The sequence below is a fragment of the Panicum hallii genome, chromosome 4 (assembly GCF_002211085.1).
Source record: "Panicum hallii strain FIL2 chromosome 4, PHallii_v3.1, whole genome shotgun sequence".
NCBI classification, from domain to species: Eukaryota; Viridiplantae; Streptophyta; class Magnoliopsida; order Poales; family Poaceae; genus Panicum; species Panicum hallii.
The window spans coordinates 3,597,603-3,732,685 of record NC_038045.1 but is presented as its reverse complement, the minus strand read 5'-3'; the positions used below and the strand labels follow the sequence as shown (position 1 = coordinate 3,732,685).

Sequence of the window (135,083 nt, the reverse complement as noted above, 5' to 3'; positions counted from 1 at the left end):
CATTCACAGATGCATCCATGTCCATCGAGCTAGCTTGCTTGGCTCGAGCATCCTCGAGCTTGCTCGCATTTACTCTCTTCTCCTAGTACCTATGGCTAGGGCTGTACCAGTAGCCGTAGCCGTAGCCGCGCAAGAACACGCCGCAGCCTGCAGCTACGTAGTAGGAGCAGCAGCAGCTACCTGCAACTTGTACGCCGCCCCTTGGATTCTCTACACACACACACACACACACACACACACACACACCATGGACGCAGGTCACCTTGCTTAGTATTTAACAGCTCGGTTAGTCGAGTACTAACACTTGATTATCTTATTAGCAACCTGTGGTAGTGTGGCGGCATCGATCGCCTCCTATATAACGATCTCTTCAGCTTCTCTTCTCACACTTTCTTTTTCAGCGACTTCGCGTCAGCTCTAGTACCAGATCTTTAATTTGTAGAAACCGAAGAAGAGTAGCTAGCGTGGCCACCACAAGCTAAGCTTCCGCCGCCGCCGCCGTCGCTGCCATGATCACCGGGCGCGACATCTACGACGTCCTCGCGGCGATCGTGCCGCTGTACGTGGCCATGTTCCTGGCCTACGGCTCCGTGCGGTGGTGGGGCATCTTCACCCCCGACCAGTGCTCCGGCATCAACCGCTTCGTCGCCGTCTTCGCCGTCCCGCTGCTCTCCTTCCACTTCATCTCCTCCAACGACCCCTACGCGATGCAGTACCGCTTCCTGGCCGCCGACTCGCTCCAGAAGCTCGTCATCCTCGCCGCGCTCGCCGTCTGGCACAACGTCCTCTCCCGCTACCGCCGTGGCGCCGCCGCCGCCTCGCTCGACTGGACCATCACGCTCTTCTCCCTCTCCACGCTGCCCAACACGCTCGTCATGGGCATCCCGCTGCTCCGCGCCATGTACGGCGACTTCTCGGGGAACCTCATGGTCCAGATCGTCGTGCTCCAGAGCGTCATCTGGTACACGCTCATGCTCTTCCTCTTTGAGTACCGCGGCGCCAAGGCGCTCATCTCCGAGCAGTTCCCGCCCGACGTCGGCGCCAGCATCGCGTCCTTCAGGGTCGACTCCGACGTCGTCTCGCTCAACGGCCGCGAGGCGCTGCAGGCGGACGCCGAGGTCGGCAGCGACGGCCGCGTTCACGTCGTCATCCGCCGCTCGGCGTCCGCCTCCACCACGGGCCATGGCGCCGCGCGCTCCGGAGTGGGGTACCGCCCCTACGGCCCGTCGTCGGCGATGACCCCGCGCGCCTCCAACCTCACCGGCGTCGAGATCTACTCGCTGCAGACGTCGCGGGAGCCCACGCCGCGGGGCTCCAGCTTCAACCAGTCCGACTTCTACGCCATGTTCAACGGGAGCAAGATGGCCAGCCCGCTGGCGCAGCCAGGCGCCGGCGCACGCGCGCCGGGGCTGGACGAGCAGGTGGCCAACAAGTTCGCATCCGGGAAGCAGGGCGGCGACGCCACGGCGTACCCCGCGCCGAACCCCGGCATGATGCCACCGCCACGGTATGCCTCCACTCTGAACACCCCAATAACTGTGTAAAGAGTTTTTGTTCGCTAGTAATCATTGTAGAATGAATGTATACGGGCCAATGAACAGTGTTGGGCATTTGATTTGCTCAAAAAAATTTGGCTGATTTTAATGGGGAAATATCCCTTAAATTTGTCTTATGCTGAACTTATCTCAATTACTTTGTCATCCGCATTTGGCAATACTAGGAAGAAGGAGCTCGGGGGCTCCAACTCCAACTCCAACAAGGAGCTGCACATGTTCGTGTGGAGCTCCAGCGCGTCGCCGGTGTCGGAGGCCAACCTCCGCAACGCCGTCAACCACGCCGCCTCCACCGACTTCGCCGGCGTACCGCCGCCGGCCGCGCCAGTCGACGGCGCCACTCCCAAAGGTAACTAATGCAGCAGACGATTCCTCCATTCAAAGACTCAAATACGCGACTGATGATCGCCACATTATTCCACAACGTTAGCGCTAATTGATTCATGCTTGTTTGCACTTCAGGCGTAAGTGGCACTGTCACGCCGATCAAGAAGGTGGACGCGGCGGCGGCGGCCGGCGACCTGGAGATCGAGGACGGCCTGAAGAGCCCTGCGACGGGCCTGGGCGCCAAGTTCCCGGTGTCTGGCTCGCCGTACGTGGCGCCGCGCAAGAAGGGCGCCGACGCGCCGGGGCTGGAGGAGGCCGCGCACCCGATGCCGCCGGCGAGCGTGATGACGCGCCTCATCCTCATCATGGTGTGGAGGAAGCTCATCCGGAACCCCAACACCTACTCCAGCCTCGTCGGCCTCGTCTGGGCCCTCGTCTCATTCAGGTGCAAATTACTCCAACCTTAAAACACTTGCTCATAATACACCTATACATCCATGGATTCATGCATGAGTAGTTCTTATCCAAAAACACATGAATTCCAAATGGAGTTCAATTTCAGCAAGATTCAGTGAATCCAAACGGAGGCTTGTCAATTGACTGGGTCCAAATTAAATCAAATCTAGGTTTCCATGTCGTTCACTACTACTAGGTTGCTTGTAACTAGTACAGGATTAGCGTCCGCATGTGAGAGCACATGAGGGGTACGTCGGTCTCGGATCTGGCACATGCACGCCGACGCAGGTCCTATGCGTGAGCCCTGGAGCTTTGCAGCAGACCAAATCTACCAAATCAGCTGCGGCTCCCGTGCTTGTCTCCACCCATCCGGGCGGCATGCACAGACATGATCGGCAGGCTCATCTCATCCATGGCTAAATCGCACGATGCTTCGTGCCTAGAAAGAGTACAATCATATGCAGGCATCGCTGTACTATTTTACTACACGAGATGCATGGCATGGCACATCCAGAGGACGGAGAGCTGAGAACAGCAGGCATTTCTAGGGGAGAGGAGCACATGCTACACGGCTATACCGGCATCCACACATTGATTCTGTCATCATGCAAATGCTGGTTAACATAACATGGTTGGATTAACACAATTTGTTTCTGAATTTTCAGGTGGAACATCCAGATGCCCTCAATTATAAAGGGATCGATATCGATATTGTCCGATGCGGGGTTAGGAATGGCTATGTTCAGCTTAGGTACAAGGACCGGCTATTTGATATCTGTTCTTCATTGAAACTGATGTTTTGTTGTTTACATGAACCGATGAATTCTGACGGTGCTACATGTGACCTAGGTCTGTTCATGGCTCTCCAACCGAAGATCATCTCCTGTGGTAAGAGGGTGGCGACATTCGCGATGGCGGTGAGGTTCTTGACCGGTCCTGCGGTGATCGCCGCCACCTCCATCGCCATCGGGCTCCGGGGAGTGCTCCTCCACGTTGCCATTGTTCAGGTTGGCATCACCATCAGATAGATCGTACTCTATTTTCTTTTCTTGAACCATTCCGGAAAAAATAGTAATGATACTGATGATTGTGAAAACTGGAATATGTGATTGATCAACAGGCTGCACTTCCACAAGGCATCGTCCCCTTTGTGTTTGCTAAGGAGTACAACTGCCATCCTCAAATACTTAGCACAGCGTAAGCAAATCCATGCTCAAAGTTTGCAAGACATACATCTCAGGCTTAACTGTTGTTGTATGTACTCACAGCAGAGGCTGACATTATGCATGCTTGTGTTGTGAATTTTCAGGGTTATTTTCGGGATGCTCATCGCGCTTCCAATCACGATACTCTACTATGTTCTTCTTGGAATTTAGACTTCTGGGTAGGGAGAAGTAGGATTCTAGGAATCTAGTGATGAATGGAATGCATGCAAAGAGGACAAAACATTGGCTATCTTGAAGACCTGAAGATCATGAGAGCAGAGAAATAGGGGAAACTAAGTAGGACCCTAGAAGAGAGAAATTCAGAGGAGGAAAAAAAATCCTTGATTCTATTTTTTATATTTTTGTTACTGTTTTAGATCCAAAGTAAAGGTTAGGGCTTTGAGTATGAAGGATTGAACCGTTAATTGGGCAACTTGGTACTAAAGATTCCCACCGGTTGATTCCTCTGTCCAGAGACACATGATCTGCAAATTTCTGCCTGATCTCGCACACGCTAATTGGGGTAAAGTAATAGAAGCGGTTCCCAAACTGCATGGCAAGATCGTCAGACCAATCCAGTCTGACGGCTTTGGGGAAAGAGCTGGAGCCTGGAGGCTGGAGCTTGCTTCGATTCAGTACCTGCCTGCGTGCACAGATCTTATCACCAGATACCAGTAGTAACTCTGAACTGCTAAGCTCTGAAGCTGCATCTGCCATGGATTACGCTTAGCAAGCTAGTTGTATCTAGTTACCGCATTGTTAGTTTATTGATATGTAAAGGTGTCATGCAGATTGAATTGAAGAGTCCAAAGCGACGCAGGCATGCACGCACCGGCTCCTCCTAGGGATTCAGCAGTGGACCACATGAGGAAGCATCTTCTTGTGATTGTTAATGTTCTTGCCATTTTTTTCTTGTCTGCCTGCCTGTCCAACCGGATTAGTGGTGGTTAACTGTGAGGGGGTCAAATGTCAGCAGCTGGTAGATGGTCTGCTCGCACACGCATGTGAAACCTCTGTTTTGTTTTCGCCGCTGCCTGCTAGTGGGCTGTCCTTTGCTGCATGGAGCATGCACGATGTATGGTCTAGATCAACCAAGCTCTGAACTTATTCTAATGAGTAACCGCACCATCAGTCTTCACTATCCTGATTATTTTAACCGTGATCCTTGATCGCCTCATGAAGGCCGCCTTCAGAGCCTGGACCATTTGGTGAGGGCTGTTGTCAGAAGTTGGCACTTAATCTGAACATCTGATGTGAAAAGAGAGCACCTTCAGTTGCGTCTTCAGCAATCAGACCGATCATGCCGAATTCAGTATGCACGAGCACTGGTGGAGCAGAGAGGTAAAGCTTTGGAAGCTGGGTGCTTCGTTGGTTGGGCCTGGACTCCAGATGTCAGCAAAAGTAAACAGTTGGTAGAGGACAGTCAATGGAATCCGGTCGAAGGAAGCAGCGGCAATAATCAACCAACTTAGACCAGCTCAGGCTGTCTGGGGGTGTGATAATTGGTAGTATACTGCTGCGCTGGTTAAGTGGTTAGTCAAGCACTCCACATCGGTCTTGGAATCTCAAGAAAGATATGCATCTCGGAAATCTTCAGCTCATCGCCTGAACGGCATGCTTAATCTGAAGTCTGAACTCTGAACTGATCTGCCCCATCCCAGTGCCAGGTGCATATATGCAACGGATACATACTCTCCTGGTTCCTTCAGTTTGACTCGGTGACAGATCATTAGATTTGACCACGAATGATTGATGTTACAAGATTTATTGTAAAAAAAGACGAAATACATTCATAATAAATAATCATTTCCATTTCAAATTATATGCTTTCATAGATATTATTAATTAATTAGTACACTATTACCGCCTGCTGGAAGACTCGTGTGTCCAATATGAATGCTACTTTCTCAGATCGAACTGCGGGCTCCGCAAAAGGAGGCTACCTACTCCTTCCTTCACTACATCTACATGCAAAGGCCTGAAGCCAATCAGAGAACATGTTAAGGCTATGATATAGAGAGGAGGGGAAGGAAGCTTTCGATTTGGGTTCAGTGAGGGGCTACAGGAGGCGTACCTGCAGGCTACACGACGCAGAGCGCCGGCCGCCGAGCAGGAACGAGTTGGCACTTGGCAGAGGCGGTGGTGGACGCCGCCGGAGGGGCGCGGACGGAGGCAACAGGCGGCAGCAACCAAACGGCTCGCCGATCGCGCGGTGGCGGCGTTCAGGTTCTCGGGTCCGCTGCTTTCCTGGGCGGGCTGGGCCAGAGATGGATCGCGGGCCTCCTAAGTGGGCCAGAAATCGACTGGGCAGCCTGCACCTCGTTTTCCTAAAAAAGGGCACGTACTTGATTGAGATTTTCAGAGCACGGGCGTTCCACGTGAGCATCAGCAAAGTATATGCTCATCAGCTCTTCGCTGCCAACCGATCCATGGCATAACGGCGAATCCACAGCGATCGCACACGTCGTCGTCGTCGGAGGGCACGTCCGTTTCCCCCTGAGCTACCCACCGGCACCGCACACGACGGCGACGGGCCGGCCGCGAGATCGATAGGCTGGAGGCCTTATCAATGGAGCGACGGCGACGCCGTCGTGCGCCGGTGCGCGAGAGTCCACGCGAATCCAGACGCGAAATCCGCGGCCGCGCACGTAGGGAGGAGGAGGACGACGAGGGGTACGCGCGTCTCTTTCGCTCGATCGAGCTGCCGCGTGATCGGGCTGATCGCGATGTGCGGCTCGCTTGAGGCCTGACGCCTGAGGTGAAGCAAGCACGTATGAAGCCGCAGTTCTTGTTTTTTTTCTTTTTCTGAACAAACAAACAATCCATCGGCAAGGAATGTGCAAAGGCAGAGCGAAGAGCTCGATGCAAGACCTTTGCAAAAACTGAGCCACGGGCAAGAACATGCATGTCCGATCCACACTGGAAATCGAGCCGCTAACGGTGATCTTGCCAAATAAAGAGTCCGAGTTCTTACCAAAACGGTCGACCGACCAAACCACATCACCAGGTCACCACCATCCTCCTCGCTTCATCTGGAGACCGGGGACGAAGAGACGACGACGGCGCGGGGGGAAGAGGAAACGATCGAAGAGAAGGATCATCCCGGCGGATCATATCTCCTCCTCCTGGCGGCTGCTGGCATGGCTAGTCGTGCAGGATGGCCGGGTAGGTGACGAGGCGCCTGGCGCAGGCCGTGCAGGTGAACCTCCGCTTGGTCCTGCGGCAGAGCGGGAGGCAGCAGAGCACCCACTTGGCCTCCACGTCCGTCGCCGCCACCCCGCCGCCGCAGTACGGGCAGCTCCCTGGCGCCTTCTGCGCGCCCAGCACCTTCTCCTCCTTCCCGCACAGCGCCGCCGCCGCCGGCCCCGCCATCGACCTTGCTATCCACTCGGTCCTCAGCCCCTCACTCTAGCTCGATCGGAGAAGTAGGACACCGGCCGGGCACCTGCTAGCGACGGAGCGCCCGCTGCCGCTTGACACCCGAGGCCCCGGCGCGTGTGCTGTGGGCTGTGGATATCGTTCACGGGCGCCGTGCCGCCCGGGGCGCAAGCGCTGGCCGGTCGGCTGGGCGAGCCGTGCCGGTGGGGCGGGCTCGCTCAGCGCGTTAACGCCGGTGGGGGCTCGCGCAATCAATCCCCTCCTGCCTTTGTCGTTGGCGCGGTTGCCCGCCCGGTGGTCACGCGCTCGAGCTCCCTGGGGAAATCGGGGGGATTTACCGTATCGACCAGGAGGCGCTGGTGAAACGGGTGGCGCGCCGGGTGCGGTCCGGCTGACCTGAGGGCGGCGGCGGAGCTGCCTCTCCACGGCGGCCGGCTGGCACCGGCTTTCCTTTTTTGCGGTGGTCGGGGACACGAGGACGGCGGCGGGGAACGCGCGCGCCGGGCCGGGCGGCCGCGTCTGCCTGGGCTTATTTGGCTAGGTCACATGTACCGCTCGGTGTGCCGTGACTGTGAGGAGGGGGGCGGGGTCGGGTCGGTGGACGGTGAGTCGTGTCCCACGCACGCCCCCGGCCCCCTGATCATGCCGGTCGTGCGGGGCATCCGCAGCAGCGCGCGCCGTCGCGTCGCGCCGCGTCGTCCAGCCTGATCATGCGTGTGTCGGACCCGTGTGTGATGTGCGCGAGCTTTAGTTGGTAACCTCTTTTGTCTCTGATCTGTGCATGCCGACGTCGGCACGAAGTAGCGTGCCGTGTGACCGACGTGGAATTTCTGGCTGCGTCCATCCAGCGGCGGTAACAGAAGGTTGTTCTGATGCTGACCTGGCTTCCGCTCATAACTTTTGCGTTGGAAGAACATGAAGACATCTCTTTTTTTCCCTGTAAACTAAACACCTTGGCTGATAGCTATTCCTCTCGGTCTAGTCAGTGGGCAACTGCAGATTGCTAGGAGCTTGGGCGGCAATTTACCAATGTGAAAAAACAAGGGAGAATTCCCTGGAAGGCCCTGGACCAAATCACGCTTCCTTCTATGGCCCTAGAAAACTGAGACACCCTTCTGTGGCCTCCTTTTTATTTTCGTTCCCTTCCATGGCCTTCCGTTAGATCCGTTAGGCCAATCCGTTAGAATTTGAGGTTTGAGATGAGAAACAAAATTTTTTTAGACTGAACTACCCCTGCCACTCCACGACCCCATCTCCCCCATCCTATCCCGTGAGCCCCGAAGCAGAGGAGGGCGGCGGGCGGCGGCGCGCGGGCGGGAGGCGGGCGCGCGAGCGGCGGGCGGCGCTCGGGCGGGCAGCGCACGGGCGGCGGCGGCGGGCGGGAAGCGCACGGGCGGGTGCGCGGGCGGCGGCGGCGGGCGGGCGGGCAGCGCACGGGCGGCCGCGCGCGGGCGGGCGCGCGGGCGGCGGCGGCGGGCGGGGCGGCGGCGGGCGGGCGGGCAGCGCACGGGCGGGCGCGCGGGCGGCGGCGGCGGGCGGGCAGCGCACGGGCGGGCGCGCGGGCGAGCGGCGGGCGGGCGGGCGGGCAGCGCACGGGCGGCCGCGCGCGGGCGGCGGCGGCGGGCGGGCAGCGCACGGGCGGGCGCGCGGGCGAGCGGCGGGCGGGCGGCGGCGCGCGGGCGGCGTGCGGGCGGCGGGCGCGCGGGCGAGCGGCGGCGGGCGGGCGGCGTGCGGGCGGCGGGCGGCGGCGCGCGGGCGGCGTGCGGGCGGCGGGCGGGCGGCGGGCTGCGCGGCGGGCAGCGCGGGCGGCGGCGAGCCGCGGCGCGCGGCGGGCGGCTGGCAGGCGGCGAGCTGCGGGCGGGCGCGTGGCGGAGGGCTGCGGCCGCCGGGCGGCGGGCGCGCGGGCGGCGAGCGGCACGCGCCGTGGTAGCATGCCACTAAATCCAGCGTGTGGTCCATCATCTGCAGTCCTTCACTGCTCACCGGCGTTCTCGGCGTCCTTCTCTCTTGCCCGGGGGTAGTATGGTCTTTTCACAGCCACTTAACTGGAATTTAACTGCAGATGTAACGGGAGGGCCGTGGAAGGGAACGAAAATAAAAAGGAGGCCACAGAAGGGTGTCTCAGTTTTCTAGGGCCATAGAAGGAAGCGTCATTTGCTTCAGGGCCTTCCAGGGAATTTTCCCAAAAAACAAAACCCCGGTCTGCTCGAACTTAAAACAGGAACACAATGGGTGGCCCGACTCGAGCCCAAAGCCTGAGCCTGGCCCAACATGACCGGAATTTTTGATGCCCCGAACGGGTGGGCATTTTAGGCCTGGCCCATGCTCGAGTTTAATTTTTTTTTGCCACCCTTCAAAGTTCAAATCATGCTCCGTTTTACTGGATCCGGATAGGTCTTGTTGTCATATCTTTGCTAACAGATCAATGTTCGGTAAAACGAGGAATGACATTGCTACTTGAATCGTGTGCGCGCCCGACTTCACTAGGGAGAAAGAAATGTGGTCTATACGTTCTTATACATTCACTAGTCAGTGCACTCATCATGTGAAAGCCGTCGACTACCACTCATCGTCATCAGTCCCGGATTCACGCATCGATTCGGCCAAGATGAAACCTTTCTACTATGGTGTTTCGCCTCGTGCCGCCCGGCTCGGCGAGACGGCGGCGCTCGTCGCCGATCTCAATCTATTCAGGCGGGTGAGGCGTTCTCACGGCGCCGATTCGATCCCCAACGGCTACCACAACCACCGCGCAGCAGCACCAAACCAAACGGACGCGTCGGTGCACGGCCCCGCGCCGCGCCCACGTGGGCCCGCGCCATCCCGCCGCTCCGGGCCAGGGGCCCCGCCCGGACTCAACGGTCGGATCTCTCGTCCCTATCATCATCCACCGCTCCCGTTTCAGACTAGTAGGTTCTCATCAAAGCTCTCAACCACTTCCTCCTCCTCCCCTCCCCCTACCGATTCCGACCGGCCCTCTCCATCTCTTCTCCTCCTGCCCCAAATTGAAATCCTCCTCGTCCCCGCCTAGGGTTTCGCTTCCTCCACCCAGCCGTCCGAGCATCCTCCACCCCACCTGCGGCTGCGGCGCCCGCCACCCCTCCTCTCGTCGCCCTGAGGCTTCCCCTACCGCCGCACGTTTGGATTGCCAGTTCCGCCGCCCTGCCGCGCCGCCCAGACCCGAGGTAAGCGCCTGCGCTTCCAGTTTTCCGATCGATCGTTGCCCTCGTAGTGCGTACCTTCCTGCCGCGCGGGGTCTCGTCCCCGGACCACTGGAGGGCGTAGACTGGGGTTGCGGTAGGGCGAGCAGAGCCGCGGAGCGAGCACGCGAGTGGGTAGTCGAATTCTCGTGCTGGGGGCCAGAGGGGATGCCGGCCGGCCTCAGATCCATCCGCGCCGATCGTTTCACTACTGTAAGCGAGCGTGGATTGTTTGGTCGATCGACTGGTCTCGCCTCGCGTTTCCCCAAACCTAATTTCTGGGCAGAGACATTTCTGAATTCTGAGAGGGTGAGCCCCACGATGTAGTGACCATGGGGTGTGCCTTGTTCTAGCACACTGCCCAGGCCTAGATGTATCGGCAGGGGTTTGTGTCGCGCAGGCTGGTGCATGTGCCCACTGGCGCTTGTGGGTGTAATGAGGGAGGGTACAATTGGTACTTTCAATACCAGTAGTGATGGTTCATCCTGTTATGGTCATGATATTATTATTAATAAACTTAGCTCGCAGAAGTGGTACCATGCTAGATTAACGTGATCGTTGTTGCATGGGACTAGGAATGTACTGTATTTAAGATCCGAATTATCAGTTACATGTTCTTGCCGACATGCTCTGTCGTAGTAATTTATGGAAGTTGTTGATACGTGGCAGTAGTTGCTGCCTGTGGGCGTTACTGGCTACACCTTTTTTTTTTATTAAAGCAATGAATTAGTAATGTAGCAATTGGCATTGATGCGCGCACACTCTTGCTGTATGAGGGGGGCAGGGAGGGGATAAAGGTTAATCTTGTGGGATTTTCCTTTTCAGTGTTCGTGTGTTTAAATATTAACTTTAACATTGGTAAAGTAGCCTGTGCTGTATCCCTTGTTGCTAATTTATGGAAGATATTGATACGTGGCAGTAATTGCGGCTTGTGGGTGCTACTGGATACACCATATTTTCATTTTTAGAGCATTGAATTACTAATGTAGCACTTGTGCGCACGTGCTTGGCATTGATGTGTGCACACGCCTTTGTCATGTGGGATTTTCCTTTTCAGTGTTCGGATGTTTAGATATTAACTTAACGTTGCCATGTAGATTAAGGAAATACCAACACAGGTATCATACTTACCTCATTTAAGTGTCCTACCCGAAATGCTAAATCACAATATATTGGTTTCCCTAGGTCATTCCTGGCGCCAAGAGTGGCAACTTGTAGGCACTACTCTGTTTGATTGGTGCATAAAGGGTGCTATTGTGGAACTGCAAAATTTCTAAGTGAAGAATAAGGCGGGTTTGAAGCTGTCTTCTGTTGTTGCTTCCATGGTAAGCATTGAAAATTCTCAATTGTTTAGTATTTTCTGTGGTGCGGGAGAGACATCACTGTAATTCAACTGTGCTGTACCCCATGATACTAATGGCATGTGTATGACACTGAAGGCAACCAACGAGAACCTCCCACCAAATGTCATCAGGCAATTGGCTAAAGAACTGAAGAATCTTGATGAGTCACCTCCAGAAGGGATCAACGTGATTGTCAATGATGATGACTTCACCACCATTTTTGCTGACATTGAAGGCCCTGGTAACATTCTTTCAAGATCGCTTACTCCTACCAGTATTTTTGGGCTTTGCTCTATAAAGTACATGCATATGCTGCTATGCTGATCATGCTTTCTACCTGCTTTGAGTAAAATGGTGTCTTATGTCATCCCATAATTTTCTTATTTCTATGTTTAGGGCTATATTTTTCAAAAAATGTTTAGGCTAAGTATTAATGGTGCCTTTTTTCTTCTGGGAGTGTATAACTGCATATTATGAATCTGAAACGTTGATAGTTTCCCTTTTTCTGTTTCGCTATACATCTGAAATTTTAATCTGGACATGGTGCAGCTGGAACTCCATATGAGAATGGAGTGTTCAGGATGAAGCTATTATTGTCTCGCGACTTCCCTCAATCTCCCCCAAAAGGTAGTTGTTTTCTGAGATTTCCAAAGTTCTTCATAATTAATCTAGTTCTTTAAGTGAAGCCTTCTGACATTTTCCTTTGATTTGCAGGATTCTTCTTGACAAAAATTTTCCATCCAAATATAGCTACTAGTGGTGAGATTTGTGTTAACACACTGAAGAAGGATTGGAATCCTGGCCTTGGATTAAGACATGTTCTTCTGGTAAGCTTGGAGTTCAGCACACATCAACCATTAGCCCAATATTTTGTTAGTTGTATTACAAAATCTCTTTCGAAACAATTTAAGCTTTGATCTAGTAGAACAGCTGGAATAATTTCCAATTACTGTCACAACATGGTGGAAACATATTGAGTTGCTTGTTGGTGTGCTTGACAGGTAGTAAGATGCCTTCTGATTGAACCATTTCCTGAATCTGCGCTGAATGAACAAGCTGGGAAAATGTTACTTGAAAATTATGAGGAATATGCACGGCATGCAAGGTCAGCCCTATACTTATATATTATCAACTTGGAGTAGAGCCCATAGATGTTCTCTTGTTAGGAAAAACTCCAGTTTTAGGATCATTGGATTCTTTATGCCAGCAATGCTGACACTACAGCAATCATCTGAGAAATCGATCAGATCGCACCACTTACGTCCAAGATATTTCATTGTGCCCATAATGCAGGTTATACACTGGCATCCATGCACTTAAACCTAAGAATAAGTCCAAGACTGGAGCTATTTCTGAGTCAACCACAGCTTTGAATGTGGACAAGTCAAGTAGTGCTTCTAGCGAGAACACACCATCCATACCACCAGCAGTATCTACATCCACTTCATCCAGAGCATTTGGCACAAACTTGCAGGATCAGAACCCGACTGTTTCTGATCCTGTTGTAGGAGCTGCAGCAGCACGAAAGAAGGATGGCCCGATGGCCTCCAAAGCTCCTCTTGACAAGAAGAAGATGGATGCGCGGAAGAAGAGCTTGAAGAGATTATAGGCGAAAACATCCCGGGAAAAGGGGCGTGGCAGGTAGATCAGGATTCATATTTGTTCGCATGCGCCGAGTTCAGCAGATGCTTAGTGAAACTGGGGGCAAAAATAAGTGGAGAGGGGCATCTGGTGATCTGGCTTTCGGGACAAGGGGGGAAGGGGGCGGGACCAGAATGGAATAATGTGAACTGCGTCCTTTGGGACAACTGTATTATGTGCAATGTCCAATCATTCGAAAGACCACCTGCCTATTTTCTTTTGTTGTTTCTCATTTGTCTGATGCAATTGATGCAAATCAACCAGCATGCCTACCATTCGCCGTACCATGAGCAAACTGGCAGAGCGGCAGGGCGTAAATGTCCTTCCTACCTACCATTGCCTCTACCTGGCCACTTGTGCGTCTGATGGTCTGATTCATGCTTCAGTAAGGCCCCATTTAGTTCCCAGGCCGTATTTTTAGCCGTAAACGCAGAATTTTTAAAGGAATTTTGCTAATTTGAAGTATTAAATGAAGTCTATTTATAAAACTTTTTGCATGGATGGGCTGTAAATCGCGAGACGAATCTAATGAACCTACTTAATCCATGATTTGCAACAGTAATGCTACAGTAACCATCTCGCGATTTACGACCCATCCATGCAAAAAATTTTGTAAATAGATTTCATTTAGTACTTCAAATTGGTAAGATTTTTTTAAATTTTTTTTTTGCATTTACACCTGCCGAACTAAGGGCCTAACTAGCTGGAAAAACTTATGCAGTTCTGTGCATGGGGTATGTCCATGTACTTGGGGTTGCTGCCTTCACCAAATACTCTGTGTCTGTGTGGATGGATAGTCTCTGCCGCGGATTGCTGTGGTAGGCTGGTAGCAGCGGTGAAGATCTGATACGTGGAGTAGCTTAGTAGGCTAGCCGTTGGTCGCAGGCGTTAGTTGCTGTCAGAGCGTTGCCTGTAAGCTAAAAGGACTCGCCAGCCGGTAACTCTCGCCACTGGCACGGCAACCCAACGAAAAATAATCGTTTTTTTAAGAGAAAAAGTTAACAAGTCAATCTTCATACGCACTCGTAGACATCATACGAGAATAATCGGAAGCCAAGACCCCAATTCGATTTTCACACGGTCTCGTTCGGCCGGCTGGAGAGCGAGTCGCCGGCGACCCTATTCCTCGCCGGGTTTTCGAATCCGTGGGCACAGGGCAGGAGGACCAACGGCTACCCACGGGGGCCAGCGGCCAGGACGTAACGAACGCGTCGGCAGGTGGGACCCATCAGCCCTCCCGGGCCCACGCGTCAGGCCGTGCTCCGGATCGGCCGAGCCCACCCGACGTCAACGGTCGGATCGCTCTCCTCGCAGGCACCAGGCAGGCAGCGGCGGATTCCCGTTTCGGCAACTCGAGTACTCGACTCTCAAATCTCAGTTCCTGCCTCGTCCGGTCTCCTCTTCTTCCCTCCCCGGATCCCCCTTTCCGCGGTGTGCCCTTCGCTTCTCCCCGCGCCTAGGGTTTCCTCCTCCTCCCCCAGCGCAGGCCTGCACTACCCCGACCGCCACGGCGGCGGCCCCTTCGCGCCGCCATAGACTCCCCGACCGCCGTCCGTCTGAATTGCATCTTCCCTTCGCCTCCCCTGCCGCCCCGCCCCAGAGGGGAACCCTGCGCTCCCCGATCGGTCATTGTCTGGGTAGATACGAGCGGCGGCGGCGATCTCTGGACGTACGGGAAACGGAGGCAGGCCAGGCCGGTGAAGGAGGAAGAGCGGGGGCTGTCCTCTACCGTCCAACGACTCTTGCGGTCCTGCCGCGCGTTGCGGGGTAAGCACGAGCACCCGATTTCTTACGTTGGAGGGAGGTGTCCCAGATGCGCAGTCAATCTCGTGCCCGTATGTACCGGGGTAATTGATTCGTGGATTGATTGGTCTCGCATTTCCTTTACCCAACATAGATAATTTGATGAACAGAGACGTGCATTTGTGAATTATGTATGGGGGTGGGGACTCCGTTTGCATCCTAGTTCTTTTATGTGCGTTGGAACTGCCATTGTGTCACTGTAGCGTAGTTTACGGCACCCGATCCTGGATTTAGTAACCTGGAGCCACCTCTACACGCAACTGGGGAAATTGACGTAGTTTGATATGCTTAGCAGGCATTGCTGTTTCCTCTTTCTATGTTGTTAACCACAGTGAATAGCTTGTGGAACAGCAATGGAATGTAACGCACCGTGGCTTACTGCCAGAAGGGCAATTAATGGTTCTGTTTTAATTGTGTCATACTGTCGTCTGCATAATTACTAGCTCTTTCATGATTTGTATGTTGCTAGATTGCAGTTCTTGGCGCTGGCAGGCATTGCTGGCATAATTTTTTAGCAGCATTGAGTTACTATTGCAGCTCTTAAGTGTGCTTTGCGTGGTTGTGCACGTGTATACTTCTGTGTATGAGGGGACAGTCAGTTATGGAAGTTGGCGTGTTTATTAGGAAACGATTGCTATTGATATTTGGGTAGCCAGGAAAGGATTAATTAGGCTATGAAAATGGCTCCTTTATAGATCAAGAAAGTTACAATTACTTTGGACATCAAACATTCCATATACACCTCAATTAAGTGGTCTGTCTGAAATGCTGAAGTTCACCCCCCCCCCCTGCTTCTATGTCACTTATGCCGGTATCCGGTGTACCCTTACAGATGTCGCTCATATGGTGATATTATTTGTCGGACATTATCATTAATTACCGCTTAACTCATAAAATGGTTCTTGATATTTGCATCAGAGATCATTTTCCTCAGGTGTATCTATATCTCTACAAGAGTTAGTGATATACAAATATGTCGTAGGAAGGAAGAACCAGGGGCGGAAGGGGGTGGGGGCGGGGTGAAACCTTCTTCGTCCTCTTCCCCCACCTCCTCTCTCTCTTCTTCTTCTCCTCCCTTCACTTTCTCCTCTAGCTCCCCTTGTTCCAATGGAGGTTGCAGCCAGTAGGGGTGCGCTGCAGACCCCCCTCCTCCCTGGATCCACCACTGGAAGAAACAGGCTTAGTGTGGTGGTAATTGTTTTATAAGGGCACGCCTAGCTTATGTTCGAGTTGAAGGAGCATGGTTCGGCTGCTCCAATATGTGTGGGTCCCACAGGTAAATTAATAAAACAATCCTCTCTTCCTGTCCTTCGCGTGAGTATGATGAAGCTTCTGTATGTTCCATTTGGTTCCCCCACACTCTCAAACAAATCCAGCCATGGATCCACAAAATTGCCCAATCCAGTTGTTGGAGCACAAACGAGGCTGGATTTCCTCCTCTTCCTCTCCAGTCTCCAGCCTCCATGAGATGTTGGATCCTGCTGTCACTGGAGCCCACAGAGCTCGCGCGTTGCCAACAGAGACCATTCCTCCACGCTGTATCAGTGGAGCACCGCCTGCTGCTGACATCACCAGGCGAAGGGCCGCCACATCTTCCCCCACAGTGGAGGGGCTTCTGATGCCGCACGGCATATCTGATGGCTGTTGTGCACTGTCTCTGGATACATGCAACAAGCATGAGTTGGTTACTCAACAGCAAAGAGCAGCGGGCATGCACAGAAACTATTTTATTCTGTTGTAGTTGAAAACTGAATTTGGAAATGATCGTGGCGTCTGAACTAACTATTCAACTGCTCATATGTGAAATGTTCACTTTCTGCTCGCCATGGTTTGATTTTGGTGCACGCTAAAGCCACCAGTACATGACATGCACAACACCTTCATTCTATTCCTTCTAGAAGAATGTCATTCTGTGCACCTGATGCATCTTTGATTTTTTCCTTAGTTTTTATCTTTTTGTAAATTCTTACTTGATTTTGTGATGCTCTTTATATTGACCCGATCATATCTAATACCATAAATACATTTTGCAATTGCATAGTAACAAATTTGCGGAAAAGGTGTCCTTCTGGTACTTCAGGATTTCTAAGTGAAGTTGCTGAAGAAGTGACTTTAAGGTGTCTGCCACTATCGCTTCCATGGTTAGTATCTGAAGCTTAACATTTCAGGGTTACTTTTTCAGTGTGAGCATCCCTGCAAAGCATTTGTGCTATCGGTCATGATTCTAATGGCATATTTATATGCACGTCACTGAAGGCAACCAACGAGAACCTCCCACCAAATGTGATCAGGCAGTTGGCTAAAGAATTGAAGAATCTTGATGACTCACCTCCGGAAGGGATCAAAGTTAGTGTTAATGATGATGACTTCACCACTATTTTTGCTGATATCGAGGGCCCAGGTAAGATATTGGCAAGATACATTGGTTTACACCTGCCATTTTTTTGTTCCTTTCATTGTTAATTTTTCATCCACCTATGCTGATCATGCTGTTGTACTTGCCTTGCACGTAGTGTTAGTCTTGTTTTTTCTTCAGTCAATGGCATTTCAGCACACTGTTTGTTTTGAGCTAAGTATTATGAAGCTCGTCCTTTTAACTGTGCATGTGACAGAACTTAAAGTGCTTTGAAGTTTCTAAGTTCCTTTTATCTTGTACTACTTTATATATATGATCTGAAAATGTGGATTGCAAAACGGTGCAGCTGGAACTCCATACGAGAATGGAGTATTCAGGATGAAGCTGTTATTATCTCGTGACTTCCCTCAATCTCCTCCAAAAGGTTATTAACTTTTGAAACTTTCAGAATCTTCGTTAGTAAATTTATTTCTTTTAGTAAAGCCGTTATCTTAAAGCCTTTGGTTTTCTACTTACTACAGGATTCTTCTTGACAAAAATTTTCCATCCAAACATAGCAACTAGTGGTGAGATATGTGTGAACACACTGAAGAAGGATTGGAATCCTAGTCTTGGATTAAGACACATTCTGCTGGTAAGCTGAAAGCGCAACACCCTAGCTCTGTTTTTCTGCTAATTGCATGATGTGTCTGTAAGCAATTGCTGGTCTGATTTATCTCTGAGGTCAAACTATTGTTACAACATGCGAGGACATATTATGAGTTGCTTGTTCACCTGTATGGCAGGTAGTGAGATGCCTTCTGATTGAACCATTTCCTGAATCTGCCCTCAATGAACAAGCTGGAAAGATGCTACTTGAAAACTATGAGGAGTATGCACGGCATGCAAGGTCAGCCTTCAATTTCATTTTCTCAGCCTGGACTAGCCTCAACTTTTTTCCCTTTATGGCAATAATTATTAGGATAGCATGCAAAGAATGTTAGCAATTACATGTGTCAGATGACATCTGTTGCTGAAGTGTCTTGTAAAGCTATGACCAGTCCCTGATTATCATATCTTTTCTCCGCATGCAGACTATACACTGGCATCCATGCGATCAAGCCTAAGAACAAGTCGAAGAGTGGAGCTATTTCTGAGTCAACCACAGCTCTAAATGTGGGCCAGTCCAATACTGTTCTCGGTGAGAACACACCTTTGGCGTCAACAGCGATATCTACCTCTGCTGCAGCAAAAGCATTAGGTAAAAACTCACAGGATCAGAATGCTGCTACGTCGGATCCTGTTGTTGGAGCATCCACTGCACCCAAGAAGGATGCGCCACATGCTGCCAAAGTTCCAGTTGATAAGAAGAAGCTGGATGCAAGGAAGAAGAGCTTGAAGAGATTGTAGTCGAATAATCCTGGGAGGCGAGGGGTGCTTAGTGGTAGATAAAATAATGATGTACTCATTAGTGCTAGATTCAACAGATGCCTGGTAGAACTGAAAAGAAAAGGAAGAGGACAAACAGCGCCAGAGGCATCTCATGGCTGGTGGTCTGTGCTCTCTGTTGGGACAAACTGTCTGTGCAATTACAGTTATTCATTTATTTGGAAGAATATTTGCCCTTTTCAGCTGATTCCCACTATCACTTTGTTTAGTCTTGTGTCTGTGTGGCTGTGTTTGGATAGATGCTTCATGGAGCAGCGAGTTCAGTGAGCCTGAAGCCTTCTCTTTGACGAAGAGCTGAGTGCTAAAGAGAAAAGGCAGTAGATTCTCATCCTGAACCAATCAACAGTAGACACAAGGAAACTACAAAATCTTTTTTCCCCACCATAGTGATCACTCAGCTAGATCAAAATCTGTTCCTTTGGGTAGCAGTAGGGCTGGGACCTAAATTGGGAAACCGTGTTCCGGACTGATTCTCAGCCCACTTCCTTTTGTCGCCCTTTTGAAGCCGCAATCTCATGCCGCGCCACCTCGATCCTTCAGGTATGGAAAGGCCTTTTACCAACACTAATCTCCCTACCACCATGCCCATCCCACTAGCAGCACATCACTCCAGCACCCTCTCTTGTTCAAGCACTAGGTCATGTCGAGTGTCCTTTCCGAGATACGTTTTCTTCAATCCCCCCCCCCCCTTTTGAGATATATAATAATATACCGTCCCTGTTTCGTCTTGAAACTTGCTTGGTCAGCTGCATCAGCAATGTTCTTCTCAATTCATCTAGCACAATGTAACTGCTAACCTTCGAAAGGCCATGACTAAAAGCAGTGTCCTGAAACTTGCTTGACCAGCTGCATCAACAATGTTCTTCTCAATCCATCTAGCACAATGTAATACCAGCACAAATCTTCAAACTGCCATGATTACTAGCAGTCAAGATTCAAGAAAGGCTTCCAGATGGCAAAGTCCAAGTGAGCTTTTTACACCCGGAGCTACCGTGATGTGCTACCGCCATGCCCCGATGCCCATGATGATCCATCCATTCCCTCCTCCGCTCCGCCCCCAAAGTTCTCGTGAAACCCAAAGAGGATTCAGGAACTCTCACCGGCAGCTGCGCCGCTAGGCTTGCTGGCTTGGCTACCCTTTGCGCCTTTCCCTAGCTCGCCCGCGCTTTCGCTTTGGGTTACTTTGGCAGGGGAGAGTGAAAAGCCCAAAGGGAAGGAGGAGAGGATAAAGCGTGGACGACAGCGCCAGTTCGGAAGCTAGGGTGAGGAGAGAATCCTCCGATGGCCGGTGACGCACGTCTGGCTCGGGCGCTCGGGCAGGAAAAGGTGACGATCTCGACGCCACCTCCGATCCCCGGACGCAACGGGGATACGCTGCTTGCTCGTCAAGCCAGCCCGAGGTGCGGAGGGGACGCGATCCCGGCATAAAGTTGCGGCGATTTTTGGTGCCGCCGGCCTCAAGTTTTTAAGCTGTTTGTCCAGATGGTCAAAAGCTTCTGGATTGAGGTGTTTCAAGCGCAATAAGGTTAGCTGGTCGTGCAGCAAAAGGAGGAGAAAGAATGTCTGTAATGCCACTTGTCATGGCGTTTGTAGTAATAAGCTAATAATTAGGGGGTGAAGGGAGTAGAATGCAACCTTGTCTTGTGCCAAGACATGGAGACCGAGATTTGAACCCTGGTTAGTTAGCGTCCAACTATATGAAGAACTCGATCAGTTAAGCTACGCTCAGTTTTTTTTTACGTCGAGCGTCACAGTCCAAGTAGTGTTAGGGTTTGGTAATCATAAGTTTTGTTAAGGATTTTACTAGCACCAGTGGCAGTATTATGCTCCTATATAAGAACCGTCGGATTCAGTCGTCCTAGCCGCAAACCGGACCTTAAAAAGAAAATGGCATGTGGTGTGCTCGTGCCCAATCGCCCAAAGATTCTCCGTTTCCAAGTGGGGGCCTCTCCACCTACATCGCATAAGTTCAGTGACCAGCAGTCCTTCACCTCGTGACCACGTACTCGCTCCTACTATGATCCCTATAATCAAATGCCCAAACCCGCCATCTCACGGGACGAATGTCCGCCCCGCCGTTGTTTAATTAAGCCGTCGTCCTTGGTGATGCACCTAATGCCCCCTTAATTAAGCACCCAATCGCAGCACCTATTTTTTTATTAGACGACTTCGTTTGATTATTAGTCAACTCATCGTCACGCAAGGATAAGGGTTATCAATCGCTTGTGGAGTTCCATTGCCCCAAAATGTCACCCAAGCTAATACATGTGCGATCATATCCTTGTAGACCAAGATGGTGACATGCTCTTTTTTCTTTCTTTTTTTTTTTGCTGAACGGAAGGGACATGCTGGGTTTTCTCGGCGCCCAAGCTGCGCCTCGTCATTTTTAATGACACCCGTGTCATGACCCTAATGGTGGTAGCAACTTCCATGGTGCTTACATCCATGATGAGGCCAGCTTGGAATGTTTCTACGGTTGACAATGCGGCGAGAGCTCAAGTGGCGGTACCAAACTGTTACTGTTGGCCAGCGAAGTCACCCGGTGGTACTTGGCAATTTCTCTCTCTTTTCGCAGGATCATGACGTGGCGGCATTGACGGAGAAAAGTTGCCCGCGCTGAAGACTCCCGGTTTTTCAAGTCACCTCAAGAACAGTTATTAACGTGTGGATGGCAGTAGGTAGAAACCGGAACAGTTATCAATTCCTCGTGCAGCGACGGCCATCAGTCTAAACGCGAGCTCCAGTAGACGCGGTCGTCGCGCGCACCACTGGCCGAGGTGGCTTCGCTCTCGAAAGGGATCGTCGTCGCTGTCGGGTCGCGTCGACGCCCCTGCGCGACTGCGCGTCTGGATCGACCATCACTCGGTTCTGGAAGCATCCCCTCGCCACTTGGATCTCCGGAGAGACGACTGGTCTGGCCGAGACTACAGCTACTAGCCTACAACGGAGTACTAGTCAACTAGAAGGGGCCGTTACCTGCCAGTAAACGCAACTCGAACTCAACCCTGCGACAGGGGAGTTGGCGAAGTGAAGCTGTGTGCGTCGTCCGTCAGAGATCGACCATGGGAAACGTGTGCGAGGACCACGAGGGAACCCCGGCAAGAACAGCTATGCCCACGAGGGGGAGGCGCGGCCGCCAGCCGGCCGCGGCGGCGACATCCGTCCGTCCCCCGCGCATGTGCGCGCTCGCCCCCGCGGTCCACGCCGCGCACAGTGCCCCACGACACCCCCCACCGCTTGCCGCCGCGGACCAGCAGCCAGCCAGCCGCGAGCCGGCGCGGCGGCCACGGGCCCCCCCGCGCCCGCCAACGTAATCAGATCCCAATCATCCCACGCCGCGGTAAACGTAAGCCCCGCCGAGGCGAGCGAAACCCAGGCGCCCCTCGCGTTTCTCTCTCCCTCACGTCGGCCTCGGCCCGAAACCCTTTTTTTACGCCCGCTGTTGCGTGCTCGCGCTGCTCGTTGCCTCGCCAGTTGCGTCGCTGCTCGGCTCGGCTCGTCCCATACCATCACCCCCGTCATCCATCTCCGCCTCCTCTGCCTTCCGTCCACTCCTCCTCCTCCCCCTCCACGCCTCTCTCTCAAGCGCGCGCCCACACACGCGCCCCATTGCTTCTCGGATCTGGGCAGGCGGGCGGCGGCCTCGACTCGCGCTCCCGGCGGTTGCGATCTGACGCGGTTGGGGGGCGCTCGGCTGCTGAAGGCGCGGCGAATGGTGTGATCGGCCGGTCGGCAACTGGGAGCGAGGCGATGCGGCGGGCTCCGCAGCTCCCGCTGCTGCTGGCGGCGGCGCTCCTCGCATTGGCGGCGGCGCCCGGGCTCGCGCGCGCGGCCACCGACGCGGCCGACGGTACGCTCGTGCTCCTCCCTCCCCTGCTTTTTGTCCGCGGCGAGTTGGTTCTGTACTTCAGCGGAGCGCTTCGGCCGCCGCCGCTCGCCTGCTGGTGCTCTGCCGACTTCTCGATCGCGCGCTGGTTTCGGGCTTGCATGCGCTGGCGGGTTGCTCCGGTTTTGTCGGTGGTGGTGGGGGGAGCGCCGACGGCACCGAAGCAGGGGGTATCGGACTGTTTCCGCGAGCTGGGGAGTCCGGTGCGGGTGCTGTGGCCGCGCTGCGCTGATGGGGAGCGCCAGTTCCTGTTGCTCTCATTTTTTTTTCCCTTCCCTTTCCGCCAGCTTGTTGTTACGCCGTGAGATTACGTCGGCATCTGTCTGCTCCCGCGGATTACTTTCGTTCGCTTCGACTCCGTGAGCGAGCGATCGAGCGGATTGCTACAGCAGCAGAGTTCATCGGACCGCTAAGTTTTTTGTCATCGACCCCGCAATCTCGAATATACGCCGGTTAGCGCAGGGCGGCCGCAACTGTAACACGGGCGGCGTGATTTGGGGTTCAGTTGATTCGTAGCGCTCGCGGCCGTCGCTGTCGGCAGGGATAACGAAAGCAACTTTTGAGGCGTTATCGAAACCGCGCTGTCGTTTGCCCGTGTCTTATCTCTCGTGACAGCAAAGCGATGACTGAAACGGATGGGCTGCTCGCATGTTGGATCCCTCGGAAGTGGATAGCATGCAGGAGAAAAGGATGGTTTGCTAGTTATGTTGTTTGCAGTACTAACATAGCAAGATGGTTTTGTTAATTACATTGGCAGTACAAAAAAAACTGCACGGGGAGCTTTAATCATACTTGTGTTGATTGCCACATTGATTGTACTGCAATAGTGCACGTAGTGAGGGCCCTACTCGTGTTGGGATCCTAGGATGGTAGTCTAATTAGTGGCAATAATGTTGATTAGTGTTGTTGCTGGTTCATTAGCCAATTCAGTATTGATGTGGGATCCTGATATTATTGAGTTCATAGATGCTTTCAAAGTGCAATCATCTTCTTGCATACACTGTTTTCAGTTCATGTGTCATGCAATGCAGGCAGTTTGGAGATTTTCTAAGGGTTAGTCCAATGCTGATTGTTTTTCCATACTTCTTTTATCATGTTAGTCGCTGCCATAAATGGATTGTACGTCGCGCTGGGATCGCCAACTCTTCCTGGATGGACTGGAAATGGTGGAGACCCCTGTGGTGAGCTCTGGCAGGGTATTGTGTGTACTGGCTCTACTATAACTGGAATGTATGTCAGTTTCTTCACTGCATTTCCTTTCATCTGTTAGATTTGTTTATGTTTCACCCTTATCAACTCACTGATTTCTAGAACCATGAATGCTGCAAACTTGGGAGGGCAGCTGGGCAGTTTAGGGAACTTCACTTCGATCATCACCATGTAAGGGCGTTAGCACTGAATTTATTATTCCTTGTTTGAGGTTCATCATTATATCCTTGTGCCATGATCACTGCCACGTTTCACTCAGAACTATAATTTTCTACTGATTGAATTTATGTTCTCTTTGTATCCAGGTTGAGTGCCTAATCAATTTGTTCTTTCTGTAGAAATCTTAGTAACAATAAGATTGGTGGAAACATACCAGAAGACCTACCTATTACATTGCAGCAGCTGTACGTGTTATCAATTCTTTCTGCAATCCATTTGGTCTTTGAGATTACTCATTGCATGAAATGGTCTGTGCCCCTCTTGTTGCTGCAGTTTCCTCTCTGCTAATCAGCTCACTGGAAGCATCCCAAGTTCACTGTCAAAGCTCAAAAATCTAACAGCCATGTAATTTTCTCCCCCTTCTTTTTCCTGAGCATCATCATATTCATTCTAGTTTGGTCTGTAAAGTGCATATTGTATGATTCTTGTTTTCGCAGGTCAGTCAATGGCAACAATCTAAATGGAGACCTGCCAGATGCTTTTGATTCACTCAATGGACTTGTGAATTTGTAAGACGTGTCCTAGTTTCCTACGCTGACTCGTTGGACATGTATATCTGTATGATGTGCGTGCATGCGGATCATGATGATGATTGATTGACTATACCTTGGTTTACAGGGATCTTTCTTCTAACAACTTGACTGGTGTGTTACCACCTTCGATGAAAAGCTTGGCATCTTTGACTACATTGTAAGTTTACATCTTTCATGGACTTTGTTATGTTATTTTCCTGTCCTTATTTTCCCAACTTATTTACTTCTTCCTCACCTTCTCTGTGATAGGCACATGCAAGATAATCAACTGTCTGGGACACTTAATGTCTTGCAGGATCTCCCTCTGAAAGACTTGTAATTCCTCTCACGATCTCATAGCCCTCGGTCCATTATTGTTCTATTTTTTTGTACAGATAATTGAATGCATTCCAGTTTTTAGTTATCTTCTCGTTTAAGTAGCTATGCTTCTGTTTAGAATTTTCCATTAGGTATATGGTAGTGCAATACAATTTGACCTCAGTTTTCGCTACTGATTTCATAAAGAGTGTAGTTATTCATATGGGCTCACTTCAGTACATGTTTTACTTGAGACAATAATCTGATAGATTGTGACTGGCTGATGGCCAACACTCAAATTGTTGTGCTTTTCAAAAGTTTCGCCAAATTGTATCAGAAGTAAGAAACTTTATTATCTATCTCTTGTTATTCTAGAGAGAGAAAAAAAACTCTTCTTGTTACTTCCTTGTAGTATGCCGGAATTGCACTTCTTTCATCTCCCCTACACTAATATCTGGAGGCAATGATTCTCAATGTTGTTTTCTTCTATAGAGAAACTAATGCATGCTTTGCTTACCATGATCTCGCACGTGAGCACTTCATCAGCACTTAGGAAGAATCCAACGGTTCAGCCTCTGAGAGTTACATTCACACAATGCGGCTGCTGTGCTCTTGTCCTTGACTTGAATTATTAAAACCACACATAGCTTTTCTATTGAAAATATTGATTCCGATCAATAATTGTTTGCTAATTTCCTGACTTTGAACAGGAATATAGAGAACAATCAGTTTTCTGGTCCGGTGCCTGCAAGTTTACTGAACATACCGAACTTCAAGTGAGAAACCTTCTTCGTTTCACCTTTCCCTTAATTAGCCTCGTAAAAACCTACTTCATTGTCTTCACGGACATGATTTCATCTATTAAATAAGTAGATAATTAATTAGTCACTTCTGTATTTCTGCATGACTTGTTAAGTGACTAACAGTATGCCATTGCAGAAAGGACGGGAATCCATTCAATACCAGCATAGCCCCATCTGCATCACCACCTTCACCATCAATAGGACCAGCACCAACTCCAACACCAGCAGGACCAAAACCAGCTCCAACACCAGCATTAGCACCTACTAGTTCAAATTCAACACCAGCATCAGCACCTCCATCACCTCCTTCAAGAGCTCCTCCACCGTCTAAGACAACATCAAACTCTTCTGAAGGATCAACCACACGAGATAGTACTTCATCACCTAGGAAACACAGTACCTCAACCCTTAAGATTGTTGGTTTTGTTCTTCTCGGAGTAGTGCTGTTCATAATTATGGTCCTCCTAGTACTATTTTGTCTATCCAAGTACCAAGAGAGACAGTCAAGATATGATCATAATAGAAGTCAGCTGGCAAGGGTGCATCATAGGGTTGAACCCCAAATCAAGCCACCTCCAGTGCAACAGAGGGATGATGTTAAAAAAGGTAAACCTTTCATCTGAGCATTATATAGCTTAGTTTCTATTTTTACCGCCCTTGTAAGATTGTTTATTTGACAGGGCAAAGTGAGGTACTTGATAGGAGGGGCCGAGAGCTAAGTTCATCAACAGCAGGTATAAAGTCCTTGGAACTACAATCTAAGTTTTGTTCACCAACTTCGAATGTCTGAAAGTTTGTGTGCAATTGTTTTCAGCTCTCCCTAAGAAGTCTCCTGAAAACCAAAAGGAGCACGTAATTAATTTCGATCGAACAGATTCAGATATTTTTTCGGTTGGTCTACCACCACCACCACCTCCACCTCCACCACCACTAGCCCCAGTTGAAAGAGTTGTTGCAAATCCCATTGTTCCACCAGAAAAGAGATATAATCCTCCACCAAGAACAAGTACCCTGACTTCTGCCACACCGTTCTCTGTTGCATCTCTTCAGCAATACACAGATAGCTTCAGAGAGGAGAATGTGATAAGAGAGAGCAGATTAGGGAAAGTATACCTAGCAGAGCTTCCTGATGGCAAGGTATGAACTAAGTATTACTTGTCTATGAAAGAGCGGTCATTAGGGCCAGCATTCAGTTCAAGTATTAAGATACTGTTGCTGTATTTTGTGTAGTTATTGGAGGTTATGAAGATTGACAACGCTAATGGAAGAATATCAGTAGATGATTTCCTAGAACAGATTGAATGTATCTCAGAGATTAAGCATCCTAACATTCTTGAGTTAGTTGGATATTGTGCTGAATATGAGCAGAGGTTACTTGTGTACAATCACTTTAGCAGAACAACACTAGATGATGCACTTCATGATGGAGAGGACACTGAAAGTGCATTGTCATGGAATGCTCGCCTTCAGGTTGCTCTTGGTTCAGGAAAAGCCTTAGAGTAAGTGAAACTATTATTATCAGTATAATAATCCACATGTCGTGTTCTTCTTAAAAACATTTGAACTTTCCCTCAATTTATTTTCAAATTACCTTTTCCCTGCAGGTATCTCCATGAAAGCTTCCAACCTCCAATTGTGCATCAAAATTTTGAACCAGCTAATGTGCTCCTTGATAAAAAGTTCTCAGTGTGCGTTGCTGAATGTGGACTGGCAGAACTGATGCCATCAGGTTCTGTCACTCAGGTAAGCTATAATATATGATGTATATGTTTCATTTTTTTAGAACACCCAAAAATGGAGGTAATGCAATCATGGTTTAATCTACAACTTTTCATCATTTCCATTATGTTTGAGTTGCGGTCACTGCTATGGTCTAAATAGCTCAAAATTAGAATATCATCTGAATCCATAGGTGTTAATGGTTAACCATGAATTAATCTGGCATAACATTTGCTTGCTCGATGTAGGATAATTTGTGTTGACAAGCCAGGGATTTCCCATGTCATAAACTGTAAAAAACTTATTTATAGCAGTTGTGTATTGTGAAATCAATATGTAATAATTTCTGTCTTCTCACATTTCTTCAAGAAGCAAGTTTTAATTATTTATAGTTATTCTGTTGATTATAGTAAACTTATATGCTTATTGAAATTTGGAAATGAGTAACTAAATGTTATGGAAAAAATAATGTTATATTTGCAACTAAGGCCTGAACAACGAAGATGACGGTCCTGACATTTGAGTAAACAGATCCTGGCTTACCAGTTACCATGAGTCTGTGTCAGCCTTATACTCGTCTTGTTAGAAAATGCTACATAGCCCTTTGGTTTGAACTTGGAAGGCGATTAAGTTCTGGTTTACGTAAAGGTGTTGATTATCTTATTTACTCGTGGTGGATGCCTAATACTTTCCGATTTCTATGACAAATAAGCGGGCTTGGTTTGTTTGATGTTGCTAAGGTGTGAAAAATTCTTCTTCTTATGCCCATGGCCAGAAATTGCAAGTGTACTCACAGCTGCTGTTTATTCATTACAGCTTTCAGGTCGGATGCATGCATTAATGAACTACGAAGCACCCGAGTTCCAGGATTCTGGGGACATTTCAGAACGAGGTGATGTGTACAGCTTTGGTGTAGTGATGCTAGAACTTCTTACTGGCCGTAAGCCATATGATAGGTAAGGGGTTATTAAAAGCAAAGCTTAGCTTGACCAGTATCTTTCCCCACTTATTTAAGATCCTTTTTGTTAAGTACAAAAGAAGGGAGGGAAACGGCTTTATGATTCACACGTCTGCTTTATGTGAAAATGCGCAGTTTACGCCCACGTCATGAGCAACATCTTGTTAGATGGGCCAGTTCTCAGCTTCATGACATTGAATCCCTGTCCAAGATGGTGGACCCATCTATACGTGGACAATGTTCTGAGAAAGCATTGTCACGATTTGCTGACATAATCAGCCGCTGTATCCAGGTAGTCACTTTTACAATCTTCTTTCATACTAATCTGCAATTTTTAAGCAGCACGCATCTGAACTCTTCATTCTTTGAAAGTGTTTTGGAGAAGGGATCATATGTCTGATCTGAATCTTTTGTATTGCAGCGGCAGCCAGAGTTCAGGCCACCAATGTCTGAAATTGTCCAAGACCTAGCTAGACTTGTAAATGCTACTGGTGAGGAATCAGAGTAACAAACAAAAATCCTGGAGGACATACAGATACCAACCTCGTGACCAAGTTGCGTGTTGTACAAATTTTGGGAAGGTAATTGTTTTGCCACATTCCGAGGAGAATCTTGTGAAGATTTATTTTCCTCGGAGAGCATTCTACACATCATATTCTGAGGAGGATGTTGTGAAGATATATCTTCCTCGGAGAGCATTCTACACTCCATGTTCCATTGTTGCGAGGAGAATCTTGTGAAGATTCATTTTCCTCGGAGAGCATTCTACGCTAACTCATGTCAAATTGGAGCTTCATTTACACAAGACAGGAGGGTGGAGGTGCAACCATTTGTGCACCTGGTTGTTGTTTGATGATTAAAAATCCATATAAGTTTTGCAAACGTGATATCATAGCGGCATCCTGAATCCTTGTAACTAATACTCAGGAATTCGTTAAATCGGTCACTCTAAAGCTAGTTATTCCATTCTTCGTGTGTTTATCATGCTGAATCTTCTCTGATACTCCTGTAAAACCCAATGGTGCCAATCTTCCTGTGCTGGCATGCTGAGACCTGAGGGTGAGAGTTTTGTGTGGATCTATTCTGTAAACACTAGAAAAGAGAACCATAGAGTGAGATTTTGTTCGCGATGCATGCGTACGAAGATGTATAAATTCGCCATGCTTGTCTGGAGGCACTTGAACTCGATGGATCCAGACGCTCAATTTTCCAGCTCCAGCAGAAAAGGCTGTGGGCTGTGGCTGCGTCAGCCGCATGTGTCCTTGTTGACACAATCAGGTATGCAGCCATCGTGAACCCGATGGCTCAGCAGCTTTCCAGGAACATGCATGGCCTATCGTGTGGCCTGTGGGACGTCGTGAAGCAGACCACCAGAGACGCTGGTTGCGTCCGGGTCTTCGCGGTTGGTATGGATCCGCAAGTTCTGCATCCCGTTCGGTCAGTTCTTGAATGTCATGTTGCACGGCATTTTGTGGTTGACGCTGGCCGTACCTGTCAGATTGGGACTCCTCGCGTCAGTTGTCTATTCCTAGCTGTGTTTTGCACTTGCACCCTGCTTAACTACGAACTCAAGCGTGTGTTATTTTAAAAAAAAATCTTAATCTCTTGATTCTTATTATTTGCTTGTACATGCTTTTTTCATTCATCGTGGGAGGTCATACACCTGATTTCATTTTTTTTTATTTGCCGAAACCATTTCCTGCCCAGAGAAACGGAGATCCGAACCAGTACATTACGTAGCCCATAGAACTTCTCAATCAATGAGAGCTGCGAACTGCGTCAGGACAGCGACGAGCCCTCGTCCGCCCAGCCACAAGATGCAGTGCCTGGCGGTGGTGGGGCACACGCGCACATAGCTCTGCGACGTCGGTTTTGGAGCGGGAGTTGCTGCGGATGCCATGTGGTTGGCGCAAGTTGCCTACTCTTTTCTGAGACCAGGGCTGGGGTCGCCCACACTGGGCCCAGGGCATAAATAAAAAAACCCCCCTTTTTGTCTCTTTTTTCTATTTGCATACATAAACTGGGATCGTCTAGTTAAATTAGGCCCCATTTCAGTAACGCGTCGCGGCTCGATCCTCTCACACGTGGGTATTAACGGTATTGTACCACCGTTTTATTATCATCACGAACCACCTGTGGAAAATGGCGTCTTGTCCTTGCCCTCAGCTCTTGGCCGCCGCACGTGCACCGTGTCCGCACGCACGAACTTTCTCCGGACGCTTCTAATCCCTCGCGCGCGACGGCCACAGCCACAGAGCCCACAGTGCGTTTGGACAGGAGGAGCCCCCCTGTCCACAGGACCCGGCGCGCACGCAGGAGACGTGGCGCCACCCGCACGGTCGGAGCGCGCCCTCCGTGCGAGCCGCCCAGGTAGAAGCCAGACTACGCGTCCCCGGAAACTGGTGGCCGGCGACGCGAGGCCCCGGCTTGGCTGTCGCCGTCACTCATTTTCCGGGCCCCTTGGCGGGCCCCCGCCGCGCGGCTCGCGGCTGGCCCGGCCGCACGTTCCATGGGGGAGCGCCCCCGCGGGTCGCTTTCGCTCGCCAGCCAAATCTGATCCGCCGACGAGGTGCCGCCACGTCGACCGATCCCCTTCGGTTCGGTTCTCGTAGCAGTCGCGTGCGGATTTTTCAATTTGCCGCGGAAATATCTCCTGCCGGAAGATGCATGCAGAATTGCGACACCTACCTGCCAGCGGAGCTACCAAGGTGAGCATTTGTGATAATATGGTAGCTGCGAACCCCGGAACCAATGGACCATAAGTATGTTTTATACGCCCGAACTATTGTAAAACTAATCGTAAAAATCTAATTTTCAACTTTAAACTATAAAATCGATAAAAAAGACCATCCAATTATCAAAATTATTTTATTAAAATTTAAAATATTCAAATTTAAACTAAAAAATTTATAAGTAATTTATTTTAAATATAAAAAATATATTAAAATTTTTTTCTAAAAATATAATCTATCTATTGGCATTATACTTATCAATTATTCAGATTTATTTTTTTATATAGTTTTAAATAAATAAGATTCAAATAGAGCGATAATAGGTAGGTTAGGTTACTAGAAAAAATTTGGCACTAGTTTCTTATTTTTTTGATTTAAAATAAATTATTTTTAATTTTTTAGATCTAATTAGAATTTTTTTATTTTTATTTTTTAAAAATACAAAATTACGTTGGACACTATCTTAAGGGTTAAATTTGCCCGGTTTCAACAGTTGGATGGTCCCTCCTATCTAGTTTAAGATTGAAAATCAGATTTTTGCTGTAACCTAAGGATGTAAACCAAATTTTTTCCTAATTTCAATGCACGTTGGGAACGCCACGTAAGAGTTCGCTTTTTGGTTTTTTTTCTATAAAAACAAACTGCGTGCTAAGTCCCCGTGCGTGTTGTTTTGTGCTAGACGCATAGACGATCAACAGAGCTGCCTGTTATAAATCTGACCGGCACTATACGGCGCAAATGCAAAGAAGAGGTAATCCTTAGTTATCAAGTTTCTGAGGGACGGAATAATCGAGGAAAGGTGGTTGCGATTGTGACCGTGTTCTCTCTAGATGTTTGCGGAGCGAAGGACGCAGCATGGTTTGACGCTCCCGGTAAAACTAACCAGCACTCCCTTGGCCACGATTTGGGACCGGAAGCATGCAACGCAAGAGAAAGGCGAAGCTGAAGGTTCCAGAAGAACAGCGAACGAGAGGATGGCGCGAGGAGGCCGCGCGCCCACACATTAGACAAGAATCCCTCCGGATTCCATCGCCCACGACCGGCGCCCCCGGATCACACGCAGCGCCAAACTCGCCGCCGAGGTTGTGGCCTCCGTTTCACGTGACTCCCGATCGTTAGACCCTAACGGCTGGTCAGGAAGAAAAAAAAATGGTGGTCCGTGGCACGTCACCACGAGCCCACGCCACAAGTTTGCGGCCGATATGACCTGCCCCGCCTGGCGCGGCTCGACACGCGCGCGCGGCCGGAATCGATTTCCTGGCCCCGGGCGCGGCACCGTGTCACCTGGCCGCCGATAGTTTTTTTTCTTCCTCCTCCCCCACAGCAGCGAAGCGTTCCGTTGCCGCGACGCATCCGGAGGTTTGGTTGGTCAGGTGTTGTGTTGCCGCACGGCGTGGACTCCTGCTGTGCGTGGTCGGTCGCTGGCAGGAACGACCGATACGGAATTCGATCGACCAATACGTATTGCATGTGTGGATGCGCCGGATCTGGCGTGTCGTCAGCGAGTACCAGCACCGCTGCCTCGGACGCGACCGGCCAACGGGAGCCCGGATTCCCCCTGCCATGGTCCGAAAGCGAGGGAATTCAGAGCTGCAGAAACGACAAGGAACGCAAGCTGTGTGGGCGAGGCGTCGAGCGAGCGACCCCGCATGCGTCCACGTCGTCCTCGCGAGAGGGACGGGCCCTCCCTCGGAGCTGCACGTGGAAGGGGCGACCGGCGACGTCACACGGCCTCCGCCTCCTTAAATACGCGCCGCGCCGAGCTCCTTGCTAACCACTCCACGCTCCGTCGATCAACCTCGCCTGGAAGCATTTGCCTCGGGCGTCGCAGCGACGCAGGTGGACGGAAGCAAAGAGGGCGTGACCGAGCCGGCGCGGCAGGACGGAGTAAGGAGGCGGGAGGAGGACCCGGCGGCGCGCGCGCGCGAGAATGGGGCGCGACGGCGGGTGCGGGGTCGCCTGGACGGGCGCGGCGGGGTGCCGCTGCGAGCTCTGCGGGGCGCCCGCGGCCGTGCACTGCGCGGCGGACGCGGCGTTCCTCTGCGCCGCGTGCGACGCCAAGGTGCACGGCGCCAACTTCCTCGCGTCACGGCACCGCCGCACGCGCCTCCTCCTCCCGGGCGCCGAAGCGGGGTGCGGCTCGGTGACGGCGGAAGAAGGAGAAGAGGACGAGGGGTACGCGTCCGCGGCGAGCTCGTGCGTGTCCACGGCCGACTCGGCGTCCACGGCGACTGCGGCTGCGGCGCGGTGGGCGCGGGCCGGGAGGCGGCCGAGGCGGGCCGCGGCCGCGGGGCGCGCCGAGGCGGTGCTCGAGGGGTGGGCCAAGCGGATGGGCCTCGCGCCGGGGGCGGCTCGCCGGCGCGCCGCGGCGGCCTGCCGCGCGCTCCGCGCCTGCGGGGCCGACGCCGCGGCCGCGCGCGTCCCGCCGCGCGTCGCCATGGCCGCCGCGCTCTGGTGGGAGGTTTCAGCGGGAGGGGGGAGCTGCGGCGCCGGTGCCAGCCGCGACGACGCGCTGCGGCGGCTGGAGGCTTGCGCGCACGTGCCGGCGCGGCTGGTGGTGGCCGTGGCCACGTCCCTCCTGGCGCGCGCCCGCAGGCGGGCCGCCGTGGAGGAAGGCTGGGACGAGTGCGCGTGGACCGAGCCCAAGTCCAATCCGTCCCGTTCCTGATCTCCCTTTCTTCCTTGTGTTGTGTGCTTGCTGAGCGAACCACGCACGTCCTCCACCTCGAGCACGACTGATTAGAAACAAACTTCACACTTGTGGACCCTGTTTGTTACCGTTTGCCTCCGTGCTAAGCAAACCTAAATCCCGTGGTTAGGAATAGAGGAGAGGGGCACATGTAAAGGGACAGCATTTGAGTGTATTGCAATTGACAAACTTGATCGGTTTCTTCGTATATATTAGTTGTATATGTATGTAGTTCATGAGCCTCTTCTCTTCTTTTGTTAGTAAAGTAGTTTAGGAGTTAGAATTTGAAACGGATTAGATCGACAAGTCCAGGTACACAAATCACCTGAAGGGCCGGCTGTCTGGTACATCTCGCTCGCTTCCACCCGCCGAGACGCCTTTGCTTCCCCAGAAATGTCGGCGCCACACCTCTGCTCGCCACGCTCGCTCTGCCGCTGCCGTGACCGGAGGAGGTCGGGGCCCTGTAGCCATCACGCGGTGACTGTGCAATGAGCTGACGTGCGTGCCTTTGCCCAGGGCGTTGCCCGAACAATCCAGAACATCCTTATATAGACTTGCCTTATTTTGTTTCATATTAACCCTCACTCTATGAGATGTCTAATGTGCTGTTTGAATTTAAGGATTAATTTTTAGTCCGGATCGCATCGAATGTTTAGATGCCAATTAGGAAGACTATGTATGAGCTAACTATAAAACTAATTGTATAAATGGAGATTAATTCATTAGATAAATCTATTAAATCTAATTAATCCATCATTAGTACTGTAGCACAATATTATTAAATTATGGACTAATTACGCTCAATGGATCCGTCTCGCGAATTAGCCTCCATTTATGCAATTGGTTTTGTAACTAGCCTATATTTAATACTCCTAATTGGTGTCCAAACATCCGATGTGACGGTAATTTAGTCTAGGATCCAACGGCCCCTAATTCAAGTTACATATTTTTGGAATTTTCGACTAGATTTGTGAAATTTTTCAACTTCATTTGGAAGAAATCTCCACACATGTAAGGATCACTTGGACTTTCGATTTCGATTAGATGGTGTGGGGAAAAAGTGGAGGGAGGAACACAATTTACTTTTCTTTTTGTGGAAGAGGTGGGAATGGATGCCAACCAGCTTTCGCTGCATGAATAGCTAACCTCACTTCAAATGCAAGGATGAAACTACTACTCATTAGGGCCTTTCCCACAAGCTCTCCTGCATGTTGCCATTGTTGAGGCTCATCAGATCACCCAATCATAGTGACACAATTGTCTTGATGGTGCATTACCACATCACGCTTGTTCTTATATTTTATTTTTTTATTTATCATGATCTCTTGCTCAATACTGCTACCGTTGGCTAGGGGATAGTCAACGTGCTACGTAGTAAGAAAATATGGTTTGAGGAGTTTTTAATGCGTCGATTGGGAGCATTCATGCAGATACATTTTCAACGAACCACACAACACGATGCAAATTTCTATTGATGCAGAGAAGAAAACAAAACTATACCTCTAGGAGGAAATGAAGTCGGTTAATAAAAGGAAGAAAGTTCTCATTATGAGAGTACCATTATGGTATGATATAGAGTGTGTAAGCAATCATAGACGGCTCCAGCTAGAATTGTATACTTCACACGGTCATGCTCCACTGATTACTCGTAGAGTGGTATCTTTTCAAAAAAAAAAAAAACTAAACTACTGAATTCAATCTGTCACTACAGTTGCAAGTTTCATCCCTTATAGAGTTCCCGTACCTAGACTTGTATTGATTCATTGTAACCCCCTATACCTATTTAGAGTTTCATCCACTAGGAAAGATCTGAGGTTGTTCGGAAGGATCTCAATAAGTGCTTCTCCTATGGAAAGATCACAAAGATCTACAAATAAGGTTGGGATACTTCAACAAGAGCAATTCTTGGGTGTGTTTTTTTTAAAAAAATGCAACTCAGTTTGAACTTATCCTTCGTACTCTCTCATGTCCGTTTTCACTCTTTTTAGTAAGGTAATGTGTCCGTTTTCACACCTTTTACCGAGGTCATGTTTAGATTCCTGCCATGTGCTTGGCATAGGCTACATCAAATCGATGGATCATCATGGGAGGAACCCAAAAGTGCAAACAGACTGGCTAGCAAGCAATATCGACAAATTTCAGGTAAAAAAACACCTAACAAAGGACTCCCTAAAAAGCCAAAAATCAATAGATAGGATGTGTGCATCGGAACGTGCTGAGAGGGAACACTAGTCGTCTTGCTGTTGGAGGTAAGCCGGAGAAGATTACCGTGACCAGAGAAGAAGTGAGGAACTGGCAAAGGTCATCGTGGTCGGAGAAGAAACGAGGTGCTGGGATTAAGGATTAGGGGTTTTAGGCTTCCGATTTCTCGGGAATGGATCCATGGCTAGCAGGCTTATGCCTTATTGGCTAGTCGCGGCTGGTGGTTTGCCTAGCGGCAGTTGCAGATCAAGGACGACGGGTCCAAGATGGTGGCGTACCGCTAACCGAGTGGAAGAAGAGCGGTAGGGCAGGTCGGTGGCGGGAGCGAGGCACCACCACGGTAAAGTACAGGCAGGAGGTGCCGGGGTAGCGGATGGCAGAATAGAATTGAGCGATGGCAGCGGTGGTCGGCGCGGCGGTGAGGTCACCCGAGTTACAGGCATAAGTTGGAGGCGACGGGACGAGATGCGGTGGGTCGACGGAAAGAAGAAAGGGTTAATAGGTTGCGGCGTTTGCCACGGGCCCGCTTGAAAGCCCATGGCCGGGGAAGCCCACCAACCAGTTGGCGCACGGTCCGGCGGGGGCCGTGTCGGAGTTGCAGCGCGCGCGATACCGCAGGACCATGGCCTGCTCGCTGGTGGCCTGCTGCCCACATGGCATGGAATTCTTCGGTTCTGAGCAAACTTCGGAAACTAGCATATAAAAAGACTGAGCAACCTCTGCCGCATTATACATTCCTTGGGGATTAAGGCTTTTCCTAAACAGATGAGGACTCTGTCTCTATGCATGCCAATTGTAGATTAGAGTCCTGAATCTGGGTCGAACAATTTCCAAAACATGTTGGGGCGCTGCAAGTCCATTGCGTTAGAGATAGAATCCTTACTAGAAACACCAGGCGCGGCAAAGCATAGAGAGAGAGCTGGCCGAGAGCGACGACGTTGCTCTTCAGCCTGGCGCTTCACAGCTGCTGCGTAAACTTCATATTTAAATAGTGCAGTTTGTGTTGTTAGTCCTACTGTAGGTCCAACTGTACAAATGTAGGTTAAAATATATGTTATTGAACTGGAAGAAGCAAGACTATAAACGACAACAATCAGATCAAACTAATAGAAGGTTTCACTTGTGTCGCTACTTTAGAGATGATAGGATCGCATCAAGGAATAAGCGCAAAAGCAAAACACAAATAGTAAGATGTTTAGAAATATTGTTGTCTCAGTCACTTCTGCTTAATAATCAGAGAATCCAAAATTATGGGATTCTCCTTGACGGGTTCAAACATAAACCCAGTAGATATTCTTCGACCTCCCAAAGCTACTTCACGAATTAAACAAAGTCAAGACAAAGGCTAATAGCTCAAGTAAGAGGGGTAAAGAACTGTAGATTGGAATGATTTTTTTTCTTTCTTTTGTAACTCAAGATGAAATATGTGTTGAAGTCAAAATACTTACATACAGGAATAGTAGTATAACTACTGCCCTGAACTGGAGTAAAACGCTACAAAACCCCAAGCAGCTTGCGTTCAATACACATTAAATCAAATTCGTATTTGTTTGGAGCTTCCAAGGGATTGAACAAACCTATCAGTTATGATGTTTAAAAATTTCAAATTCACACATACAAAAATACCTTTAGCTGAGACTGTTCATTTTGGGCCCGCTTGGAATTTACAGAGAGAGGGGTAGCAACTAGCAAGTGGGATACGGATGGAAGAAACAAAGCACAGGTGCTCGTGCCCTTCTCTGCTTTGGCCGCCATGGCTGGGCTACTAAGCTTTGATGCGGGCAGCGTTTCTAGCTACCAATTCCAAATCCGAAGGCCTGGGGAGGTAAAGGAGAGTGAGGGCAACCCACTTGGGGGGTTCTTGTCAGGGATTAGGGCACGGAAAGGAGGGGGGCAACAGGCGGCTATGGATGCGGCTCTGGAGCTCGTGGGGAGCTCGGCGCCGGAAGGGAAAGGGAGGAGAGAGGTAGAGGTGGGTGTGGAGGTGCTCATCGTCGGACCAATTGAGCTATGGTGGCTGATTGTCGGAGATCGGGGAGGTGGCCATCTTCTGTTTAGGAGCATAGGAAGAAGAAATTCGGAAAAGGGAGAGGATGAGCGGGACTGAGCAGGGAGCGCACGGAGGCGATTTGGCCCCGTCTCTTCTTTCTATGGGTGCAGGGCCGGCCTGCCGCTGGTAGCTGCTGCTCCCCCGTTGGCTGGCGGCCACGGGACGCCATCGCTCCTGGCCATTGCGTCCCCACGCGAGCACGGCAGGCGGCTGCACGGACAGGGCGCCTGCGAAGCTGCAGACGACAACGGCGCGGGCGGGGCGGTGATGCCGCTTCCCCATCGGCGCAGGGGCTAGGGCGGGGGCCGCTGCTTCTCCACTGAGCGGGGATGCTGCAGCAGCTCCGGCGGAGCACGGAGGCTTGGCTGGGCGGCGGCTGGGGTGGAGCTTGCCGGTGCAGAGGGAGCAGGGGGACGCGGTGGCGGCTCGGGTGGAGCACGATAGCTTGACCGGGCAGCGGCTGGGGCCGAGCGTCGCGAGCGCTCTAGTTCACGGGTTAACGGGCACGAGGCCTGCGCCGACCACGATCGAACGGTTGATGTCGCTGGAACGCTGGATCAAACGGCTGGCAGGCTAACGAGCGACGTGGATCAACGAGGGCCAGAGAACCGCCCGATTCCAGGGTCAGGTTTCGTCTATTAGAGATTCTAGTTATTGGGTAGGTTCTTCATCTAGTTAGGTAGGCTGATTTGCACACATGTTCTTCGCGTATTGCAATTTGCAGCAGCAGGTTGTAGCAGAGCTGTTACAGTATTTTTCTCAGGGGTCAAAAGTCAATGTGTTGTGTTGGTGTACCTGCACAATATTTGGAATCAAAAGGGTACAATATTGTGTGCCTTATTGTGCAAGACATATACAAGTCTATTTTCCTATACTAGAATTTATTTCTATTTTTATATATATGGAGATCAGAATTATATTTGGTTTCAATGTTGGACTTAAGCAGAAAACCGCCTCTCAAAATTTATCTATAAATACGAGGTGAGTTTTTGGCGCAACTATTGATCGTCCCATTAGGAGTTGGAGAGACATCATCTCCTGATGTCGTGGAGGAGGAGCGCTTCCCATCTAGATCCGATCTAAAATTCGCCGATCTAGATCCAATCTATAGGTATGCATGAATTCACTTTGCCATGCATCTTTTTCACCAAACATGTTTTTAGCCATATTTTAGATCCACTTTACCCCTAATGGGTGTATGTATGGCCCTCTATTGTCAATTTATATAGTTTTGCTAGAAATTTTTTGTTCAGCTTTGATCATGTAGATTATCATTGCATGAGTGCCGTATTGATGATGACATTCACAATAAACTATCCTCTTTGACCTTTCAATTTAGTCTTCCCCCTCCAAGGTGTGTCCAGATGCATATGACCTTGTACCTTAGTCCGATTTGATCTTTTCTATCCTTGAAAGTATGATTTGATTCTTTTAGTTTTCTTTAGAAATACTCAATTGACTATTTCTCCCCTTCAAATCTAATTCAATCTTTTAACATTGTTAATAAATAGACAGCGAGATTTGTCTCCCTCGTAGGATTGCCATTCTTTTCCAAGTTCACCACTTGCATTATATCAAGGGATTCACTAGAGCCCTACTAAAGTTGTGGGACGAAGGATACTACTATCACCGTTTACTATTTGCAATAAGGCTCTAGTTAGAAGGGATTCTATTGAACTCCAACATAATTTTGAGACAAAGGCGAGATTGATTGTCGCAACTGGCAGTACGATCTAACAACTTCCATGAGAGTAGTGATAGGAAAGGAAGGTCTATGATGACTAGGCAGCGCATATGATAGGTCTACAGGAAACTAATATTGAGTTGGATATAAGAACATGTGTATGTTTAATGAGAACATGACACTAAAACTAGGATCTCTTTGTCCACTTTTATAAAGCATATTTTAATTTAAAAATATCAAACTATATAAATTTGATAAATAGTTAATCAAATTATCTTGCTAGACACTAACCAACCACAAGCCACAAATTGATTGTGTCTTAAAAATTAGGGTTTGAATTCTCCTAGTCTATAACACACGTTATATTTTAAGGCTTGATCTTCTGTCCCCTTTTCTTGGTGAGCCTTAAAATAATAGTGTCAACCACTTGATTCTTTTTAACCATCTTTATTAGTTGTGACCTTTGTATCACGATCAATAATGACATACAAGCCATGCACACATTCTATATTTATTAGATAGTTTTATTATAATTGCAACTTAATGATCCGGCCACGTTAGGTGTACTTAGATCCTGTTTGTTTCAGCTTCTGATCGATTTTGAAGGCTCGACTTTGGAAATTTGGAAATCTAAAAGTCAGATGACTCCCATAATCGAGAATCCACCATGTAGACTGAAACGCCCCGGTCTAAACAACCAGAGCTAAACATGTATTTAAACACCAGAAAAATAGTCCCTGGTGAAAATACATTACACAAGTGGTGCCACAGTCATACATAGCTTTATTTAATACGTTCGATTACAATAATAATATAAACTAGGAATACAACAGTAGCCGTGATAAACGCAAGGGTAAACTCTTCATCTGACATGGTGGCTTCTACTGCAACGGCACCACTCCAGACTTGGGTATAGGGCACGAACTACTCGCCTTCCTCAGGCACGAAATCAGGATCCTCTGCAATAAGTCATATACGGGTGAGTACCAAAGTACTCAGCAAGTTCCACCTCACCCTACGGGAGGGGAATGACATGCATGACACACATTAAGCACAATGCATTAGTACTGCTTCTTATGGTATGCAACTCTTCCCGACACAACCCACAGTAGGTAGCTCACTAGTTGTCAGGACCACACCGTAGCCTGTCCATTCCGTGGACACGGACCATTCGAATGGATTCCACACTCTGCAGAGGTCGTACACTGTACCCACAAGCTCGACTGCCCGAACGGACAACCGACATAGCCGACACCCAGCCGTGGTCACGCCCCAGCCCGGCCGCACAAACCCTCGGGCCCTGACCCCAATGGTCTATACCCGTGAACCATCCCTGCGACCGTCAGGCTAACCAGTGGGATTAGGCTAAGTCCGGCCCATAACGGAACCTGTGGTCGTACTAAAGTAAGCTAGGTGAGATGTCAAAACAACTCGGTCCTTATGGTTCACCAGGGCAGCAACCATTCCTCAACATGTCAACTTGAGCCTACCTCCACGGTAACACTCACCTGCCAGTCTACCACCACGGTAGCGCCGGCTCCAGCATACCCAGCTGCCCTAGCCTCAGCCAAAACCCTTCATATCCTAATCTCAACTCTGGATATGCATAACTACTCATATGCATGTATGAGCACACTCAATCACTCAAGCACGGGTATATGTAATCGATCCTAAACCAGAGCTACAACTAGACGTCCTCACATGGATGCAACCGCTCACGTAGGGGTCGATGAAACTTGCCTTCGCTTACGTACGCGTCGGCGGCGGCGGCGGCTTCCTGCTCGCGGTACGGGTCTTCTGGCTCCGGCGCGCTGTACTGGCCTTCGTACTCCTTGGCCGGCTCCTCCTCGGTCACTCCGTGATCTACGGCGGAAACGGCACAACCGGCAAACAACACAAGCAAGCTATAAAATAAGCTCAAATGGAGATGAAAATAGGAGAAATAGATAGTACATGATTTGAGGAGAGGGTCAACTGTTGGAGCTTCGTCTCGTGAGTGAACTGGGCTCGGGAGAAGTGTTTCAGCTAGCAAGGTGAAGCGGCTCGGTGTGTTAGGGCTGATGGTGGAGTTTATTACGGCCTCGCTCCTTTTATAGGCGAGGAGAGTAGCAGCGGCGTCGCACAGGGATGGGCGACGGCGCGGGCTGCGGCAGCTCGCTGTCAGCTCAAACAGTGGCAGCACTGAAGACGCGAGCGTCGAGGCGGCAAAGCCGGCGAGGACGCTGCAGCGGCGTGGGCGAGGTGGGGACGCAGAGGTGGGCGGCACGGCGCGGTGCCGGCGGCAGTGCGCGGTCCCATTGTGGGGCCGGTGTGTCGCGCGTGCACGAGTGAAAGCGAGCGCGCGGGTGGGGACGGCAGGGAGGTGCGTCGGCTTCCTTTTTAAATGAGGTGAGGTGGTTCGCGCGGCGGAAAACTATCTCGGCCGGCATTGTTTGCGACGACCCCGATTTATGGCGAGATGGAGCCTACCAACAGATGGATCACAACCTATATACTAAGTACTCAAGTTTAACCAGGAGACTAACATTTACCTTATTGGAGCGATAAAGTCACGAAGGAACGCACACCTTTAAGTGGCTAGTCCAGCACTAACCTTACCACAACTTATCTACCTTACTCATGGGTGGATGGCATGGCAAAAGAGCGGTTCTATTTATAGGTCAAGGGGGATGGTGCTGCCAGTGAAGATAAAGAAAGCACCGGAGAAGAAAAACAGAGGGGAAGGGGAAATGGAATTCCTCAAGGACTTATGCGCAATTTCAGAAAACCGCAGGGACTCATTTGTAAGGCAAAATTTCCCATCAATCCAAAACTCAAATGAAGAAATGCCCAAAATGTAAGTTGAAGAGTTTTTCAAACTCTACAATATTGCTTTAGGGCTCAAATTCAAAAACTCAAAACTTATGTTTTTACCTATAAATTTTTGAACAAAAGTCGGATTTGAATTGCTTTTGTCCTAAAGAGTAAAACTTTATAAAATTCAGAACCTAAATGCAAGCATTTATGACACGTCATGATGACGGGATAGACTCATCATGATGACGGGATAGACTCATTATGATTGGATAGACATGTCATGATGACGGGATAGACTCGTCATAATGATTGGATAGACATGTCATGATGACGGGATAGACTCGTCATAATGATTGGATAGACATGTCATGATGACTCGCATTTTTGCACTTTAGTCCTGAGTAAATTTAAAAGTTACTTTTGTAAATCAAACATTTGCATAAAAGGACTTGTACTTTTATAAAATTATGCAAACACCCTTATTTTGCATTTCTTTCAATAGTGATGAAAACTGGGATGTTACATAGACCTTACTCACCCGTGTATGGTCTAATTTGGCCTATAATGTTGAAATACAAGTGGATTACTCATATTTCTCCACCAATTTAGATTTTTTAGGAGCAACTGATTGGTGCATGAAGCTCAATATCAATATGGTATCAGGACCAGAGGCTTTGCATTCAAACCTTGGTACAATTTAAAGAATTGTTGTATAAACTAAATTGATGGTTACTTTGCTTTTGGTGCTAATGATGCACCCATTTCAGCTACTTTCGCTGACAGGTAGACATTGTAGGCCTTATTCGGATCAGCTAGGTCCAATTGTTAGCTAGGTAATAGCTAGAGCTTGTTGTTAATTGGCTATAATTAGACGTGCTACCTAGATACATGACCGGGCTAGTACTTAATTTAAGGATGCAAGTGGGTACCCAATTATATTTTTTTGTCAGCTAATTAATTATGATGGCATGCTACTCTAGTTTATTTTCCCTTCAAATTATTTACGCAGAATGCTATTCTAATTCTTTTATCAACTTTTTGAATTTACCCAATAACCTAAAATATATATAACTTGCATCCCTAAACTAATTGGAACCATAGCAAAAGTGTATATATTTTGCCAATGGTTTTAAGCTCCCTGGGCTAAGTGGAAATGGTGGGTGGGTTGGGGGTGTATTTTTGACATTTCTTGATCCCATGCAATAATTGGCCCCAGTTAACTGAGTTTGACCATCTATTGGACTAACCATTAGTTTGAAACTTGTCTGAGAATTAATCCATATATTAATCCTCTTATTTGGGTCAGCTATTAGGGCTAATTTTAGCAGTATATATCATGCATGCCCTCATTTTAGCACTAAGATTATGCTTATTCATTGTGATATGGTAGATAAATTGTGATTCAAAGCAAGCAGGATTGTAGTAGTTTGTAGAAGTATCTTGACCCTGCGAAAGACATAATATGCATCATATTGATTGAAACAGATGAAAAATCGGCTGAGATTTAAATCAAAGTATTTTTTTGCGAGGAATCAAACTAAGTATATGTTGACTTGCACACTTTTTTTAACTACAGTTACACTTTCATCAATTTGTTTATTTATTTTCCTTTTTCAAACAAGTGTGTCATGTTAGCGAACTTGGTTATATTTAGTATTGTGGAACCTGCTCATCTATGATTAACTCCTCAATTATGCATATGTGGGTATATTTTTTCTAAATTTATTTTAGAAATAAAATTAGTAGCGATATTTTTTCAGCGGTAAACGACGTGCTCATTGAAGTGAGACATTTATGGGTAACTTTGTTAATTTTAGGGATAATTTGGTAGAGCTCTTATAGCAGCTTGCAAGCTAATCATCTGAAATGAACCTATAGACCGGGTGTTGAAAAAACTTGATTCTCCTGATTCCCATAATGCATAGAGCCACTTCCTCCTTATAGGTTAACTTATTTTATCATATAGAATCATTTTCAATCATAGAATCCCTCTAACTTCTATTAGTTCCCTTCATGCATTGAATCACTTACTCATAAGATTTAGATTATATTATCATATAAAATCATTTTCAGTCATGAAATTACTCTATATTGAAGAATCAGTTCTGACATATCGTTCAACCCATTGTCTCAGATATACCTATAAAGTCTTTATAGAGCTATATATGGATTTACAGGATAAGTGTACATAAGTATATATGAGCTATGCGTTTATGTCCAGAAAAAATATCAGTTTGGTAGAGGTTTAGCCCTGCTTTTAGATACAAATCCATTAAACTACTTCTCGAAAGATTCCTTTTCTTTTCGAAAAGCTATTGAGCACAGGTCATACACCTTACTTCAAGTACCTTTCTTCTCTCAACAATACTTAAAATGAAAAAAAAAACAGTCTCTTCTCTACGCCTACGGTTGATCGTGAGCCTGACCGGATAAATACGGCTGCTCAGGCCGGTATGTAGTTACTACATCCTAATTATTCTCGGTCGGTCGTGGGTGATCGTACTCTTATTCTCCTCGTTCTTTCTCTCTCTATCCCCACTCCCATTTTTATCTGTTCGTTATGCAAGCATTACCGGCTTACCGCGCAGAAAAAAAGCTTACCGTTGCCATTTCCATTTGGAGACGAGCGCCCAGGAAGCGAGAAAACCTCGGTGATCTCCGCCGCCTCCTGCTATAAAATCCTCCCAGGACCAGGAGAATCTGCTGGAGTCCGTTGCGGCGAAGCCCACTGAGGAGCGTTGGGTAACCTCTCTTCTCCCCTCCCCTGCGATTTGTTCTGGAATTTTCATTTCGCGGTGAATTTTTACTTAATATTACGCAGTGATTGATTCCGATTGATATGCTTGTTTCTTGTGTGATTGAGCACACGAACCGAGTTGGTGGAGGTGGTTAGCTTGTTGTTGATGGGGTTAGGAATGTGCAGATTTGGGTGTTCGGGGTGGAAGATGTTGGCTGGATTTGGTTAGGATTTGGGAAGGTAATATGTAGGAGTGGGATTGGGGAATTTGTGCAATTGTGCTTATATCATTGAATGTGAGTTTGTGTGCTTTAAATATCTTAGTTCGGATCCGGTACCGTTTACCCATGGCGAATAACGATCATTTTACATGGCAAATATCGATCACACAGGTACAATTTCTAGATCATCGTGAATAAGAAACCCTAGATCTATACGCGCCGTAATTCTCACCGCAAATCTCGTCGTTGTAAAAATAAAGGCCACCTTTCTCCGTTGCAAGAACCCGAAACCACTTCGCTTCCCTATGTGTGAATTAAATCATCGAGAAATGATACCATCTCATAGTGTTTCTTGGAGGCACTTCAGCTAGGTCACTGCTATTTTGTGTCTTCGAATTCCTCGGCAAATTTCATTGGTGGTAAGCTGCCTGATTTTGATCTTGAGGTGTGCCCCTCATTTCTTGATCTTGGGTACATGTTTTTGGTCAAATTAAACAAAGATGCTACACCCTATCTACTGGGATTAGAGTTAGACAAGTTCCAAGCCTGAGAGTATATTGTGCATATTTTCTTCTTGTACTTCAACTATAATTTTCAGCAGCCCTATGGGCCATGGGTGTCAGGCTTGCACTATATTTCAGCAGCCTCACACGGAAATTAAATTTGCACAATTGCACTTATTTGTTCACTCCCATTTTTTTCAAACAATTATGAATTGTGCAAACAGTCCAGTTCCTCTTCTTTTTTTTCCAGATTTGGTCATATTGAGCACTTATTGGACCTCAATTGGAGTTTGATTTTGGCGTTTGAGATCTTATCCAGATGACACTGGGTGAAGTGCTGTATAGACGGTTAGTGAATGTCAGACATCAAACATACTAATGGTATACTACTATCTTGGTTTAACCATTATGAACAATTTTATATCTTGTTTGTCTCAGCCCTTACATAGTAATCCTATATATTTTTGTCTGCTATCTATTTTCACTTCTGAGTAATTCCATTATTTTTTGTGGAAACAAATAGAGCACTGGTTCTGCTTCAGTTACACTATCCTTGGCCAAAGCAAGCTATCTATTGCGCCTGTGATTTTGGTGGGAGCTGTCACAGTTGTTCTCAACTGAAGACATGACTTTAAAATCTAGTGGATGCTCAAATGAAATCTACAGAGAACCTCATCTATGCCGGAAGAAAGAATTCAGATCATCTGTAATAAAAATCATCGATTCATCTTTGAACTCGAATTTGCTTCCTGCAGACAGTATTTGTTCAATTCCTGCTTCAGAAGATGATTTCTATTTTAATAAACGAAGGAAGATGGATGAGGAATATGACCCCCTTCTGGAAAATGGAAACATGAGAGAGAGTACAGCGAGAAACTTCACAACTACTGGTTATATCCCATCTCCAGTACACAGCGCAGATGGCAAATCATGTATGGTTTCTTCAAATGTAGAAATTGCAGCAGGATCACATTCTAATGGCAACAATGGACAGACATCATCTGCATCAAGCGTGTCGCCTTACATCAGTCAGAGAATTAAAGATGCTTGGGAGTGTTCATTGCCTGATACTAACGCTGCAAAACCACTAACAGAATTAACATCAGCGAGGGACCTTTGCATCTTCATCCTCGAAAGTGAAATATTCCCCGCTAAAGGTTCAGAACTTAGCAGAACATCAAGTACCATAGACCATGATGATAATCAAAGCAGTCCTTTATTTGAATGCATGGGATGTGGGTCAATGGAAGATCCATCCAAAATGTTAATTTGTGATTGTTGTGAAGGAGCATTTCATTTATCGTGCTGCAAACCACGTGTCAAGAAAATACCAGAGGAAGAGTGGTATTGCCTGGTCTGTAAAAGAAAGAAACCTAAGAGGTACCATGGAAAGTTGACGAGTCCCAAACGTGGATTGCCCAAGGGCATTCAAAGACCACGCCGAGGTCTTGGTCCTATTCAAGATATGTTGGTGGATGCTGAATCATATGAAAGTGAGGTGAGGATTGGTAGTAAGTTTCAAGCGGATGTTCCAGAATGGTCGGGTCCTATTTCTAGGTATGCTTACTTACTCTTGATGAAGCTTATTTTGATTTCTATTGTTTATTTGATGGGAGAGGCAACTTCAACTTAACTATTCTGTTCCCGAGGATTGGTAATTTACTATGTATATTGATCAGATATTGTTGGAGTTAGTCCAGACAATATTTTTCACCTTGTATAACGTTCGCCGCTAGATTCCTTTTACAAAGTACAAATTAGATGCTAAATATACCAAGTCCTCTGAAGTTACATGTGTACCTAAAGTGCAGTTTTATTTGTGCTATTCATTCTTGCAACTTTGATTTATCAGATACAAACTCTAATGTTAGCGCCACATTCTTTGTGCAGCAACGAAGATCAGTTTGCTGAGCCCACTGAACTTGATCCTAATGAAACAACGATGCTGGGTGTATGTCTCTGCCTACTTTGAACCTGATAAATGACAAGCGACAGAAACTTCCCTTAATACTTATTACAAGGCACCCTTCCTGACATTCGGTGTTGCCCTTGCAGTGTTTACAGGATAAGAAAACCAGCGTCGGTAATTGGATCCAGTGCCGAGAAGTCCTAGACACAGGAGTTGCTTGTGGCAAATGGAGGAGGTATACACTCCATTCCAAATGATTGATTTTCTCGCATCTATGTTTGTGCATACATGGCCACGTTAACACATAACTTTATATATGTTTATGCCTTTTTTACTGCATTGACCTTTGGCAGGGCACCATTGTTTGTTGTTCAATCAAGCGACTGGGACTGTTCATGTTCAGTGGTTTGGGATCCTATCCATGCTGATTGTGCTGTTCCACAGGTACATTCCTGTTATACTTTACATCGATATAGTTGTGTTTTTTATGTGGCCTTTTGGGAAGGTGCTTGCTTGTCTTACGTCAGCTTCTAACAGCATTAGGATTAAGTCAAGCTACTTACAATTGATGGTACCTTATGTGAGTTGCTTATGTTTATATTATCAATTGGTACCCCTTCTTTTGATCTTTAAATGTTTTATTCATGTTCAACTCCAAGTACCTGTTCATCCGCTTCTGTTTGAAAAATCTGAATTAGCTATTGAACTTCTATGTTATAAATGCTGACATCATTGTTGCTTCTTTACATTATTTGTACCAAAGTAATTAAAATTCCATCATTTTTCGAGAAACTGATTTCTATATTATCTTTTCCGTTGTAGGAATTGGAGACTGATGAGGTTCTTGAGCAATTGAAGTACATAAATAAGGTATGTTCATTCTGATACTGAAAGTTGTTATGATCAGCACATTATTTGCATCATGTCCGTAAGCGTTATTTCCTCATTTGAAAAGGACAAACAGGGAACTGACTACAGTTTTTCTTTCTATTTTTGACCTGATAATCTGATGTGTTGTGCTTGCTTGAATGAAAATTGAGCCCTTCCTCTTTATGGAGATGATGTTTCTTTTTTGGGATACCTCGTGATCTAGAAGGGCCATCCACTGGTTGGTAAAACTACGAAAAATATAGTATAATAGAAGCTTTTTTTAATCACAGACATTAGTATTACTTCAACCTGTTTAATCTATTAGTATTGTAAACTAGTAAAATTTTAAAATTTTGACCAAAGCTGTCGAAATGTGTACTTTAGTACCATAACAAAGTCAAACTTGTACAGTGGTTTGAACCGACCTGATGATCGTATGTCCACATAGGCAAATGATCTGACATCAATAATCTGGTTCGTAGCACAGAGCAATACACTTTGAAAAGGATATGATCAGTTAAATCTGGATCATCTTCTAGTCATGTGCTCCTATGCATGCATTGGTTGTCTTAGCCACTTACCTGAACACAACATATTTTCATAAAAATAAAGACAAGGCTGCAGGCCAGGAATTATCTGTTCTTGTGCTCTGGCTGAAGCTCAATCAGTTGCAGAGTAGCTGAATCGCCTCAATATAGTTTTGCTTGAAAATTATATCTAGGAGCAAGCAAGCATTACGCAGGGCTTGTTTGGTCTTCACTGCTTATCACTAAGAAGATGAACGAGTATCTGCATGAAGAGAAACTGAACTCCATGTCAAAAGAAACTGAATTATAGGGCCTTATGCGAAAGTGCCTGATGATTGTATCGTTTGGCTCACATGATCACCAGTCATACCTATTAGAACTCTGAGTACACTATAGATTTGCCATGGATTTGCTGTTTGAAACTAGTCTATTTGAATTTTTATCTTTGTAGCTGAAGAATCGTCTGGGGAGCAATCAGAAATGCTGAAAGATGTACATCCGTCAGATGTGAGTTGTTCTATGTGAAGGTACCACATTAAGCTTTTAAGAGCTAACGAAATGTCTTGCTGTTTCACCCTACTGCTGTGTGTGAGGTCTGATTGCTTTCGTTCTTTTGAGCAGGTTTTGTCTACAGACTAAAAGGGGAAGAAGAAGTATACAATTAGGGAACTCTTGCACCAGTCCTGTCACAACTCACAAGTCGGCATCGATACAGTGGTTTGGTTTTTCCCAGATGAAGTTAGAACTAGAAGAGGTGTATTGTGTGTCTATATGCATCATGCCTTCACACAGCGAAAGGGACGCCCAATACACCGTTGTACTGTGCGTTTTGGTGTCTTTGTAAACAAAAGCAAAGAAAAGGCATTTCAAGACCAAAAGGCATAAAGAATACAAACAAAGGAAGAGTAAAAAGCCGATACAGCTGGAGTCTTACTCGCTGCGATGGAGACTGGAAGTTTTTTATTTTTGTGTGCGTGTGTGAGAGAGAGAGATCTCAAAATCCAGGCTGTATTATATGATGCAGGCCTGAAGCGCCAGTCGATTTTGTTTGTATGGGGTGTAAACTGGTGTGTTAAAATTGCCATCTTCACTCCAGGAATATCCATGCATATGACTGGAAGAGTGAGCCACAATGTATAGTTTCCTTTAGAAATCTGAATCACAATGTGTAGTTCCCGAGTGGTACAGTCATAGTTCGATGTTGAGAGCTGTGGCCAGCACAGCCACAGGTCCTGTGCCTGAATATGCGCGTTTGGTAACGGGACTACCGTTGGTCCTATCTCTGTAAACTCCTAGTAGTATATCTGTAAACCGAAAGAGGCTAAAATACACACTTTGGAATGTATCATGGCACCTAAATTAAAATGATGTTGCAGAAGCATATGTATCATGGCACCTAAACTAAAATGATGTTGCAGAAGCATGCTCCTCTCTGTCCTAAATTACAATTTATTTTAACTTTTTTAGATACATAGTTTTTCTACGTATCTAGATATGGTGTATATCTAGTTGCATATTAAAATATATCTTTGCATAGTAAAATATATGTATCTAGAAAAGCCAAAGCGATTTGAAATTTGGGATGGAGGTAGTAGCTTGGTAGACAGTTTGAAAAGCTAATAAGGTGATCTATGAGGACTAATTTGGGTAGTCGATTCTCATCGTCTCTAGGGCCTCGTAAAACTCCAGGTGATGTCCTTGCTCGAGAGGCTAACTTTGGACAGTTGAAGATACGTAGGGCAGGAAGGCTTTACTCACGGTGTCTTCATTGTTTTTGCTTGAAAATGTCCTTGGCTTGCAGGCCTCTTCTAGCTGCTTAGGAAATTTCATCTCTGTTGGGAAGTCTTGGCGGTCCCACACTATGTGTCTAATCCTCTCCTGTAACATCCTGAATTACAAGTGACACAATCATTAATTCTAATTACAGATGCGGGTAATAAAATAAAAGGCATAGAAGTAGAAACTTACTCTGAGTTTGCAAATCAGCAGTTAAAGAACCAGAGAACAATGACTGGACAGCCTCCTCTATGGCACATATGCAGAGCTTCTGAACTTGCAGCACCTACAGCAAGACGACCAAAAAGTCCATGGCCCATATCTCGAGCTATCTGCTGCTGGGCCGAGCCCCAAGGGCTGGCAGAGGGAGTCCCGGCCCGGCCCAGGCGCGCACGCGCGTCGCCCTGCTTGCTTCCCACCAAAACAACGCGAGCCCGCGCCTCCCGTCCTCCTCCCTTGGTGGGGCCCTCTCCGTCCGTCGCGCGCTAAACTTGGGGTCAGGGGAGCGAGTTGGCTGGCACGCGGGGAGGTCGGTCGGCCGGTGGGTGAGCGGCGATCGTGGCCCGTGGGGGCGCGCGGCGGCGGGGCACGGCGGCGCCGGGGGCGCGCGGGCATGGCTTCCGGGACGTGGCGCAAGGCCTACGGCGCGCTCAAGGACTCCACCAAGGTCGGCCTCGCCAACTTCAACAGCGAGTACAAGGTGAGGATGAATCGATGACGCCTCCCCATCTGCTCCCAATCCTGATCTTCCTTCCGGCCCGGGCTCCTCCTCATCCCATGGCGCTCCGCCGCTCATCCACGTATGAGAACAAGATTCGCCTGTAATTTTAATTTCTGAATTCCTCACAGGATTTGGACATCGCCATCGTGAAGGCGACGAACCACGTCGAGTGCCCGCCCAAGGAGCGCCACCTCAGGAGTGAGTGCCCATGCCGCCTCTGTTTCTGAGACGCGGGCGCCCTAATCAATCCTGGTTAAAATGCGGATCACATCCGCCTGGATCGAATCCTGTTGGGGCCGGCAGTTGCTCATGGCTGGGTCTCTGTGCTCCCTGCAGGGATACTCTACGCGACCTCTGCGCATCGCCCGCGGGCTGACGTCGCCTACTCGATATGCACGCTGGCGAGGAGGCTGACCAAGACCAAGAATTGGATAGTGGGTCTTGCACCTTGCTCCTTGTTCATGAAATGATGATGGTCCTGGATCCAATCATTTCTTTAGCTTAATTGTACATGAGCCGATGGTGATCCTTGATTGGGTCATTTGTTTCTTGGTTGCCCCGATTATGTTTTGTTTTCCGACCTTGAGAGATGAATAGCTTCTGAAAATTGCACGTTTTGTGGCATTTTGTGAAGGACTGACATGACTGGATCTCGACCCATTTCTTGGTTACAGGTCGCGGTGAAAACGTTGATAGTGATACACAGGCTACTCAGAGAAGGCGATGGCACATTCAGGGAGGATTTCCTGACCTATTCATACAGAGGAAACATTCTGCAGATCCCACAATTCAAGGATGACTCCAGCCCATTAGGTGGGTTGGGTTCATTGTGCATTGTCTTTTTTTTGGGATAACTCGTATATGTATATTGATTATAGATAACCGAGCGCAGGGATAGGGATCTTGTCCATCTATTGCAGAACTGCAGCCTCTTGGCTACTGAAAAGGAGCCAATTTTATGGCTCAAGGATGTAGACTGTATATCTGTCACAAAGTCCATGGTCTAAACAAATCTGCATTTTTCTAGGGGGGTCCAAAAAATGTAGCCTCCTAGTGGTTCAATATCTGAACAGATTCTCTGCTCACTCCTTCCTCCAGCTTGGGATTGCTCTGCTTGGGTTCGCACGTACGCGCTCTACCTAGATGAACGGGTGGAGTGCTTCAGGGTTCTCAAGTACGATGTTGAAGCTGATCGTCTGCTGAAACTACCCCAGGCGTCTGGCAAGGTCAGCTTTTCCATGCTTTCGAACCAACATCTTGCAGTCTTGGTTGACATCATTTTGAATTGTTTGCCCCATGAGTAGTGCTGTGCTGAACCTTGATGGATTCCAGGCACACAGCAGAACAAGAACCCTTCCACTCGCTGATCTTTTGGATCAGTTGCCTGCACTGCAGAAACTGCTTCTCAGGCTTATTTACTGCCAGGTTTGAGGAATAAGGAACAGTACTAAGCTTGAAAATAAGAAACTATATCAAGCCAGTGGATGCAACTCTCTGATATTGGCGTGCCATTTCATTTTCCATCATCACTTTGCAGCCTGAAGGTGCAGCCTGCGCAAATTACCTTGTACAGTACGCGCTAGCCCTTGTGAGTCTGAAAGTCGTTCTGACAAAGCTCTTTGGTAAAGAATAGTGTCCATTTCCTTATGGTTTTAAGTCTTACAGAGGTCTTATGGGCCCTAGGTTTTGAAGGAAAGTTTCAAAATATACTGTTCAATCAATGATGGCATCATCAATCTTGTTGATATGGTACGCTAACAGTTCTTACTAAGATGCCTTTTCCATGTATGTATATGTCCGTCATCGGAACATAAGCTGAAATCCTTGTATCTCTTGTGTGATGCAGTATTTTGAGATGCCAAAATATGATGCGATCAAGGCCCTTGAAATCTATAAACGAGCTGGCCAGCAGGTATAGAAACTATGCAGTGTACCATCTAGCATATTTGGACGAGCTAGCTGTTTCTAATATTGTCATGGTGTGGATTCATCAATTTCACAGGCAGAAAAGCTTTCTAATTTCTACGACCAGTGCAAACATCTTGATCTGGCCAGGACTTTCCAATTTCCTACTCTGAGGCAGGTATGTTCCATCAGTCATTAATTACTGATTTTAACAGAAAATCTCCATAATTTAAGGGAAGATAGTATTTACATCACTGACTATACCACAGTCAAGTGTAAAAAATGCTAGTCATTTAAATCTCATTTGGAAATGACATAAAACCTGTGCCCTCAGCACACTAGATTGTACTATTAGTCACTTACTGATAGTGATAGTGCTACTACTTACCGGTATGCAGCCGCCGCCTTCATTTCTTGTGACTATGGAAGAGTACATCAGAGAAGCACCCCGAGCCAACATTGAGAGTAAGAGTTTGGTGAGTGCTTTCAGTATCAGGGACACTGCAAAAGGCCAGAACCTGGAGGAGAAAATGATAATGTTATGATTATTCTTGCTATTTGCTAAACCAGGAAAATGAGGAGAATCAACCTAGTGATAATGAAGAAGCAGCTCCACAGGAAACCGAGAAACTGGTGGAAGAGGTAAAACAAGTACCTGCAGAGCCTGAAGAAGAACTGCAACCCGCTGCTGAACCTGCAGAAGAAGCAGTGGAACCTCAACCAGCGACGATCACCGGGGACCTATTAGTATTTCCTCTATGTCCCTTGAACAATCTACTGTTCAGCTCAGTATCAGTTTCTAAGCCTCATGTTCTTGCTACTATATTACTTGCAGAACTTGGATGAAGAAGTAAACCTCATGATCGCAGACCTTGAAGCAAGCAATGCACTGGCTCTTGCTATTGTGGCACCAGGTTCAGTGTTTATGATATCCATGCACTGCTCATTAGCAAATTATATTAAGCACAACAGCACTATCAGCAGTTTTGGTTGATGCTATTTTGTGCAGAGAATTCTTTTACTTTAGAAAGATCATATATGCTATGCATAGTGCATTATCATTAGTATTTTGTCTCTTAAATGTAGGGAATGAAAACAAGATGTCAAATTCTCGAGACTTGTTTGCCCTTGACAAGTCTGGATGGGAATTGGCATTGGTTACTGCTCCAAGTAACCACACAAATCAACAAATGGACAATCAATTGGTATGTATAACTTTGCTATTGCTAGAGAAAATATGATTCATGGGACAAATTATTAACAGCAAAAGATGTGGTCATAAGTTGATACCAAATTTAAGTAAAACCAGTCAGAGATAATAACTTAGCATTTGATCAACAGGCTGGGGGTTTTGACAAGCTATTGCTAGACAGCCTTTATGAAGATGAGGCAAGGAGGCAGCAAATAGCCAGTGTGACCTACACAGGAAGTCTTGCAGCAAACCCGTTTGCTTCCAACGATCCATTTGCCATGTCAAACAGCTTCGCGCCACCGTCAAATGTGCAGCTAGCTATGATGGCAGAGCAGCAGCAATATTACCAGGCACAACAGCAGCAGTACTTTCAGGTACAGCAGCAACAGCAGATGGTGATGTTGCCGCCTCAAACATACCAGCAGCAGTCTCAGTATTCTGCCCCTTCTTCTCAAGCCGCGTTATCCAATCCCTTTGGTGATCCATTCAGTAGCCTCGTTGCAATGGCTACTGCGCCGAAACAAAGCAATTCAAATTTAGTCTGAATTGCATATTTTGTTCCTAAAGCCCCCTAATTTCCATCATTCACAGCATTGGAAATTCTGAGGAGCAACTTGTATAGTTCAAAATTTTTGAATACTGTATCTTGACTATACTCTGTGCTGGTGTAGTACCCATATAGTCATATTTGGAAACTAATGTGGCCACTGTGATGTCCATATGATACACAGTTTTGACTTGTACACCAATATCACCTAACATTCCCGTATGTTTACCATCATACATCCCAGAAGTCAGACAACATCAGAAAAGACCGCGAAATCATGATTTTATTTATTGGCAAGTCTTACATAAAAATTAGAAGATCACATGAATTCGGTGCAACTTCATGGTCTACAGTAGATCACGAATTCAGTGTTACAAACTTTTGTACAATAGGAGTAAGTGATAGGAGACCATGAAAAGGGGCATCTTTTCTTGATCCCCAATTTCATCCAGTGCAACATGTAGCAGGTAGCCCCATTACATTCAGTCCTCTTGAGCTGGATTATCCAGACTTGAGCTCTTCATTTCATCCGGAAAGTGGCCTGCATATTCATCAACACTCCGTGTAAGGCAGAACTTTCACTAAGCAGGAGCCACACATCAATTCGGATTGCAGAGGAACATAGCAAAACGATGAACTAAAAAACTTATTATTTCTGAATTCTAGCGGTTCTTACATCTTATGCAATGCGTTTCAGTTCAGAATTGTGCCGCTCTTCGGAATATTGAAATGGAGATCACAAGTAGTCCAATTTCTTACCATCGATGAAGTAGGTCGAGCACGGGTACCCGCGGGAGGCGGCGGCGACGGCGCGGGCCTCGTCGGCGGAGAGCTCCCGCCGCGGCGCCGCTGGCTCCACGAACCCACCACCGTGGCCGACGAGGGCGAGGATCCCCAGGGCCGCGCCGGCGGGCCGGGGCGGCACGAAGTAGGACGTGCCGGGCCGGAACGGTGCCCACTCGGGCTCGGCCATCCGCGCCATGGCGCCGTCGATCGCCTCCTCCAGCCGCCGGGCCACCGTGGCGGCGTCCGCTGGCGTGTTCGACGGTCCCGCGGCTTCCGCTTCGAGAACCTCCGCCGCACGCCGGCGGGTGTGGCTGTGCCGGCGGCTCAGGACCACGCCGGGCTGGGGCTGGGGCTGGGCCTGGGCCCCGAGGCGGCGCGCCAGGATCGCCGCCCGGGAGGAGAGCACGCGCGCCATGGACGCCTTCACGTCACGTGGTTAGGGTCTGGGCTCGCAGCCTGGGAGACGGAGCTGCGCGTGCGGCGGGTGACGGCGAGCGGGCGCGTGCTGTGCCGTGGCGGTGCCGCGAAGGTTTGGGGACTTGGGGAGAGAGGTGGGGAAAGCGTCGGGTAAATATAGCAGTCGTTCGAGGGCCTTTCCGCCAAAGAACCGGTGGTCGGTTCCGAGTCGGGCTGGCATCGGGTGCGTGTTCCGCGTCCGTTTTGGGCGGAAACCGCAGGCTGCCTCCGCCGGTTTCTCACTTTCTCCCCGGGGATATTTTCGTAACAATCAAATTAAATGTTCGCAAAGGGGTAATCCGAAAATTAGCGCCGCCACCGCCTTACCCTCACGCAACTGCCTCCTTGCGGCGGCGCGGAACACCGACGCGTCTTCTCTGTTCTCTCTGGTTGCGGGTGCGGTCGGAGGCTAGGGTTTCGCGGCGGGATGTCGGCGTACGACGAGGTGGAGATCGAGGACATGGAGTGGAACGCGGAGCTGAAGGCGTACACGTACCCGTGCCCCTGCGGCGACCTCTTCCAGATCACGCTCGAGGACCTCCGCCTCGGGGAGGAGATTGCGCGGTGCCCCTCGTGCTCCCTCTTCCTCACCGTAGTCTACAACGCCGAGGACTTCGCCGACGCCAAGGAGCCGCCCCACAAGCCGGGCCCGAGCCCAGTCGCCGTCGCCTGAGGCGGTCCCCCCGTGCGCGGCGAGATGGTAAGGCCTCAATTTCGTTGTGGTTTTGGTAATTGTGGTGGAATTTCAGCTTAGTAGATTTTGGAGCGGTAAGATTAGGGGAGTAAAATTCAGCTAGAATTTTTTTGAAGCATTATATGGTTGGATTATCACCCTTTTATGCGGAATTTTGGATAATTGATTGCTGTTTGAAGGAATGGGGAGTATTGATTCTACCATTGATTACAAAACACACAAGTTTGATTCTTTGTGTCTTTAATTTCTGTCACAACCTACCCAACCTTGCCAAAAAAATGGCTGGCCGAAGCCAAAGTTTTGTTAGCCATTAGTTGGCCATTAATTGGCAAGAAGTTAGAATCCGACAATAAAACTTGATGGTTCTGTCAGCTGAGTGGCTGATATGAGCTTTGGGATGTGTTTTTTCTTGGCTGACATACAAGGTCTGCTGACTGATGTGGCGTAGCTATCATTTTCCTGCTGGCTTATGTATGCATCATTTTAATGTTTGCTCCCTGGTTATCTTGTCAAGGCAGGTACATTAGAATTGAAATAATCTATGCAAGCCAACTACATTTTGTTTGTCCATGATGACAGGGCTCATGATCATTTAACTACTCCGCAGCTGTTTGTATCTTATTTTACCTGGCAGCATGAGTTATAGACTTGGTTAATATAAGGGGTCCTGATTGGTAGTCTGCAAATTTCTTATCTCATACTAGCTCTGCATCTTGGTAGTCTCTTATACGGTTCACCTTTCTGAGTTGTGCATGGTTGTATTTTGCACATTCTGAGCCTTTGTTATTTGTTTCCTTGCCTGTATCTGACTGGAAGCTTCTATGTGGTTCAATGTTGTGTGGTTGCCATTACAAGATTAATTTTGATTTAGTGTGACAGCACAGGGAGACCATGTTATCCTACATATACTTACCAAAATGATTTCCAGGAGTAGTAAGATTTACAATTCTTATAGCTTGGTTCATACTCTGAAAGTTAATAGTTTATTTTCAAGCACTTTGGTTCACACCAGATATCACATTCTACTATCTTTGCTGCATGTGTAGTCTAGTGTTATCATGTTTTTTTTTTGAAGGACCACTGATGTTTCGTATTTGAATCCTGCTGACATTATTGTGCATTGCTTGCAGGAGTTGAATTGATCTCAGGGCAGGAAAAGAAACGAGAGTTGATGTTTGACATACACGAGAACATTTGTACAACAACCACTACTTAGATGAGTGGGCTCAGAGGCATACTATCAAAGCTTAGGTTGTTAAATTATCTTGTTTGTATGGGTGACCTACTGTTGTAAGGTGGCATGAACAACTTATGCTTCAAAAATTTTGTTTGTGAATTTTCTTGCCTTGATCTCTGTTTAGCAAGTTACAATCCCGATTGATCTTCAGTAAATTCATCCACCATGTGAATTCTTGATGAAGCTAAGCTATTGAGGCGTATAGACGCTGCATCTACTTCATTCCTTGTTCAGGTCTTCAAGATATTAACTTTCACCTCTATGGTGCTATTTTACTCTGTAGAAACTTCGTATCATACATTTTTGTGGTCCCTTCTTTGGATAGAGTCCAGCACCTGGTACCGCCTGGACCCCATACAGCGAAATCAACTGGAAGTCAAGTTGCACCTGATGCAAGCAACATGGCATATGATAGTTTTATGGTGAATTTCTAAACAGCTGATGCATCTCTGACGAGGCTCACAGGGACACCAGCAGCTATCTTTGATTGGTTCTCAAAATAGGAAAGAGTTCTTTTTAAAAAAAAAAAGGAAAGAGAGAACGGGACATTTGGAATAAACTTTGCAGATTTATTATTGGGTCACAAGACAGAAAAAATATATTCAGCCTTCACTTCACAACCATCAAACAGCTGTTCAGATGTACAATTACGATTTATCTTACAAACTACTATTTACCAATCAATCAGATGGTTATACACTGTTGGCATGTTACATCAAATCCGTTGTCAAATGGATGTATAGAAACTATCAAACCGTATATATAGAGAAGAAAAAATATGTATAGCTGTACTGGTTAGATTTGACGTAGAAGGTCACTGATCTTCCTTAGTTCTTTTAGAGCTGCTACCGCCTTAGCTTGCTCTGTGCTTCTAGACATAGATTTCTCAAGTTTCTCCACCGAAGTTGAGAGTGAATTGGGTTGAAATAGCAACTCGATGGCCTGTGATATAAACTAGGAAATTAGCCAAGGGAAAAGAGATGAGCAAAAGGTATAGCATGAACTAAGCTTAAGATGTATATATCCAAAAACTGGTGCACTATATGCATGTCCTGACCTTTCTTCCTCTTACTTATTAGACAGAAAAGCAGGGGACGGGAAGTACAAACTTCACTATTTTTTAAACCTTTCTAGTGTCTACAATTATCAGAATATAACCCTATGAGTCCTAAATGAATAATACACCTATAGGATCGCCAACATAAAGTATGAATTTTACAAAAGAAAAGGATCAATCAGGTAAGGAATATACACGTTTTAGCTTTTGTCAAGCAAGTTACCTGAATGTTCTCATCCATTGATTCACCGAGATATCTTAATGATCTGGTTAACTCTTTATCAGCCGCATTTGAAATCAAACCTATTACCAATGTTTCCTTTTGGCCACCTTCAGCCATTGTGGGATTTTGGTCATATTTTACTTTCAACTTTCCATCAACAGAACAGAGTCTTTCCTGTTGAACTGGATGAGTGCCCACTATTCCAGATGTTCGATTCATTGTGGTGGCTGCTTCATCAGTTCTATCTCTGTGCCCAGAGTGTGGATCAGGCTCATTAACCACATTGTCATCACAGGGAACGCATGGTTCTTCCATATGATGGGTATCATGATCGTATTCAGTACCACATGACAAAGAGGTGCTACTGCTCCTCGATAAATACCCACTGGCTGCTCCAAGAGAATCCCTAATTTCACCTGAAGTTGAGCAGTAACCATCACGCTGGCCTGTCTCATGAGCATTCTTTGAATTGCTCCCAATAGCCTCTGAAGTACTTTGACCAATATGATCCTTTTGTTCTTCTGTAGGCATGTGTGACACACTATTTATGAGCTTTGCAGGAACTACATCAGTATTGTGAAGTTCATCAGTAGTAGGCTGCCTAGTTGAAGTCAAATTGTTTTCAGAATTAGCAGCCTTGCTTCTGGAAACATTTGATTCAGTGTTAGTGTTAGACAAGCTTCTTCTCAAGAAGCCCCTTCCCTTCATCTTGAAGACACCACCATCCTTTTGGTCTATTGATGATTGGAGAATCTTCCATGTCTCTTCCCAATAGTTGGGTGTAGTCAAGAGAGATTTTCCTCTCGCAGGAGATGAAGGAAGATTTGCTTCAAGGGCAATAGATTGCAGTAACGTGGCTTTCTCAACTAATGTCTTTAAGTCAATATCTTCTGGAAAATTTAACAACCTCACTAGGCAAGAAGTGGCATGTTCACTCCCTAACAAGGAGGATCTGAGATGAAGCATCATTGAGACTGCCATTGACAAAATTAGTGCCCCACGAGGAGAACATAAGACTTTAAACTGATAGTCTGTCTTACTGATGTCGGTAGAATATAAATGGTTAGGAGAAGAGAATATCTCATCCCAAATAAACAGAAGATTGTCAAGTGAAAATTCACGACCAAATAGGACACGGAGCCATCGCAATGCAAAGTACTGAGGTTCCACCCCCAATTCCACAAGGTGATTATGAAGAGAGGCATCCACACTAGCAAGCAAGTGATATATTGCAGATGATGCCTCCCTTACAGGTGTTAAACCAGTGCTTGATTCTGGTGCAGGACTGAGAGAATAGAAGTCAGTGATAGCGACCACTCCTTGGGCACCATTCATCAAATTCTCGAACATAGAGTACGCATCATGCTCCATAAACTTTTCTGATAAAATAATGCCCAGCTCACCCTCTGCTCCGTATGCATCATTTATCAAGAACAGATCCCTAGTATCAGGATCAAGGTCAGCCAAACTTCTAATTTTAGATGTTCTACCCTCAACATTGTTTTTCCTGTCACTTCTGTTCAGCTTTGACCGATCTGGAAAAGTTTGGCCATCAAAATCATCATCCAAAAGCTCTTCATGAAGGTCCCTGACTTGTTTGAAGTGCTGCACATCAGCATGAAGGACATAGAGAAGAGGAGCTAAGAGTTCATGCATTCCTGTAGGAGGAAAGTGATTTACGTTGACAAACACATATAATAAGGAGAGATGGATGCTTATGTCATCATAAAACAAAGGTTGAACTCCTACTAATTTGGACTTGGCAGTTTAGAAAGCTTTTGGCATGTCATTGCAAAGACGCGCACTTATGTTTTTACCTTTGGCAAAAATAATGTTTAGTCATCTAAATAGGTCAAACAAACTTTACTTCAATGTGCAACATAGATGTGCCCAACCAAAATTAGATTAATAATTGCCATAAGAACTAGGCTGCTATTTTAGAAGTGAAATTTCGGTAGCACATAGTGGCTCCATGTTAAAAAAATGAATGAATAGAAGATCTAGGGGCCAACTTCAAGGGAAGCCACCGGTATGCCGTGATTTCTCTTAGGCGTACCATGTTGCAGGTATACATATTCCATTGGTATCAAACATTTTTTCACGAGAAGGAAATCTCAGTGATTGAAGACGTCAATGCCTTACCTTGTCTGTAACCAAACTCTGGGTATCTAAGGCTCCATACTAACAATATACGTCCAAGCATAGACTGACATGTGCTTGTTTGGAAGAAGTCCCCCAGTTCAGGATACAGCCGGGACAGATCTTGATTAAGCATTTTCTCAAGCTCCGCATTCCTGAAATATTGGCCCCAAGTGCTGTCTGCATTCAAGATGCACAAATTTAAAAACACTAATGGCACAAATGGCAAGTTGCGAAAGGTGTCACTTTCTTACATTGCTATAGTATTGAATGCTGAATCAAGAAAATGTCTGACTGATGGGAAAATAATAGTGTGTTTCTTTTGGTTGTAACTAGTCTATTATCAGCTGAGATGAAAGTGCAACAGAAACGTTTCTGCCTGCATATCCCCTCCACTTTAAGTAAAAGAAGACCGTATTTAACATCTCATTGCCTTCTCTGCACACTGCAACTCATCTCTTACTCTAGCTGTCTAGCATGAATAGTGCATAACTCTTACAAAATCTCAATGCATTAACCATTATGAGGCTGGCAAAGTCCCTTGAATATCTTATGCAACAGTCGTGCTGGCAAAGTGCGCTTGAACATCTTATGTAACAGTCTAATCTACATGTGTTTATTTAAAGTGGGAGTATATCAAGTGAATGCCTAGTATTGCAAGCAAGGACAACTCAGAGAACATACTTTAAAGACAAAAGCTAGTACCTACCTGGGTTCTGTGACAGTGGATTCTCCACAATCAAGTCAGGGGCACCTTCTTCATCCTTGGAAAGATGGGGATCTATTAATAACCTCCTCCGCAGATTAGCATATCTGCAGCAAACAGCAATTAAAGCTCAAGAGTCAAAGAACTGAGACCCAGCAAAATTTGCATCTTTTACCCCCATACTAAAAAGCAGTGACAACAAAGATCATCTGGTTCCTGATAATTTGCATTTTGATTACTTGATCAGCATATCCAAGCCATAAGCTTGTTTTACTTGCAGGATAGTGCACTAGTTGCAATCCAGTATTTCCAATCGCTTGCTAGTTTGTTAACATTGAATCCAACAAAACACAAAATGCAAGTAAGATAAACAGAACAGTGGCATCGCATTTTGGTATCTCAAGAAACAAGGATTCTTAAGATCAGAGTCTAAGATAGATCGAACCAAGAAAATTAGGTCCAAAAAGAAAAAGATTTGCCGAGTAGCTAAACATTTCAAGAAACGGGAGAAGCTTCTCCGTGGTGGAACGCTACAGGAAATGGAATGCCCCGAGACGAGACCTCCGGCGGGAGTCCGCGGCGGCGCGGCGGAGCTCGTCGATGGAGACAGCGGCGGAGCCGGGGAGGATGCCGAGATCGGCGCGCCACCGGGCGCCGCGGAGGGACGAGAAGCTCGGTCTCGCCGGAGACCCCGGCATTGTCATCTCGGCTCCAGCCTCCGATACGGAGCACGAACCAGACACACCGCAGCAGGAAGCGGAGGATTGATGCTGATTGGCGAGGCGGGCCGACCGGACGAGTCGACGTCCGCTTGCGATCGTGAGAGGGAGGGATTGGGATCGAGGAGGGCGGTGGCAGCGTGGTTTCTTGGCGTGGGAAAGGAGGGGAAGAGGCGAGGAACAGGGGAAAGCGAGGGAGGAACGGGGAGGCTCCGCCCCCTGTGACTTGTATCACAGCTGTCGTTGGGATGAATTGCTGCAGCGCCCTGTTTCCTCGGGCGCTGCTACACGGCCGCCTTGCATCACTTTTTTTTTCAATTATTTCATACTAGAGATCCTAATGCACGCTATATTAGATCAACGTGCTTCAAAATTAATAAAATTATCATATTCATCTCGCCGCAGCCTACCACTAATAAAATAGCAAAATTAACGAGACATGTCTGAAATTTAATCCCAAAAAGCGATAATTTTGTCTAATAATAACATGATGTTTATATCACATTGAAGCTCAGGATCTAAAACTAATAGTTGTGTAGAAATTTTAAGGGAACAGTAAAGCTTTATAGGGTCTTTCTGTCCAACTTATTAATATGTTACGTTTTTGTAAGAATTGTGAAAGTCATGTACCAAATATTGAAATCATGAAATGAGTATGGTATCTATAGCACATTTGAGGTTCTTTATATAAATCTTCATGTAAATAATTGTGTTTTCATAAGAATCATAATAATCAAGAAAATGACGAGTGTGTGCTAAAGATAGCTTAAATGTCAAAGAGGTGAGATGTGACATCCTATCAATAATTAAGGTTTACTTTAATGTTATTTTACTAGATTGTTTGTTAAGTAGATAGAAACTTAGAGAAGACGTTCTGCGTTTTTTTATTTGCTTCCAATAGAATTTTGGTGCGTTCAAATCCAAATGTTGCCTTACAGCAAAACGGATATAGGAGACATGGATATGCCAATTTCGGTGGCGCGTGGTATTTGGTGGAAATTTTCAATGACATTACGTTCCTCACCCTCCATAAAAAAGAAACAAAAAGATTTTTATTTTCATCCTTATCTAATGACATTGTACAAGCATGCAAAATAGCACGGTCCCTTTTAAGGAAAAAAACTAAAAGAAGAAAGAAATATAAAGTGGCCATGTTACATTGCATTAGATGGTATTTTAGGTACACGATAATGTCAAGTCTCATGCTCACTGTATACGTTGCAACGCTAATAAAGTATCAGCTTATCGACCTATGCAATACAACGTCATACGGATGTACAAGATGTCATGTGTCTCTTTAAAAGATTGCTAAAATAAAAGAACTATAAAGAGCTATTTGCCATGTTGCATTGCATCGGCCGTGCGCGGATGCCATACTGCCATGCTAACATCAATGTACGTGCACACGTTACATGCTGGCTTTCACATGCACGTCTATAATACGTAAGTGTACATAAGGTGCGTTTGGTTGGGGAGTGAAGTAGAATGGAGTCGTTCCATCCTACTTTTGCAGATGTTTGGTTGCCAGACTTGTGGAGCAGAGCGGCTCCCGATAGGAATATTCCCGTCCGATGCTGAATGAGCCTGCTCCAAAAAATTGGACGGACGGAGCCGCTCCGTTCCGAACTCGCTCCTGCCTTGCTCTCCCGTCTCTGTGCACAGTTTTGTTCTTCCTCTGACTCCTCAACCTAACACAGGATGGAGCCGCTCTGTTCCAGTTCACTCTGCAACCAAACGAAAAATAGGGCCGCTCCGTTTCAGTTTACCAAATACGGAATAGAGCGCCTCTGTTCCTAGAATCTGGGACGGAGCCCGCTCCGTTCTACTTCGCTCCCCAACCAAACGCACCGTACGTGTTACTTCCAAACAATATGGTAGGATGGAAAGAAACAGAAATATATGCATATCGTGCTGCATTATATTATGTTAGGTGTTATGGTATACCGTATGCACTACAATTCTTCGTACGCCACAATATCTACAATGAGTTGAATTGAGAATATTTGTAATTTAACAATATTATGTATAACATCCTTAAAAATAACCTCTAGAAAACAAAAAAAGAACAGATTAGTACAAGCAAATAATAGTCTCAACAATAAACGTATAATTAATTAGGTCGATCACATGAACATCTACACTTTAGTAAAGAAAACCGGAAAAACTGTTGTCGGGCAGCACCATACGGCGGCGCGCGCGGGTGCCACTGCCACGGCCCACGGGAAGGGAGCCGCGCAACTGCACTGCACATGACACGGTCACGCGCGCACGCGCCGCGCCGTCAGCCCCTCGCGCGGGGCGCGGCCGGCGGCTCCTCCCGCCTGCCCGCTCGCTTCCTTCGCTTCGCTTTCGATACGCTCTCTCTCGTCCCCGCGACGCAAACCTTTATCCTCTCGCCCTCGGCCGTCGCGTCGCGTCGCAGCCCAGCCACGTGAGGCTAGCGCCCTAGCCCCCCCGCCCGGTCGCTTGCGTTTGCGTCGCGTCCTCTCGGATAAATACCGAGGGGCAAACGGCCCCGCTTTCCCTTCCCTCTCGCTCGCTTTCCCTTCACGCTCGCCGAGAGGAAAGGCGGCCGGGGAGCGCGCGGCACGGCGGAGCGGTTCTACGCGCCTGACGTCTTACTCTTACTACGCCCTTCTCCGCCGCCTCCTCGCCCCCTCTCCCGGCGGTTCAGGTGAGTTCCTCTGCGATTCCTCCTCTTGGCCTTGAGGACCGCCAATCTGGCGAACTAGACTAGCACCGGGTGGCGGAGAGGAGGTCACTAGCGGCCGCTCTTTTTCCAGGCGGCGTTCGTTTGCTGTAGATTATTCGCTGTATTGTCGAAAGATCGAGGCGGTTCTTGGCTTAGGTTGGGCCAGGGGTCGTGTGTGGGTTGAAATCTGGGGATAGAGAAGTGCGCGAGGCGGAGTTTTCGCGGTGTGAATTCCCAGATTAGTAGCGTTATTCATTTGTCAATGTTGGTGGTTCAAAACACGAGCTTTTATTCCAGATGGGCCTCTGAGATAACTGGGACCAATATTCTAGATGGGTGACAATTGATTTGGTGTAGTTTATGTTTTCTTTTTTTTTCTTACAAGCTGGGGACTTTCGTGGGGGAAAGGAAGCGAATTTGCATAGGCATTTCGTTTTCCCTTGGGATATAATTGTCTGATGTGTAAAAAGTAATTTTTTTATCTCTGTGGACACGAGAAGTTCCAGCAGTAATGATTCTGGGACTATGTTTGAAAGATGCTGAATACATCAAATGCAAACTCTGCCGTTGATACTGGGAATACTTGAATCCTGCTTCTGGAAGTTAGAAGACACGGGGTCATCTTCATTTCATTTGTTGTTGATGGGTGTTTGATATTGGGTGCCATTATGCGAACTTGTTTACAGTTTATTTACTCTTTAAACTATTGGACTTGTACTTGATTGTGCAGGGGCTTCGATTTTTGAAGGAGCCTATTTCCTGTTCCTGTCATGGGTTTGGAACATTTGACGAATTCAGCTAATCCTTCATCAGGTTCTACCTGCGATCCTATGTGCATAATAATATAGTTTCAGCATTGAGGAAACCTTGAATCTGTGACTGAGATACCATCTTATCAAAAGGTTTCGCATTTTACGGAAATGAAGCAATGGAGGAAATGAAAAGGCTACAGGGTCTGAGAGCAGAAACACTGAAGGAAACCTGCCAAAGCCCAGAAAGTAGAGATGGAGCGATCAGATGTCCAATTCCATGTAAAAGCAGCAGGTACGGTCCAGCCCTCTGATCTGATCCATATGGAAGTTGTGGTACTTACTTGCTATCATACTTCTAAATATTTGTGTATTCTATCATACACAAAGCTGAGTTTCAGCATTCTGATGTTTAATCGTGCTCGTGTTTTTTTTTTCACGACTCAGATGGTATAGGGATCGTGAGCTGAGAGCTGCACAAGATCTTTCTGATTTCATTCTGAGCAAGGTTTGTTACTCTACAGTTCTTTTATCATACTACTATATGATGCCTTTTCAAATGTGCTTCCGCTCTCTTAGCAAGCTTTCCTTTCCTTTTTCTCTGTCTGTTTTGAGTTGGTGTTGGAGTAAATTTCTAGCATAGGTAAATATAAAGTGCCACCCTTTACCTGGAACCAAACCATCTTGATATTCTAAGCTAGAAGGTTTCACAATCTGCAGGCTTCACCTCCGTACTTCATGGGGTCTCCGCCAGTTCGTGCAACCAATCCTCTTGTTCATGATGCCCAATTCTGTGCATGGAAGGTGCAAGGTGTTGATCAGTCTATAGGAATTCCTATACCGACCAAGGGCTACAATGCTCGCTACTGTGGCACAAAAGGATCTATTACGAAGGCTTGAAGCTATATTTATCAGTTTCATGGCCTCTCAGTGACGTAGTTGTAACTCTGCTTCTCCCAGCAAGGCTAACTTGTACATAGAGTCATCGTGCCTTTTGAAGGTGTGAAATGTCTCATTTGAGTGTTTAGAGAATGTCATCGGCAGTGTTGTAAATATCTTTTTGCTTAGTTTTTTTTGGTTAATGGAGCTAGTTTTGGTGAATAAGCACTTGTAAATTTGTTGAGAAATGAGGTAACCAGAACGAAAATGTTTGCCTTTCTTCAGTCTCTCTGTTGTAATGTGCTGGATGTGGGATGTTTATGCCTTCTGATGCTCTGTGCTGGATGTGCTGACAAACAATGCAAAACACAGATGAATCCTTCAATGGACTTTTGCATAAGGCCATAGAAAAATTCGTGCACTCTCCAACCAACTATGTTAATTTACTTCATCTCCTTCTACACATGTTCGGCCTTCTCTGCCGGTTGAACTGCTGATCTTTTTTCTGATTTCCACCATCGAACTTCAGTGGGACGATCTGCCTGATGTATGACGCCCCTGGGAAGTTTCTTCTTTCCTTCGCCAGCGACCGGAGTTCTGGTAACCAGTATGAGACGTACTCCCCTTCAGGATCGTACATTTTGGCCTGCAGAAGCATGTTCACACACGGTCACCGACAGTTGATTGTGGTATGATTAGTATTGCTATGATGAAATACAAACATGTTGTAAAATTAACATCTTGGTCAGTGGATGCAGAAAACCTACAATTGCATTCCAGTGTCAACATAAGCTAATTTACCTATTCGTTACAGTATGATTTTTCGAGGTAAGAGTTCAGTCTGGTCAAAGAAGTATTTCAGATTTCATTTGTTAGTCTGGAGTATTGATGCTTACTTGCTTTGGGATACTGAAGTATCGATCTTCTCGTGGATCATTGCCAACTCCTGTCAGAGTACAGCGATAAAATTTGTCAGGTAGAATATGTTTCTTTGTTTATACTGTTCTATCCAGAATTTAGTAATATATTTTCCCTATTGGGTACTAGTAAAAAACAGGACCAACCTGCTCCATATGTCCAGTTACCATAATTTGAAGCTGGGTCATAATCCAATAAGCATGTCTCGAACCATTCTGCTCCCATTCTCCAATCTATACCCATATCTCGGACAAGAAATGAGCAGACAATCTACATAGAAGCAATGGCAGAGAGATGAATAATTCGGAACTTGTGGTCCACAGAATTAACTCCTCAGCATTTGCCTGCTTATGTGCTCAGATGTCGAAGGTTACCTGACGGCCACGGTTAGACATGAAACCAGTGGCTGAAAGTTCCCTCATGTTGGCATCAATAAGAGGGTAGCTGTAAATTTATTACCATGGCTGAATCAATAGGCATGATGAATGATAGCTCCAGATATTGAAATATCGAAAACAATTGAGAAATACGGTACCCAGTTCGACCATCTCTCCAAGATTCAAACAATGCTTGGTCCTGACTCCACTTGGATACTACTTTCCTCGGACCTCCTACAACAGTAATTTGTAGCAGGAATGGAGTATTCTAAGTTTTATTATCCAAATGGAAATATTTGATTTTCTCAATGAAATAGTTGTACATTCTTTTCATTATAAAAATTTAAGAGGATCCTTTTATACAAAATCTAAGAGCAAGAGAGACAGTATCATATTTAGTCCTTACCTAGGTGAAAAATGGAGTTCCCATATTTTGCTGATAGAAATCTGAAGTAGTCTCTCCATATCAACTCAAACAAAACCCTGAAGCCATTCGCATATCAGAAAAATGCGCCCAATATATATGAATAACAACGTGCCTGAACAAGTTCAGCATGAAACTAGAATAAAAACATAATAAATTTGATTTCATGGGCAATTTAGCTGGAACTTGAGCCTGGTAACAGTAAAACTTATAAGGCACACTAACCAGTATGTAGAATCATTTGCTACTCTTTGCTTCTCATATCTCTTTACCTGCACCATGGAAGGACACAACATATTGCATTATGCAAAGCTAACGATCTCTGCAGTCAATCATGAATTCTTTACCTCTTCGCAAATATAACGTGGCGAAAGACTGCCAGAAGCAAGCCAAGGAGAGAATTTCGTGGAGTAATCTGGACCTAACATGCCATTCCTTGTCTCCTTGTAGACTTTCAGCTGATCCTTCTTCCAGAAGTACTCATGGATTCTTCCAAGAGCTGCATTCTCTCCTCCTTTGGAATGCATTCCCTTCTCAGACTGCAGAGAGGAGGAAACAGTACTGAACAAAATTAGAACTAGTGAAGTTTCTGACGAACGCGCAACTGGCTTCAACTAAACCTGCCTTTGTGACACTCAGGCCTAGCGACTCCAGTGTTGGTATTGCCCCCCACCCTCCAATCTCATCTAGGCCGGAACTAGGGGGCGGCCCAAGCGATGGCGGCAACTTGCTGCAATTCCTAACCGAGGACTTCGATTCAACTGCCTGGTAAAAATGTTGCTCCAACATCACACCATCACTCCTGGAAAACAGCCTAGAATTTCCTAGAATTTGCAAAAGAAAATCCCTACCTTTCTGAACTGTGTGTACACGTCTGGCAAGTTGTTCACAGTGAACGGGAGGTCATCGATATGGTACATTGTTGCTCCCCAGATGAGCTGCAACCTGGGGTTCGGAGATTTCTTCTGGCCAGATGTTCCTCCTTGAGTAATCTGAACTTGCTCTAGGCCTTGGCGCACGAGGCACTCGACGAAGAGCTCCTCACTGCAGGTTTCCTTATGAGCATAAACCTGGAGACACACCACGTACTGACTTATTCTTTGCTTCCTACCATGAATCCACTACCCCAAGATCTAGAATTCAATATCAAGCTGCTCTAGAGTTAATTCAGTGACAGAATTGTGCAGAGGAACCTACTGTATGTGCACTGACAGCCTTTGCAATTGAAGGAAGGATCTCTTCAGGCTTGCCGTGTCGAACTAGTAAATCGAGACCCTTTTTCTTCAGATTGTGCTTCAGATCTCCCAGACACTCTATCAAGAACTGTGCCCTCAATGCTGAATAGGTGATTGGATTTCCACCGGAAACACAAACAAATACACATAAATCAGCAAGATTTCCCAATCAGGAATTGTTTGCATTTTGCTCTACGATGCTAAGAAATCATCAAACTCCTTATCGTTCTCGAGTCTCAAATGCAGCAGCAACCAGCAAAATGCAGGATTGATCGGTCCTCACCTCCAGTCTTGGGGAACCCGAAGTAGTGCGTGCTCCCCTCGAAGACCCGAGGATCAACGCAGAACACCGGCAGCACCGCCTCGGACGCCGCCCACGCGCGCACCAGCGCCTCGTTGTCGAGGACCCGGAGGTCGTTCCTGAACCACACTACGGCCACCCCGGCCCCGCCTCTCCTCAAGCTCGGCGACGTATGCCTCTGGAAGGCCTCGTCAGCCACCGCGCCGGTCTCGTCGGCGCTGAGAGAAGGCACCGGCACCGCCGCGCCGCGAACCGGCCGGGACGAGGAGCTTGAGGCGGCGGCGCTCATGGCGAGGAAACGGAGGCTGGCTGGTGGATTGGGGTGGAGGAGGAATCGGGGGCAGAGAGGGGAGGAGGCGGAAGAGGAAGAAAGGAAGTGGAGAAGCATTTCTTGGACCGGGGATTTGAAAGTTTTTGAGAATTTTAGGGGCGGTTTGCGAAATGGAAGGGAAAGTGGAGGGAGGAGCGGGGAGTGGTGCCACGTGTACGCACCTGAGTGGTGCTACGTGGCTGGATGTGGACCCGTATAAATAGGTCGTGGATTTTGTGGGCCAGGATAGAATTATGACAGGTGGACCTAGATGTCAGAGTATTGTCTCGGAGGTAGGAATTATCTCTAGTTAAATTGTAGGTATTTTGATTTCATAAGCAGCAGGGGCAATGTGCCTTTTTTTTGTCTCATATTAATCAAGATAATAGAGATTTGAATTTATGTATGAAAATCTCAGAGCAAAGTAACAACTAAGATAGTACACTCAATCCATAGTGATAGATTAACCTTTCGTTAACAAAAAATAAAAATAAAAATTACAAAGTTATGTGGAAGTTCTCTAGCTATCACTTTGTGTCTACAAAGAATGTATCGTATAATGACAGTATGACAAAAATCTCTTCTCCAAGAGGCAGGAACGAATGAGGGAGGAGAAGGGGACTAAATATAACACACATAGAACACAATAAATTACTATGAGGGCAGTGTCATTCTATGAACATTGCTGTGGCCCTTCCGTGGGACCGAGAGCTCCAAGTCGTCACTGTTGATGCAGTGGTAATCGGTATCTTTCGGCTCTGATCCTTGTTAAGAGTATAGACCTCACAATTTACATAAACAAGGAAAAAGCTTGTGGAATTTGAGGCTTCAATCAGACCATATGCCCAAGGCAAAGAATTAGGTTGGACTTAAACAGATGTGTAGCTGGTGAACAGCTTCAGTAGGTTGTCAAGTGCTTCAGGATTAAACTTCCTAGCGAAAAGATAACATGGTCTCTTTGATCCATTCCACAAACACGGTTTCTGCATCACAAGTTTCTGCAATAGAAAAAAAATTAGCACACCAGCATTCAATTATTGTTAAGATGCATTGAAGCTGGAAATTTTATTGTTTCATGGATGTGAAATACAATTAAGGAGTTGGCATAATCCATGGTGAAGTTCATGAACAATTTCTTTATTTATTGTTCGTCAAAACTTAGAAAGAATAATGGCTATAAATTGTTGTGCTTACCTTCTCATCACTAGTTACATGGAAGTTCTCATCAATTGCCTGTACAACAGTAATGCACATCAGAGAATGGACATTAATATGTGCTAGATGAAAAAAAAAATCACACAGCTAGGAAAAACATACCGTTATATTCTTTAAGAGATCATAGGTGACATCTGCAGCGCTATATGACCTTGGATGCCATTTTCCCTCAGACCAATCCACATGTGTAACTGACCAATTAGAGATTCCACCAGGATCTACCATCTGAAGTTATCGAAATGAATTAACCAAGCAACCTAAAGAAATAAAAGCTGAATGTCACTTTTATAGATAGCGAATACTGACATTGAACAGGGTTGGCAAATAATGCTCATCTGCAATACAGTTGCGCCCCTCCGCTGGCTGCAGATTACAGGAGAAAGGTAATTCCCTTAGCAAAAAAAATTGAGTTTACTAGAAAAGTATTTGTGAAACTGTAAAAGGTGAAAATAATGACGATTGGTTCAGACTTGAGAAATGGTGACTCGAACATATGGACCCTTTTCGATTGTTATGAGGAACTTTGCAATGAAATTCACACATTTATCTTTGTCCCTGTACATATTCAACTATTTGCTTCAGTTTCTTCAACCTTAGTTTCTGAAGTCCATTTTGCTTTTTTACAAATCAAGGTGTTATGTGAGTTCTGGATTTTTTTTATGCTAGTACCTTATCCAAACAGAGTTTCTAGAGTTAGTTTCCAAATTTCTTACTGAAACTAAAACAACACTGGACTTTATATTAAAAAAATACATATTGTAAATCAAGTTATGGTTGTATTGTATGCATGTTTCCTACCTTGTCATTTGGTATCTAGTTTCGTTCTATTAATTAAAGATAATAACTCCATAAATATACCTTGCAATATAGCTTGAACTTCTTGTAGTACAGGCTGTCCGCCAGAATCATTAAAGCGTGTCTCCGAGTAACTGCAAACCACTACAACAAGAACAGCAATTTACACAAAGAAGGAATTTAAGATTAGATTTCGGTAGTCAACAACCAAATTCTAAACATGTCAGCTTTAAGCTATGTAATCTCTTTGACAAATGATATACTATTAAATGAATGAATTTCGTAGCAGCAAGTATTCCATATCCTAACAAACTACAATAGAGAATAATTGTACCTGGGCACCCTTTCTGAAGTCTCTCTCGTCAATTTCAGGAAACATCTCAATAGAATACCTTCCACTGCCATGTGGACCTGGATCCTTGAAACTTAAATATTGAAAACAAAGGCAGACAAGAATCTAAGTGAGTGGATATATGAACATCTTCAAGAAATAAAAAAAAGTCAAAAGAAAACATTTTCATATAATTTTTTCAAATTGATTTTGAAACATAAGTTCCAGTGTTCTTACCAATCAATGAAGCTAATGTTCGTTCCCATCAGGTAATTATACACATAATCAAATGAATGCAGTGGAACACAGCTGTAAAATAAAAGCAAAGATGGCTCAATAATAAAGAACAAAGGATCAAAATGCAATCACCATAATCAGACACAGAACCTGTCAGAGAGCAAGACAAAAAATTGATTATCAACATCTTCCAGAGCATTCGCTAGTAGTCTCTTCTCAGCATCAACCATTGAAATCAATCCCCATACTACCTGCATAATAAATACATGCTATGCTCAAATTCAACAGCCACAAAATTATAGCGTAAAGCAGTACTATAGTCCATTAGCGGAGAAGAATCCAACTGAAGATACTCATGGACAAGGACAAGAATCCCTTCAATTTGCAGCGGTGGATACAGCAGTTCACATTAGTATTCTCAAATCTCAGTACAAAAAGCTTCTAGTGATCTTGTTAGGATTTGTTGTGGACACCTTCCTTGGAGCTGATATCCCCGTGCCGTCAATCTGCTTGGACTGGAGGTAGGTAACAGCAACGTTGAGGGAATAGTACTGGGTCTTGTGTGTATTGGCCTCAACGACCGACAGCAGCTTGTCGCCGATGGCTTGATGGTGGCTGGGGATGGCAGTGGTGGGAGGTTGGCACAGGATCTTGAAGATCTCTGATACCAGATGGTGTGGGATTTGAATTTGGGAGAGAAGTAGGCGAGACAGAGACAAGGATAAATGTACTCGCCCTCGAAGGGAGACTCTGAGTATTTAGGTTTAATTCTTGCTTGATTTCCCTGATCAGCACCCCCCCATATATAGGGATGGTATACGTTACACATCCTTCAAGCTTACAACTCATCTTAACTTATCTTCTAACAAACCGAGCTAAGCAATCCTAACCAAATACTAAACTTGTCCAACAAACTGAATTTCAAACTCTATATCTAAGCCAAAACAACTAATCTGAGAGGGAGGGAGAGGGAGGGCTTTTCTTCCAGACAACCCTGATAAAGGATATATCTTAAGACAGTTAAATACAAATGTATGAAACACAGATAAAAAATATTACCGCGTCACTGTGAATATCCCGACCAGCAAACAAAGAACTAGTATGAACAGGCTTTTCACGTGATGCATGCACATAGATGGAGTATCTTCCTTCGTGTCCCTGTTTAGAGAAGTCAGAGTGATTCAATTTTATATAAAGTTAAAATAATAAACTATATAAGAGATAGAATTTATCACTACAGACTAGTACTTACTAGCAATAAAATATTGCAGGCTTGGTACCAATAAGGTGAAAACATGCTTAACCTATTTATACAGATAAAATAAATAGATTCTTCATCATGCAATGCTCAAAGATGCATGAGAATCCTATGCTATCAGCACATGCATAAAAAAATTAATTTGAGCAACATCTATCATTCTAGACTTCTAATTGTAGCACGACATATTGGCAAAATTCATACTCACATTTGGACCAAAGGCATTTGGCCCTGCTTTCTATAGAAAGCAAGCATATGTCTGCTGGGGACACCGACTTTACACAGACAAGTTCAAGATTCAGCATAGCTGTCTAAAGCAGACACCATGGTGATTCAAGTATTCAACCCTACTGCTAATTTTTACCTCCTCTCCAGAAAAAAAAACAAACAAAAGCATTCCTATGGAACCAATATTCAATAATACCGCATCCTATACTCATATTATAATAATAAACATTAAAAAACAAGGAAGTAAACCACTAAATTGTTTCTATGGACCCAACCTGGGTGTCTATATATCTACATTTGAAAGGCTTATGACGCCTTCCAGTTAAAGGAAGCACAAATATCCTAGAAAGAATTATACTCATGAAGTGGCACAGAGACAGAAAGTACATTTGGACCAACCTGTAAAAACTTCTCCCACAATTTCTCGAAGGGTAATGAACCAGGTGTCAAGAACATAAGGGCGATCTTTGGATTTTTTGACACAGGCATGGGCATTGAAAGGATATCCCTAATAACTACAGATGAAATAATCTCCTCATCAGTCCGCTCCCGCCGGCCCATGGAAGGGAGCCAATCCTTGAAAGGTGTACATACGCTTGAAGCAAAGAGGTAGCACTTAGAGTAGCGCCGTGGTGGGAAGACATAAGCCCCAATCAACACGACACAAACCATTGACAAGAGCACGATTATCCACATGGGCTTCTTGGCCGCAGCCCGATGACGCTGAGGCATCATGACAGTCATATCCTTGTCACCCCACTGTACACTTGTGGAACTTCTATCTCCCCACCATCTTCAGATCATCTAAAGCTCTTTTGTCACCATCAAACTCCAGTAATTCAGCAGCTACTACAGGGCCTGATGAAATTTCAGGTGAAGGATCTTTTCTGCAGTTGCAATACACGACAAGCACAGCATCAATACATTAACCCATCCAAATCCAAATGATTCAAAAAATAACCAAGAATGCTCCTACATGCTTTTTATTGTGGCATATTCAAGTCAGTCACCAAGATTTGCCCCTACAATTCTACAAACAAGCACTCCACCCCAGTAACCTGATGGTTGTTCTAGTACAATTTCCAATGCACTAACTAGTATGGATCAGTAGTGATCTGTTCTGAAATTGCGATGCAAGCTACTAAGATTGAATGAGCATCACTAATCCAAAGCCCTGAAAGATGCAGGCTTTCCAAGTTGGTCGAGCAATTCAGCAATTATATCGAGGTAGGTGAACTACAAAGTCCAAATCAGGTGATTTACACAAAAAGACGGCGAGCGAGTCCACGGCGGCGGCTGGCGAAAAGTCAAGCTCTGACCAAACCAAACCACCGCATCCCAATCGCATTACCGGCTCGATCCAGTAAGCGCCCAACCCCCGCCCACAACTACCAAAGCAAGCCAAATCACAGCTCTAGCACCGGAATTCGCTCGTAAATTCACGTAAAAACCGAAGCTTTACGCCCAGAACAGCGAGAGGAAATGCCAAACAGCACGGAAGCCGCCATCTTTCCAGCAGCGGAACCCAATGCCAGGAGCGGCCGAGCAGGGCAACAGATAGAAACGCAGCACGGACGGCACAGAGTCGATACCTGATTGGAGAGAGCGAAGACACGAGCGCCGCTTGGGGGTCCACCGCCGGGAGCTCGCTGCCTCCGGCCGCCGGGGATCTGGAGCCTGCGGAGATCGATCGGATTTGGAGGCGGAGCTGAGGCGACCGAGGCCACGAGGGAGGTGGTATAAAGAAAAGGATTAATTAAGCCAGAATTGGCACTAGCTGTTATGCTCAATGGGTTGGCTGGGGTAGAGGTGGAAGCTGGCTGGCTCTTGCTGCTTGCTTTGCTTGCGGAGATGTGATGGGTTTCCAATTGGAGGCTGGGCAGGAAGAAGAGAGGAGGGGAAGCATGGGGGTTGGGAAAATTTGGATTAAGTAACGCCTGGGCGTGTGCTTTTGCGCCTGGGACCCCGTAAGCTTTCTCTTTTTTTTTTTAGCTTCCGTGGGAGGAATTACAGTAATGCTATAAAACTAACGTCCGAAATTTTAAAAATATCGGATGCTCCGACATATATTGCAATAATTAAGCATTAATATTGCAACTTCATGTTGCGGCGGGAATTTTCTATCCCAGCGTCGAACTATATAGTTATTTTTTACGCATCATTTTTCATGTTGCAAACAGTGACCGCACATATTTCATTAAATAATTTTTAATATTTCATCAGAGCATCCGATGGGAAGGAAATTTTCTATCGGACATCCGGACGTTAGAATTATCTTTCTGATGTGAGCTAGGCTTTCAGATTTGGGATTGTTTATATAGATACTGAATCTGCCGTACATTAGATTCCCGAGACATGTTGTAGAAATATTTCACTATAAATAAATTATTAGGGTCATAGGATGAGAAAAATTTACATGTTCCGAGAAAGGTGAATTTATCTAATTTTTCGAACATATTTGCTAATATATCATGATAGAAATCAATAAAAGAAGGTTTTTCTCTGCGCCCAAACTATTCATATATTTGTGTAATCATAGGATAAGACGGTCTCTGTGAGAGGCTAGATATTCTACTTTTGCTTGAGGTTGTCCCTGATAATTTGAGGGTAATATTCTCGTCCTGCAACAAATTAATGTTTTCACCTTTCTCCAGAAGAATGTTATCCTCAAACTGTCCTTGAAAACTTTCCCCAGGATCCAAAAGAGGAATACCTTTGCTTGAATACTCGTCTTTGCCGGTACCTTGGGTACAAAAGCAAGTACACATCCATGTGAATACCAAAAATTGCAGACACCGGAGAATATTCGCACGCCGCCAAGAAAAAGAACCTTTGACCATTATCAGAAAAGAGGGAAAATCCCTGGATCTACCTAGTAGCAACTGAGAAAAAAAAGAAACAAAAAAGAAACCATTCTCACGGGTCGCCCATGTTGGATCTGCGGAGCATCCGGGCCCTAACAGAAAACGAAAGCGGTCGCCGGCTGTTCCATCCACCTGCTGCGGGCAAGGGGAGATGTGCTAGAGACAAAATTAGGTGGGCTGGCCATGGCCATGCCTGTGGCGCGGGCATTGCTGTGCTGCTTCCAGTTCCGTCACCGCCCCCAGCAACTTCCAAGAGGATGCTGGATGCTATGCATCAACGTGCTTCCAAAAATCTCAACTGATGATGCGGTCATGCGGCAGATATCCCTTGTCTGCTCTATGATTTCTGTACGATCTACCCCCATCCCAGGGCTTCCTAGTCGAAATCCATCGTGTGAGAACAGTGAATTGGATGAGGTTTAGGCTCCTTCATGAATTGGAATCTATTTAACGGCGGCAAGTATATTTCTATAGATCCTCACGTTATATTTTTAATGTACATTGTTTGACTCGCTTCCCTATATTTCTACATAAATCCTTATATTTCTAATGTATAGTACACTCCTCGACTCGCTTCTCTGTAGCAGAAGTGCAGTACAAAAGTATCTCTCCCATATGACCAACAATAATATACAAATATATTCCACGAACAACTATATTAGTTTAATTAATTTTTATCTAAACTATGATCATTAGAATAAAATTCAATTTTAAGGATCAAATAGAGCCTTAGCCTCTTTAAAAAAACAAAAAAAAAGATTCGATGAAGGTAACCTTTTCAAAAACATAGTTTACAGCCAAGCAATCTCTTTTGAAGAGAAAAGGAGGAAAACGAATCCGCATTTTGATCGTCAGAAAAATGATTTCCTTTTTTTTACTGGATATCAAAAGTGAGCTCAAGGAAAACTTGAGAAAGTGAAACGTGCATAGGTCAAAACTCTTGTAAGGCGAAGATAAAAGTTCACAAACAAAATATATATACTGATGTTCAAGCAGAGAGGCATCGTGCTTATTCAACTATGAACATGTGCACAAGCATCTCCTATAATAAATAATGGTACATCAAAACGGTGTGTCCATCGTGCACCGGAGGGCAAAGGAAATTAACAAAAAATAGCAGCGTTTGTAGGGGGAAATCTGATACGTAATTTACATCTACAACCTCAGGCTGGCAAAACAAACTGCTCCCAGAACCTTCCAGGGAATTTGGTGGTCTTATTGTTTACGCGGCATGTACAATATTCACCGTGCTTCATCTTCTAGGTTGCGGAATCCGGCGGTAAGGTCATCATACAGTTTCTGGAATTTTGCGATTAGGGCATCTTCACCTTCTGCAGGATCCTCGAATTTCTGGGAACTGTCAAACAGTGGGATAGTTGTTTAGCAGTTAACCATCAATATATCACAGAGGGGGAATACAATGATCACTAAGTAACATTTTGAGTATGCAATTGATGACTTACACTAGGCGGTAGAAAAGGTCACCGAGACGATGCTTTATAACGCTGTAGGTTATCTTTTGTCCATCAGCATTGGCGGCTCGTTCAACAGCCTGAAAAGATCATAAATTATGGGGACTTCAATTTTGTTGTCTTTCATGCACGAAGAATTTGGATAAACTGCCTTCGCATATCAATGCTAGTAGACAAAAAGTTCCAGTACATGCAAGTTATTGGATTATGTAAACATCAAGTTATAAACCATTTCTGTCACGAGCCCATGTCTGTTATTAAGCAATATGATCACTCAAGGCCAAAAGGGAAACATTTCCAGTTTCATTGAGAAAACTCGCATCCTTCAAAGATGATCAAACATTTAATCTGGAGTAATATAAGACTGAAGCCTGAAGGGCTAAAAGGTAATAGTAAGTAGATTTACCTGGTTCGCTAATGTGTTGAAGTGAATAATGTTGCGCATCATCCAAACAGATTTGTAGAATGGGCAATACTTGTCATATCTGTTTTGATAAGTGGAACCATGGTCAGAATGCATTCACAGATGGGAAACCAAACGGACCAATTTAACTAGAGTAGCACTCACGGTGTAAATGCATTCTGCGCCAAGTAATCTTCCCTAAGGAGCTTTGCTGTCTCCAGAGTAATCTTGTCAGTTTCTGCCAGCGCATCTTTGCCAACAAGCTGTTTGGTGAAAACATTAGTCCAACTGAAGTCAGCAGTTACAATATACGAAAGACATAACTGACAATTCAACCTTAATATGGAACCTTTCAGAACTTCCAGTAAACTACTATGCAAATCGAATTGACTTATGCACATTCAGAGTCTATTAGAACAATAAAAAACAAGGAAAGTCTCTGGAAAAGGAACAAGGTAAACAAAAGCACTTGCTTGAGTGTTTCAGCTAAAACATCTACGACAATTCTACAATTCTAGAAATAGACCTCACGAATTCAAAGAGTGAATGAATCGGAAAGCACCAGTGTGATGGGAAATACCATGCAAAGATCAGGAGCTTGAAAATAGAACCACAAAGATACTAAATCAAAATAACATCCAATTCAATTCTGCCCTGACATGTGCCTCTACTCACATTTCACCCTCATATCGAGATTGTCTTTTCCAATTTATACATCATTCCACAAGAAAAGATATGACAATAAATCTCAGAATGGGATATTTGTCAACTGATGCACACAGAGGAAAAGGATACCTGGACAATTTCATTTAGATCATCCTCTCTCTGTAACACTTCTCGTGCTTTTGTCCTAATATCAATGAAGTCTGGATCAAACTTTTCGTAGAAGGATTCCAGAGCCTTCAGAGCAGAAGAAAGTATGTAAGTATAACACAAATATCACAGGAGCCTATACCTTTCATTAGTTACTGCTGCCTACTCCCTCTGTTCCAAAAAGAATACAATTCTAATTTTGTCCAAGTCAAACTTCCCAAGTTTGACAAAGTTTATATAGAATACTATCAATATTTGTAACACCGTATAGTTATATTATGAAAATATATTTCATGATGAAGCTAATGAGAGTAGTTTAGTGTCAAAAATGTTAACACTCTTCTCTATAAACTTGGTCAAAATAAAAATGGTTTGACTTAAGACAAAGCTGGAATTGCATTCTTTTTGGCACGGAAGGACTATTTCTGTATATATGTGGTTTGGGTAAGTCAATACCCAGCCGTTAGTTCAAATTGCAAAGGTTTCATATGCTTATTCACAATATCAAATATTCAATACAATGATAATGAGTGAACCTAATTAATCATTGTTTGACTTCAGATAACTCATGAAGTCTATCATTAGAAATCATAAGGAATTCATGTTCTATAGAGAGTTAGTATAGGGCAGGGACAATGTTCTCGGTTTGTTTCTTCTAATCATGTTCGTGCTTTATTGTAGATAATCCAAAGGACTGTAATTGGATTGATATCCACGGAATATGAGGGAATAACCTTGGCGTATTTTGAATACGAAATGAGCCAATTCACAGATGGGAAATGCTTTCTTTGAGCCAGTTTCTTATCCAATCCCCAGAAGACCTGCAATCAAGAGCAATTAACAATAATATCAAAGGAATGAAGAGGTTGTAGGTAAGCTTTCAAAAAAAAAAAAGAGGTTGTAGGTATGTTGTAGTAGTGGAGCAGTTTTCTTACCTGCACAATACTAAGGGTTGCAGAGGTAACAGGATCTGAGAAATCACCACCAGGAGGAGAGACAGCACCAACAATTGTGACACTGCCAGACCGATCTGGACTGCCAAGACATTTGACCTTCCCAGCACGTTCATAAAACGACGCCAAACGTGCAGCCAAATATGCAGGGTAACCACTATCCGCAGGCATTTCAGCCTGGAGCATATTGATTGCATCATTAGAAAAGGAAAATCACAATAGTATGTAGTAAAGATTAAGTAAAGCATCATCAACCATAATCTGAATCAATACAACGGAGCAGAAATGAGCCAATGGTGAATCATGTTGTCCGTAAACTTACTAAAGCATTAAGCCATTCAGACGTGAGACGTGGTTTCCAATACATACAGCTGACCATGGTATATACAGGGACAATAACTGGGAGGAAGAAAAGCATCATACCAAGCGTCCTGAAATTTCACGCAATGCTTCAGCCCATCGAGAAGTAGAATCAGCCATCATACTCACATTATAGCCCATATCACGGAAGTATTCCGCAATTGTAATTCCTGGGTACAAGTATAAAAACGCAAATCATCATTCTGTTGACAGAAAATATCGATCGAGTCCTTTCAGCATGTTAGCACGAACGCAGGGGAGCTCAACCACTCCAATGGCATTAACACACGAGATTTAGGGCTCTAGGTAGTTCCGTACACAAGAATACTTATGGATATATCAAGTTGTCAACGGATGCCTATAGCCGCTTTGCCAAGTTCTTTTACTTTTGCAGATTTTGTATTGTTCCCATCTGTGCCATATGGCACTAGAAAATAAAACTGAGAGGTATGGCATATAGTCACAGATAGATGATAGTTCATAAGTAGGCATTACAAGCTAACAATGAAAATCTCACAATGATACTTTGAGAATTATTGTTTGTTCAAAAGAAAAATAATCTGGTCAAGAAAAATATCTGCAGGCAGAACTCGCGCCTATACAAGTGAATGAAACATAACCGTATAAGACTATAAGTATACCTGTATAAATGGATGCTTCACGAGCAGCAACAGGCATGTTGGAGGTGTTAGCCACAAGAGTTGTTCTTTTCATGACTGATTCTTCACGTCCATCCTTCAATGTCATTGTCAATTGAGGGAAATCCATAAGGACCTCAGCCATCTCATTCCCTCTTTCCCCACAGCCCACGTAAACCACAGTTTCTGAATTGGAATACTGTACGAGCAAATTTTGGTCAGCAAAAGGAGTGGGTTCATCAAGACACCTAAAAGGCTAGCATATACAATACAAAAAAAAAACTGGCAGCTACGAAACAGAAGTAGAATAGCAGCAAGACCTTTGAAAGTGCCTGACTAATGACAGTTTTTCCACAACCAAACGCCCCAGGAATAGCACATGTCCCTCCAAGCACTGAGGGAAACAATGCATCGAGCACACGCTGAAACCAATTCACAGTACACATGAGATATAAAAAGATTCAAGAGTGGAGTAGGAAAAAAAATTAATGTTGTGTTTAGAGCATGCAACAATAAATATTGACACTAAAACAAGCCTTGGATAGCTAGCTCCAAATACCTGTCCTGTTAAGAGAGGTGTATCAGCAGCAAGCTTTGATGCAACAGGCCTTGGTGAGCGCACAGGCCATGTCTGCAGAGCACAAACATGATGATTATTCGGACATCCATAACTTTGGTAAGTTCACTTAATGAAGGGATAATGCTTTACCTGGAGCATAGTAAATTGCTTTTTGATCCCTTGAAATTCCAGTTCCAGAACTGTATCCTGCATTTATAGCAATAGCAAAAAGGGGGTCAAGTAAAATTGAGCAAAATGAACAGCCAATGAAGCAGAAAAACAGTACGCCTTTGTGTGATATCTACTAACCTGCAAACTGTATTGACCAGCAGGGGCAATGTAGCTTATTTTCCCCATAGAACCAGGAGGAAGGGCAACATGGTGTTCCATCAGTGTATTCTCAAATACAGTCTGCAAGATAGTCACCAACCTTAAATTGAGCATGTTAACAGCAGGTGTCAATGGGTGGAGCAATCAGAAACCCTCAGCAAGATAGTAAATTAAAAAGAAAAAGAAAAACTGTTATTTTTGTAACTCACAGCATATAGATCCCCACCCGTGATGGCATCTCCAGCACCTAAAACAAATGTCTAAAATTAGTTCCTTTCCGTACAGCATAAAACTTGAAAAGAGGTATTAAACACCACACTTAGTTTTATGTAGAATGTTCACGCACATTACCTAGCTTCTTTGGCTGAAATTCCCACAGCTGATCTTTGTCAAGGGCAGGGACTGATACACCACGTGGTATGTACACATCCCCAGATTTAATGGCAATGGTTTTTAGCGGGCGCTGTAACAGGGTGATAGGACCATACCATTAGAAAAAGGTAAATGTGTTGACCCTTCCAAATGAGTGTTTGTTACGTTTATTTACCTGAATCCCGTCAAAAATGTTGCCAAGAATGCCAGGCCCCAATTCAACTGAGAGAGGCTGTATGAAAAAGCCATCATACATTTATAAGGGGAAAAACAAGAAACTTACACAAATGCACACAGAAATCAACAGAAACAATACCTTTCTTGTTCTCAACACTGGGTCATTTACCATCAGCCCAGCTGTTTCCTCATAAACTGCAAAACAGTTGCATATCTTTTGTGTCAACCAAGTAGTACATTTGCTTAGGGTAAAAAGTCTCAACATAATCTTTTTCCGACCATATAATCAATATGACCATGTGGATTGGAACTGCACTGTGGAATACCTTGAATTGTAGCTGAGTCTCCCTCAAGACGAATAATTTCTCCAATGAGGTTGTCATGACCAACACGAACAAGTTCATACATGGCAGCACCACCCATTCCATCAGCCACCACCACAGGTCCAGAGACCTAGAAGAGGACATGAGATAGAAATACATCATAAGAGACTGCAGTATGAAGTAATGACTAAATTATTGCCTAAACTGACTAAGTCCCAACTACAATTGCTAGGTTGCATTATCCACGCACTGACTGCAAATTACACGACCAGACTAGTTACTGCATATTCTAGCTAACTGAAAACACACTGCTACACTCAACACTCAACATCCCAGCAATCCACACCCATGAACAGCACCTTGCAATCCAAAGCCATCTGAACCCTAAAAATTCGACCGCCCAAGTCAACAAATTCCCTGGCAATTCAACTTTGACTCGAATATCTCTGGTTCACTGGAATCTTCAGCAAAGCGGCATGACAACTACGGGCAGCACATACCTGCACTCAGATACCCCCAACGAAATGATCGGGACAACACACACACACAGGAAGGCTAAAGTTCCGTGATGCAGAGACGATCCGATAGGCTATCGCACCCGCGCAGCAGATACCATGTGAGACGAGCTGTAGGGTCTGTTCATCCGGTAACAGGGGGAGGATGAGTAGGAGGGGGTGCAGGAGGCGAACCTTGCGGACGTATCCGTACTCGCTCTCCTTCTCGCTGTCCTCGAAGGTGGTGATGCGCTCGCCGAACGCCATGGTCGCCGCCGGCTAGGGGTCCTCGGCCGGCGTCGGATCGTGGGGGGGAGATGGTCAGAGGGAGAGAAGGGTCGCGCTCGATCCAGGGTGGACTGTGGGGGGAAGCGATGGAGAACGGGGCCACGTTTGCAGAACGGATTTTTCTACGTTTTCTTTTCTTTTCCAAGCTAAAATTGAAATCGGCGCATTATTGTTTTCTGTTTTGTACACCAAATAAATAATCGCAATTGATGGGAAAAAGGACTTCGCTACCAGTACTCGTGATGCATCTGGAGTAGCTGGGCCATTTCACTCGTGTTTATAAGATAGGAAAAGAAATAGATCTAGGAAGAGGAAAAAAAGACGCCCCCCCCCCCCTCCCCCTCTTGTTGAAGAAAATGTCAGTGTTCATTGTAGAACGGTATTGCCAATGTTTTCATCAAGGGGGCTCATAGTTTTTACTTAATCACGGAACTAGGATCAACCTTTTCGTGATATTGTCAGACATAGTCCACTTGTTTATTGAAAGTATCTCACGTTCGACAGCTCCGATTAATGTGATTCCGGTTGGTTTAGTTTCATAATTTCATAAGTTAGTTTCTGACCTAGAAAGGGGAAGGAAAACAAAGCCCTAGTGTGCCGAATCCAATCCACGATGGAGCTGGAGCCGCTGGTGGCGGCCGTCGAGGATTCCGGCTGCACTTTCGGCCGGTGCTTCTGCTGCTGGCTTACGCGCTGCTCATCGCGGATTCCGCCCGTTGCCCCCGGCAGGGACTACGACCGCACCCCGCTCGGCGCAGATCACCGGGCGGCGTGGTCGCTGCTCATCGGCTACCACCCGCCCTCCTCTGCTGGAACCAGTCTGATACGCCTGCGCCGGTTCCGCGTCGCGCGGTCCGGCCGCGTCCTCGGCCGGAGCGACGACGCCCTCGAGATCTTAAACGACGTCGACTACGATGCCAAGGGCGAGTTGGTGCGAATCAGCGCCGCCGCCGCCACGCCGAGCGCCGACGGCCGCTCGCTCGCGCTCTGCCTCTTCTGCTTGGATTTCAATGTCCATGTTGCCGGTGGCGAAGCCAGCCCCCCCTGTCCCATGGAGCTTCTTCTGGAGCTCAATGCTGCCGACACGAGGATCAGCTTACATTCAACGCCTCACCTTCCGCCGCTCTCCTTCATGTCGACCTGCCCCATCTCGGCCGCTGGCAAACTCTGGACGCTAGGTTTCCTCAACCACTGTGGCCCAACCTCTCTCGTGATGCTACGCCTTGACAAGGAATCAGAGAAGTGGGTGCAGGTCGCCACCATGGAGGTGACAGACTGCGGCATATATGGGTATGCTGTGGTTCATGACACCATCCTGCTTTCCTTGGAGCCAGAGCGCCTCTTCGTCGTCTTCAACTGCGCCACCTGTGCCTGGACTGCCGTCAAGACCGACACCAAGGCCCCCACCTTTGACCCCTCTGCCTGGATTCGTGGCGAGGTCGTTATTGACTACATCCCTATCTGTGGTCGTGGCCTGTACGTTGAAGAACATGACACCATCTACTTCCTCCGTGACAATATTATTTATGCCTACAAGCTGTGCTATGATCAAGATCAGCGCCAGTACTGGATGGCGATGCCTACTATTGTTGATCGTCTCTGTCCTTTCGGTCGCGAGGGCTCTGGATTTCTCACACATCTGGGTGGCCAGGTCATGTGCTTCGTCTGGATCAGTGTGCCGTCCTACGGTTGGCAGCGCTATTGCAATTGTGATACTTTCCATGTGTTAATAACCACCTTCCAAGTAATTGGCAATAGTGGGAGCAGCCATGAGCACTTTATCCCCAAAGGTGTCCAAGTTTTGCATTCCACCTGCCGCCGATTAGATATTGATCCAAGCAAGTCTAGCCTGTCGGACTACATGTTCTGCTTTCTGCGGTAATTGATTTTTCTTCCTGAGTAGTTTCCTTTCTCGTTTGCTTATAAGGCCTCTAGTTTCTGTCTTGGCATCACATTGTTAACAGAATTATATCAATCTGGTATTGGAAAGTTCTGTAGCTAAAATACTTCCATTGTGGTATGGGTTCCTTTTTCAGTCACAAGTAACTAAGTCTTACTTCTGCTAATAAATGTTTTGTTTGCTTGACCACTAGGGAGTATGAGGAGAATACACTGCCCCCTGCAAAAAAGAAGAGAGAGAATGAAATGACACCTTCAATGAGACTTGAGTTGATGGGTCCAGCCACCTCCAATGTGGCAGAATCTTCCAAGATGCTTACTTGTTGCAGGTCTTAAATCTTCTGCCTCTAACTTCATCTTTAAGGCTTATTGCTTGTTTGATGCTTAAATGACCCGTTTTCCCCTTTTGTACAATTCTCAGAAAGTTTTTCAGTAAATCGCCTTACATACTTGCTCTCAGGCTTGAGAAGTCTGTAATCCAAACGACCAAAGATCTGTATATTGTTTGCCAAGCTCCTAGTCATGCAACTGTGTTTAAGATTAATATTAGGGATGGAAAGTTGGCATGCCATAACCAGAATCTCAAACCGTACGGCGTGATGGATACATTTGTATGTTCTGATCCGGATGATCTGATGGAACAGCCTTTCCCGTGGCACTTCACCTGTGACAGAAAATCCATATATGCTGTCCCAGACAAAAGGAAAGATATACATGTTCTTAGTTTGGATAAGGGATCTGTCATTAGCTTGGAGGCAACAGGGCCTACTGGAACTGATTTTTCAATATCTCTCGTTCTTGCAGTTGGTTCCAATATCATTGCTATAAGTGATACTCTTGGAGGTGTCTATCACTTGTCTGATACACATGAATGGGTGCCTCACAACATCCAAAGGTCTGTTGACCTGGAAAAGAAGGTTGAGCTGTCTGGATATGCGGTCCTGAGTGATAAATCCTTCGTGGTTTGTGATAGAAAAACTGAGTGCTGTTTTTTGTTTGACCTGGACAAGGATACATGGAGTATCGTCAGGGCATATTCTGATATTTCAAGTTCATTGCCAATAGTTCAGCCTACAGAGTGGTCTGAAAGTAGATTTTTGAGAGGGAGATCTGTGCTTGCTGAAGGTTTTATCTACACATGTGCAGATGGAGGACTTCGAGCTTATGAGATTATTAAGGTACAAGATTCTTATTGCCTCAGCGAAGGGATTTTTTTGAAGTTTCCATGGCTGAAGTATTGGGGTAGTGATAGAATGTGCTTGGATTATGTTGGTCAAGACACAGCCTCTGGTGCTATTATGTTTTGTGTGGTGCAAGGTGATCATTTCTCGCGTCCTTTTGTTATAGCTGTGAATTCCTACAAGATGCACCCCTAACATGACTGCATTTTTTTACTTTAATTACTAGGTAATAACTATGATCAACATCGCCTGGATGCTCCGGACAAGCATCGTGTATTGATCACCACTATCCAGATTAAGACTGAAAGAACGTCCCGTTTTACATTGAAACCTGTGGCAGTTGGCCATGCGGATGGTGGCACATCCTTCGTTGGTCAAGATGGAGGACCAATCTGGACCAGCAGTTGTTTTGCCCCTTGATTATGCTGTTCCGTTGCACCTTGTGTTTTTACTATCTGGCCATGTGATTTCTGGCAATGGATGCAAGACTAATCTGGACCAGCACTCAAAACTTTGATTCTGATGCTTCATTACACCTAAACTTTGCATTGTGGTATGTATGTTTACCGTGCATGGTAAAACTAGCTGGAGATGCATTTGATGTTTTGTACATGTGGACCATGAGCATGTCATGTAGCTGAAGATGGACCATGATTGTGATGAGTGATGACCTGATTATTTAGATCTGACGTGATTCACGCGATGGTTGACTGCGACGACCTGATTATTTAGATCTGACGTATCCTATTTGTTTCGTGCGATGATTATGTTTCTTTCTAGGTCTGACTCATTTGTCTGACACTGACCATCCTGCCTGCCGACCTTGTGGTTTGTCCTGGTGGAGCAAACCTTGAGCATAGAAGGGTTATCTTAATTAAATGTTGTGGCTAACACCAACACTTTTGAGAAGTTCGTTAGCTTATTCTGATTAGACCTCGTTAAGGGTGAATGGCACAACTCGTGTGGTTGACTGTTTCAATTTGTGTTTCATAGCCGCCATGAACAGTTTATACGCTGGCTGGATATAGAAAAAAGTAGCAGCGCTGCTAGCGTCCGAACATCCTATGGAAATTTCGTATCGGAATTTCGTATCGGACGCTCACGAAACATTACGAAACATTACAAATTACTTGATGAAACATTAGGGATCACTGTTTGCAACATGAAAAAAAAGGTGTAAAGAATGACTATATGGTTCGACTTTGGGTAGAAAATTTCCGTCGCAACATGAACACTATGTTTTCATGCAACATTTACTGTGAAACATGCACAAAACATAGTTGCAACATTGATGTTTAACTATTGTAACATACGTCGGAGTGTTCGATTTTTTTAATATTTCGGACGTCAATTCTATAGCATTACCGAAAAAATAAAGCAAACGGAAAGTACCATAAGAATAACAGGCCTTTTCCCTCAACTATATATGCCATTGCATTTGTCTCCGTCAGCGCGCTCCATCATGGCCGTGCGGATTTAGGTTCCATGGATGGATGGAGTGGTCTGTGGTCTCCGCTAGATCAGGGTTTCACACTTTCACTGGCCCCTTCATAGAGCGCAGATGTTTCGCTGGCTCTCCCCATGGAGCGCAGATGTCTCGCTAGGGCGCTCTCTCTCTCTCTCTCTCTCTCTCTCTCTCTCTCTCCCTCCCTCCCTCCCTCCCTCCCTCGCTCTCTCTCTCGCTGGTGCTCTCTCTCTGCCCCTCCGCCTCGGAGCCCCCCGCGCCGCTCCACACACCTCCGCCTCGAAGCCCTCCGCGCCACTCCCTCCACCTCCTCGCCTTCAAGGCATCGTGCGCGCTCCCCTCCTGCTCCTCCGCGCCGTGCAGTGTTGAGGAGATAAAGATGGGTCGATTTCAAAATTCACAGCATGCACATCCAAATGCGAATCGGTATTTCTCTATAGTTGAATTCCATCTACATCCAAACAGCTATTTCAGTGCCTAGGCTGATTTGATATCGGAACCAATTCAATGCCAAAACACTCCAGTATCAACATCCAAATGGAGCCAGCAGATTTGTGCATTTGCTTGGTCCTACGTAGAGTTATCCTATTTGGGACTAACAATAATTATGTTACGTGATTGCTAGAAATGATGAGCTACTGAAAGCTGAGCTCTGAACATGATCAATTATATACTGACTAAATTTAACTCATTTAAGTTTTGGGATTTTGGCTGATGATTGAAAGAATGACAACTATTGGTAATGAGCTTCTTTTTTTCCATTGCAAAAATGTTTGTTCTTTCTTGGAGCTGAATATGTTTTAGTGGTAGGTCAAATTATATTTCTTGTTTACATTCCATAATCCAAAAGGTCTGGTCGATTATTTCCTGATCAGGAAAATGCAACTGAGTAGCCAGTCTTAGGAATAGTTTCAGCAACCTGCCCATACATACTAGTAAGACCTTTGCATATGATTGCTGTTATATATAAATTTTTGTTACAAAGAAATTGATTGCCAGTTACCTTGCGGGCCTTTTAGTTGTGCATGAAAAGAACCTGCATTTTTTTTCCCAGTAAAAAAGAAAGGCTTCCAAGATCTCCTTGAAAAAGGCTAATCGTGTTTGTAGGGCGGGCGCGGGGAGGGTCATGAACTGGCTGGCACGAAACTTGCATATCCAAACATGACGCTGGCGTGTCCGCATGTAAGGCCGGTAGCACCAGAAGAAAGATGAAAGTTTCGAACCAGCTCAATGCAGGAGACCTCATATTAGACCTAATTCTGCACCTTCACCACCACAACCAAGATATTATCTTTCACTTATTCTCTATTTCCCGTTGCTTAACTTCTCTTCCTGACACTTGCTGGCGTGTACGTAGTTTGACAAGGAGTCTGGCCTATAATGGCAGACTAATATTTCACCTAGCCAAAATCGTGCGTGGTTTGGGAGGACAAACATTGAACCATGGACAACCCGGTTTTAGGCTTTGTTTGGCAATCGTGGATCACTGCCAAGCGAGAAATCACCCACGAGGGGTTTGGGTGAATCCCCTCCCACCACCCAGGCCAATCCCCTTCCACACATATGATTATCCCTTCATTCCCCAGCGTCATTTGGATTGCACATTAATTAGCTCCGGTTGAGCTATATTGAATCCGTACAGTACTACCAGCTCATGGATCGCAAACTGCACACATATTTTACAGAATAGGGTTCTGTATAGGCATTATTAGTCTAAAAAATATGCACAGAAAATTAAAAAATAGGAAACAAAAACAAAATAGAAAATCTAGAAAAATGACATCTACCGTGGTCAATGAAAAACAAGCTCATGCGTGCACCATATGCCCATATCTACATGTACCTCACACTCCTGACAATGAAATTCTCATACTATCCATGGATATTGAAACCAAGATGACAAATTAAACAGACTAGTGATAGAAAAAAAGTAAGAATCATAATCATCCATAAAAGACTCGAAAACTATGCTGGCAAAATAGTGAAGACCATCAGCACCCCAACAGATAGGCCTTCCCATCCGTTCCATCTCTACATTAGCCTCCCCACTGCATGAAGGAACAAATGTGAGAGCATAATTTGTTGTCTGGTACACTCTTAGATACAGAAGTAACCATGTGTACCGACGAGAGAGACTATATCATGCAAATCCACTGTGAACAGGATGCTTTATATGAAAGCTTACATATTAAGTATGCATTTTCAGACATCAAATTGAAACATTTCAATATTCATTGGCAAAGATAAAGCCACACTGAACTTCGGAGAAAGAAAGCTGAAATTTAATAGAAGGAAATCAAGGGGATGTTTTGACCTTCCTGAAATATTTCAGAAACAAACATCTAAAGTACATGCCATAACTCAATTGAATCAAACCACCGTAAAGCTGAGTTCCCCGATTTTATCCCAAACAAACAAACCTCTAAAGTCCCAAATTTAATATATCTGAACCCCAATTGCCATAAATCCAAAGAATGAACCATAATGAGACTTTTGATTAGGTTTCTATTTAGTTAAATCATACCATTTCTAGCAGTCTTAACATAGGTGCCTTCTTAAATAAGCAATTTCATTTCTAGCATAAGTCTAAGTATACATATGAACTGAAAATAGAGACTATCTCAAAAGGCAGTAGCAAGGCTACAAAATACTGTAAAAAAAAAAGAAAAGGAAGGAGAAGATACTGACGCCTGCATTTGATGTGTGCAAACGAAAAAAGAAACTCTAAAGTTCAGTTCCATTAACCATGCTTTACAGATATCTTGAGAAGATGTAAGTAATAATGAATCCTGTCTATTAGCTCCAAATTTTAGGTAACGAATCCACAGACCACAATTGCACCCTAATATTTGAGACAAGGTTCAGAGCCTGAGAATGATGTGGCACCGACAAGGAAGAGGTGATTCAATACCGTGAAATTTGGATATTTGAAACTCTAAATAAGTGGCTTCGCAGATTTGCTACCATCAAGATGTGTTTCGCAAAATTGCCATTTAGATCATTGACTCCTTGATTAATATGCCATTTTCTCTTTTCTTTTACATTTTGATAGCCACTTGAAGGGACCAAAGTGCCCCTTGCCTTATTTCTTGGATAAGAGAACCACCCCCTGGTACACTGAAAGGAACCGGATTCCCAGTTCGAAAACCCAACTCCCTGTATCATTGTGATAGTCCCTGGATCAAGCGCTACCACATACGGAACTGATTCCAGACAAAATATCATAGTCATACTTTGCATAAGATCAAACACGGGTTTAATTATTATATAACTCCATATGGTTTGTAATACGGGGTTCATTACAAGCCTCTCGGCTAAAGTGAACAAACAGGAAATGGAAAGTGGTAGCTAGGCTTCTGACCCATCCTTCATCTTCTGGAATCTCCTCCACAGGCAAACTCGAGCGTAGCACGGGCTTCAATCGTACCAACCGTCATCGTTGGGGTCGAACTCCGGATCGGATCCTGCATCTTACGAGGCTATTCCCAAGGTATGGGATAGGTTCACATCACCGTCCGTATGCAAGCTTTAAAGTGGACTATACTAAGGGTATAACAAAAGTTCAAGGATTAAGCTGGGATTTCCTATGCACGCGCAACAACAGGTATATTGTCTTCCAAACTCCGAACTCGGGCCATTCCGGCATTCCGGACTCCCGGTCCAACACACACCTTCCAAAACCACCAAGTCGGTGTGAGGACTCCCGCTCCTCGCACCTCAACTGCCCTAGGCAGGAAAAATTGTCTCTAGAGGGAGGTAGAAATCATGAGTAACACTAACCAATAAGAGCAACAAAAGAGTAGGGTTGTCCATAACCGAGGACGCGGCTATACGTATAATTTTCACCCTGCAGGGGTTGTACACCTGGACCCACTCGACTCGAAGCCAGCCGGGGATTAGCCAACTGAACGATGAGACACCGGTCTACTAAAACAGAACTAAGAGCCAGGGCACCATCCGGCTTTCCGAGGTCTTGGGTGCATCCTCCTGCAAGAGGTCGCCCCAGGACTGTGAAGCCTCTCTTACGTCTTGGGGAACATGAGGTTAGCACCTCCTTCCCCTGCACCAATACTCGATCCTCCTACCGGCTTGGTACCATTCTTGCTAGCCCTGGACCGGGCCCACCCTCATAATGGGTAAGTGGTGTGCACGCTTAACATAGTCCCACTAATCATAGTTACTCTCACCCGGTCCTCAATTGCCGAAGCGAGCATCTTCATCATATGCGTCTCCACCGCAATGCTCAGCAACTGCACCCATTACGGGTGCACCCAACACCTCAACCAAGTATCAAAAAGTTGTACCCGCCACAGATACTCCGTAGGGTGTGCCAAGATACACACCCCAAGCCCTCGATCCACGATCGAGTTAAGTTCGCTCGCTCCCGGTTAAAAAGCCCTAAGCACCAACTCCTCAGAAGTGTAGCTCCACTCACACCAAGACTATTCATCCATTCCCACACTTACACATGCAAGCATAGAGGGGCATTTCATATATCAAGTGCATGGGATAGCAAGGAATTTAGGTAAATAAATAGGCTATGCAGGTTCGTTTCATCGCAATACATCAGTGAGCAATAGCATATCTAGCAAGCAATGTCTAATAGGTATTAAAATCGAAGATGGGTGTGAACCTGGCGGTTCTTTGAAGTCCTCCTGTGTCAGACCCGGGCACACGGGGCTGTCCACATGGCACACTTTTCCGATGATACAGGATGGGACATGCCCACGCCCTACATCTGTTGTAACTACTCGTAGTGCAGTAGGACTACTCGTAAAGTAGTGAAACTAGTCGGACACGGTAGGAAACTACCCGAGAAGTACTCGGGTAGGACTCCTAGGATTGTTCCGACTAGAATTTCCATGTAAACCTATCCCCCAGACTATAAAGGGCGGACAGGGACCCTCTCGGGGACAATCACCATCAAAGGCAATACAAACCACACAGGACGTAGGGTATTACGCTCTCGGTGGCGCAAACCTGTCTTAACCTTGTGTTCCTTGCACCTTTGAGTTCCTGATCTCGGTGACACCCTACCTATAAACTCACCACCTCGGGGGTACCCCTTGGTGGGCGTGGCGGTAAAACACCAACAGCTGGCACGCTAGGTAGGGGTGTTCATCGAGAATCCACCGGAGAATTTGATGGCATCCTTCAACTTCACCAGCACTGTGCTCGATATGGGCACAACTTTCATCTTCGGCTCCTGGATTTGCGTCGCCAACGGTTTGGGTGGCTTCAACAGCCACCTAGCCAACTCCAAGAAGCCGGAGGCCTCTTCATCAACTCCAAGCAGCGATCTCGACGAGTTCATCGACAACCTCGACGATCTGTTGCTTCCCGATCTGGCCTAGCAGATCGAAAAAATGTCCATTTTTGACACGACATCCTCTCGTGACGCACCAGATCTAGTCGGGTCGGATTCAAACCGATTTGGAAAGACCACACAATCTAAATCCCACTCGACTTGGAGGAGGATTTGGATCTGCTGCTCAAGATCAAGGACGTGGGTGCCACCGCTTGCCGGGGGGCCCCATTTTTGATATCTATTCGGACTCTGATGAAGAGTACTCCCCACATAGTACTACACCTTCAAGCCAGTCTCGAGAAGGACTCGGAGATGAGGGAGCCACCGCTCGTCGGGCGGCCCCCGCCCTTGAAAACCACTCCCAACCTGATGGCCACACCGAATCTTTTTCGGGCAGCTATCCATGTTTAACCATAACATCAACGATGCAAGGACGTTTCGTGTACTGGAAGGGCTTTAAGCCCTCCGAACTACTCGATTGCGAGTCCCGCCTTGTGGCCTTCATGAAGGAACCACCCTTCCAGGAGGGTAGACCTCTCTCTCCCATCGCGGAAGAAGGAGAAAGTAGCACAGAGCTACTCGACTACAGCCTTAAGGCTAACCACTCACCGGATCGTCAAGTCTGCATGGCCTCCCTTCGTAACGCATAGGACGACGAGCTGGACCCCCAGTACGACAACAAGCAACTCGTGGACGTCTCAGCCGACGAGCCCACAGCTGATGCTCCCCAGGATGAAGACGAGGAGCACCGAAGGATCCGGTGGGTAAAGAACGCCAAGTGCGCCCAACGCAGACGCAACACGCAGAATCACGCCCGCGAACCAAGAGATCTAAACGACGCTTTTGCAGTAGTCGCGGATCAGGAATACCGTAAGCCAATTGGCGCCATCGTAGAAGCAACACTCTTAGCTCAACAACTCCCACCCAATCTTCAGATACAAAGGATGCAGTATCTGACCCAGCATGCGCTCGTGCAACTCGATGGGCAGCATCCAGTGTCTTTCACTCGGAATCGGCCCTCAAGGTCTGAGCGCCATGGCGACACCGCACTGGTCAGTTGCACCCCCGGAGGAGGCCCTGGGAGCCGGAGGAACGACAACCGCCAGCGCATCAAGGGCCACCCGTCCGCGCGTGGCAACAATGAGAAAGAGGTACAACAATCCACTTGCAACCAGCGTGATGCAAGGCATCATGCCCAAGATCCACTCGAGGCCAGCCTTCACGGCGCCCCAACGATCGACCTCAGGCAGAAGATCAATGAAGGCCGCGACGCATGGCGTGTTATTGAAGCAAGGAGAAGGGACCGCACCGACAGGCACCACGATGATGACGACAGCGACCACTTCCCCGCCTTCACCACCAGCATCACCGACAAGTCCTACCCAAAGGACTTCAAACCAGTCGGAATCCCCAAGTACGACAGTAAGCAGGACTCGCGCCAGTGGATTCCCCGTTGCTATTGAAGTTTTAGGGGGATCCAACTCCACCAAAGCTATCTACTTCCCGGTGGCTCTGGAGTCCGCACCCCTCCCTCTCGGCCGTGCATGCAGTTTGTGTAAGTAACATCCTAGGTTTTTCCTGAAATGTTATTCTTGCAAAAATCATGAATTTTAAAAACTTTTCATGCAAGTGCTTTTTAGTTGGGACCAAATATAAGGATAATCTCTTTCTACCCCAAATACCTAGAAAATAAAAACCAAAATTAAACTAAGGATGATATTGCTAGTGTGTAACATTGGAGTTATTTGGATTTAATTGCAATCTACGTTGTTTTGAAATTGTTTATCGGATCTTGCTTGAATTGCTTCAAGTTTGATTGATTCAATTGAGTGGAGTTCGAATATTAATGGGCCATTCAAATTGAAACTCAAATGCTAACTACCCTAAGCCTACTCGGGCCTAAAACCCTAACCGGGCCAGCCTACTAACCCACATGGCCCGCTGGCACACCCGCACAGCCCAACAGGCCACTCGCCCAGCTGAGACAGCCCAGCGCCACCCCTTTTTCCCCACGCGAGCATGGCCCATCCCGGCCCAGCTTGCCACTGTTCACCACCCCTCCCCTACCCTTTTTCCTCTCACCCGGGCAACTGACAAGTGGGGCCTGCTTTTCAGCTTCCCCTTCCACCCCCAGCCGCGTCTCGCTCACTCGCCCGCTACGCTCCTTCTCTCACTCCGCGACAAGGCGACGCAACGGCCGCGCCCTCCGCCTGCGTCACACCTGTGCCTGCACCTCACCTGTCCCAGCTCCGCGATACGGGAGCGAAATCGCCACGCCTCCTGTGTCAGCCACCAAGCCCCACACCGCAAACCCTAGCCCCACACCACGCCGTGCGATGGCGGCATGCGTCCCCATGCCGCGGCCTGTCCCATCGCCGCCCTCGACATCCGGGCCCACCGTAAACCCTAGCGCGGCCCGAGAAGGACCCCCTCAACCACCGTCGAAAAACCCTAGCCACCTCAAGGATTTCCCCCTTTGACATCGCCGCCGTAGCGGGAGCACGAGGGACAAGACGTCGCCACCGTCGCAGGAGCATCTTCATCGAGCCAGCGCCCCGATCGACAACATCGATGACCCCTTGCTGCCTGCCTTGCTCTGACCCGACACGACCACGACTCGCCATGGTGCCACCCCCTTCCACCGTTTAGCCCATCGGTGAGCGCCACCGCCCGCTCCCCATTGCCCTTCCATCTCTCTACTGCTGGCATGAGCTTCGCGCCGCCGATGAGCCCTCTTCTAGCAAGCCTAGGACCACCCGTCTTGTGTTCTTGCAGGAGCCGAAGTCACCGCCCTCGCACCCTGCTGCCGCGATGCCGCTGCGACCCGATGCGTCGAAGCACCGCATGCGTCACGACCGTGCCGCGGCCCTGGATGGCCACGGACCAGCGCACGTACGAGTGCACCCCAGCCAAAGCCAAAAGGCCTAGCCTTTTCTCTTATCGCACTAAGACCAAGCCTCGCCAGCCGCGCCACGGCCTTCCTGTGCGTGATCACCACCCGAACGCATCTGCGACGTCGCGTTCGCGTCACGGCAAGGCCAGTGCAGCCTTTCCTAAGAACACCTCACGGGCGCTCGCCCAGGCACACACCCACGTACAGCTGCACGCACAACCGCCCGCACTGGATCCGTTCGCGACATCTGATCCCACGCCCGCTGACGACTGGGTCCCGCTTGTCAGTGCGGGGCCGCACCGCTGACCTGCGGGCCCTTACCAGGGAGTAAGAGAGGGAAGAGGGAGGGGATGGACAGTGGGCCGCGCCGGACACCCCGAGCCGAGCCATGCACCGGCCCACCGAGCTGAAGCCGAGTCGGCTTGCATAGCCAAGCCAAACCAAGTTGGGCCACTGAGCCGGCCCAACAACCTTGAGCCCAGGAACCCAATCCGCCTTCCCATTTTTTCTTATTTTCCCTTTTAACCCGTCTGACACGCGGGTCCCGCTTGTCAGCCTCGGAGTTTGTAGGTACGGTGTCGCCGAGATCAGAAACTCGAAGGTGCAAGGAACACAAGGTTTAGACAGGTTCAGGCCACCGAGAGTGTAATAACCTACGTTCTGTGTGGTTTGTATTATCTTTGATGGTGATTATCCCCGAGAGGGTTCCTGTCCGCCATTATATAGTATGGAGGGATAGGTTTATATGAGAGTTCTAGTCGGGTACAAGCCTAGGAGTCCTACCTGAGTACTTCTCGGATAGTTTCCTACCATGTTCGACTAGTTTCACTACTGTACGAGTAGTTCTACTGCACTACGAGTAGTTACAACAGATGTCGGCCTTGGGCCATATCCTATCCCGTATCCTAGGAGAAGTGTGCCACGTGGATAGTCCCGTGCGCCCGGGTCTGATAAGCCCCCGAGCTCTTCGTAGCCGAGTACTGCAGGCGTCCGAGTACTTCTAAAGGCGTCTTCGAGTTCTCCCGAACTTCATCTTGAAGGTGTCCTCCGAGTAATTCCTTGGTTGCGTCAAGACTGTGAGGTGCTCATACCCCGACTAGTTGTCCAGTCTTCTTTATATGGGGTGCGATTAAACTCGCACTCCATATGGAATAGCCTCCGAGCCTTGGGTTGACTCATAGAATCAGGCTGAGGGTCAATTCAATCTTAAGTCTTCTATCCTTATCTTCTAGCAGATTTGAAAAATAAGTCGCTGATGACACGTGTCCCGCAGCCCCCGAGCCTTAAATCCAAATCCCAAGTTTTGAAAGAAAAGATCCAAAGAATCGTGGCATGCAATATATGACGGTAAAGATTTGATGGTGAACATGGGCAAATTGGTGTAGTAAATTTGAAAACCTCTTTTTTTAGAATGAGTTCCCTGAAAAAATGGTGAAACAAATAACATCCGTGATCAGCGAGCTGGAGATAAAAAAGATGACTTTGAGAAGTCATCTAGCTGACTTCCCGAGAGTTAATATCTCTCCTCTATGGAACAATGCTGAGTTTAATGAGTTTATAGATCTCATTGAAGATCCAAATGCAAGGTGAACTATCTATCCTGTGCTATATAAATTTGTATTTTGTGCCTCTCTAGTTTATGGCGCCTTGATAGGATAATTAATATCTGGATTTGCTGTTTCAAACTAATAGTTTGTTTTGTTTGGAACACAACTTTCTGATGTATATAGAAATACTAGAGTGCAAAAATATTTATTTTACATCTGCTGATTCACTCTATTGCACAGCTACAAATTCATCCTTGGCCACCCAGTCTTGTTGAGCCCAGTGGAGCGTCAAGCAATGTATAGACCAATGTGCTCAACTAGTTTGACAACAGAATAGAAACTTCTATTGAACACGAAGGTCACTAGCAATTTCAATTAGAATGTGATTGCTAAATCAGACAAGATCCTTGGCAGTATAATAAAAAAACCAGTTCAGTTTCAGTCTTGATGGTTGCGGTGCTTGTCACTTGGGTAGAATTATTTCCTGCCATTATACAGAGCATATGAGGGCTGTAGACGAGGTAAACTCAGATCCTTCTTCTAGCACTTAGCTAGTCATTTAATGTTAACTCAGATCCTTCTCCCAGCAGTTAGCTAGTCATCTAATGTTTATTTTTGATCACTATTAATTGTTACGTCTGCAGCTGTGGTATGAACATCTAAAGGAGGATACGGTTGACAAGTGCCTGGAGACCAACTTGCCTCTGGTGCTCTGCAGGCGGTATGCTCTGATGTGCAATCCTTTGTTTCATCAAAAAAATTTGACCCAGAACAAGCAGACACGACCTGGTCTTCTTTTGGGCTAAATTCATCTTGGTCTGTGTAAAATTATTTTGGAGGATTGTCCTAGTGTAGTGTGCAAGTTGGTTGTTACTAGATATGCTACCATAGTTGCTTTTTAGAATCTCAGTGAACCAAGCAAGGAACAGTTGGCAGTTGTAGCACAGAGATGTTTGTGTTGCTCCGGCTTTTGCTCGGTCAGTGGCGGTCCTTTGTAAAAGATGAGGATTACTCTAGCGTAATTTGCATGGTTGCTACCCGTCCAATACTCAGTGAGTCAAAGCAAGGAACTTTTGGTAGTTGTAACAGAATGATGTCTAAGCTAGTTGCTGCATAACGCTGCTTCGAATGGCCAAACGCTATCTGCTGTCGGAACAGGGAATCACTGGTCAACCACCATGTTTTTGTTCTTGTTGTCTACTTGTCTTCCATCTGGCATGACGTTACTTGCAGCGATGCACCGGTTTGTACCTCCGCAAACACAGTCGCCACAGTGGCTATGCTGTGAACGTCATTCTTCACCGAAAGTGCTCGACTTTGGTGAGCTTGCCGAAAGTCAGAGGACCTTCTTCGCCGGCAGCAGTGATCGATTCACCCATAGATCAAAAGATAGATAAGATAAATAAAAACATACATCTGATAAAAGATGCAGGGATGCAATTAGTGCTGGATGCCAAGACGCCCTCGCGAGGGGCCTATTCTTGCTTCCTGTCCCTGGGTTCAACCCTGCAGTTCACAATATCTTCTTCCCCAAGTTGATCTCCAAATTTATCTCTAACACCTAATAGCTAGCGAACTAGTAAACCGAATTGCTTAAAGAACTGCTCCCTCTGTTCCAAATTATAGGTTGTTTTGGCAAATCTAGATATGTAGAATTTTACTATGCATTTAGATATCTAAATACATAGCAAAAGTTATGTATTTAAATTTGTCAAAACGAACTACCCATGGTGCAAAGGTGACAGAGCACACACCCCTGCTCCATTGCTCTAGCTACGACACGATCCCCGGGCGGCTTCCTTGATCTGACTACCTACAACTGAGTAGAAACAAAAAGTCCAGCAAGCAACAACCTGGTTAGTCCTTCCACCCGGTATACTTCTTTGGTAAAAGCACTCACAGCTGCTTATAGTACTGTAATGCTTTGTTGTTTTCTTCTGTTTATTCTTGTCATAGAAAGGATGAGTCGTGAGATCGCAAAAGATCTTGCTGACAAGTTAGTGGAGATACGGAAAGCTAATCTTAAATGGTACGACACCAAGACCAAACTCCACGAACGGAATCCAGATGGATACATAAAAACAAAACAGGTATGTTTAGAGTTCGTGGCAATATACTAATATTTTCTTGCAATCATATGATTTGCTACTAGGGTTTCTTGACTAGACAAATCCGTGCACCTTAAAGCAAAAGTATTGCGGTAGGGATAAATTAATGGTTGAAAGATCAATTTTTTACTTATCCAAAGTACCCCTGATTCTGCCGGCACTTAATTCTAGTTGATTCATCATCCCAGCTTTGCAGATCTGTTTAGCCATAACCAGCTATTTTTTAGGATTTAGTTGTTCACAGTAGGACTGTTTGATCACGTTTGTTGTCACTTGACTTGTACTCCATATACTAGTTACTAAACAATGTTTAAGAACCTGAACCCAAAGTTCTAGCTGCTACTGAATTACGGCAGTGTGACAGCATAATGGTAATTACTTTGGTTCAAGCATTCTACATCTCATGTAATCTTGGCGGCTGCATCATGCTCTACTAGGTTTTCTCCATGGCGGTAGAATAGATGCATGGATGTCTTGTATCATGGCACATCCACTTGCATTATACACCAGATCGGCAGATCCACTGATCATGTGTGCATGTTACCTCATGAGGGTTCCAGCTTTCACATTTTTCCATCAGCTGGATTTATCATCCATAGCTGCATCGATCGTGTCACAATATCTGGACACTGCTTAGGGCATGTACCATATAGCACAAGAGATGACATTGATTATTGAATAATTGCATAAAATGAACACAGAAAATCGAACTCTCCTAGCGATAGTTTTTTCGCTTGGGGTGTGACGGATGCATAAAGGCTGATAGCTACAGCCAATGAAACATGTAAAAGCTGCAGTGATCATGAGCAAAAACACATACGCTCAATAGGTGATGCTGGTGCATGCGAGTGGATTCGTGAACCTCCGTGATAAGATACACACAGCTTGATGGGATTGGGGAGATCACATGCAACATCCTTTTGTATCTTTTACTTTTTTAGGATCTTTTAAAACTGAACACTTTATTAGTCAAACTAATTAGTAACTTATTCTGTTATTCACATTTTCCCATATCTGTGTGTAACAAAATTTGCTCCACGGTTCCAACTAAGAGCATATTTTTGGGAAAGGACAACCTAAGCCACCCCTCCAAATATTAGGTAAGATAGGCAATTTCACTGATTTATACTTAAATATATGCAGGTGGTTGTTGGTGGTGTTGTCAGGTCTTACAAGTTTAGCTATGAAGAGGGAAAGGAGATAGCTCAAGGCTCTATGAAAATATATGCCGATGCTTGGGTCGGGTTTAAGGTTGACATTCGGCCCTATAATTAGTTTTTTTTTGTCTTAACATTTTTATTTTATTTTTAAAACAGAACTGGTAAGAGTTTTACCATTCTTATATATTAGATTAGAAGTCGTTTGAGAGGGTTTCTCTCGAAACACAGCTTCCCAATTAAGCTAAATTCAGTGAAGCTAAAAAAATTGACTTTCAGCCTCTAGTTTATTTTTACCTAGGCTTACAAAACGGCTTCACGCTACAATATCTTGATTTGTACAAAAGCAGGTGAAGCCCAAGCCGGTAGAAACTCTTCCAAACGGGTTCTTAATGTAGGAGAGTGAAAAGAAACAACAAGGTCTAAGCCAAAAAAGACACAAAACGTTGCAGCCTTTAACATATTTTTTAGGTGTTGGGGAGTGGTTACACAACAACGGAATGATTTTACAATCAATTATCACTTAAATTCTCAGCCAATTGTAACATGAGGCACCATTAGATTAAAGAAAAAAAGTCGGTGGGCCCATGAAAATTAGAAGTAAAGAGAAAGGAAAGTAAAAGTTGGAAGGAAATAAATAGAAATGAAGAAGAAAATAAAAGGAGAAGGAAACAAACAAAGAAAAATAGAAATGGACAATTGGATCACGCTCTTTCCTCACCGGCTCAAGGCCCACTCATACTGCTTATGCTTTCTTATTCGTGCCATCCAATGTTCATTTTTATTCCCCACATGCCACTGTTGTTAGTTTGGCTACGAGACGGCCGCTTGCTCCGTTAGTTGTTGCCTCATCCTGCTTCCTCCGGTTCTCAAATCAACAGCTACATCCTGTGTTGACCGGCGTGAGACAAGCTAGCTTGAGCCGTCGACCATTCGAATCTTTGGAGGCTGGACAAGCGGTGGCAATAAGCTAGCTCGTGAACGAATCAGAGGTAAGAAGCTGCCACCCCCGATGTTGTTGCAGTGGGTCCGACTGAGCAAGGCCTCTAGGAGGCTTCAAGCAGCTGTCATCCTTCAATCCTCGCCCACGGCGTCGTCGTCGACTGGCAAGGACCACCAGGACAACAGCGCCGTCCTCTATGATGCGGCACCTGAAGCTGGCACCGGCTCCGCTGCAATAAGAGCGTCCTATACCGCGCGCCGTCGGCATCCAGGCTGCATCCATGCAAGCCATCCTCTGGGGCCTTCGCGCCGCCATCGACGATCGGGATGTGGCAACGACGACGCAAGCAGCGGCGGCCTGGGATAACACCGTTCGTGCCCAGATGCGCCTGTTGTGCCTCGAGAACGGCATGCGGCCACCAGCCAGCATGCGGCGCGAGCACGGTTGGCCTCGGCATCCCGATTTGAGCCGAGCCCGGTGCCCATCAGCACCTCTAGGTTGCGGGCACGCTCGGCACGCCCTTGGCCACCGCGGCGGGCGGGAGCGGGGAGAAGGGGAAGCGTGGTGTGCGAGGAAGGCATGTGGGCCTCTGATGCCCCTAATTTATTGTTCCCAGCTACTCCAGCGCGCTGCACGCTAGGGCCGCGTCGGACGCCCAGGCGCTGGATTCTCCAATCCCGACTAAGGCCGCGGCTGGATCTTGTTGATGGCGGCCATGGTGATCGGCTGACCGCGGCCATGGCGATAAGCGCTCCTGCGGATTCGAGGCCTTGTGTGCCGAGGGACGCGCATGTTGGGCAGGGCTGTAGCGCACCTGGCAACAGGCCATGAGGCATGAAGACCCAGGGGCGTGGGCCGTGGGGCCTCAAGAGTCCCAAGACAAAACACTCTGTAAACCCGTTAGTGAAATAGAGTGCAAGGCATGAAGACTCAGGGGCATAAAGTCGAGAGACCACCAATCGTTTGAGCTTGAGCACCCTAAATAACCCGTTAGTAAAATACAATACAAGGCATGAAGATCCAAGGGCATAAAAGTTAAGGACCACCAATCGGTTGAGCTTGAGCATCCTAAGTTTACTAACTATAATGAGTACAGTTGCAGAAAGCCAGCGGGCACTGGCACAGCCAAAACGCTTATCTGGTCCGTAAAGAATACTAACATTTCCTACGTCAACTTGACGAACAGAGACAGTTCCACTCTAGAGTCGTCCACTCAACCGTGCGAGTTATGTTCTCCCAGCTCTTCTTCACACATCTACTGCAGAACTTTGTTAGCGCCATCGTATCCATGTCATGTACTGCAACAAACGAGCATAACACGTTGGACGCAGCCAGCCAGAATAACAGGGTGGAAAAATCAAAGTGTATAGGCAACACAAAATGAATATAAGTGACAACTTACATGTTAATGAGGAGACAAATGTCTACTTTTAATCTTGTTTTGATAACTTATACCGGTCATCTCATCCCATTCTTTAACTGCTAACTTGCTTACCGAATATGCCACGCTCGTATATTCAGGAAACTGCAAATTTATCATCTTACACTTAAGTCTTTCATTAGTGTTCTAAAAACATGTGTTGTATGAGATTCAGTAAATATGAACGTAAGCACCAAGACAGATGAAGATGTGGAATGTTGTATACCTCTAAATATCTAACCATGTTCCGTATTGTCTGGATGATACACAGGTAAATATCTTGGAGAAAAGTGGACTCTCGGATGAGCTTTTGGACGAAAGCATCATTCTCGAGAAAGTATCTAGTAATACTTGTAGTACGACTGTGCTCTAACATTGTTATTCTTAACGCAGTTGCAAATTTTTCTCTTTTTCATGCAGTCTTTTCCCACATAAAGATCTCAACCTCATTGTAAGTACTAAGTTTACCAGATTCAGATGCCTCCAGCAGAATAAGATGCCCCAATACGGAAGTATCCCAGCCACTGCATGCAGAAAGGGATTATATTAAAGATGTTTAGGAATTGAGAATCTAAGACTACTAAATCAATTTTAGAGTTAAGAGAATTACTCCAGATTCATATTTTAAGACCACAGTATAAAATCCAATCCAAGCCAATCTACACAAGAGGTCGCTTGAACATATATATTAGTCTTCAGAAATTGCCTCGTATCTCCCAAATCAGTGCTACCCTATTTTTCACGCCTTACTACATTGATTAGCTTAATGGTTCCAGCAGATATGGCATAGCTACTGGTAGAAGAAAGAACACCATGCATCACATTCTTCTTTGAAGAAGCAGCAAGAACCCTAACCAGTGATCTGCAAAATTAGATAAGACTAAGTGTTCTTATTCTAAACAATATACAATAGACAACACTTTATACTCTTATTTTAAATAATATACAGTAAGATGATTTGCTCTCTGTATACACCTCAATTTTTCTCTGCAAAAATCAGTCAGACTTAACCTGTCAGCCTCTTCACAAATCCTCGAAATTGCATTCTGACTTTCACCGTCGAAGTAGCTATCAAACTTCTCATAAACCACGATCCATTGATTGATGTCATCGCAGTATGCACTAAAGTAAGCCTCTATTACTGATTCATTGAAATCATAAAGCTTCCTGATATTGTGGACTATCCTTTCACCAGTTACTCCAGCACGGGCTCCAAAGATATTTAAAATAACCACAGTCACATCACATTGGCAAGATGCATCTATACTGAACATAATTTTTATAGAACCTTGAGCTATCTCCTTTCCCTCTTCATAGCTAAACTTATAAAACCCGACAACACCACCAACAACTGTCTGCATATATACTAGTTGCTAAACAATGTTTAAGAACGTGAACCCATGGGGTGTGAGACAGATGCATAAAGGCTGATAGCTACGGCCAATGAAACATGTAAAAGCTATAGTGATCATGAGCAAAAACACATACGCTCAATAGGTGATGCTGGTGCATGCATGTGGATTCGTGAACCTCCGAGATAAGATACACACAGCTTGATGGGATTGGGGAGATCACATGCAACATCCTTTTGTATCTTTTATTTTTTAGGATCGTTTGAAACTAAACAATTAGTCACTAATTAGTATCTTATTCTGTTATTCACATTTTCCCCTATCCATGTGTAACAAAATTTGCTCCACGGTTCCAACTAAAAGCATATCTTTAGGAAAGAACAACCTAAGCGACCCCTCCAAATATTAGGTAAGATAGGCAATTTCACTGATTTGTACTTAAATATATGCAAGCAGTTGTTGGCGGTGTTGTCAAGTCTTATAAGTTTAGCTATAAAGAGGAAAAGAAGATAGCTCAAAGCTCTATGAAAATTATATTCAGTACATATGCATATTGCCAATATGATGTGACTGTGGTCATTTTAACTATCTCTAAAGCCCGTGCTGGAGTAACCGGTGAAAAGATGGTCCACAGTACCAGGAAGCTTTATGATTTCAATGAATAAGTAATAGAGGCTTACTCTAGTGCATACTGCGATGGCATCAGTAAATGGATTATGGTTTATGAGAAGTTTGATAGCTAGTTCGACGGTGAAAGTCAGAATGCAATTTCGAGGATTCGTGCAGGGGCTGACAGGTCAAGCCTGACTGATTTTTAAGAAAAAAATTAAGATGCATACAGAGAGCAAATCATCTTACTGTATATTGTTTAAAATAAGAGCACAAAATGTTATCTACTGTATATCGTTTGGAATAAGAACACTCAGTCTTATCTAATTTTGCAAATAACTGGTTAGGGTTCTTGCAGCTTCTTCAAGAAAGAATGTAATGCATGGTGGTCTTTCTTCTTCCAGTAGCTATGCTATATCTGCTAGAACCATTAAGCTAATCAATGTAGCAAGGCGTGAAAAATAGGGTAGCATTAATTTGGAAGATATGAGACAATAACTGAAGACTAATATATATCTTCAAACGACCTCTTGTGTAGATTGGCCTGGATTTGATTTTATGTTGTGGTCTCAAAATATCAATTAGAGTAATTCTCTTAACTCTAAAATTGATTTAGCAATGTTAGATTCTCAATTCCTAAACATCTTTAATATAATCCCTTTTTGCATGCAGTGGCTGGGATACTGCCATATTGGGGCATCCTATTCTACAGGAGGCATCTAAATCTAGTAAGCTTAATGCTTACAATAGGGTTGAGATCTTTATGTGGCAACAGACTGCATGAAAGAGAGAAAAATTTGCAACTGCGTTAAGAATAACAATATCAGAGCACAGTCGTACTACAAGTATTACTAGATACTTTCATAAGAATGATACTTTCGTCCAAAAGCTCATCCGAGAGTCCACTTTTCTCCAAGATATTTACCTGTGTATCATCCAGACAATACGGAACATGGTTGGACATTTAGAGGTATACAACATTCCACAGTTTTCATCTGTCTTGATGCTTACGTTCATATTTACTGAATCTCATGCAACATATGTTTTCAGGACGCTGATGAAAGACTAAAATGTAAGATGATAAATTTGCTTACGTTCATAGAGGACGGCGCTGATGTCCTGGTGGTCCTTGCCAGTCGACGACGACGCCGTGGGCGAGGATTGAAGGACGACAGCTGCTTGAAGCCTCCTAGAGGCCTTGCTCAGTCGGACCTACGGCAACAACATCGGGGCGGTAGCTTCTTACCTTTGAGTCGTTCACGAGCTAGCTTATTGCCACCGCTTGTCCAGCCTCCAAAGATTCGAATGGTCGACGGCTCAAGCTAGCTTGTCTCACGCTTTGCTGTCTCCAGAGTAATCTTGTCAGTTTCTGCCAGCGCATCTTTGCCAACAAGCTGTTTGGTGAAAACATTAGTCCAACTGAAGTCAGCAGTTACAATATATGAAAGACATAACTGACAATTCAACCTTAATATGGAACCTTTCAGAACTTCCAGTAAACTACTATGCAAATCGAATTGACTTATGCACATTCAGAGTCTATTAGAACAATAAAAAACAAGGAAAGTCTCTGGAAAAGGAACAAGGTAAACAAAAGCACTTGCTTGAGTGTTTCAGCTAAAACATCTACGACAATTCTACAATTCTAGAAATAGACCTCACGAATTCAAAGTGTGAATGAACCGGAAAGCACCAGTGTGATGGGAAATACCATGCAAAGATCAGGAGCTTGAAAATAGAACCACAAAGATACTAAATCAAAATAACATCCAATTCAATTCTGCCCTGACATGTGCCTCTACTCACATTTCACCCTCATATCGAGATTGTCTTTTCCAATTTATACATCATTCCACAAGAAAAGATATGACAATAAATCTCAGAACGGGATATTTGTCAACTGATGCACACAGAGGAAAAGGATACCTGGACAATTTCATTTAGATCATCCTCTCTCTGTAACACTTCACATGCTTTTGTCCTAATATCAATTAAGTCTGGATCAAACTTTTCGTGGAAGGATTCCAGAGCCTTCAGAGCAGAAGAAAGTATGTAAGTATAACACAAATATCACAGGAGCCTATACCTTTCATCAGTTACTGCTGCCTACTCCCTCTGTTCCAAAAAGAATACAATTCTAATTTTGTCCAAGTCAAACTTCCCAAGTTTGACAAAGTTTATATAGAATACTATCAATATTTGTAACACCGTATAGCTATATTATGAAAATATATTTCATGATGAAGCTAATGATAGTAGTTTAGTGTCAAAAATGTTAATACTCTAATCTATAAACTTGATCAAAATAAAAATGGTTTGACTTAAGACAAAGCTGGAATTGCATTCTTTTTGGCACGGAAGGACTATTTCTGTATATATGTGGTTTGGGTAAGTCAATACCCAGCCGTTAGTTCAAATTGCAAAGGTTTCATATGCTTATTCACATTATCAAATATTCAATACAATGATAATGAGTGAACGTAATTAATCATTGTTTGACTTCAGATAACTCATGAAGTCTATCATTAGAAATCATAAGGAATTCATGTTCTATAGAGAGTCAGTATAGGGCAGGGACAATATTCTCGGTTTGTTTCTTCTAATCATGTTCGTGCTTTATTGTAGATAATCCAAAGGACTGTAATTGGATTGATATCCACGGAATATGAGGGAATAACCTTGGCGTATTTTGAATACGAAATGAGCCAATTCACAGATGGGAAATGCTTTCTTTGAGCCAGTTTCTTATCCAATCCCCAGAAGACCTGCAATCAAGAGCAATTAACAATAATATCAAAGGAATGAAGAGGTTGTAGGTAAGCTTTCAAAAAAAAAAAGAGGTTGTAGGTATGTTGTAGTAGTGGAGCAGTTTTCTTACCTGCACAATACTAAGGGTTGCAGAGGTAACAGGATCAGAGAAATCACCACCAGGAGGAGAGACAGCACCAACAATTGTGACACTGCCAGACCGATCTGGACTGCCAAGACATTTGACCTTCCCAGCACGTTCATAAAACGACGCCAAAACGTGCAGCCAAATATGCAGGGTAACCACTATCCGCAGGCATTTCGGCCTGGAGCATATTGATTGCATCATTAGAAAAGGAAAATCACAATAGTATGCAGTAAAGATTAAGTAAAGCATCATCAACCATAATCTGAATCAATACAACGGAGCAGAAATGAAACCCCAATGGTGAATCATGTTGTCCGTAAACTTACTAAAGCATTAAGCCATTCAGACGCGAGACGTGGTTTCTAATACATACAGCTGACCATGGTATATACAGGGACAATAACTGGGAGGAAGAAAAGCATCATACCAAGCGTCCTGAAATTTCACGCAATGCTTCAGCCCATCGAGAAGTAGAATCAGCCATCATACTCACATTATAGCCCATATCACGGAAGTATTCCGCAATTGTAATTCCTGGGTACAAGTATAAAAACGCAAATCATCATTCTGTTGACAGAAAATATCGATCGAGTCCTTTCAGCATGTTAGCACGAACGCAGGGGTGCTCAACCACTCCAGTGGCATTAACACAATACGAGATTTAGGGCTCTAGGTAGTTCCGTACACAAGAATACTTAGGGATATATCAAGTTGTCAACGGATGCCTATAGCCGCTTTGCCAAGTTCTTTTACTTTTGCAGATTTTGTATTGTTCCCATCTGTGCCATATGGCACTAGAAAATAAAACTGAGAGGTATGGCATATAGTCACAGATAGATGATAGTTCATAAGTAGGCATTACAAGCTAACAATGAAAATCTCACAATGATACTTTGAGAATTATTGTTTGTTCAAAAGAAAAATAATCTGGTCAAGAAAAATATCTGCAGGCAGAACTCGCGCCTATACAAGTGAATGAAACATAACCGTATAAGACTATAAGTATACCTGTATAAATGGATGCTTCACGAGCATCAACAGGCATGTTGGAGGTGTTAGCCACAAGAGTTGTTCTTTTCATGACTGATTCTTCACGTCCATCCTTCAATGTCATTGTCAATTGAGGGAAATCCATAAGGACCTCAGCCATCTCATTCCCTCTTTCGCCACAGCCCACGTAAACCACAGCTTCTGAATTTGAATACTGTACGAGCAAATTTGGGTCAGCAAAAGGAGTGGGTTCATCAAGACACCTAAAAGGCTAGCATATACATTACAAAAAAAAAACTGGCAGCTACGAAACAGAAGTAGAATAGCAGCAAGACCTTTGAAAGTGCCTGACTAATGACAGTTTTTCCACAACCAAACGCCCCAGGAATAGCACATGTCCCTCCAAGCACTGAGGGGGACAATGCATCGAGCACACGCTGAAACCAATTCACAGTACACATGAGATATAAAAAGATTCAAGAGTGGAGTAGGAAAAAATTAATGTTGTGTTTAGAGCATGCAACAATAAATATTGACACTAAAACAAGCCTGGGATAGCTAGCTCCAAATACCTGTCCTGTTAAGAGAGGTGTATCAGCAGCAAGCTTTGATGCAACAGGCCTTGGTGAGCGCACAGGCCATGTCTGCAGAGCACAAACATGATGATTATTCGGACATCCATAACTTTGGTAAGTTCACTTAATGAAGGGATAATGCTTTACCTGGAGCATAGTAAATTGCTTTTTGATCCCTTGAAATTCCAGTTCCAGAACTGTATCCTGCATTTATAGCAATAGCGAAAAGGAGGTCAAGTAAAATTGAGCAAAATGAACAGCCAATGAAGCAGAAAAACAGTACGCCTTTGTGTGATATCTACTAACCTGCAAACTGTATTGACCAGCAGGGGCAATGTAGCTTATTTTCCCCATAGAACCAGGAGGAAAGGCAACATGGTGTTCCATCAGTGTATTCTCAAATACAGTCTGCAAGATAGTCACCAACCTTAAATTGAGCATGTTAACAGCAGGTGTCAATGGGTGGAGCAATCAGAAACCCTCAGCAAGATAGTAAATTAAAAAGAAAAAGAAAAACTGTTATTTTTGTAACTCACAGCATATAGATCCCCACCCGTGATGGCATCTCCAGCACCAAAAACAAATGTCTAAAATTAGTTCCTTTCCGTACAGCATAAAACTTGAAAAGACGTATTAAACACCACAGTTAGTTTTATGTAGAATGTTCACGCACATTACCTAGCTTCTTTGGCTGAAATTCCCACAGCTGATCTTTGTCAAGGGCAGGGACTGATACACCACGTGGTATGTACACATCCCCAGATTTAATGGCAATGGTTTTTAGCGGGCGCTGTAACAGGGTGATAGGACCATACCATTAGCGGGGGGGAGGAGGAGCAGGGGGCGGCGGCGGCGCGGGGGGGAGGAGGAGCAGGGGCGGCGGCGGCGCGGGGGGTGAGGAGCAGGGGGCGGCGGCGTCGCGGGGGCGGGGGGGGGGAGGAGCAGGGGGCGGCGCGGGGGTGGAGGAGCAGGGGGCGACGGCGGCGCGGGCTGGGGGGAGCAGGCGGCGGCGGGACGGGAGGGGAGGGGCAGGAGGCGACGGGATGAGGAAAGGAGGAGGAGCTGGATTGAACGGTTACGTTGTAACCAGTAGCACAGTGGCACAGTGGCACGGTGGGTAATTACCTCGGAAGTCCGTAAGTTGGTACGAAATTATTTTATAACTTTATAAGTTGGTATGAAACTAATGTTTGTGGAGCACCTTTAAGGTACTTAAAAAAACATAAATCTGACCCTCAACTCTATTTTTTTTCTGGAGCTAGAGTTGATGGAACTGTATATGTTTGGATGGTAATTTTATAGAGTTGATGGAGTAGAGCAATTTTTTGGAGGTGGAGTGCTCCCAAACGTGCCCTTAAAGAAAGGGGAAGGAAAACAAAACCCTAGTATGCCGAATCCAATCCACGATGGAGCTGGAGCCGCCGGTGGCGGCCGTCGAGGATTCCGGCTGCACTTTCGGCTGGTGCTTCTACTGCTGGGTTAGGCTCTGCGCATCGCGGATTCCGCCCGTTGCCCCGCAGGGACTACGACCGCACCCCGCTCGGCGCAGATCACCGGGCGCCGTGGTCGCTGCTCATCGGCTACCGCCCGCCCTCCTCTGCCGGAACCAGTCTGATATGCCTGCGCCGGTTCGCGTCCCACGGTCCGGCCGCGTCCTCGGCCGGAGCGACGACGCCCTCGGGATCTTAAACGACGTCGACTATGATGCCAAGGGCGAGTTGGTGCAAATCAGCACCGCCGCCGCCACGCCGAGCACCGACGGCCGCTCGCTCGCGCTCTGCCTCTTCTGCTTGGATTTCAATGTCCATGGTGCTGGTGGCGAAGCCAGCTCCCCCCCCCCCCCCCCCCCCCGGGTCCCGTGGAGCTTCTTATGGAGCTCAATGCTGCCGACACGAGGATCAGCTTACATTCTCCGCCTCACCTTCCGCCGCTCTCCTTCATGTCGATCTGCCCCATCTTGGCCGCTGGCAAACTCTGGACGCTAGGTTTCCTCAACCACTGTGGCCCAACCTCTCTCGTGATGCTACGCCTTGACAAGGAATCAGAGAAGTGGGTGCAGGTCGCCACCATGGAGGTGACAGACTGCGTCATATATGGGTATGCTGTGGTTCATGACACCATCCTGCTGTCCTTGAAGCCAGAGCGCCTCTTCGTCGTCTTCAACTGCGCCACCTGTGCCTAGACTGCCGTCAAGACCGACACCAAGGGGCAGGATACCTTTGACCCCTTTGCCTGGATTCGTGGCGAGGTCGTTGTTGACTACATCCCTATCTGTGGTCGTGGCCTGTACGTTGAAGAACATGACACTCTGTGGCAAACTCTGGATCAGCGCTGTTGCAATTGTGATACTTTCCATGTGTTAATTACCACCTTCCGAGTAATTGGCAATAGTGGGAGCAGCCATGAGCACTTTATCCCCAAAGGTGTCCAAGTTTTGCATTCCACCTGCCGCCGATTAGATATTGATCCAAGCAAGTCTAGCCTGTCGGACTACATGTTCTGCTTTCTGCGGTAATTGATTTTTCTTCCTGAGTAGTTTCCTTTCTCGTTTGCTTATAAGGCCTCTAGTTTCTGTCTTGGCATCACATTGTTAACAGAATTATATCAATCTGGTATTGGAAAGTTCTGTAGCTAAAATACTTCCATTGTGGTATGGGTTCCTTTTTCAATCACAAGTAACTAATTCTTACTTCTGCTAATAAATGTTTTGTTTGCTTGACCACTAGGGAGTATGAGGAGAATACACTGCCCCCTGCAAAAAAGAAGAGAGAGAATGAAATGACACCTTCAATGAGCCTTGAGTTGATGGTTCCAGCCAGCTCCAATGTGGCAGAATCTTCCAAGATGCTTACTTGTTGCAGGTCTTAAATCTTCTGCCTCTAACTTCATCTTTAAGGCTTATTGCTTGTTTGATGCTTAAATGACACGTTTTCCCCTTTTGTACAATTCTCAGGGAGTTTTTCAGTGAATCGCCTTACATACTTGCTCTCAGGCTTGAGAACTCTGTAATCCAAACGACCAAAGATCTGTATATTGTTTGCCAAGCTCCTAGTCATGCAACTGTGTTTAAGATTAATATTAGGGATGGAAAGTTGGCGTGCCATAACCAGAATCTCAAACCGTACGGCGTGATGGATACATTTGTATGTTCTGATCCTGATGATCTGATGGAACAGCCTTTCCCGTGGCACTTTACCTGTGACAGAAAATCCATATATGCTGTCCCAGACAAAACGAACGGTATACATGTTCTTAGTTTGGATAAGGGATCTGTCATTAGCTTGGAGGCAACAGGGCCTACTGGAACTGATTTTTCAATATCTCTCTTTCTTGCAGTTGGTTCCAATATCATTGCTATAAATGATACTCTTGGAGGTGTCTATCACTTGTCTGATACACATGAATGGGTGCCTCACAGCATCCAAAGGTCTGTTCACCTGGAAAAGAAGGTTGAGCTGTCTGGATATGCGGTCTTGAGTGATAAATCCTTCATGGTTTGTGATGGAAAAACTGATTGCTGTTTTTTGTTTGACCTGGACAAGGATACATGGAGTATCGTCAGGGCATATTCTGATATTTCAAGTTCATTGCCAATAGTTCAGCCTACAGAGTGGTCTGCAAGTAGATTTTTGAGAGGGAGATCTGCGCTTGCTGAAGGTTTTATCTACACATGTGCAGATGGAGGACTTCGAGCTTATGAGATTATTAAGGTACAAGATTCTTATTGCCTCAGCGAAGGGATTTTTTTGAAGTTTCCATGGCTGAAGTATTGGGGTAGTGATAGAATGTGCTTGGATTATGTTGGTCAAGACACAGCCTCTGGTGCTATTATGTTTTGTGTGGTGCAAGGTGATCATTTCTCGCGTCCTTTTGTTATAGCTGTGAATTCCTACAAGATGCACCCCTAACATGACTGCATTTTTTTACTTTAATTACTAGGTAATAACTATGATCAACATCGCCTGGATGCTCCGGACAAGCATCGTGTATTGATCACCACTATCCAGATTAAGACTGAAAGAACGTCCCGTTTTACATTGAAACCTGTGGCAGTTGGCCATGCGGATGGTGGCACATCCTTCGTTGGTCAAGATGGAGGACCAATCTGGACCAGCAGTTGTTTTGCCCCTTGATTATGCTGTTCCGTTGCACCTTGTGTTTTTACTATCTGGCCATGTGATTTCTGGCAATGGATGCAAGACTAATCTGGACCAGCACTCAAAACTTTGATTCTGATGCTTCATTACACCTAAACTTTGCATTGTGGTATGTATGATTACCGTGCATGGTAAAACTAGCTGGAGATGCATTTGATGTTTTGTACATGTGGACCATGAGCATGTCATGTAGCTGAAGATGGACCATGATCGTGGTGAGTGATGACCTGATTATTTAGATCTGACGTGATTCACGCGATGGTTGACTGCGACGACCTGATTATTTAGATCTGACGTATCCTATTTGTTTCGTGCGATGGTTATGTTTCTTTCTAGGTCTGACTCATTTGTCTGACACTGACCATCCTGCCTGCCGACCTTGTGGTTTGTCCTGGTGGAGCAAACCTTGAGCATAGAAGGGTTATCTTAATTAAATGTTATGGCTAACACCAACACTTTTGAGAAGTTCGTTAGCTTATTCTGATTAGACCTCGTTAAGGGTGAATGGCACAACTCGTGTGGTTGACTGTTTCAATTTGTGTTTCATAGCCGCCATGAACAGTTTATACGCTGGCTGGATATAGAAAAAAGTAGCAGCGCTGCTAGCGTCCGAACATCCTATGGAAATTTCGTATCGGAATTTCGTATCGGACGCTCACGAAACATTACGAAACATTACAAATTACTTGATGAAACATTAGGGATCACTGTTTGCAACATGAAAAAAAAAGGTGTAAAGAATGACTATATGGTTCGACTTTGGGTAGAAAATTTCCGTCGCAACATGAACACTATGTTTTCATGCAACATTTACTGTGAAACATGCACAAAACATAGTTGCAACATTGATGTTTAACTATTGTAACATACGTCGGAGTGTTCGATTTTTTTAATATTTCGGACGTCAATTCTATAGCATTACCGAAAAAATAAAGCAAACGGAAAGTACCATAAGAATAACAGGCCTTTTCCCTCAACTATATATGCCATTGCATTTGTCTCCGTCAGCGCGCTCCATCATGGCCGTGCGGATTTAGGTTCCATGGATGGATGGAGTGGTCTGTGGTCTCCGCTAGATCAGGGTTTCACACTTTCACTGGCCCCTTCATAGAGCGCAGATGTTTCGCTGGCTCTCCCCATGGAGCGCAGATGTCTCGCTAGGGCGCTCTCTCTCTCTCTCTCTCTCTCTCTCTCTCTCTCTCTCCCTCCCTCCCTCCCTCCCTCCCTCCCTCGCTCTCTCTCTCGCTGGTGCTCTCTCTCTGCCCCTCCGCCTCGGAGCCCCCCGCGCCGCTCCACACACCTCCGCCTCGAAGCCCTCCGCGCCACTCCCTCCACCTCCTCGCCTTCAAGGCATCGTGCGCGCTCCCCTCCTGCTCCTCCACGCCGTGCAGTGTTGAGGAGATAAAGATGGGTCGATTTCAAAATTCACAGCATGCACATCCAAATGCGAATCGGTATTTCTCTATAGTTGAATTCCATCTACATCCAAACAGCTATTTCAGTGCCTAGGCTGATTTGATATCGGAACCAATTCAATGCCAAAACACTCCAGTATCAACATCCAAATGGAGCCAGCAGATTTGTGCATTTGCTTGGTCCTACGTAGAGTTATCCTATTTGGGACTAACAATAATTATGTTACGTGATTGCTAGAAATGATGAGCTACTGAAAGCTGAGCTCTGAACATGATCAATTATATACTGACTAAATTTAACTCATTTAAGTTTTGGGATTTTGGCTGATGATTGAAAGAATGACAACTATTGGTAATGAGCTTCTTTTTTTCCATTGCAAAAATGTTTGTTCTTTCTTGGAGCTGAATATGTTTTAGTGGTAGGTCAAATTATATTTCTTGTTTACATTCCATAATCCAAAAGGTCTGGTCGATTATTTCCTGATCAGGAAAATGCAACTGAGTAGCCAGTCTTAGGAATAGTTTCAGCAACCTGCCCATACATACTAGTAAGACCTTTGCATATGATTGCTGTTATATATAAATTTTTGTTACAAAGAAATTGATTGCCAGTTACCTTGCGGGCCTTTTAGTTGTGCATGAAAAGAACCTGCATTTTTTTTCCCAGTAAAAAAGAAAGGCTTCCAAGATCTCCTTGAAAAAGGCTAATCGTGTTTGTAGGGCGGGCGCGGGGAGGGTCATGAACTGGCTGGCACGAAACTTGCATATCCAAACATGACGCTGGCGTGTCCGCATGTAAGGCCGGTAGCACCAGAAGAAAGATGAAAGTTTCGAACCAGCTCAATGCAGGAGACCTCATATTAGACCTAATTCTGCACCTTCACCACCACAACCAAGATATTATCTTTCACTTATTCTCTATTTCCCGTTGCTTAACTTCTCTTCCTGACACTTGCTGGCGTGTACGTAGTTTGACAAGGAGTCTGGCCTATAATGGCAGACTAATATTTCACCTAGCCAAAATCGTGCGTGGTTTGGGAGGACAAACATTGAACCATGGACAACCCGGTTTTAGGCTTTGTTTGGCAATCGTGGATCACTGCCAAGCGAGAAATCACCCACGAGGGGTTTGGGTGAATCCCCTCCCACCACCCAGGCCAATCCCCTTCCACACATATGATTATCCCTTCATTCCCCAGCGTCATTTGGATTGCACATTAATTAGCTCCGGTTGAGCTATATTGAATCCGTACAGTACTACCAGCTCATGGATCGCAAACTGCACACGTACGCAAGACTGATACTGTACATTATTAGTCTAAAAAATATGCACAGAAAATTAAAAAATAGGAAACAAAAACAAAATAGAAAATCTAGAAAAATGACATCTACCGTGGTCAATGAAAAACAAGCTCATGCGTGCACCATATGCCCATATCTACATGTACCTCACACTCCTGACAATGAAATTCTCATACTATCCATGGATATTGAAACCAAGATGACAAATTAAACAGACTAGTGATAGAAAAAAAGTAAGAATCATAATCATCCATAAAAGACTCGAAAACTATGCTGGCAAAATAGTGAAGACCATCAGCACCCCAACAGATAGGCCTTCCCATCCGTTCCATCTCTACATTAGCCTCCCCACTGCATGAAGGAACAAATGTGAGAGCATAATTTGTTGTCTGGTACACTCTTAGATACAGAAGTAACCATGTGTACCGATGAGAGTGACTATATCATGCAAATCCACTGTGAACAGGATGCTTTATATGAAAGCTTACATATTAAGTATGCATTTTCAGACATCAAATTGAAACATTTCAATATTCATTGGCAAAGATAAAGCCACACTGAACTTCGGAGAAAGAAAGCTGAAATTTAATAGAAGGAAATCAAGGGGATGTTTTGACCTTCCTGAAATATTTCAGAAACAAACATCTAAAGTACATGCCATAACTCAATTGAATCAAACCACCGTAAAGCTGAGTTCCCCGATTTTATCCCAAACAAACAAACCTCTAAAGTCCCAAATTTAATATATCTGAACCCCAATTGCCATAAATCCAAAGAATGAACCATAATGAGACTTTTGATTAGGTTTCTATTTAGTTAAATCATACCATTTCTAGCAGTCTTAACATAGGTGCCTTCTTAAACTAAGCAATTTCATTTCTAGCATAAGTCTAAGTATACATATGAACTGAAAATAGAGACTATCTCAAAAGGCAGTAGCAAGGCTACAAAATACTGTAAAAAAAAAAGAAAAGGAAGGAGAAGATACTGACGCCTGCATTTGATGTGTGCAAACGAAAAAAGAAACTCTAAAGTTCAGTTCCATTAACCATGCTTTACAGATATCTTGAGAAGATGTAAGTAATAATGAATCCTGTCTATTAGCTCCAAATTTTAGGTAACGAATCCACAGACCACAATTGCACCCTAATATTTGAGACAAGGTTCAGAGCCTGAGAATGATGTGGCACCGACAAGGAAGAGGTGATTCAATACCGTGAAATTTGGATATTTGAAACTCTAAATAAGTGGCTTCGCAGATTTGCTACCATCAAGATGTGTTTCGCAAAATTGCCATTTAGATCATTGACTCCTTGATTAATATGCCATTTTCTCTTTTCTTTTACATTTTGATAGCCACTTGAAGGGACCAAAGTGCCCCTTGCCTTATTTCTTGGATAAGAGAACCACCCCCTGGTACACTGAAAGGAACCGGATTCCCAGTTCGAAAACCCAACTCCCTGTATCATTGTGATAGTCCCTGGATCAAGCGCTACCACATACGGAACTGATTCCAGACAAAATATCATAGTCATACTTTGCATAAGATCAAACACGGGTTTAATTATTATATAACTCCATATGGTTTGTAATACGGGGTTCATTACAAGCCTCTCGGCTAAAGTGAACAAACAGGAAATGGAAAGTGGTAGCTAGGCTTCTGACCCATCCTTCATCTTCTGGAATCTCCTCCACAGGCAAACTCGAGCGTAGCACGGGCTTCAATCGTACCAACCGTCATCGTTGGGGTCGAACTCCGGATCGGATCCTGCATCTTACGAGGCTATTCCCAAGGTATGGGATAGGTTCACATCACCGTCCGTATGCAAGCTTTAAAGTGGACTATACTAAGGGTATAACAAAAGTTCAAGGGATTAAGCTGGGGTTTCCTATGCACGCGCAACAACAGGTATATTGTCTTCCAAACTCCGAACTCGGGCCATTCCGGCATTCCGGACTCCCAGTCCAACACACACCTTCCAAAACCACCAAGTCGGTGTGAGGACTCCCGCTCCTCGCACCTCAACTGCCCTAGGCAGGAAAAATTGTCTCTAGAGGGAGGTAGAAATCATGAGTAACACTAACCAATAAGAGCAACAAAAGAGTAGGGTTGTCCATAACCGAGGACGCGGCTATACGTATAATTTTCACCCTGCAGGGGTTGTACACCTGGACCCACTCGACTCGAAGCCAGCCGGGGATTAGCCAACTGAACGATGAGACACCGGTCTACTAAAACAGAACTAAGAGCCAGGGCACCATCCGGCTTTCCGAGGTCTTGGGTGCATCCTCCTGCAAGAGGTCGCCCCAGGACTGTGAAGCCTCTCTTACGTCTTGGGGAACGTGAGGTTAGCACCTCCTTCCCCTGCACCAATACTCGATCCTCCTACCGGCTTGGTACCATTCTTGCTAGCCCTGGACCGGGCCCACCCTCATAATGGGTAAGTGGTGTGCACGCTTAACATAGTCCCACTAATCATAGTTACTCTCACCCGGTCCTCAATTGCCGAAGCGAGCATCTTCATCATATGCGTCTCCACCGCAATGCTCAGCAACTGCACCCATTACGGGTGCACCCAACACCTCAACCAAGTATCAAAAAGTTGTACCCGCCACAGATACTCCGTAGGGTGTGCCAAGATACACACCCCAAGCCCTCGATCCACGATCGAGTTAAGTTCGCTCGCTCCCGGTTAAAAAGCCCTAAGCACCAACTCCTCAGAAGTGTAGCTCCACTCACACCAAGACTATTCATCCATTCCCACACTTACACATGCAAGCATAGAGGGGCATTTCATATATCAAGTGCATGGGATAGCAAGGAATTTAGGTAAATAAATAGGCTATGCAGGTTCGTTTCATCGCAATACATCAGTGAGCAATAGCATATCTAGCAAGCAATGTCTAATAGGTATTAAAATCGAAGATGGGTGTGAACCTGGCGGTTCTTTGAAGTCCTCCTGTGTCAGACCCGGGCACACGGGGCTGTCCACATGGCACACTTTTCCGATGATACAGGATGGGACATGCCCACGCCCTACATCTGTTGTAACTACTCGTAGTGCAGTAGGACTACTCGTAAAGTAGTGAAACTAGTCGGACACGGTAGGAAACTACCCGAGAAGTACTCGGGTAGGACTCCTAGGATTGTTCCGACTAGAATTTCCATGTAAACCTATCCCCCCAGACTATATAAGGGCGGACAGGGACCCTCTCGGGGACAATCACCATCAAAGGCAATACAAACCACACAGGACGTAGGGTATTACGCTCTCGGTGGCGCAAACCTGTCTTAACCTTGTGTTCCTTGCACCTTTGAGTTCCTGATCTCGGTGACACCCTACCTATAAACTCACCACCTCGGGGGTACCCCTTGGTGGGCGTGGCGGTAAAACACCAACAGCTGGCGCGCTAGGTAGGGGTGTTCATCGAGAATCCACCGGAGAATTTGATGGCATCCTTCAACTTCACCAGCACTGTGCTCGATATGGGCACAACTTTCATCTTCGGCTTCTGGATTTGCGTCGCCAACGATTTGGGTGGCTTCAACAGCCACCTAGCCAACTCCAAGAAGCCGGAGGCCTCTTCATCAACTCCAAGCAGCGATATCGACGAGTTCATCGACAACCTCGACGATCTGTTGCTTCCCGATCTGGCCTAGCAGATCGAAAAAATGTCCATTTTTGACACGACATCCTCTCGTGACGCACCAGATCTAGTCGGGTCGGATTCAAACCGATTTGGAAAGACCACACAATCTAAATCCCACTCCGACTTGGAGGAGGATTTGGATCTGCTGCTCAAGATCAAGGACGTGGGTGCCACCGCTTGCCGGGGGGCCCCATTTTTGATATCTATTCGGACTCTGATGAAGAGTACTCCCCACATAGTACTACACCTTCAAGCCAGTCTCGAGAAGGACTCGGAGATGAGAGAGCCACCGCTCGTCGGGCGGCCCCCGCCCTTGAAAACCACTCCCAACCTGATGGCCACACCGAATCTTTTTCGGGCAGCTATCCATGTTTAACCATAACATCAACGATGCAAGGACGTTTCGTGTACTAGAAGGGCTTTAAGCCCTCCGAACTACTCGATTGCGAGTCCCGCCTTGTGGCCTTCATGAAGGAACCACCCTTCCAGGAGGGTAGACCTCTCTCTCCCATCGCGGAAGAAGGAGAAAGTAGCACAGAGCTACTCGACTACAGCCTTAAGGCTAACCACTCACCGGATCGTCAAGTCTGCATGGCCTCCCTTCGTAACGCATAGGACGACGAGCTGGACCCCCAGTACGACAACAAGCAACTCGTGGACGTCTCAGCCGACGAGCCCACAGCTGATGCTCCCCAGGATGAAGACGAGGAGCACCGAAGGATCCGGTGGGTAAAGAACGCCAAGTGCGCCCAACGCAGACGCAACACGCAGAATCACGCCCGCGAACCAAGAGATCTAAACGACGCTTTTGCAGTAGTCGCGGATCAGGAATATCGTAAGCCAATTGGCGCCATCGTAGAAGCAACACTCTTAGCTCAACAACTCCCACCCAATCTTCAGATACAAAGGATGCAGTATCTGACCCAGCACGCGCTCGTGCAACTCGATGGGCAGCATCCAGTGTCTTTCACTCGGAATCGGCCCTCGAGGTCTGAGCGCCATGGCGACACCGCACTGGTCAGTTGCACCCTCGGAGGAGGCCCTGGGAGCCGGAGGAACGACAACCGCCAGCGCATCAAGGGCCACCCGTCCGCGCGTGGCAACAATGAGAAAGAGGTACAACAATCCACTTGCAACCAGCGTGATGCAAGGCATCATGCCCAAGATCCACTCGAGGCCAGCCTTCACGGCGCCCCAACGATCGACCTCAGGCAGAAGATCAATGAAGGCCGCGACGCATGGCGTGTTATTGAAGCAAGGAGAAGGGACCGCACCGACAGGCACCACGATGACGACGACAGCGACCACTTCCCCGCCTTCACCACCAGCATCACCGACAAGTCCTACCCAAAGGACTTCAAACCAGTCGGAATCCCCAAGTACGACAGTAAGCAGGACTCGCGCCAGTGGATTCCCCGTTGCTATTGAAGTTTTAGGGGGATCCAACTCCACCAAAGCTATCTACTTCCCGGTGGCTCTGGAGTCCGCACCCCTCCCTCTCGGCCGTGCATGCAGTTTGTGTAAGTAACATCCTAGGTTTTTCCTGAAATGTTATTCTTGCAAAAATCATGAATTTTAAAAACTTTTCATGCAAGTGCTTTTTAGTTGGGACCAAATATAAGGATAATCTCTTTCTACCCCAAATACCTAGAAAATAAAAACCAAAATTAAACTAAGGATGATATTGCTAGTGTGTAACATTGGAGTTATTTGGATTTAATTGCAATCTACGTTGTTTTGAAATTGTTTATCAGATCTTGCTTGAATTGCTTCAAGTTTGATTGATTCAATTGAGTGGAGTTCGAATATTAATGGGCCATTCAAATTGAAACTCAAATGCTAACTACCCTAAGCCTACTCGGGCCTAAAACCCTAACCGGGCCAGCCTACTAACCCAGCCACATGGCCCGCTGGCACACCCGCACAGCCCAACAGGCCACTCGCCCAGCTGAGACAGCCCAACGCCACCCCTTTTTCCCCACGCGAGCATGGCCCATCCCGGCCCAGCTTGCCACTGTTCACCACCCCTCCCCTACCCTTTTTCCTCTCACCCGGGCAACTGACAAGTGGGGCCTGCTTTTCAGCTTCCCCTTCCACCCCCAGCCGCGTCTCGCTCACTCGCCCGCTACGCTCCTTCTCTCACTCCGCGACAAGGCGACGCAACGGCCGCGCCCTCCGCCTGCGTCACACCTGTGCCTGCATAGTTGTAACATTAATGTTTAACTATTATAACATATGTCGGAGTGTTTGATTTTTTTAATATTTCGGACGTTAATTCTATAGCATTACCGAAAAAATAAAGCGAAGGGAAAGTACCATAAGAATAACAGTCCTTTTCCCTCAACTATATATGCCATTGCATTTGTCTCCGTCCGCGCGCTCTAAAGGCCAAGATATTTGCAGGGGAAAGATTTAATTGGGCATTGAAAAGGCTCCATGATTTCTTCTAGCTGGATGTCATTGCATTTAATTGGATATACTGCACTCTTCCCTGTATTTTTCACAAGTCCTGAAACTTCGTCAAAACTGGTCAGAATTTGCTGCCGCAGCGTCATCCGCAGGGAATTAGTTAGCGACTTAGCATCATAGCTTTGGTCTGTTAGTTTGGAGTTCAGTTAGCTCGTGTTGGAGAGAAGTTTTAGGTTGATAGGGACTTGGTTTGGGGAATTTCTAGCTGGCGAGCGCACGCCAACAGGGCTCCCAGCGATCGATTTCAGACAACCCCATATTTTCCCTTTTGAGAAAGTTTATTTTCCACTACTTTCTGTTTTCAGAAAGTTATGAACTTATATATACAAATATATATTAATACTACAAATAAATATTAGACTATGATTTTTTTTTTGCTAGCACTTGTGCGATGCTCGCTATACACCCGAGGCTAATAAGATCAAAAAAGGAAACAGGTTTCGAGACGAGTCATGTGGTAATGAATCATGGGCCTTATGCCTCCTTCACGATCGGTCAGGCGAGCACACCAATCTGCGAATTCTCCCCCCAAATCCCCCGAGAGAAGATGTTCGGCTTCACTACGACCGTGCGCGGCGGCGGCGTGCAGCCCACCTTCAAGATCTTCTGCAAGGCCGACGAGAACTTCTGCCTCACCGTCCGCGACGGCGATGCTGTCCTTGCCCCCGCCGATTTCAACGACGAGCACCAGCACTGGTATAAAGACAAGCGCTTCGGCACATTCGTAAAGGATGAGGAGGGAAAGCACGCCTTCTCCCTCATCAACAAGGCCACCAACCTCGCCGTCCAGCACTTCGGTGGCCCGTTCCACCCGGTAATTTGCCCCCCCTTGGATTTATGATTGATTCGCCCCTTTGTGTGAATGGTTCTTGCATCTTCGAGTTCTCGGAGGACGGGGTTTGGAATGATTTCTTCGGGTACCTTCAGGTGAAGCTGGTGCGCTTCGATCTGGACTCCTTCGACAGCACCCTTATGTGGACGCTGTCCAACAACTTGGGCAAGGACGGCTTCGGATTCATCCGCACGCTGAACGACATCTCTCTCAAACTGGCCGCCTTCCATGGAGACCATGGCGTCACCGTCAAGCTCTCGGATTCGTGCACCGGCGACAACCACCACTGGAAGATCCTGCCCTGGAGAGACGAGGCCTACATGGTGGGCGAGCACTCTATGCGCCTCTACTGCAAGGCGGATGAGCGCTTCAGCGTCACCGTCCGCAATGGCACCGTCTGCCTCGCACCCACCAACCCCGACGACGAACGCCAGCACTGGGTCGAGGATACGAGGTACGGGGACACTATCAAGGACGAGGATGGATACCCAGCTTTCGCCCTCATCAACAGGGCCACCGGCGAGGCCATCAAGAAGACATCCGAGGAAAGCCCTGTAAGCATCTATCCACCCACCCTTGCTCAATTCTTTTTCATAAAAATTTAGATGTATGGATTATTGCATTTGTATGAGCTGATTGAGAGTATGTCCTCCATGACAAATATGATATCATCTCACGCAGAGTACAAATAAGGTTCAAACACAAACACTTGCAGGATATGAAGTACTAGTACTCCCACCGGTCAGATAAACCTGATGTTCTGACCACAGGTAGTTCAATTAGTGAAGGGAATTTTGATCGGAACTTTAACTATTCTCGGGTGGAGGTAGTAGTTCATAGCAGTAGCAGATGCTGCTTTTGATTCTTCTATACAAATTGAATTGATTCTTAACAATCAGGGACAGTAGACTCATTGTCTTCTTGGATATTGAAAGGTTCATCTTATGTTGTTCTGTTGATTACGAACTAGCCAACTCTCCCCACTGCTAATTCTTTATGAACTGCTTCGGTTAGTTGTTAGATGTTCAAATCTTTGAGGATATTTCTGTGCAATTTAATTGAATTGAATATACATGGATGCTCTAGGATACCATGACATAACTATGAAACTTGTACAATGCCTTTATATAGAAAATACTAGGTCTATTATGCTACTGAAAGCACCGAGGTTGACCTTGAGTTCAGATGGATGCTTCCATTTGAAATGTAGTCGTGTATATAGTTGTTTGTGAGGATAACTGGGGCGTGCATACAATTTTCTAGTAAAGTTTGGCAAATTTATGCTCACTATATAGTTTGGTATTTAAGTAACTGTCGAATATTCGCCTACTACTAAAACTTGGTACCAGTGTAAAGCAAACATTTTTTGGCAGGGGCGAGAACAAGAAATTGTCGAAAAATACAGAAGACAACTCCAGAGTGCACGCCAACAGTCTGCAGCTGGTCTTGCTGTAGTGTTTCTGTCGATCTATACCAGTTCAAGGCCACGGCTGGGAAAGATGCCAAGCTAGGAAAATTTTTCCAGACGACCCATATGGGGAGGTTTGCTCATGATGCTGCGAATGGGATCACGCTGAGGGGGGATAACAAGGGAAGCGAGTGTAAATTTTGGATCCACGATCTTAATAATCAGGGCGAACTACAGGAAACAATCCGTCGAAGCTTGAGGTTGAAACACTATGCAATACTGAAACCGATCCTGTGCAATGAAAGCGAAGAGCTGTCCAAGTGCATTGCTGCATGTGCATGTGCTGTATACCAAGAGATGTTTGTGGAGTGGAGAAGGACACAACAAGTAAAAAGCAGCGGCGATTATCTTTCCGATGAAGAGAAGAGTATGATCATGTAATGTTTTTTCCAGGTTCACTCATTTCCACAATGCCTGATTAGCATTGTACCAATCTGTTTGCTCCACTAGCTGAATAGCAGAATTTTAGCAAGACATTTTTAATAGACATATTGTACTTTTTTACGAATTTTGTACTCATATATTGAATTTGTGGTTGCGTGAAAATTCTGAATGCACACCCAACGGAAAAGTCCTAGCTTTGCCACTTGGATGATAGGGTCATTGTTGTCAATTTTCTGCATCAATGTTGTGAATTTAGTTAGTTTGCATCAAATGACCACCAAATAGATGGTTAATAGAATTTCAAAAGGTCTTCTTTTGCCTGAACTAGAGCTGAAGTTGATGTATGGATTAATGATATGGCTTCATAATCAATGCCTGACCTTGTTTTTCTTCTTTCCCTCTCTTCTGCAGGGCTTTGGGAGGGCCCATGGTGCAAAGGTGACAGAGCACACACCCCTGCTCCATTGCTCTAGCTACGACACGATCCCCGGGCGGCTTCCTTGATCTGACTACCTACAACCGAGGAGAAACAAAAAGTCCAGCAAGCAACAACCTGGTTAGTCCTTCCACCCGGTATGCTTCTTTGGTAAAAGCACTCACAGCTGCTTATAGTACTGAAATGCTTTGTTGTTTTCTTCTGTTTATTCTTGTCATAGAAAGGATGAGTCGTGAGATCGCAAAAGATCTTGCTGACAAGTTAGTGGAGATACGGAAAGATAATCTTAAATGGTATGACACCAAGACCAAACTCCATGAACGGAATCCAGATGGATACACAAAACCAAAACAGGTATGTTTAGAGTTCGTGGCAATATACTAATATTTTCTTGCAATCATATGATTTGCTACTAGGGTTTCTTGACTAGACAAATCCGTGCGCCTTAAAGCAAAAGTATTGCGGTAGGGACGAATTAATGGTTGAAAGATCAATTTTTTACTTACCCAAAGTACCCCTGATTCTGCCTGCACTTAATTCTAGTTGATTCATCATCCCAGCTTTGCAGATCTGTTTAGCCATAACCAGCTATTTTTTAGGATTTAGTTGTTCACAGTAGGACTGTTTGATCACGTTTGTTGCACTTGACTTGTACTCCATATACTAGTTACTAAACAATGTTTAAGAACCTGAACCCAAAGTTCTAGCTGCTACTGAATTACGGCAGTGTGACAGCATAATGGTAATTACTTTGGTTCAAGCATTCTACATCTCATGTAATCTTGGCGGCTGCATCATGCTCTACTAGGTTTTCTACACGGCGGTAGAATAGATGCATGGATGTCTTGTATCATGGCACATCCACTTGCATTATACACCAGATCGGCAGATCCACTGATCATGTGTGCATGTTACCTCACGAGGGTTCCAGCTTTCACATTTTTCCATCAGCTGGATTTATCATCCATAGCTGCATCGATCGTGTCACAATATCTGGACACTGCTTAGGGCATGTACCATATAGCACAAGAGATGACATTGATTCTTGAATAATTGCATAAAATGAACACAGAAAATTGAACTCTCCTAGCGATAGTTTTTTCGCTTGGGGTGTGACGGATGCATAAAGGCTGATAGCTACAGCCAATGAAACATGTAAAAGCTGCAGTGATCATGAGCAAAAACACATACGCTCAATAGGTGATGCTGGTGCATGCGAGTGGATTCGTGAACCTCCGAGATAAAGATACACACAGCTTGATGGGATTGGGGAGATCACATGCAACATCCTTTTGTATCTTTTACTTTTTTAGGATCTTTTGAAACTGAACACTTTATTAGTCAAACTAATTAGTAACTTATTCTGTTATTCATATTTTCCCATATCTATGTGTAACAAAATTTGCTCCACTGTTCCAACTAAGAGCATATTTTTGGGAAAGGACAACCTAAGCGACCCCTCCAAATATTAGGTAAGATAGGCAATTTCACTGATTTGTACTTAAATATATGCAGGCAGTTGTTGGTGGTGTTGTCAGGTCTTACAAGTTTAGCTATGAAGAGGGAAAGGAGATAGCTCAAGACTCTATGAAAATTATGTTCAGTATAGATGCATCTTGCGAATGTGATGTGATCACATCACATTCTCTTGCGAATGTGATGTGATCACATCACGATCACATCACATTCTCTTGCGAATGTGATGTGATCACATCACATTCGCAAGATGCATCTATACTGAACATAATTTTCATAGAGCGTTGAGCTATCTCCTTTCCCTCTTCATAGCTACATCACATTCGCAAGATGCATCTATACTGAACATAATTTTCATAGAGCCTTGAGCTATCTCCTTTCCCTCTTCATAGCTAAACTTGTAAGACCTGACAACACCACCAACAACTGCCTGCATATATTTAAGTACAAATCAGTGAAATTGCCTATCTTACCTAATATTTGGAGGGGTCGCTTAGGTTGTCCTTTCCCAAAAATATGCTCTTAGTTGGAACAGTGGAGCAAATTTTGTTACACATAGATATGGGAAAATATGAATAACAGAATAAGTTACTAATTAGTTTGACTAATAAAGTGTTCAGTTTCAAAAGATCCTAAAAAAGTAAAAGATACAAAAGGATGTTGCATGTGATCTCCCCAATCCCATCAAGCTGTGTGTATCTTTATCTCGGAGGTTCACGAATCCACTCGCATGCACCAGCATCACCTATTGAGCGTATGTGTTTTTGCTCATGATCACTGCAGCTTTTACATGTTTCATTGGCTGTAGCTATCAGCCTTTATGCATCCGTCACACCCCAAGCGAAAAAACTATCGCTAGGAGAGTTCAATTTTCTGTGTTCATTTTATGCAATTATTCAAGAATCAATGTCATCTCTTGTGCTATATGGTACATGCCCTAAGCAGTGTCCAGATATTGTGACACGATCGATGCAGCTATGGATGATAAATCCAGCTGATGGAAAAATGTGAAAGCTGGAACCCTCGTGAGGTAACATGCACACATGATCAGTGGATCTGCCGATCTGGTGTATAATGCAAGTGGATGTGCCATGATACAAGACATCCATGCATCTATTCTACCGCCGTGTAGAAAACCTAGTAGAGCATGATGCAGCCGCCAAGATTACATGAGATGTAGAATGCTTGAACCAAAGTAATTACCATTATGCTGTCACACTGCCGTAATTCAGTAGCAGCTAGAACTTTGGGTTCAGGTTCTTAAACATTGTTTAGTAACTAGTATATGGAGTACAAGTCAAGTGCAACAAACGTGATCAAACAGTCCTACTGTGAACAACTAAATCCTAAAAAATAGCTGGTTATGGCTAAACAGATCTGCAAAGCTGGGATGATGAATCAACTAGAATTAAGTGCAGGCAGAATCAGGGGTACTTTGGGTAAGTAAAAAATTGATCTTTCAACCATTAATTCGTCCCTACCGCAATACTTTTGCTTTAAGGCGCACGGATTTGTCTAGTCAAGAAACCCTAGTAGCAAATCATATGATTGCAAGAAAATATTAGTATATTGCCACGAACTCTAAACATACCTGTTTTGGTTTTGTGTATCCATCTGGATTCCGTTCATGGAGTTTGGTCTTGGTGTCATACCATTTAAGATTATCTTTCCGTATCTCCACTAACTTGTCAGCAAGATCTTTTGCGATCTCACGACTCATCCTTTCTATGACAAGAATAAACAGAAGAAAACAACAAAGCATTTCAGTACTATAAGCAGCTGTGAGTGCTTTTACCAAAGAAGCATACCGGGTGGAAGGACTAACCAGGTTGTTGCTTGCTGGACTTTTTGTTTCTCCTTGGTTGTAGGTAGTCAGATCAAGGAAGCCGCCCGGGGATCGTGTCGTAGCTAGAGCAATGGAGCAGGGGTGTGTGCTCTGTCACCTTTGCACCATGGGCCCTCCCAAAGCCCTGCAGAAGAGAGGGAAAGAAGAAAAACAAGGTCAGGCATTGATTATGAAGCCATATCATTAATCCATACATCAACTTCAGCTCTAGTTCAGGCAAAAGAAGACCTTTTGAAATTCTATTAACCATCTATTTGGTGGTCATTTGATGCAAACTAACTAAATTCACAACATTGATGCAGAAAATTGACAACAATGACCCTATCATCCAAGTGGCAAAGCTAGGACTTTTCCGTTGGGTGTGCATTCAGAATTTTCACGCAACCACAAATTCAATATATGAGTACAAAATTCGTAAAAAAGTACAATATGTCTATTAAAAATGTCTTGCTAAAATTCTGCTATTCAGCTAGTGGAGCAAACAGATTGGTACAATGCTAATCAGCAGAAGAAACATCCACGCAGTAGCTACTTAACCAGTTCTAATAGCGTTGATTTATTTGCTGATTTTTCCTCTCCTTGAGCTGACAAATCACAAAGAAACCCCATTTCCACAATCTAGTCACTGATTTACATGATTGGCAACTAGGAACTTGACAAGGGTACCTTGGATTGGAGCCGTGTCCGCCGTGGAAGCGTGGAGCGGTGTACTGCCCGTCGACCACCGTGCCGCCGTGGAGACCACCGTGCCGCCTTGAAGACCTTGTGCTGTTGTGCAGACCGTTCAGCGTCTCGGCGCCGGCGCACGGAGCCGCTGCCTAACGGCTGTCGGCCCGAAGCCTTCTCCTTGGCGCCGCCGCCCGCCGGCGCTTGCCCTTCCCGCCTCGGTGCCGCCGTTTTCCGTTAGGGTTTAGAGAGTCGAGTGAGGGGATTCGGGGTTGTGGAGCGCCAAGTGCGATCGATGCGCGCATGTGCCGGTGCCCGGTGGCCTTGGGCAGTTGGCCCGTCTTCGGCTTTCCATTTCGTTTCCTGTCTCAGCACACGGGCCAAATACACGTTTGTTTCGGGCCTGCTTGGACCATAGTGGATAGTACATTCCTTGAGTCTTCCCCACCCAGCCGAAAACTCGCGCAATCCGTGACAGCATTGTATGTATCGGCTATTTAGTTAGTCTTTTTTTTCGGTAGAAAAGAGCTTTCATTTATTTTAGGGAAAGAGAGAATTTTATTAGCTACTAGGATGCAAAGGGTTACACTCGTTTCTCACCAGATCCGTGACACACGCAGGAGCACGTCCCAACCAGACTGCAGAATGTGTAGTGCGTCTAGCTAGATGAGCGAGTTCATGAGCAACTGAGTTACATTCTCTCTTAACGTGAGAATATTCTCTAGCTTCCGCGAGGATGAAGCTGAGTTCCGTTCTGGGACAGCTCGTCTCGAAAACCACAGGCCCTGCAGCCCATTGTGATGCAAGCAGAAGTCACAAGGAACGCGGATCGTAGCGGCGTTCCCCGTCGCAGGAACTTTCCTTCCGGATCGTGGACCGGGAACGTCGCCGGTCGATGGATCAGGACTGGGATGCGAGCTGGAATGACGTACCAAAATAAACCGGGTCATCGAGAGGAGGAAGAAAGCACAGAGACCTAAATCGCCATTCTCAGGGAAACAAACTTATGTGCGGCTGCGGCTTCGTTGGACAGTGGCGGCGTCGCGACGCAGTGGCTGTGAGCAGCACCCGGCGGGATGCGGCGGCGCTAGGGTCGGACGGTGGCGGCTGCTGGTTTCGACTATGGACGCATCGGCTGAATGAACGAGCACTCAATTTAACACCTAACGTAGATGGGCCTCCAGCCCAGTGTGAAGTAATAGCAAAAGGGAAGTGCTACACAAATCAGGGGAAAATGGTAATAAAAAAACATGATACGACCTTGGGATCTCCCATATAGCAGCCGAGTTGTGCAATAAGAAATCCAATGTAGCGAGATCATTGATAGGGATCATGATCCCAATCTCAAACCAAACGTTCTGAAGAGTTATACCCCTTTACAAATCAGGAACTTAAAGTTGCCGAACAAGGTCTATTTTATTGTACCTATCATGAGTCTATTTTGTTGCAATTAGTTTTAGATCCGGAATAAATTCCGGTCTCTTATTGTACCTATCATGAGTCTCTTACTGTACCTATCATTCCAAGTCCGGAATAAATCCATGTGTAACCGAACAAGACCTAATGATTTTGGTGAGATCATCACAAACACCTAGAAGGAGTAAAGACACTCATAATATAAGTTGGCAATGCCTGAGCAACCGATTTGATGAGGATTTCCTTTGCTGCCGGCGATATATTTTTCTCCGTGTAATCCTTCAAGCGCTTTCCCATTCTCTCTTTCAACGGCTGAAACCGGTTACCTTTCATCCTGCCCGATGGAGTAGGCAGTCCCAAGTATTTAGCTTCAAAAGAAGCTCCATTTTCCTTCTCATCCTACATTGGACCATACACATTATATGAGTTCCTATTTGATAGAGTCATCACCCTCTTAAGCCTCATGTTGTGAAAGAAATCTCCCTGGTCTTCTTGCAACACTTCTACTACATACTTGGAGACACCCATCAGCAACTCCTGAATGCCCCCTTTGGTACCCAGTTCCAATGCAAATTAAACCATCTACTAAAAATGTCAAGTTCCCTGCATTGTAGGTTGCTTTAATAGTCTCTTGTAGACAGACACATTGAAAATTGTACTGCTAGCACAACTCTACTAGATATCTTCTTCTTCCTGCCCCTCCCAGCCCTCTGATGTTCCAAAAGAGAATCTTCATTTTCCACTTGTTTTCTTACTTTGTATCCCAGCTCTCTTGTTAGCTTGGGATGACTGATTGATCTCTGTTTGCCCCTCTACCATCATGATGAGATCGGCCCCTCTACTGCCTGAGCTCCACCATCTGCTTCCGCCTCTTCTTTCTGTTTCTCCAAATCAAGCTGCCATAAGTGTGCAACATGCAAAGCATGATGTGCTAACTCTATTGCTTTTATCAAAGAAATATGCTAATCTAGTAGAATCATCAAGGCATTGTGTTGACATAGCAATGTGCAACTACACTAGGTAAAGCTTCATCATCTACATGCTGAAGAATAGAAAAGGAATTATTTGATCCATTACATGTTTCAAGGTTGTTCCCCATCAGTCTTGCTCTGCCTGCTTCAAGGTTGAAACCCCAGTCTTCTTGATTCTTGAACTTTCCCTTGTTGCCAGTGGAGGCATGACCCATTTCACAGGGTTGCAGCTCGCCTCCTGTTCACCCCTACTCCCTTATCTGACTGTACAACTTTTCTTCAGTTGGAACCTGCATCTCCTCCTCGAGCACATCTCCACCAGTAGAATTAGGAAATAGCTCCCCTTGGACCTCTATTTCCTTGTCATTTTTTTGCCAAAAGAGGTGTGGTGCATGGACCGTGGACTGGTGGAGAGTGGAAGCCACTTCGCCAAAAGAGAGGAAGCAGGACGATCTGCTCCGGCGAGCCTTGCGCGCACCGACGCTGTGGTCCCGGGCCCGGGGGCAGTTCCGTGGCGAGGAGGGCGAGCGCGCGACGGTCCGCCGCTGGAACGGGGTTCCACTAGCGGCCAATGGGGGTACCAGGTGCGCTACTCCTTGCTTCTTAGTCCCCAACACAAACTTAAGTGCTATTGAATGAACTTTGCTATTGATGGAACAACATCAGTCAATGCATCCCTGCATTTGGGTTCAGTTGCTTCAGTTATGCGATTCTACGGCTACGCGGATCTGTTGACTGTTAAGAATATGATGTCCATGTGAAAGAAATTGGTGCTAGTACTTTAACAGGAGTAGGAGGAAGTGAATTAGGCAATTTGAAAAACTTAACCTATGACTTAAACTAGTTTGCACAAAAGATAATCTA

At 45.8% G+C, this 135,083-nt stretch overlaps 18 protein-coding genes, 1 long non-coding RNA gene and 1 pseudogene across 34 annotated transcripts; 12 read left to right on the top strand and 8 right to left on the bottom strand.

Moving 5' to 3' along the window:
- The first annotated feature begins 406 nt into the window (after positions 1-406).
- On the top strand, positions 407-4,338 carry LOC112889589 (auxin efflux carrier component 2). The gene is made up of 7 exons (XM_025956306.1): positions 407-1,507; positions 1,721-1,902; positions 2,016-2,325; positions 3,002-3,087; positions 3,186-3,343; positions 3,457-3,533; positions 3,646-4,338. Exons 1-7 carry the CDS (start codon positions 510-512, stop codon positions 3,710-3,712), a joined length of 1,878 nt encoding a protein of 625 aa, XP_025812091.1. The 5' UTR covers positions 407-509; the 3' UTR covers positions 3,713-4,338.
- A 2,009-nt stretch (positions 4,339-6,347) lies between these two features.
- On the bottom strand, positions 6,348-7,001 carry LOC112890889. Its single transcript, XM_025957760.1, has one exon. The coding sequence runs from the start codon at positions 6,911-6,913 to the stop codon at positions 6,686-6,688; it is 228 nt and encodes a 75-aa protein (XP_025813545.1). The 5' UTR covers positions 6,914-7,001; the 3' UTR covers positions 6,348-6,685.
- Positions 7,002-9,844: 2,843 nt separating this feature from the next.
- On the top strand, positions 9,845-13,302 carry LOC112888435 (ubiquitin-conjugating enzyme E2 22-like). Of its 2 annotated transcripts, XM_025954647.1 has the most exons (7): positions 9,845-10,104; positions 11,305-11,444; positions 11,559-11,703; positions 12,012-12,089; positions 12,177-12,289; positions 12,464-12,567; positions 12,756-13,302. In XM_025954647.1, the coding sequence occupies exons 2-7, from the start codon at positions 11,442-11,444 to the stop codon at positions 13,069-13,071; spliced, it is 759 nt and encodes a 252-aa protein (XP_025810432.1). In that variant the 5' UTR covers positions 9,845-10,104; positions 11,305-11,441; the 3' UTR covers positions 13,072-13,302. The 2 variants fall into 2 exon arrangements, with proteins under 2 accessions (XP_025810432.1, XP_025810431.1); XM_025954646.1 differs by lacking the exons at positions 9,845-10,104; positions 11,305-11,444 and having other exon boundaries at positions 11,547-11,703.
- Positions 13,303-14,368: 1,066 nt separating this feature from the next.
- On the top strand, positions 14,369-18,877 carry LOC112891164 (ubiquitin-conjugating enzyme E2 22-like). Its single transcript, XM_025958098.1, has 7 exons — positions 14,369-14,870; positions 16,948-17,047; positions 17,163-17,307; positions 17,609-17,686; positions 17,784-17,896; positions 18,048-18,151; positions 18,336-18,877. The coding sequence occupies exons 2-7, from the start codon at positions 17,045-17,047 to the stop codon at positions 18,649-18,651; spliced, it is 759 nt and encodes a 252-aa protein (XP_025813883.1). The 5' UTR covers positions 14,369-14,870; positions 16,948-17,044; the 3' UTR covers positions 18,652-18,877.
- Positions 18,878-22,062: 3,185 nt separating this feature from the next.
- On the top strand, positions 22,063-29,305 carry LOC112889593 (protein STRUBBELIG-RECEPTOR FAMILY 3-like). Its single transcript, XM_025956311.1, has 17 exons — positions 22,063-22,540; positions 23,677-23,806; positions 23,888-23,956; positions 24,124-24,189; positions 24,278-24,349; positions 24,442-24,513; positions 24,623-24,694; positions 24,787-24,852; positions 25,545-25,610; positions 25,774-26,243; positions 26,318-26,371; positions 26,452-26,774; positions 26,868-27,136; positions 27,242-27,380; positions 28,173-28,312; positions 28,450-28,606; positions 28,736-29,305. Exons 1-17 carry the CDS (start codon positions 22,441-22,443, stop codon positions 28,820-28,822), a joined length of 2,352 nt encoding a protein of 783 aa, XP_025812096.1. The 5' UTR covers positions 22,063-22,440; the 3' UTR covers positions 28,823-29,305.
- Positions 29,306-32,810: 3,505 nt separating this feature from the next.
- On the top strand, positions 32,811-34,313 carry LOC112888602 (B-box zinc finger protein 32-like). The gene has a single exon (XM_025954856.1). It carries the CDS (start codon positions 32,977-32,979, stop codon positions 33,712-33,714), a length of 738 nt encoding a protein of 245 aa, XP_025810641.1. The 5' UTR covers positions 32,811-32,976; the 3' UTR covers positions 33,715-34,313.
- A 10,559-nt stretch (positions 34,314-44,872) lies between these two features.
- On the top strand, positions 44,873-50,421 carry LOC112889748. 4 transcript variants are annotated; one of them, XM_025956518.1, is made up of 10 exons: positions 44,873-44,918; positions 45,056-45,209; positions 46,179-46,309; positions 46,452-47,485; positions 47,819-47,879; positions 47,984-48,072; positions 48,191-48,281; positions 48,660-48,707; positions 49,686-49,761; positions 49,856-50,421. In XM_025956518.1, the coding sequence occupies exons 4-9, from the start codon at positions 46,554-46,556 to the stop codon at positions 49,719-49,721; spliced, it is 1,257 nt and encodes a 418-aa protein (XP_025812303.1). In that variant the 5' UTR covers positions 44,873-44,918; positions 45,056-45,209; positions 46,179-46,309; positions 46,452-46,553; the 3' UTR covers positions 49,722-49,761; positions 49,856-50,421. The 4 variants fall into 4 exon arrangements, with proteins under 4 accessions (XP_025812303.1, XP_025812304.1, XP_025812305.1 ...); XM_025956519.1 differs by lacking the exon at positions 44,873-44,918 and having other exon boundaries at positions 44,935-45,209; positions 46,248-46,309; XM_025956520.1 differs by lacking the exon at positions 44,873-44,918 and having other exon boundaries at positions 44,935-45,209; positions 49,686-49,741.
- Positions 50,422-51,483: 1,062 nt separating this feature from the next.
- On the top strand, positions 51,484-55,571 carry LOC112889423 (putative clathrin assembly protein At5g57200). Its single transcript, XM_025956042.1, has 15 exons — positions 51,484-51,710; positions 51,860-51,929; positions 52,068-52,165; positions 52,406-52,544; positions 52,830-52,957; positions 53,064-53,156; positions 53,269-53,319; positions 53,415-53,480; positions 53,578-53,643; positions 53,734-53,814; positions 54,035-54,112; positions 54,207-54,383; positions 54,472-54,550; positions 54,723-54,841; positions 54,978-55,571. The coding sequence occupies exons 1-15, from the start codon at positions 51,624-51,626 to the stop codon at positions 55,371-55,373; spliced, it is 1,728 nt and encodes a 575-aa protein (XP_025811827.1). The 5' UTR covers positions 51,484-51,623; the 3' UTR covers positions 55,374-55,571.
- A 69-nt stretch (positions 55,572-55,640) lies between these two features.
- On the bottom strand, positions 55,641-56,772 carry LOC112889424. The gene is made up of 2 exons (XM_025956043.1): positions 56,135-56,772; positions 55,641-55,916 (listed from the first exon to the last, which is right to left on the bottom strand). The coding sequence occupies exons 1-2, from the start codon at positions 56,574-56,576 to the stop codon at positions 55,858-55,860; spliced, it is 501 nt and encodes a 166-aa protein (XP_025811828.1). The 5' UTR covers positions 56,577-56,772; the 3' UTR covers positions 55,641-55,857.
- Positions 56,773-56,898: 126 nt separating this feature from the next.
- Positions 56,899-58,720, top strand: LOC112889425 (diphthamide biosynthesis protein 3). The gene is made up of 2 exons (XM_025956044.1): positions 56,899-57,317; positions 58,442-58,720. The coding sequence occupies exon 1, from the start codon at positions 57,045-57,047 to the stop codon at positions 57,288-57,290; it is 246 nt and encodes an 81-aa protein (XP_025811829.1). The 5' UTR covers positions 56,899-57,044; the 3' UTR covers positions 57,291-57,317; positions 58,442-58,720.
- A 347-nt stretch (positions 58,721-59,067) lies between these two features.
- Positions 59,068-63,634, bottom strand: LOC112890841 (TBC1 domain family member 5 homolog B-like). Its single transcript, XM_025957705.1, has 5 exons — positions 63,235-63,634; positions 62,677-62,780; positions 61,971-62,147; positions 59,829-61,486; positions 59,068-59,490 (listed from the first exon to the last, which is right to left on the bottom strand). Exons 1-5 carry the CDS (start codon positions 63,375-63,377, stop codon positions 59,344-59,346), a joined length of 2,229 nt encoding a protein of 742 aa, XP_025813490.1. The 5' UTR covers positions 63,378-63,634; the 3' UTR covers positions 59,068-59,343.
- A 1,939-nt stretch (positions 63,635-65,573) lies between these two features.
- On the top strand, positions 65,574-67,996 carry LOC112890810. The gene is made up of 5 exons (XM_025957671.1): positions 65,574-66,066; positions 66,815-66,897; positions 66,987-67,128; positions 67,281-67,341; positions 67,554-67,996. Exons 2-5 carry the CDS (start codon positions 66,855-66,857, stop codon positions 67,731-67,733), a joined length of 426 nt encoding a protein of 141 aa, XP_025813456.1. The 5' UTR covers positions 65,574-66,066; positions 66,815-66,854; the 3' UTR covers positions 67,734-67,996.
- LOC112890809 (cryptochrome DASH, chloroplastic/mitochondrial) lies at positions 67,966-71,376 on the bottom strand. Its single transcript, XM_025957670.1, has 12 exons — positions 70,950-71,376; positions 70,629-70,768; positions 70,283-70,501; positions 70,056-70,196; positions 69,779-69,970; positions 69,657-69,703; positions 69,414-69,490; positions 69,166-69,241; positions 69,005-69,074; positions 68,777-68,900; positions 68,609-68,658; positions 67,966-68,358 (listed from the first exon to the last, which is right to left on the bottom strand). The coding sequence occupies exons 1-12, from the start codon at positions 71,353-71,355 to the stop codon at positions 68,161-68,163; spliced, it is 1,740 nt and encodes a 579-aa protein (XP_025813455.1). The 5' UTR covers positions 71,356-71,376; the 3' UTR covers positions 67,966-68,160.
- A 326-nt stretch (positions 71,377-71,702) lies between these two features.
- Positions 71,703-77,249, bottom strand: LOC112890666. Its single transcript, XM_025957514.1, has 11 exons — positions 76,934-77,249; positions 75,741-76,228; positions 74,915-75,013; positions 74,006-74,106; positions 73,856-73,927; positions 73,622-73,712; positions 73,351-73,431; positions 72,799-72,855; positions 72,595-72,717; positions 72,472-72,510; positions 71,703-72,275 (listed from the first exon to the last, which is right to left on the bottom strand). Exons 2-11 carry the CDS (start codon positions 76,083-76,085, stop codon positions 72,147-72,149), a joined length of 1,137 nt encoding a protein of 378 aa, XP_025813299.1. The 5' UTR covers positions 76,086-76,228; positions 76,934-77,249; the 3' UTR covers positions 71,703-72,146.
- A 1,916-nt stretch (positions 77,250-79,165) lies between these two features.
- LOC112891195 (V-type proton ATPase catalytic subunit A-like) lies at positions 79,166-85,510 on the bottom strand. 4 transcript variants are annotated; one of them, XM_025958127.1, is made up of 19 exons: positions 85,295-85,510; positions 84,609-84,735; positions 84,422-84,477; positions 84,281-84,337; positions 84,080-84,196; positions 83,943-83,980; positions 83,713-83,833; positions 83,554-83,610; positions 83,404-83,475; positions 83,165-83,266; positions 82,848-83,043; positions 82,270-82,376; positions 81,829-82,023; positions 81,628-81,714; positions 80,876-80,980; positions 80,246-80,343; positions 80,084-80,162; positions 79,669-79,757; positions 79,166-79,562 (listed from the first exon to the last, which is right to left on the bottom strand). In XM_025958127.1, the coding sequence occupies exons 1-19, from the start codon at positions 85,364-85,366 to the stop codon at positions 79,448-79,450; spliced, it is 1,890 nt and encodes a 629-aa protein (XP_025813912.1). In that variant the 5' UTR covers positions 85,367-85,510; the 3' UTR covers positions 79,166-79,447. The 4 variants fall into 4 exon arrangements, with proteins under 4 accessions (XP_025813912.1, XP_025813913.1, XP_025813915.1 ...); XM_025958128.1 differs by having other exon boundaries at positions 83,943-83,971; XM_025958130.1 differs by having other exon boundaries at positions 83,713-83,814; positions 83,943-83,971; positions 84,085-84,196; positions 85,295-85,509.
- A 459-nt stretch (positions 85,511-85,969) lies between these two features.
- On the top strand, positions 85,970-89,008 carry LOC112891194. The gene is made up of 4 exons (XM_025958126.1): positions 85,970-87,265; positions 87,481-87,615; positions 87,708-88,603; positions 88,694-89,008. The coding sequence occupies exons 1-4, from the start codon at positions 86,001-86,003 to the stop codon at positions 88,885-88,887; spliced, it is 2,490 nt and encodes an 829-aa protein (XP_025813911.1). The 5' UTR covers positions 85,970-86,000; the 3' UTR covers positions 88,888-89,008.
- Positions 89,009-104,827: 15,819 nt separating this feature from the next.
- LOC112891196 lies at positions 104,828-112,645 on the bottom strand (annotated as a pseudogene).
- Positions 112,646-112,706: 61 nt separating this feature from the next.
- Positions 112,707-116,125, top strand: LOC112889674. Of its 5 annotated transcripts, none has more exons than XR_003228145.1 (6): positions 112,707-114,241; positions 114,457-114,591; positions 114,684-114,970; positions 115,067-115,157; positions 115,273-115,579; positions 115,670-116,125. XR_003228145.1 is itself a non-coding variant. In XM_025956422.1 (6 exons), the coding sequence occupies exons 1-6, from the start codon at positions 114,225-114,227 to the stop codon at positions 115,861-115,863; spliced, it is 1,053 nt and encodes a 350-aa protein (XP_025812207.1). In that variant the 5' UTR covers positions 112,707-114,224; the 3' UTR covers positions 115,864-116,125. The 5 variants fall into 5 exon arrangements, 4 of the variants coding, with proteins under 4 accessions (XP_025812207.1, XP_025812206.1, XP_025812205.1 ...); XM_025956422.1 differs by having other exon boundaries at positions 115,067-115,179; XM_025956421.1 differs by having other exon boundaries at positions 115,067-115,579.
- Positions 116,126-125,184: 9,059 nt separating this feature from the next.
- LOC112891028 (ricin B-like lectin R40C1) lies at positions 125,185-126,448 on the top strand. The gene is made up of 3 exons (XM_025957921.1): positions 125,185-125,538; positions 125,607-126,110; positions 126,238-126,448. Exons 1-3 carry the CDS (start codon positions 125,185-125,187, stop codon positions 126,304-126,306), a joined length of 927 nt encoding a protein of 308 aa, XP_025813706.1. The 3' UTR covers positions 126,307-126,448.
- A 2,913-nt stretch (positions 126,449-129,361) lies between these two features.
- Positions 129,362-134,392, bottom strand: LOC112891030. 5 transcript variants are annotated; one of them, XR_003228394.1, is made up of 5 exons: positions 134,326-134,392; positions 133,474-134,144; positions 131,146-131,290; positions 130,912-131,045; positions 129,362-129,750 (listed from the first exon to the last, which is right to left on the bottom strand). It is a non-coding gene; the product is annotated as an uncharacterized LOC112891030 (long non-coding RNA). The 5 variants fall into 5 exon arrangements; XR_003228395.1 differs by having other exon boundaries at positions 133,474-134,126; XR_003228393.1 differs by lacking the exon at positions 134,326-134,392 and having other exon boundaries at positions 133,474-134,310.
- Between the last annotated feature and the right edge of the window lie 691 nt (positions 134,393-135,083).

What these genes read in the sequence shown, in the direction of transcription:
- LOC112889593 (XM_025956311.1), top strand. Translation starts at nt 22,441, where the DNA reads ATGCGGCGGGCTCCGCAGCTCCCGCTGCTGCTGGCGGCGGCGCTCCTC. An exon ending in CCTATTACATTGCAGCAGCT is followed by an intron (nt 24,190 to 24,277) that starts GTACGTGTTATC and finishes TTGTTGCTGCAG; the next exon opens with TTTCCTCTCTGCTAATCAGC. An exon ending in CATCAGGTTCTGTCACTCAG is followed by an intron (nt 27,381 to 28,172) that starts GTAAGCTATAAT and finishes TATTCATTACAG; the next exon opens with CTTTCAGGTCGGATGCATGC.
- LOC112889425 (XM_025956044.1), top strand. Translation starts at nt 57,045, where the DNA reads ATGTCGGCGTACGACGAGGTGGAGATCGAGGACATGGAGTGGAACGCG.
- LOC112889423 (XM_025956042.1), top strand. Translation starts at nt 51,624, where the DNA reads ATGGCTTCCGGGACGTGGCGCAAGGCCTACGGCGCGCTCAAGGACTCC. An exon ending in CCAAGACCAAGAATTGGATA is followed by an intron (nt 52,166 to 52,405) that starts GTGGGTCTTGCA and finishes TCTTGGTTACAG; the next exon opens with GTCGCGGTGAAAACGTTGAT. An exon ending in TCTTGCTATTGTGGCACCAG is followed by an intron (nt 54,551 to 54,722) that starts GTTCAGTGTTTA and finishes TCTTAAATGTAG; the next exon opens with GGAATGAAAACAAGATGTCA.
- LOC112889674 (XM_025956419.1), top strand. An exon ending in AAGATGCTTACTTGTTGCAG is followed by an intron (nt 114,592 to 114,683) that starts GTCTTAAATCTT and finishes TACAATTCTCAG; the next exon opens with GGAGTTTTTCAGTGAATCGC. An exon ending in TATGTTTTGTGTGGTGCAAG is followed by an intron (nt 115,580 to 115,669) that starts GTGATCATTTCT and finishes TTTAATTACTAG; the next exon opens with GTAATAACTATGATCAACAT.
- LOC112890889 (XM_025957760.1), bottom strand. Translation starts at nt 6,913, where the DNA reads ATGGCGGGGCCGGCGGCGGCGGCGCTGTGCGGGAAGGAGGAGAAGGTG.
- LOC112889589 (XM_025956306.1), top strand. Translation starts at nt 510, where the DNA reads ATGATCACCGGGCGCGACATCTACGACGTCCTCGCGGCGATCGTGCCG. An exon ending in CGACGGCGCCACTCCCAAAG is followed by an intron (nt 1,903 to 2,015) that starts GTAACTAATGCA and finishes TTTGCACTTCAG; the next exon opens with GCGTAAGTGGCACTGTCACG. An exon ending in TCCACGTTGCCATTGTTCAG is followed by an intron (nt 3,344 to 3,456) that starts GTTGGCATCACC and finishes ATTGATCAACAG; the next exon opens with GCTGCACTTCCACAAGGCAT.
- LOC112890809 (XM_025957670.1), bottom strand. Translation starts at nt 71,355, where the DNA reads ATGCTTCTCCACTTCCTTTCTTCCTCTTCCGCCTCCTCCCCTCTCTGC. An exon ending in GAACTCCATTTTTCACCTAG is followed by an intron (nt 69,242 to 69,413) that starts GTAAGGACTAAA and finishes TTACTGTTGTAG; the next exon opens with GAGGTCCGAGGAAAGTAGTA. An exon ending in TGTCTAACCGTGGCCGTCAG is followed by an intron (nt 68,901 to 69,004) that starts GTAACCTTCGAC and finishes GCTTCTATGTAG; the next exon opens with ATTGTCTGCTCATTTCTTGT.
- LOC112890841 (XM_025957705.1), bottom strand. Translation starts at nt 63,377, where the DNA reads ATGACAATGCCGGGGTCTCCGGCGAGACCGAGCTTCTCGTCCCTCCGC. An exon ending in TCCACTGTCACAGAACCCAG is followed by an intron (nt 62,148 to 62,676) that starts GTAGGTACTAGC and finishes TCTTGAATGCAG; the next exon opens with ACAGCACTTGGGGCCAATAT. An exon ending in CAATGGATGAGAACATTCAG is followed by an intron (nt 59,491 to 59,828) that starts GTAACTTGCTTG and finishes TTTATATCACAG; the next exon opens with GCCATCGAGTTGCTATTTCA.
- LOC112889424 (XM_025956043.1), bottom strand. Translation starts at nt 56,576, where the DNA reads ATGGCGCGCGTGCTCTCCTCCCGGGCGGCGATCCTGGCGCGCCGCCTC. An exon ending in CTCGACCTACTTCATCGATG is followed by an intron (nt 55,917 to 56,134) that starts GTAAGAAATTGG and finishes ATGAATATGCAG; the next exon opens with GCCACTTTCCGGATGAAATG.
- LOC112891194 (XM_025958126.1), top strand. Translation starts at nt 86,001, where the DNA reads ATGGAGCTGGAGCCGCTGGTGGCGGCCGTCGAGGATTCCGGCTGCACT. An exon ending in TACATGTTCTGCTTTCTGCG is followed by an intron (nt 87,266 to 87,480) that starts GTAATTGATTTT and finishes CTTGACCACTAG; the next exon opens with GGAGTATGAGGAGAATACAC. An exon ending in AAGATGCTTACTTGTTGCAG is followed by an intron (nt 87,616 to 87,707) that starts GTCTTAAATCTT and finishes TACAATTCTCAG; the next exon opens with AAAGTTTTTCAGTAAATCGC.
- LOC112889748 (XM_025956518.1), top strand. Translation starts at nt 46,554, where the DNA reads ATGACTTTAAAATCTAGTGGATGCTCAAATGAAATCTACAGAGAACCT. An exon ending in GCTTGTGGCAAATGGAGGAG is followed by an intron (nt 48,073 to 48,190) that starts GTATACACTCCA and finishes GACCTTTGGCAG; the next exon opens with GGCACCATTGTTTGTTGTTC. An exon ending in CTGATTGTGCTGTTCCACAG is followed by an intron (nt 48,282 to 48,659) that starts GTACATTCCTGT and finishes TTTCCGTTGTAG; the next exon opens with GAATTGGAGACTGATGAGGT.
- LOC112890810 (XM_025957671.1), top strand. Translation starts at nt 66,855, where the DNA reads ATGGGTTTGGAACATTTGACGAATTCAGCTAATCCTTCATCAG. An exon ending in TTCAGCTAATCCTTCATCAG is followed by an intron (nt 66,898 to 66,986) that starts GTTCTACCTGCG and finishes TCTTATCAAAAG; the next exon opens with GTTTCGCATTTTACGGAAAT. An exon ending in ATTCCATGTAAAAGCAGCAG is followed by an intron (nt 67,129 to 67,280) that starts GTACGGTCCAGC and finishes TTCACGACTCAG; the next exon opens with ATGGTATAGGGATCGTGAGC.
- LOC112890666 (XM_025957514.1), bottom strand. Translation starts at nt 76,085, where the DNA reads ATGACTGTCATGATGCCTCAGCGTCATCGGGCTGCGGCCAAGAAGCCC. An exon ending in TGTGGGAGAAGTTTTTACAG is followed by an intron (nt 75,014 to 75,740) that starts GTTGGTCCAAAT and finishes TTCTCTAAACAG; the next exon opens with GGACACGAAGGAAGATACTC. An exon ending in AGTTCAAGCTATATTGCAAG is followed by an intron (nt 72,856 to 73,350) that starts GTATATTTATGG and finishes TGTAATCTGCAG; the next exon opens with CCAGCGGAGGGGCGCAACTG.
- LOC112891195 (XM_025958127.1), bottom strand. Translation starts at nt 85,366, where the DNA reads ATGGCGTTCGGCGAGCGCATCACCACCTTCGAGGACAGCGAGAAGGAG. An exon ending in ACATTTTTGACGGGATTCAG is followed by an intron (nt 84,197 to 84,280) that starts GTAAATAAACGT and finishes ACCCTGTTACAG; the next exon opens with CGCCCGCTAAAAACCATTGC. An exon ending in TTAGTCAGGCACTTTCAAAG is followed by an intron (nt 83,044 to 83,164) that starts GTCTTGCTGCTA and finishes TTGCTCGTACAG; the next exon opens with TATTCCAATTCAGAAACTGT.
- LOC112891164 (XM_025958098.1), top strand. An exon ending in GATTAAGACACATTCTGCTG is followed by an intron (nt 17,897 to 18,047) that starts GTAAGCTGAAAG and finishes CCTGTATGGCAG; the next exon opens with GTAGTGAGATGCCTTCTGAT. An exon ending in GAGTATGCACGGCATGCAAG is followed by an intron (nt 18,152 to 18,335) that starts GTCAGCCTTCAA and finishes CTCCGCATGCAG; the next exon opens with ACTATACACTGGCATCCATG.
- LOC112891028 (XM_025957921.1), top strand. Translation starts at nt 125,185, where the DNA reads ATGAATCATGGGCCTTATGCCTCCTTCACGATCGGTCAGGCGAGCACA. An exon ending in TCGGTGGCCCGTTCCACCCG is followed by an intron (nt 125,539 to 125,606) that starts GTAATTTGCCCC and finishes TGCATCTTCGAG; the next exon opens with TTCTCGGAGGACGGGGTTTG. An exon ending in AGACATCCGAGGAAAGCCCT is followed by an intron (nt 126,111 to 126,237) that starts GTAAGCATCTAT and finishes CATCTCACGCAG; the next exon opens with AGTACAAATAAGGTTCAAAC.
- LOC112888602 (XM_025954856.1), top strand. Translation starts at nt 32,977, where the DNA reads ATGGGGCGCGACGGCGGGTGCGGGGTCGCCTGGACGGGCGCGGCGGGG.
- LOC112888435 (XM_025954646.1), top strand. Translation starts at nt 11,547, where the DNA reads ATGACACTGAAGGCAACCAACGAGAACCTCCCACCAAATGTCATCAGG. An exon ending in TGCTGACATTGAAGGCCCTG is followed by an intron (nt 11,704 to 12,011) that starts GTAACATTCTTT and finishes GACATGGTGCAG; the next exon opens with CTGGAACTCCATATGAGAAT. An exon ending in GAATATGCACGGCATGCAAG is followed by an intron (nt 12,568 to 12,755) that starts GTCAGCCCTATA and finishes CCCATAATGCAG; the next exon opens with GTTATACACTGGCATCCATG.